Source organism: Pristiophorus japonicus, chromosome 4 (genome assembly GCF_044704955.1).
Source record: "Pristiophorus japonicus isolate sPriJap1 chromosome 4, sPriJap1.hap1, whole genome shotgun sequence".
Classification (NCBI taxonomy): domain Eukaryota; kingdom Metazoa; phylum Chordata; class Chondrichthyes; family Pristiophoridae; genus Pristiophorus; species Pristiophorus japonicus.
Window position 1 is genome coordinate 219,531,494 of NC_091980.1, and position 144,179 is coordinate 219,675,672.

Genomic DNA, 144,179 nt, shown 5'->3' on the forward strand with positions numbered 1-144,179 from the left:
ACTATATTATCTGAATACAGTTGAAATCCTGCATCGCACAACGTTTCATTACTCATTGTGGATAAACTGCAGCTCCGATCGCAATCGCATGACTTTTCTTTCCTTATTACATGTATAAAACTCTGGTCATCAATTAAAAGCTTTACATTGAATTCACATTTGCTGTTACATTGATTGAGAATGTGGAACTGTCCCTTTAAGTGTGGTGGGTTGCTGGCCTCCTTTAAGAGAGCCTTGCTATCTTTACCCCAACCATCTTCTTCGCTTTGTACCACATGTTGCTCCATCAGCGCTGCACCTCGTGGTTTGGGCGCCATCTTTCTTCCCTCCACGATGTCGAATGCTGTGATCCTCTGCTCCTCGGATTCTGCCATCGAAGCTGGGAAGTCGCCTTCGCATCTGATTTTCTTCCTCTGGACTCCTGCCACTGGAGCCTGGAAGGTGTGTTCGGATTGTCTCAGCTGGATCATCTCCACGCAGTCATGCTGAGCGGTCTGTGCCTCGGATGTTGTGCTGGTCTGCTCTCTGGTGCCGAATCCAACCTCAATTGGGGGCTTGTTTTGCCTCTGAGCGCGGGGGACGTCGATTGCTGGAGGGCTGAAATCTTTCCAGCTCCAATGGATCTTCTCCATCCACCTTCTTCCGGGTAGCGTTGGTTCATCACCTGAAACAATCCACACGGGTAACTTGTGCACCGCGCCATCATGGAATACCTTTACATCCGCACTACCAACAACTGAGATAAGTTCATTGGTGTAGGTGAGCAGTTTTGCCTGAACTGGGACCAACTTGGGTTGTTCAGCTTGATTGTCCCATAGTCTCTCAAAGGCTGCTTGATTCATTACTGACTGGCTCGCCCCCATGTCCACCTCCACGAAGACTGGAGCGCCATTTATCTTGACTTCCATTCTCAACGGGGAACATTCTGTGGTGCAGATAAACATTCCATACACCTCATCGTGGGGCTGAGCTGCCTCTCTGACCACTTCTTCATAATCCGCGCTGGATTATGCAGATTCTTCATCAACACAGTGAGTCCTATTTCTTTTAAACTTTTGCTGGATTCATTTAATGGTCGAGCCTTTCCACAAAGGAGTCCCAATCATCCCCATCAGCAAACTGCTGCAATGTACCAAAGTTAGCCATTTTTGTGTGAAAGTACGTAATCTCGTCGCCAATTGTTATGTCTTTGGATGCTTTGATAATGACTCCACGAGGCAAAGTATTGCACTTGAACTATAGTGACCTTAGTCCATTAATATAAATCCAGAGTGAGGATCACACATGGTGGCCTGCCTTTTATACTAGGCCTGGCACACCTGTACAGGTAGCCTGCAAGTCTCCCACTGCAGTGCCCTCTGGTGGCACACCTTAGTGACCATATAGCTGGTGTACAAGTTTCCCATAGTAGTGCCCTCTGGTGGCACATCATATTTAATAGTACAAGCAGTAAACATATCTGGATACATGACATGCGGCACCGTGTGATTTTGGCACGCACCTCAACAAAGCATTGCGAGACATCTTAGTAATAGGAATTGGCCACGAGGGCCTCCTTCACAAGCTACTATCTGCCGACACCACAGTCAACCTGCAGAAAGCCATCGGCATCAGTCAGGTATTCATGACCTCGACCTGCAGCACCAAGCAAATCATTCAGCCTGTGGACTCAAACCCGGCAAGTAATGTACACAGAATGGTGCCTTTCACAGGCAAGACTGTAGAACGTGGCTCTGCCCAGGGCAGAGAGCACAGACCTCAGGGTTCCAGAACTCAGAGTCCGCCGAGGGGTGCTAATCAAGTAGCACCATGCTGGCGTTGCGGAGAAAACCATAGGGCTCACCAGTGTCGGTTTGCGGAGTACGTATGAAAAGCCTGTAACACGAAGGGCCACCTCCAGCGCATGTCTAGCACAAGAGTCGGTAGATGACTTTGAATCCAGCGGGGAGTATGATGATTTGGCCAGAGAGACAGCTCATCCCCAAGAAGACGTGTATGGAGTGTATACCTGCACCACCGATTGTCCTCCAGTGAAGATGGAAGTCGAGATAAATGGCGTTCCAGTCTTCATGGAGGTGGACATGGGTGCGAGCCAGTCAGTGATGAGCCAGGTTGCCTTCGAGAGACTGTGGAACGAAAAACAACCCGAGCTGGTTCCAGTACAGGAAAAGTTGCACACCTACACCAAGCAGTTGATCCCAGTCCTTGGTAGTGCGGATGTAAGTGTAATCCATAATGGCGTGGTGCATAAGTTACCTCTGTGGATTGTTGCAGGTGATGGCCCAATGCTACTCGAAAGAAGGTGGATAGGGAAGATCCAGTGGAAATGGCAAGACCTCTTCACTCCAGCAATCGATGTTCCCTATGCTCAGAGGCAGAGCAAAACCTCACCTTCGCTTGGGCCAGGCACCAGAGAACAGACCAGCGCAGCACCTGAGGCACAGACCGCTCATCATGACTACCTGGCAATGATCCAACCGGAACGATCTAAAAATACCTTCCCGGCTCCAGTGGCAGGGCTCCTGGGGAGGAAGATCGAAATCACAGGTACCTTTCCAGTGTTTGTGGCAGAATCGCGGGAGAGAAGGATCAAGGCAGTCGACCTCAAGGACAGAGGCAAGATGGCGTTCCTGCTGCAGCGAGGGGCAGTGTGGCTGAAAAGAAAGATGGCCATGGCAACATCACAAGGTGCAACGCTGAGGGACCAACACGTGGTGTCTAACAAAGGACCTGATTGGGGTAAAGCCAGCAGGGTTCTCTTAAAGGAGACCTGCAACCAACTGAACCTGAAGAGACATTGTATGCATGGCAATCAATGTAACGAACCGATGAAGATTGTGAACAGAATGTTGTTGCGAGATGTCAGCACTGTAAAGAACAGAATGTTGTTGTGAGATGTCGGTACCAGTCCTAATATAAAGAACAGAATGTTGTTGCGAGATGTCGGGAACAGAGTGTCCCCTACAGCAACAAGTGAGTGAATTCGGGAGGGTAAAGGCGCGGAGCCTGATATCCTGCCCCAGGTCTATCCCACGCTGCAGGCACCCGATGGCACCATTCGTCACGGACCTGGAAATGAAATCAGTGCCAATAAGCGCAGTCGGCCGCCGTTGCCCACCACCCGGGTGGAGACGGTGCAGCCCCCAGACCCAGTCACTACCTCGGCCATGTCTGGGAGCGAAAGGTCAGAACCAACGAGTTCCTCAAATGGGACCTAGAACAGCCAGGTTCCCAACACCATTAGAGAGCAGGCAGAAGACTCTGCAGCCCTCAAAGGAGGACAGGGAGGCCACACATATCTGTGGCTCTGCCCACCACTAGGCAACAGCAAAGGCCCTGCGTTCTGGCTCGGTGACCGAACCAAGCCCACCCCGCTAGCAGGGGGCGCAGCGCCGCCATCAGATTACTAGGACCCCGTCCGGTTGCTCTGGAACTAGCGTCCTCGCATACCTGTACTGCTACCTCAGTACTGACCATGACTAAACCATGAATGCAATCTATCCAATCCTGGGTAGTTACGGAACCTAGGTGCCACAATACAAACTGAAAAAAAAAATGTTTTCTTCCTTTCTTTGCACTTGCACTGTGTCTGATCCTGTATGTTAATTTAACGGGCCAGCTGCATGATCTCGCTGTGAGGGAGGGGGGAAATGGATGTATGTAGCCATGGACACACACATGGATTACACCCAGAACCCATTGGAAGTTCCACCGCATCATCGAACCATCCAATCTGATAACCACTACCCAACGTTGTGGCAAAAGGAATTGGGCGTTAACAGGGAGAGAGCCAAGACAAAGAACAGCCAAGGTGCAAGGGCTATTGGCACTTAAGTCTGGGGAGAGCTAAGCCAGAGCACATAGTGCAAAGGTAATTGGCACAAAGGACTTGAGGGAGAGTGATGTTGTATATGCTGATTATGGATGTACTTTATGTGTAGTCACTGTGAGATTGTATAAGATGGAGACTTGTTTTAGCTGATGTACTATCAAGGTTCACATCGTGTACATACATGCAGGCACCACTATAGGGTGCAATTGGTGGAGACCGGGGATTTTCTGCCCTGGTGGCAGGGCCCTGTATAAAAGGCTGCACACCATGCTTGCAGAGCATTCTGGAGTTTGGAATAAAGAACCAAGGTCACTACAGTTCAAGTACAACACATTGCCTTGTGGAGTCATTCATAAGTACACTATAGACATAACAGTCCCTATGCCAATTTGCGTGTGGCTCAGGTAACAATCTGGAGATTATTACTGTTATATATGAATAAAGAGTCTGACTGGATACTGTGAGCTCAAAGTAAAGTGTGACCTTAGTCTTTTATTGCAGGTCTCCAGAGTGCCTCTCCAGCCTGTGAGGCCTTCTTAAGTACCTATGCTCCCAAGGGATTGTGGGATCCCCTGCGACTCCCTTTGGTGGCTGTACAAGGTATATACAAGTACACATACATAACAACACTCCTCCTCCGCCCCCCCCCCCCCCCCCCCACAAAGTCAACTATTTACAATGTGAGTCGATCTGGGGCCTTTCTTTCCCTGGTTGATCGTTTTGGTGTAAATGCTGGTTTTGGTGAATCATTTGTTGGGCCCTCGCTGGGCTGCCTGGTGTGGTGAGTCCTGCTGGGCTGCTGTGGATGATGGGTTCTGCTTCGTGGCCAAGCGCAATGTCGGTTGCCACTGGTGTGTATGTTGGGGGGTTAAAGAAGGTAGAGTCGAAAGTGGGTTGCTCAGGATAGTCCGTGAATCTGAGTTTGATTTGGTCCAAGTGTTTCCAGTAAATGAGTTCATTTGAAAGTTTGACCCGAAACACCCTGCTCCCCTCTTTGGCCACAATAGTGCCGGGAAGCCACTTGGGACCTTGTCCATAATTCAATACAAATACGGGATCATTGATTTCAATTTCGCGTGACACATTTGCGCTATCATGATATGTACTTTGTTTAAGCCGCCTGCTTTCTACCTGTTAATGTAGATCAAGGTGAACTGACGAGAGCTTTGTCTTAAGTGTCCTTTTCATGAGCAGTTCAGCAAGTGGAATCCCAGTGAGCGAGTGGGGTCTCATGCAGTAGCTAAGCAGAACTCGGGATAGGCCAGTCTGCAGTGAGCCTTCAGTTACCCTCTTCAAGCCCAGCTTGATAGTTTGCACTGCTCTCTCTGCCTGATCATTGGATGCTGGCTTGAACGGGACAGATGTAACATGTTTGATCCCGTTACGGGTCATGAACTCTTTGAACTTGGCACTGGTAAAACATGGCCCGTTGTCGCTCACAAGGACATCAGGTAGTCCATGGGTGGCAAACATGGACCGCAGGCTTTCAGTGGTGGCAGCGGACGTGCTTGCCGACATTATCTCACAGTCAATCCATTTGGAGTACGCATCTACAACCACAAGGAACATTTTACCCAAAAACAGGTCTGCATAGTCGACATGGACCCTGGACCATGGTTTGGAGGGCCAAGACCATAAACTTAGTGGTGTCTCCCTGGGTGTATTGCTTAACTGCGAGCAAGTGTTACATCTGTGCACGCAGAACTCTAAGTCCGCATCGATACCGGGCCACCACACGTGGGATCTGGCTATCGCTTTCATCATTACAATGCCTGGGTGGGTACTGTGGAGGTCACTGATGAAAGTGTCTCTGCCCTTCTTGGGGACCACTACCTGATCGCCCCACAGAAGGCAGTCTGCCTGTATAGACATTTCATCTTTGCGCCGCTGGTACAGCTTTACCTCTTCCTACATTTCCACTGGGACACTGGACCAGCTCTTATGAAGCACACAATTTTTTACCAGGAATAATATGGGGTCCTGGCTCGCCCAGGTTCTAATCTGTCGGGCTGTGACGGGTGATTGCTCACTCTCGAATGCTTCCACAACCATGACTAAATCTGCGGGCTGCGCCATTTCCATCCCCGTGGTGGGCAATGGCAGCCTACTGAGAGCATCGGCACAGTTTTCTGTGCCTGGCCTGTGACGGATGGCGTAGTTGTATGCGGACAACGTGAGCGCCCATCTCTGGATGCGGGCTAATGCATTCGTATTTATCCCCTTACTCGAGGAAAACAGGGATATTAGTGGCTTATGATCCGTTTCCAATTCAAATTTTAGCCCAAACTAGTATTGATGCATTTTCTTTACCCCATAGACACACGGTAACGCTTCTTTTTCAATCATGCTGTAGGCTCCCTCAGCTTTAGGCTAACTTCTGGATGCATAAGCAACCGGTTGCAATTTCCCAGATTCATTAGCTTGTTGCAATACACACCCGACACCGTATGACGACACATCACATGCTAGTACCAAACGCTTACATGGATCATACAACACAACCAATTTGTTTGAGCATAACAATTTTCTAGCTTTTACAAAGGCATTTTCTTGGCTTTTGCCCCATACCCATTCGTCTCCTTTACGCAGTGAGGCATGCAGTGGTTCTAACAGTGTGCTGAGACCTGGTAAGAAGTTACCAAAGTAGTTCAGGAATCCTAGAAACAACCGCAGTTCCGTCACGTTCTGTGGCCTCGGTACATTCTCAATTGCCTCCGTCTTCGAATCGGTGGACCTGATGCTGTCCGCCGCGATTCTTCTCCCCAGGAACTCCACTTCAGGTGCCAGAAAGATGCACTTCGAGCATTTCAACCTGAGCCCCGGGCGGTTGAGTTGACTGAGAACCTCCTCCAGGTTCTGCAGATGCTCGACTATGTCCCAACCTATCATCATCATAGGCAGTCCCTCGGGATTAAGGAAGACTTGCTTCCACTCCCAAAGTGAGTTCTTTGATGGCTGAACAGTCCGATATGAGAGCCACAGACCCTGTTACAGATGGGACATACATTCCTCGGGGGAGGGGGTCAGTAGGGCTGGTTTGCCGCGCGCTCCTTCCGCTGCCTGAGCTTGGCCTCTTCATGCTCTTTGCGTTGAGACTCGAAGAGCTCAACGCCCTCCTGGATGGACTTTCTCCACCTCGGGCGGTCAGCGGCCAGGGTCTCCCAGGTGTCAGTGGTGACGTTGCACTTTACCAGGGAGGCTTTGAGGGTGTCCTTATAACGTTTCCGCTGTCCTCCTTTGGTTCGTTTACCATGAAGGAGCTCTGCATAAAGCATTTGCTTAGGGAGTCTCGTATCTGGCATGTGTACTATGTGGTCTGCCCAGCGAAGCTGATCGAGTGTAGTCAGTGCTTCAATATTGGGGATGTTAGCCTGATCGAGGACACTGATGCTGGTCGCCTGACCTCCCAGGGGATTTGCAGGATCTTGCGGAGACATCGTTGGTGATATATCTCCACCGACTTGAGGTGCCTTCTATACATCGTACATGTCTCAGATCTTATACAGGAGGGCGGGTATTACTACAGCCCTGTCGACCATGAGTTTGGTGGTAGATTTGAGGGCCTGTTCTTCAAACACTCTTTTCCTCAGATGACCGAAGGCTGCGCTGGCGCACTGGAGGCGGTGCTGAATCTCCGCATCAATGTCTGCCTTTGTTGATAAGAGGCTCCCGAGATATGGGAAATGGTCCACGTTGGCCAAGGCTGCGCCGTGGATCTTGATGACTGGAGGGCAGTGCTGTGCGGCGGTGATAGTCTGGTGGCGGACCTGTGTCTTACGGATGTTAAGCGTAAGACCCATGCTTTCATATGCCTCAGTGAATACATTGACTATAGCCTGGAGTTCATCCTCTGAATGTGCACAGACGCAGGCGTCGTCTGCATACTGCAGCTCAGCAACAAAGGTTGGGGTGATCTTGGACCTGGCCTGGAGGCGGCGTAGGTTAAACAGCTCTCCACTGGTTCTATGGTTTAGTTCCACTCCAGCTGGGAGCTTGTTGATTGTGAGGTGGAGCATGATGGCGAGGAAGATTGAGAAGAGGGTTGAAGCGATAACACGGCCCTGTTTGACCCCGGTCCGACGTGGTTTGGGTCTGTAATGGATCCATTGGTAAGGATCACGGCCTGCATGTCATCGTGAAGCAGACAAAGGATGTTGACAAACTTTTGGGGGCATCCGAAACGGAGGAGGATGCTCCATAGACCCTCATGGTTGACAGTGTCAAAGGCCTTTGTAAGATCGCAAAAGGCCATGTATAAGAGCTGGCAGTGCTCCCTACATTTTTCCTGCAACTGGCGCACTGCAAAGATCATGTCTGTTGTGCCCTGTAGGGGACGAAATCCGCATTGTGATTCTGGGAGGAGCTCCTCGGCCACAGGGAGAAGACGATTGAGGAGAACTCGAGCGACAACTTTCCCAGTGGCTGAAAGCAAGGAGATTCCCCTGTAGTTGCCACAGTCGGACTTGTCCCCCTTTTTAAAAATGGTCACAATCACTGCATCTCTGAGGTCTCCTGGTATGCTCTCCTCCCTTCAGATGAGAGAGATGAGGTCATGTATCTGCGCCAACAGCACCTCTCCGCCATATTTTAGCGCCTCAGCAGGGATTCCATCCGCACCTGTTGCCTTTTTATTCTTAAGCTGTTTTATGGCTTTGCCTACCTCGTGCAATGTTGGAGTTTCACTGAGTCGGTGGCGGGTCGCATGCTGCATGATGGAATCGAAAACACTCAAGTCAAAGGCAGAGTCTCGATTGAGGAGATCTTTGAAGTGCTCCTTCCATTGGAAGGACCTGTAACCAAGATGTCGTCCTGGAAGACCACCGTGTGCGGGCCCGACTTCATTAAGCTTTCCATGTTTCTCTGGAATATTGCCACGGCTGATCGACTTCCAAACGGGCATCTGTTATAAATGAAGAGACCTTTGTGTGTGTTGATGCAGGTGAGGCCCTTCGATGATTCCTCCAGCTCCTGCGTCATGTAGGCTGAGATCAAGTCCAGCTTCATGAACATCTTTCCTCCCGCCTGTGTAGCAAAAAGGTCAGCCTTTGGTGCTGGGTATTGATCCTGAAGGGAGAAACGATTGATAGTTACTTTGTAATCACCACAGATTCTGATGTGCCATCTCCCTTGAGGACTGGAACAATCGGACTGGCCCACCCGTCTAATTTGATCGGCGAAATGATGCCCTCTCGTTGCAGCTGGTCCAGCTCGATCTCTACCCTTTCTCTCATCATGTACGGTACTGTTCTCATCTTGTGATGGATGGGTCGCACCCCCGGAATTGGTCAATCTGCACATTTGTTCCTTGGAACTTCCTGATGCCTGGTTCGAACAGCGAAGAGAGCTTGTTTAAGACCTGGGCACACAAAGTGTCGTCAGCGGACGAGAGCGCTCCGACATTGTCCCAGTTCCAGCGTATCTTTCCCAGCAGGCTCCTGTCGAGCAGCGTGGGACCATCGCTTGGTACCACCCAGAGTGATATCTTGTGCACTGCTCCATCATAGGAGACCTTTACAGTAGCACTGCCGATTACGGGAATCAGTTCCTTTGTGTAAGTTCTCAGTTTCGTGTGAATGGGAGTCAAGACTGGCCTTGAGGTCTTGCTGCACCACAATTTTTTGAAAGTCTATTTGCTCATAATGGACTGGCTCATGCCCTTGTCCAGCTCCAGTGACACCAGGAGTCCATTTACTTCAACCTTCAGCATTATCGGGGGACACTTTGTGGCAAATGTGTGCACCCCATATACCTCTGCCTCCTCTGTCTGAGGCTCTCATTCATTGTGATCCGCCGTGGATCTGTCCTTCTCTGCAACATGGTGGTTTGCAGGATTAACAGGGTTTGCAGCTCGCCTGCACATACGTTGGAGGTGTCCCATTGTTACACAGCTTTTGCAAATGTACCCTTTGAAGCGGCATGAATGGAAACGATGATCACCCCCGCAGCGCCAACAAGATGTTAATGGCCTTGCATTCATCACCTTTGATGGTGGTACTCTGAGACACCTGCGGACATGCAACTGCAGGCATGTGGGGCCTGCCCTGTACGTTGCGATTCGAAAACAACATCACTTTGTTCACAGTACTTGTAACAGCACTCGTGTGCTGAGAGATTTGCTGAGTATTGTCACTGGTGGCAATGAACGCCTGGGCTATCGCTATGGCCTTACTCAAGGTTGGGGTCTCTACAGTCAAAAGTTTGTGAAGTATCACTTCATTGCCCATGCCAAGTACGAAAAAGTCTCTGAGCATGTGCTCCAAATGTCCTTCAAATTCGCAATGTCCTGCAAGACGTCTTAGCTTGGCGACATAACTTGCCACTTCCTAGTCTTCAGACCTTTTGTAGGTGTAGAACTGGTACCTCGCCATCAGAACGCTTTCCTTCAGGTTCAGATGCTCCCGGATCAGTGTGCACAAATCATCGTACGATTTCTCTGTGGGTTTCGCTGGAGCAAGCAGATTTTTCATGAGGCCATACGTTGGTGCCCCGCAGATGGTGAGGAGAATTGCCCTTCATTGGACAGTGTTCACGTTTCCTTCCAGCTCGTTGGCCACGAAGTATTGTTCGAGTTGCTCCACGAAGGTTTCCCAATCATCTCCCTCTGAAAATTTCTCCAGGATGTCCACTGTTCACTGCATCGTTGGGTTTGTCATTTGTATCTCGTCGCCAGTTGTTGTATATGAATAAAGAGTCTGACTGGATACTGTGAGCTCAAAGTAAAGTGTGACCGTAATCTTTTATTGCAGGTCTCCAGAGTACCTCCCCAGCCTGTGAGGCCTCCTTAAGTACCTGTGCTCCCAAGGGATTGTGAGATCCCTTGGGATTCCAGGGGATGAGCCCTCTGGTGGCTGTACAGAGTATATGCAAGTTCACATACATAACAATTACCTTTGAGTTCTGCTTTTTCATTTGGATCCTAGCTCCTCACAATCCCTCAGCAGAACCTCATTCCTAGTTCTACCTATGTCATTTGTTCTTACGTGGACCATGACTCCTGCTTCTATCTCTTGTGTTCTTATGTTTAGTAGACATGGCTTCAGCTCCTAATCACAAGTGTAGTATATTGTATAAAAGAGAGCAAAAATTTAGGCTGAAATATTGTGCATTTTTAAAATCCTCCGTTCAGAGCACTCTATAATCACTAATTTCAGTCCTTTCAGTCATCTCAATCTTTTTACGGTTAAAATTAGTGTCAACTTAATAATGCAATCATTTGATCTTCCTATTCAGAGTGCCTGCAATTCTGCAGACCTATCCAGTGGAATTATTTATCAGAAAATCTCTACACTCTCCAACAGTTCATAACAGTTTCTGTAAACAGCATTTATTTTTCAACACAAAGGACATACAGATGAATATGGCATGGCCTGTAATATCTAAACATTGGCAGCAGGACATTAAGGGGCTTGTATTACTGAAGCTAAGAGGGACAGAAAATCTGTGACAGTAGTAATTCTGTCACGGTAAAAATTACTTTCATTGAATTTCTGTAGATGGATACAAATTCCACAGCAATAACACTGACGTACAAATTATATAGAGTGAAACCATAAATTGAAAAGGATATACCTTATGCTAAAATATCATAATCCTTTAAAAATAAATAACAAGTTAGACAGTGGGTTGGCACCGAACATACACATATATATATATATATATATATATATGTATGATTTATTGAGGGTAATTGCTGTTTGATGTCAGTAATCTGAGACCCTTACTGACATCAATACTGTGGGTAAAATACAATACAGGAACCAGGACAAATGTTCCTGGAAAATATAGAAGTCATTGTCCTTCTATATAAACTTTCTAATAATATAAGCCTATTACAACAGTTTACTAAGGTTGCTTACTGCTTTGGGACCAATTGGCCTCATTTATGTATCAAGTTTTGAGTCAAATATCTTTGATGGATTTTTGAAAGCATTTCTTTCTCCAGTTTCCCCTCATTCCTCCTTCCCCTTACTATTTCTGAAAACAATAATTCCTTGTGCAAAAACAGCCTTCCAAGTGACCACATGGGAGTCTGGACAGTGAGAGACAACAGGCAATTCAATTAGGGGGCCACTCTGGTCCGCCCTGACTGTCCTCATAAGTTCACTTCTACCAGGGGTTGCTGGATAGCAGTCAGTAGCAGGAACCTTGGCTGATTTTTCTTCTCTTAAGCTCATAGGTGCTGAGGCCAACTCACCTCAAATGTCACCCTAGCTGAGTAGCTATATCACGACCAACTTTGGATCAAACATGGATTATTTCTGTTCTTTATGGCTCAGTGTCACCCCAGATGGTGTATTTATAATCTGAATTATTATTGAGGCTGGAAGTTTTGTTGTTCAGCTCATTTGCAACAAATTCTTCTATAATAAGGAATGAGATAGGTCAAGTGGAGCAAATTTCAGTGCGATGAGAACGGATCTGGCCTGGGCAGGCAAAACTGTAGTGGAGCAATGCGTTACCTTTAAAGAGGAAATAGTTTGGGTACAAAGGGGAGAGGAATAAACTAGGAAACTACAGGCCAGTCAGTCTAACATTGATGGTGTGGAAGTTATTGAAATCCATTATCAGGGACAAAATTTAACTTACATTTGGAAAGGAATGGGTTAATCAAGGAGAGCCAGCATGGATTTGTTCAGGGTAAATCGTGTCTGACTAATTCTTTGATGAGGTCACAGAGAAGGTTGATGCAGTAGATGTTGTACATATCGACTTTTGGAAGGCATTCAACAAAGTGCCACACAGGAGACTTATTAAGCCTGTGGAATTAAGGATAAAGTAGTGGTATAGTTACAAAATTGTCTCAGTGACAGGAAACAAAATGTCCTGGAAGTTGGATATTTTTCAGACTGGGAGGTAATTTGCAGTTGTGTTCCCCAAGGGTCAGTTTTGGGTCCATTACTCTTTGCAGCTTTTATGAATGACCTAGACTCAGGTGTAGGGAGAAGCATTATAAAGTTTGCAGATGATATGAAACTTGGTAAAGTAGTAGATCAGGATGAGGATATTTATAGGATTCAGGATGACATAGAGAGGATGGTGAAATGGGCAAAAGTATGGCAGATAAAGTTCAATGTGGAGAACTGGGAAGTGATACACTTTTGGAGGATTAATATGGAAAGACAGTATACTATAAATGATTTTGAAAAGTGTAGAATGAGCAGAGACCTTGGTATCCATATAGACAAATCCTTGAAGGTGGTTACTTGGGTTTATAAATAGAGGAATAGAGTATAGAATATCGATTATGTCTCTGGTTTGGCCTCAGTTGGAGTATAGTGGACAATTCTGGGAACCACACCAGGAAAGATGTAAAGGCATTGAAAAAGGTACAGTGGAGGTTTAGCAGGATGTGACCAGGGATGAGGGACTTCAGTTATGAGAAGTTAGAAAAGTTAGGACTGTTCTCCTTGGAGCCGAGTAGGTTAAGGGATGACCTCACCGTGCCTGTAGGTTATGACCTTTTCGCTGATGAGAGGTTTTGAAAGAGTAAATAGAGAAAAAATATTCCCTCTGATGAGTGGGTCAATAACTAGAGGTCATAGATTCAAAATCATTGCCAATGACCTAGAGGGAGGATGAGGAGAAATGTTTTCAGAGTTGTCGGAATCTGGAACATTCTACCTGAAAAAGTGGTGGAAGCCGATTCCATAAATAATTTAAAAGGGAGTTGGATAGGTACTTGAGGATGAGGAATTTATAGGGTTACAGACAAAAAGCGGGGGTGTGGGGTCTAAGCACGACTGCTCTTTCAAAGCTCTGATGAAAGGTCCTCGACCTGAAACAGTAACTCTGTTTCTCTCTCCACAGATGCTGCTTGACCTGCTGAGTATTTCCAGCATTTTTGGTTTTTATTTCAGATCTCCAGCATCTGCAGTATTTTGCTTTTGCTCTTTCAAAGAGCCAGCACAGGCGCAAAGGGCCGAATGGCCTCCTCCTGTGCTGTATGTATCTATGATTCTAGTTTGGATTAAAATAATTAGTGTTTAGTACGTGTTCAGTATCCAGGGGTATACTTGTGCCCACTGTGCAATGGTATGAGTTGGAGTGCTGTAAAAACCCATTTCTCTGCAGACGGCAGAAACTTCTGGTAAAAGTGTCAATGGGAGCAACCCAGGAGAAGGTGACGTCACGGCACATCACGTGAACGGCGGACAGAATTTTGTAAACAGGCTGGCGGACCCTACAGGCGCGGTGAGCGCGGGGGTGGAGCGGATCATCGCAGCCAAACAAGCGTGTCACTGCAGCTTTTTCTTAACAAAGAACGAGCAGTGTCGACGATAGTATTATAAAATACTCATATGATGTAAAGCTGTGATGCTTCCCTGCACGGTTGCTTGGGTGTTGCTGTGAGCCGGTGGGTATCCCACCCCTGCAGTGGGGTGAGGTGAACGGTGCCCGCGCGGTTTCCGGCGGAAGGTCCGGCCCTGAGCCAGGACTGGAGGAGCAATGAAACAGCGGTAGCGCCGAGTGGGTGAGCGAGTGGCGGAGGCACCGCGGCTTAGACTGCTGATCCGGGGGAGGGAGACAGGTAGAGAGGGACAAAACTCAGCGAGGATTTAAAGCCAGCCGAGAGACCGAGCGGAGCGGCGCGATGGCTCTGTGCGGGACGGCGGCGGCAGTGGCGGCGGCTTTGCCGTGCGAAGTCATTGTGCACATCTTCTCCTTCCTGTCCCCCTGGGACCGGCTGCGGGCCTCGTCCGTCTGCTGCAAGTGGCGCGACTGCCTCTTCTACCCGTCCCTCTGGCCCGAGCTGCGCCTCCGCCTGCGCGGCTCGGCCGCCGAGCGCTGCCGCCTCGACTTCCTCATGAAGAAGTGCGGCTCCTTCGTGCGGGAGCTGCGGGTGGAGTTCGAGAGCGGCGGCTCGGAGAGCGCGGCGGGGCTCGGCGGCGGCGGCGGCGGCGGCGTGGACACGCTCAAGACCTACATGGACGAGGTGGTGTGCGTGCTGAGGAGCGTGAGGAGCAACCGCAACCTGCAGAAGCTGAGCGTGTTCGGGGACATCTACCTGCAGGAGCAGGACGGCAAGCAGGCGCACGAGTAGGTGTCGCGGCCAGAAATACACAACAGCGGGGGGTGGCTGGGTGAGGGGGCCGGGGCCACAGCGCCGGTGGGGGCGGGAGGGACAAAGAGCAGCGCAGGGCCGGGCCGCGCTCAACCTCCCCCAGGGAGGTGGCACGGATTGGGGGGGGAAATTAAGCCCAAAGTTTGGTGGTGTGGGAGGTTATTCAGAGGCGATGCCATTTTATGACCTACGCAGTGAAATTTAATGGATCCTCCGCTTTCTACCGTCGTCCTTTCAGTTACATAATTTCTAGTTAATAGTTTGGTGTGAAGTGGCGCCGCAGACCCGGTCTGCTGGGATAACGGTTACGAGATCATTTCACATTTTAGCTTTTAAACAGGAAAAAAAATCAGACCAGTGATGTGAGTGCTGCAGGTAGTGGAATAATTTAACCCGTTTGCGAATCACACACTCGTCCCCCCGTTTAGTTTTGCTACTTTATCTGTCCCCCCTCCTAACCTGATTCTTGTTGAGTTTCACGGACACCGTGTGTCTCACCACAAGAATCTCGAGGAGGAGCAATTTGACCCAAAGCCGCTTTGTTGTCCAGCACGAGCCTGATTTCACTTGGTGCCCTTGCCTGAACACTTTTCAGTGGGGCTTGCTGTGCAGTTTAAAAATTGTTTTTTTATTTTAAATCGGCAAAGGAAAGAGCTGCGATCTCATGTAACCAGAGCTATGTCTTGTTCATTAACCCATTACATTGTAGGGACGGGCACATGACCGATAGCTGATCAAGAATTCATAAACCAGCAGTGCCGGAGAGTCACTGCGGCTCAGCAGAATCTCACCCCCACCTCTATCCGATGCATTAGCTGGGATTGGTGACAGGAAATAGTTCCCAGTATTAGTTGGAATGAATTCATGATCCCAGCTCTGTTTTCATGAGGGTTATTTACAAATACAATTTTGTATACAAATAGCTACAATATTTGTGGTGTAAATCAACTATTTAGACTTGTATATAGGGGGTATGATTAAGAAGTTTGCAGATACTAAATTTGGCAGTGTGATTGATGAAGAAAGCAGCTGTAGACTACAGGAAGATATCAATGAACTGGTCAGGTGGGAAGAACAGTGGCAAATGGAATTCAATATGGAGAAGTGTGAGGTAATGCATTTGGGAAGGTTCTAAAAAGGCAAAGGAATACATGTTAAATGGTAGGACACTGAGAAGGGGAGCAAAGAGACCTTGGAATGCATGTCTGCAGATCCCTGAAGGTAGCAGGCCAGGTAGATAAGGTGGTTAAGAAGGCATATGGAATACTTGCCTTTACTAGCTGAGGCATAGAATATAAGAGCAGGGAAGTTATGCTTGAACTGTATAAAACACTAGTTAGGCCACAGCTAGAGTACTGTGTGCAGTTCTGGTGCTCACATTACAGGAAGGATGTGATTGTGCTAGAGAGGGTACAGAGGAGATTAACATGTTAATTAACATGAGAGAGGGTACAGAGGAGATTAACATGTTGCCTGGACTGGAGAAATTTAGCTATGAAGAAAGATTGGATAGATTGGGTTTGTTTGGAACAGAGGAGGCTGAGGGGACTTCAGAGGGTACTTGGATGTGCATGAAGTGCTGTAACCTGTAGGGCTATGGGCCAACAGCTGGAAAGTGGGATTAGGCTGGATAGCTCTTTGTTGGTTGGTGCAGAACCGATGGACCGAAATGGCCTCCTTCCGTGCTGTAAATTTCTATGCAAACTCCTTGTACCCAGGGCCTTTTAGGCCAGTTGTAGCACTGCTCCCACCATTCTAACTAAGATTACCTAACTCAGCACAGATTTTTAATGCATTTTTCATTTATTAAAAACAAACTCTTCACTCTTTGGGAATTTGGGACTTTACGAGTGTGGTTATTGCTAGTTGTCGGCCAACTATTGGGCTAGTTTGCTTGAGCCTCTGTGAATTGAGCCAAAATGTGTGGTCACCCAAACAGCAAACTGCACAAGTGCCCTCTCAATCTGAGGAGGATGCCACTAATAAAGCATTTTTGCAGATAGTACATTTTTAAACTGAAAGATGCACAGCATAAAACAAAGCCAGTGTCTCATTCTCAATGATGCAGTTAGTGCCTTGCAGTGCCCATCGGTTAGGGAAGGCCTCAAGTGTGCCAGTTGACTCAGTGAGATCCCTCTCCAGAGCCACCCGTGTGCACAAGCCTGTAGAAGAGAAGCAGGCAATCAGAGCGATTGTCCCTGTGGATCCCACACATCTGAGACTTGTGATGGCCGTTTTGGTCAGGCCCAGGAGCAGACCCATCCAACATACCAAGTGGCTGAAGATCAGGATCATGGGGGGGGGGGTGAAACTTAACCAGAAATTGAGGAACAGCCCCATTAAATAATCTTGTGTGGATGGTGCAGAAAGAACACCAATATTTTTGCTTTCTGTAGATTGTGGCAATGAAATGTGCAAGCTTGAATCTTGGGAATACTGGAAAATGGCTCAGTTGAAGCTAGGATTTAAATTGGTACTGGTAGTTCTGTTTGTAACTGCTGGGTTGTCCAACTTTCAAAATACATTAAAAGCCAGTTTATGTATACTGTATGAGACTCTAGTTAGAACTGTTTTATTGCCCCTGGAATTTTATTAATTGTGCTGTGTAATTGACCTTTCACTTTTCTTCAGGAATAACTTGGCTACCATTTTGAAAATGATTGGAAATTAAGTATTTTAAACAGTGGGGCTATTGAAGCTTAAATGTTGTTCTCGTCAGTGAGTCATCCCAATTTCCTGTTTTTTGGTTAAATGGAAAGGTGCTTTTACAGCATTGTTTGTATGGCGAGTCACATTACTTCTGTACATGTGCTATATTTCTGGCACTCTGCAGTAGTATAGAGGGAGACAAGTAGATTGATTGTGATATCACATCTATCCCAGATAGACATCTGCTAGGAATTTATTGAATTCAAAATTTTAAAACTTTTACTTTTGTAACCCACTTATTACTGCCTTGAGTTCTGAGGTCTTTGTACTTATAGGATCAAATCTCTATTTCCCTATTAACTGTATTCATATGTCTAGCCAAACTGTAAACATAAAAGAACATTGTTAGGGAGAGTTTATGGTTTGTATTGAACAATCCTTGTGAAAAATGTCAAAGCATTAACCATAATATTTTAATGAAGTAATATAGCAATCAATATTGGCTACATTGGATCATGCAAGAGTGGAACCATTTAGGGGAATCTCATTTGTATTTGATTCAGAAATCTAAAATAGGAATGTTGGTTATTTTATTTGCTTACCATTAAATTGTTTTCATGGATTTTTGGTAGAAAACTACTGGATTAGATTAGAAAATTTTAATCTGCAGTTAATGGCAAGAAAACTTCTAATGGCTTTCTTGGATAACTTTTTTGTATTTTTGCCCTTTCTTTCCTTTTGTCTTTCTCGTTTTAATGTTTATATTGTTTTTCTCATTTTATTAATGTTTATATTGCTTTTCTCTCTTCCAATTTCATTTTCTTTTTTCTTTTATTTCTATTTCTTTAGATCGATACTTAAAACAAAAAGTCTGAGCAGATTATTTCCCCCCCCCAGTCTGCATCCCTTGGTTCTTCAGTATGCTAAGGAATATTTTCTGCTGATCCAGACCTTTTGTATAAAAAAAAATTGTTTCATACCAGTGGAATTTTTGTCCCTTTTTATTAAAGGTAAGGTTTGCTAGGATGCGATATACTATAGGGCTTGTAATACAGAAACAAATTGTATTACTCATATTTAAAAAAAAAAAAAATGGTTACTCACTACATGAACGAGAGTGGGTTTTTGAGAATTTGTTTCCTGGCATCTTTTAAAGTGGTTGTCAAGCAGCAAAATACCCCCTGAAAATCAAATACCCAAGTGTAAAATAATTTCCCCTCTGAAAATAGGACCAGAAGAATTGATGTATATGGTTGGGAAGAATTACCAATAAAATTGTTTGCAAATCAAAATGACAGGACTCTAGGCTTGCTCACTGACTATGCATTACCACTTTCACAAGCGTGGAAGAGCCACAACTGGAAGTTATAAGTTACAGACCTCCTCCCCTCATAAGCGCAAGGGGATAGGATTTGGAGTTATGGGGAAAAATATGTAAAATCGCTAGGTAGTTTGTTGATGCAGGTCATGGACAGGTTGAAGAGCAGATCTTTGTGTTCTAAAAGTTGTATTTGTGTGTATGCTTGTTGCTGCAGTTGGGTTGGGGGTGTGTGGCATGAACTTAATTGCTCGTTCATGTGTTAACAGCTTTACTGCAGTGAGTGGTCATGCTGGAGGCAATATGAATGATGACTGCACAGTACTACAGAGCAGTTAACCCATTGTGGTGGTTATAATTTTGTGTAGAATTGACATCTAACATAAGGGAAACCTGTCTTGGTAGGTGGCCTGATCGTGCAACCTGTTGGCTTACCAAGTGGTATGACAGAAATTTGCACCATCAGTTCTTTTTGTGTTGAGTTCCTGATTTTGCTAGGGCTGTTGGGGCTCAGGCACTTCTCCTCCAGGAGGTTGGAAAACTATTAGAAGCATCATTTTGGGCTGGTATCGCCACCATGTAACTGCAGATGTGTTTATGCTTAAAATCACAAGATAATGTGGGTGGATCTGAAGAGGGAGGTGGATCATTTAAAAATTAATTAGTACATCTTTCCAAGCTTCACCCCTATATATGATGTAAGTATATACATATATTGTGTATTTTTGAAAAGTAATAACTGCCTTTAATGAGTTAAATGATGCAGTTTGTAAAAATAACACAACTGTCATTTTCATCAGAAGTATTGATAAGTATAATTCTGCAAATTAAACAATTGGTTTGTTTTATGATTCATCACAGCTGAGAAAATTGTCAAACACCAGGAAACAGTGTCTTAGTAAATGAAGTGCTAAATTTAAATAAAATCCTGCAGTGCAATGCAAGAATCACTTGGTTCATGAATGTTTTGAATAAACGCTGTGTATGGGAGACAACTTAGCTTAAATTAGCATACTTTGGCACCATCTTGTGCAAGTGAATTTTGCAGTGATGGGGAGGAAATTTCGATGTAACTGACGTGTATCTTCGCTTTGCAGATATTTTGTTTTTATGATTGGTTTGAAACTGCACTGTAAGTGTACAGCACCTACACTTGTATTGTACCGAGTCTTAATTGGTGTCCTTTTAACTAACTGAAGTTTCCCAAAACGGCAGATTTCCCCAGAGTTAGTTATCATGGAATGTACAGGGAATAGAGATTGAGAAAACACAAAATACAGATCACATCTCCACAGGGGACATTGATGTGAACAGTAAAGCAAGTACCTGGATTTGAAATGCTTTCATAGCAGTAACCTAATGGAACATGTTTTTTTTAGGAAATCAATAAGAGCATGGTTTAAGGATTTATAATTAATTGAGTTGCAGATAAAATGGAAGCTAGTAATTTAAACTGCATTACCATGTGTGACACAAGGAAAAGTTCAAAGCCCAGAAGCCAATGGCTAAAAGCCAAGAAATAATGTAACCAATGAGGTTTATCTTGGGGGGGAAAAAAATGCATTTTAATAACTGAAACTGGATAGTTGTTTCTGAGGATGAGTAAAATCTCAAATCTAAAGTAAAATGGATTTGGCTGTAAATGTTGAGGTGGTGAACGAAGGGTTAAGCAAGAGTGCAGATCCCAATTGACCTGCAGCACTAATTCGCTGCGCTCGATGGGCCGAATGTCTCAAAACATGAATGGAAGAAAAAGCCAATGTGCATTCTGTCCCAAGCAGCCTCTTTGGGGAGAGTTGCTGGAGGATTTTCAGGGCTTTGGACTTGCAAATCTAATGAATTGCTATTATACTTAGAAATGTAGCAAATGTAATGCTTTTTTTAATTACAGAATCCAACAATTGATTGAAGAGGTATTGGGAAATTCCAAACATCTGAAATGGCTCTCCCTTGGGTTTATGCTGGAGGTAGTAACTCCCACAACACTGGCAGCCTTGCCTCAGTCCAGTGCCAACTGCATTGAACACCTGAGTCTCCTGGATACCCATTTTATTAATAAATCCCCAGTTATTGAGGCAGTTGAGCTGGAGCGCTTTCTAAACCTGCGATCACTTGCATTGGATTTCTGCGATTTTACTGCTGAAGTAACACGAGTACTTGCCAACAGCAACCATGTGCCTTTGCATAGGTTGTCTCTTGTAATACATCATCTCTCGATGTCCAACATACACGTTTTAGATAACATGCCACAAGATGCAGATTGGAAGGTGCTTACCAGTCACTGTGCAAATCTTCATGTTTACATCATGGCTTTTAATGTCAGGAATGACATTTTGCTAAGAATTCTGAAGCCAAGCATACCTTTAGAGAGAATTCACTTTGACAGCTCAACTAATGGTGTTTCAGGTGCCGTGGTAGATCTCATATCCAGGCAGTATGACAAATCCCTTACCCACTTCCTCCTAATAAAGGATGTCGAGCAAGGCATCAATGGTTTTCCAGATCTCAGTGACAACAGAAATGAAGACCCCTTGGTGCTTTTGGCATGGAAGTGTACAAAGCTTTCTCACCTCTCAATCCATGGTAAGCAATGCATGAATATTTGTGGTTATTCATTTGTATTAATATTGTAAATTGAGTGTATTTGCTTTTGATTAGGTGTGTATATCTGACATTGATGAACATAATTTTGTACATTGAGGCTTGGGTAATGGAATGCAATATGAAATTCCATTATTGAAAAGCAATAAACGGTGTAATGAATGGGTTGGGGAGTGAATTTTAAGTGCTGTGCTAAGTTAGATTTTTGTGTGATGGCAAGAGAAATTGTCATATTTGCTGCAGCACTGGACACGTGACATTGTGGTCAAGGTGAGGAAATGTATTTTATGGAAAATTAACACTTTTTGAAGCCAGTTTCCCTATTGCAAACACTCAGATCTGTTGTGTTTTGATAGGGTTATGCTTCCATTGCACTTTCTCAAACTCTGATCTTTGAAGATTCTGCCCAAGTGTGACATTTTTCACCCCTTTATTGTTGCAATTGTCATAGTGCTGAATTACGGATGGTTTTGTGATGTAACCGTGTGGCCACAAGTGTTTGAATTAATACTAGTCAAACTCTTTTCGGTTGGGTAGCACATTGACTGCATTGTACTGGGACATGATGGAAGCTTTTTTGGAGGCTTCTTGCACCAGTATATTTGTAAAGTAAATTGGTTTCAAAAACATGGAGACTTTATTAATGCAAATATCTTCAGCCTGAACATAAGGTTGCAGGTCTTTTTGTTTTAATGGGTGGGGGTGCAAATTAGCATCGTAGCTGGATTTCTCTTTGGAATTTAGTAAATACCAGTGAGGCTTTTTATAAATGTTGTTGATCTTGAATTCACTAACCTTTTGTGTTTTCAATTTCCAATTTAGGGTATGCTGTTTGGGCCCATAATCTCATTGCTATAGCTCGGCTTCGTGGACCTGAGCTGCAAGTTCTGGAAGTCACTGAGGAAAGCATTAATTTTGATGAAGATGCAATGGCTGACCTGGATGGAGATCCTGTGCATAATCTCATTGAAGAAGTATCCTTGGGTTTAGGAAAGCGGTGGCATCCGGTAATGAAAAATGAAACCCTTTATGTTTTCAGTGAGACCACTCGTTATTTTTACAAGGAGATGCAGCTCTTCAGTGAAGGCATTTAGCATTTCAGAACTCGCCTGTGTATTAGAGGACCCTGCATTTTTCAGTAATAAGTTAACATTTACATGTGCTGTTAATTAGTATTAGTTATATATAAATATATACATGTGTGTATCCTGCTTAATCTGTAAATGTAGTTGGTATTGGTTAAAAGTAGATGTGGCAAGAGTCACTGGATTTTCTCTGTCAGCGCCTGTGTCAACTGCCAAAGAAACAGAATGAAGAAGTGCCCACATGCTGGCAGGGGCAGGCCAATGGCTGGTCAGCCAGAACCTACGAGTTTAAAAGGTCGAATTTTCGACCTGCGGTACACAGCTGTGCTGTGGCTCAGTCAACAACTTTACAGCTCTTAAACGAACGTGCACCTGGTTCACTGTGAATAGTGAATACAAAAAAATCAGTTCTAACAAAGCTATGAGCTGCTGCTATGATTTTGAGAACATTCCACTAGGATAACTTTTAAAATCTTGTTAAAGCAAGAGGCTTTAAAAGCCGCAATGTTCAGGGCAACCGCGGGTACAGTCGTGGTCTCTGTGAGACTAGCACCTGACCCCAGTTTTAAGTGGTACGAATGTTGTGCATTTAATGTAAAAGACAGCCAGTATTACTCAGTGTGGCCATCATGCTGCCCAGCAGTGCTGTGACCTGGCTGCTTTGTATAAGCTTGTAAAACAAATTTACTGTATGCAACATATGTCAAGATTCTATTTATGAAGAAAGTGTGAGTGCTGATTGTTTCAAATGGTTTTACCATCTTGTGTCAAAGATGATGCGATTTGACAGTTGTGCATTATGTTGCGTGTCTCCAGTGATTAATGCACTTACCATGCGGATTTTATATGTACATCTGTAGAGTGGATCCACTGGTGCAATGTGTGAAAATGCCAGATGTGGTGAGATTTTATCATTGAATGAGATCATATGAAATACTGACAGAAAATGTGAGGGAAAGTAGTTGAATGTTAAATTAATGTTTAAAGTTTGTGTTGACTGCTGATTGTTTTAATCTATCAATAAAGCATTCAAATGTCTTATTTACGTAATGTTTAGTGCTAATGTTTTGGACATTTACAATGAAGTTTTAAGCTATATTGTGTACACTTTGCAAAAAAATTGCATGTACTTACAGTAAAATACATTGGTTCAAAAGTCTAAACTAGTCTTTTACATACTTATGAATACTGTATTAGTATTTGTAGTAAAGTCTAGTTAAACTATATTTGATTTCTGTTCCTTATACTGTACCATGGTTCTTGACATTGGCTATTTGTTTAACGTGCTTCCTGAACTGCTTGCGTTTCAAATGTGAAATCACAATGATCCTAATCTGAGGTTCATTAGCATAACAATCGCACAACACATTCCAACAACACATTCCAATACAGCATCTGACGTAGACTACTTTATTCTAACTGCTAACCTGGTGGTGGAAAATATTTAAATCATAGGATTGAGTACCAGGATTTACCTTTGTTCAAAAGGCTTGCCATAGTTTTAAATTTGTACTATTTTTTTTTTCCATTAGATAGTGAACCTTTTAGATAGTAGGATGTTCTGGCTGTAGGCAAAAAAAATCCAGATAGAATTGGCAGCCATTGAGGTTGGAAATTATATGGATGCAAAATGTCACTTTTAGCTCTGCATGGTGGGGAAAGAGGTAGAAATTGAAACAGAATTGAGGATTGATAATGGAGGGGGGAGGGGTTGCTAGTTCACTTGGTACAAGCATGGCAGATCCCTTGAACACTGCAGCAGAGATGTTGGGGCCTATAGCCTTTGCTGTATCCAGTGCATGCAGCTGCTTAATGTCACATTGATTGAATGGCATTAGCTGGACACTGGTACAAACAGTTGAGTCTTGTGTTGTGCAGTTGTGCTGGGCCATGGTTTAAGATTGGGATGTTCATGGAGCCTCTTCCTGATGGTCACCTTTTTATTCGCCATTTGCAAATTGTGGTTGGGTGACAGAACTTTGAGCTGATCTGATTTATTTGATTTAGGGATTGTTTAGCTCTTGTCTAACCTTGCTTCAGGTGCTCCATTCTAAGATGTGCCAGCTACAGTTTAATGATGCTGGAGGAGATATTCTGCGCCAACAGATAGTGGATGAGAATACTTCTGATGGCTCGCAGAAGTCCAGTTTTTGGCTGCTATTGCTTAGTGATTTTATTACTGAAATTCATTCACCTATTGTGCTCATAGCCCAGAAATTACCAGTTTTAATTTCAATTTGCCATTCTGGGTTTTATACACATGATCTTTTGAGTCGCCAGGCCAGTACACCACTGTTTCCTACAAAGTAACCATTAGACCAAAATCAAGCATCTAATTAAATCATTGGCATATTTTCACATTTATATCCTTGCTCTCTCATTTTAGAGTCTTCCTTTTATATACCTGCTTCTTTCTGAGCTGATGCCTATATATTGCTATCCTCTGTATTTGTTTTTTCCTGAAATGGAAATAACACACCATTTTAGGTTTTCTCAGTGGCTTTTGTCATACCTGGGTGGGCAAGTATACATCATACTAGCTTCTATTTGTAAGAGATCATTGTGACATCATAAAGCAGCTCCAGATTTTTGCTGTGGACAAACATTCATATAAATTCCTTTTTTTCAAGTTTACAATCCTATTCCAATAGTTGCAAATACATCATGCCTGGTGAAGGAATATTCTCTAACACTCCTGGCCAGCAGAGTTGGCTTTATGTACTTCAAACTGTAGTTACTGATAAATTAATATCAACTTGACTTTTTTAATGTATTTAATATGCCAAACCATTACAAGCAGATAAGGTGATTCACAGAACTGGTCATCAAAGTTGTAAAAACCCATAACTGATTGCTGTACATAGGAATGAAGATAATGTATGAAAAGAATTACACATCTAGAGTTCATGTTTAAATCAAAACACTTGTTTTATTTTCAGTATTTTACAATAAACATTTTTACATTCTAAATGTTCTTCAAACATTCCTTTTTATATTAAGACTATAAATCTGCATTTACATCAGTGGAACCAAGCACTGCACCACTTCTGACATGCATATAAATGGCATTTCTTCATAGTTACAAAGAACTCTAGTAATTCAAATACTGTTCTGCTTTTTAAAAAAAAGTCATTAAGCATTTGCAAATTCTGTACATAGTGTACTGGATAAAAACAATGCTCTTAATTTAAAATAGTGCATAGCAAAACCCTGCTGTACAATGGCAAGCTATTCCTCACAGTATTGCACAGTAAATGCTTACTAAATTCCATGTAAGACTCCTGAGGTGTACACTTCTAATCAAACAGCACATTATCAGAAAACTATGTGCCTTTATTCCAAACTAAAAAGTTATCACTAAAATACTGCTTAACCAATTATTTATAGAAAATATTAAAAATTCTGCATTACATTCGAACTTGCACTTCATCCTAATGCACTTTTTGACTGAACACACGGCCATAGATTTTTTTTTTCCATCACCCATTCATTTTTCTTGCGAAGGTGGTGGGTGTTCTGTTTCAGGAAACTTGGGTGGAGGAAGTCGAGAAGGGAGAAGGCCACTTGCAATGTCTGAAAGCGGTCTATGTGGAAGAAACATAGGCCGAGATGGTGGGAAATTACTTGGATAGACTCCTGGTTGTACTGGATCTCTCACTAAAATAAAGTACAGAACAAGTTATTTTCTTTGAATTACAGGTATTATTTTTTGACCATACAACTGGCAGCAGCATTTGTATGGGTATTTGCTTTTAAAAACTATTGTACAAGTGAAAGTTGATCTTGGGTAATACCTAATTTCTATTTGCTATAAGTTTCGATGGACTCAATATCTATCTCGTTGCTTCTGAGCAGCAACCCTAACTGCCTCCTCCTATTCTTTCTCCAATTTTTCCACCCAGCGCGCCTGCTGGGGACTAATCTTGACCCTGTGGATCAGTTATCTCCGCCTCTCTTGACAGCAACCTGAATGAAGGGTATTGACACCACCTCCCCTCCACCACTTGCCCTGCCCAGATCATCATAGTGGTAGTGTTGCTCTTATCACTCCTCTGCCACTTCTCCTTTGAACATCTCACCAAGATTGAGACTATCTGATCAGCTGTCTCTTGCCATTTCCCCCCTTCTCCTAGCCCAAACTTCCTCCAAGGTTTCTCCCTGCCCTAGCACTGAACTCACATCTTTCTCCAGTTTCTCTCCAAGCTTATCTTGTCCATGAAACCCACTTCCTGCTCCCTTGACCCTATTCCCACTAAACTGCTGCCTACCCAACTTCCTGTTCTGGCTCCCATGCTAACCAATACTGTCATCCCGTTCATCAAATCTGCCATCATCACCCCTCCTTTTTAAAAAAAAAAACAACCCATGACTTCAGTCCTTGCAAAACTACTGCCCCATCTTCAACCTCCGTTTCCTCTAGAGTCCTTGAACATCCGTGCCATCTTTCCTGGAACTCCATGTTTGAATCCCTTCCTTTAGGTTTCTGCCCCTGCCACAATACCGAAACAGCACTTATCAGTCACACATGACAATCCTATGTGACTGCGTTCCTCGTCCATTGACCTGTCTGCAGCTGTTGACCACACCATCCTTTCCACCGTCGTCGAACTGAGTGGCACTGCACTCGCAGCATTTCATTCTTATCTAATTGTAGCCAGAGGATCACCTGCAATGACTACTCTTCCCGCTCCTGCATCGTTACATCTGGGTGTTTCCCAAGGGTTTATCCTTGACCCCCCTCCTATTTCTCATCTACATGCTGCCCCTTGGCGACATCATCCGAAAACACAGCGTCAATTTCCCTATGTATGGCGATGACACCCACTATCTCGACCCCTCCACTGTCTTTAAATTGTCAGATTCCTTGTGCGACATATAATAATGGATGAACAGAAATTTCCTCCAACTAAATATTGGGAAGACCAAAACCATTGTCTTTGGTCTCCGCCACAAACTCCACCCACCTACCCACCGATTCCATCTCTCTCCTTGGCAATTATCTGAAGCGGAAGCAGACTGTTCACAATTTTGGTGTCCTATTTTACACAAGAATTAGGAACAGGAGTAGGCCATCTAGCCCCTCGAGCCTGCTCTGCCATTCAATAAGATCATGGCTGATCTGGCTGTGGACTCAGCTCCACTTGCCCGCCGGCTGCCCGTAACCCTTAATTCCCTTATTGGTTAAAAATCTATCAATCTGTGACTTGAATACATTCAATGAGCTAGCCTCAACTGCTTCCTTGGGCAGAGAATTGACCTCGCAATGAACTTCCAACACATATCTGCGCCATCAGTGAGACCGCCTATTTCCACCTCGAACATTGCCCGACGCTGTCCCTGCCTCAGCTCATCTAGTACTGAAACCCTCATCCAAGCCTTTGTTACCTCAAGACTACTATTCCAACGCATTCCTGGCCGGCCTCCTGCGTTCTACCCTCTGTAAACTTGAGATCATCCAAAACTCTGCTGCCCACGTCCTAACTCACACCAAGTCCTATTCACCCATCACCCGTGCTCGCTGACCTACATTGGCTCCCAATTAAGCAATGCATCGATTTTAAAATTCCCAACCGTATTTTCAAATCCCTCCATAGCCTTGCCCCTCCCTATCTCTAATCTCCTCTAGCCCCACAACCCTCCGAAATATCTGTACTCCACTAATTCTAGCCTCTTGAGCATCCCTGATTTTAATCGCTCCACCATTGGTGGCCGTGCCTTTAGCTACCAAGGCCCTAAGCTCTGGAATTCCCTCCCTAAAACTCTCCACCTCTCTACCTCTTTCCTCCTTCAAGACGTTCCTTAAAACCTAGCTCTAGACCAAGCTCTGCTCTAATATCTCCTTGTGGCTCAGTGTCAAATTTTGTTACGTAACGCTTCTGTAAATAGCCTTGGGATGTTTTATTATGTTAAAGGCGCTATATAAATACAAGTAGTTTTGTTTGATGTGCTCTTTCCAGGGATATCATTTTCTTGGATTAAAAAAGGCTCTTTGGTTCTCCAATCTCATTAGAAATCACAGTCATTTAATTCAACTGGCATACACATTCAATGTACCGATGAAAGCAATACTGAAAGTACATTCCACCATGTTTTCCATATTCTCCGTTCCTACAATATTATTCACATCATATCTACCGATTCCATTAGATGTCCCACATTTATGATCAACATCAGATGATATAACATCTGAAAGTGGAAGAATTTGATCCACGAACATCAGTAACAGCATGTTTTTGATGGAAAGAATTAATTAAAACATAATAGGTGCTTCTTGATCCCAATAATAGAAATACTGCAGATATTGAAACAATGTTCACAGCCCTCAATCCATATGTAGATACTTCTGAAGGACTATTGCTTCACCTGATTACCATTCACCAACCTTTTACTAGAGTGTTGAGTCACTATTCACTCTCAAAATCTTTCATGATTTTGAAATTGCTATTAACAACTTACACTTATATAGCACCTTTAACATAGGGAAATGTCCCAAGGTGCTTCACAGAAATGCAATAAGACAACATTTTACACTGAGCCAAAGGAGGAGTTATGGACAGGTGACTAGAATCTTGGTTAAATATGCAAATTTTAAGGGAGGGTCCTAAAAGAGAGGTGGAGAAGTTCAGGGAGCTTAAGGCCTAGACAGCTGAAGGCACGACCGCCAATGGTGGGAGAAGGGAGTGGGGGATGTGCAAGAGTCCTGAGTTGGAGAAACACAGAGTTCTTGGAGGGTTGAAGGAGGTTACAGTGATAGGGAGGGGTTAAGGCCAAGAGGGTTTTGAATACAAGGGTGAGAATTTTAAAATGGAGGTGTTGGTGGATCGGGAGCCAGTGTAGGTCAACGAGCACAGGGTTGTTGGGTGAACAGGACTTGGGCAGGTTAGTGACAAAAGTGCAATTTTTGAGCATTTCCTCAAAACACTAAGTTCTTAGTGCTGGTATCTTGCTAGCAAATCTTTGCTGAACCCTTTCCAGGGCTCTAATATATTTCTTATAATGGGGTGTCCAAAACTGAATTTAATATTCCATTCTGTGGTCTACAATGTTTTGTATTCATTCAGCATAATTTCCTTGTTTTTATATTGATGTAAAATCTAAATAAAAACTATTGTAATAAATTGTGAAATGCACACTGAGCAATTCAGTTACAGTATAGGCACATTCCCACCAATGTCCTGTTAAAGTAAGCCCCCAGTAATTTGTCTTCATTTGCAGTTTCCAGGTGGAACGATGATAAGCAAGTCACAAATGGCAACATTCTAGCATGACCCTCCCTGCTTGGACTGAATAAAATGCTTTTCCTCAAAAGTATGCATTATTTTAGTTGTTGCTAGCTTCACACACTCTTCGGTAGCTTTGCTGTCTTAAAACACCCATCATACTTGTGTATTTTAGAAGTTCACTTTTTTCCGTGGGAAATATGTGAATATCTGCATTTGGATTTAGATTCTGTTATAGTGGTTAATGTGCATTGGGAGGAGTGAAAGTGGAAGTGATCGAGTTGATGCAGAGGTTTAGACAGTGGCCTTATTGGTACCTGGGTTTACCTCCAGCCCAGAAGAATAGGATGAAAGTCTCCATTGTTGGTTATACAAGTCCTACATGAGATTAATTTGACACATTCAGTCTAGTTGTTGATGGGCATAGGCTCACAACATAAAATTGCCTCTAATTTGGCAATCTCACTTAGAGAGATCAAAGGAATGTGGAAATTTAGGATGAAGTTAAGATACATTATTGTGGCAGAGAAGGAGCTAATTCCAACTGTGCTATACCTGACCTGTAAGTGCTCAATGTTGACACTGCCCAAAATGGAAAGTGTTTCACCCCTAGCGTTTATATTGGGTTGAATCAGACCTAGTGATTAATTTCAAGTTTTCCCCTTTCCAAAGCAAAACCTCCCTATTCCCATGCTAAATCCATGAATTAATTAGATCTGCTCTCTGGGTTCCTTAAGAATATGTTCTGGAAAAAAATGAACACAAAAAAGGCATTAAAAGACACTGTTCCGAACAATAATAAACATTTTCAGCACAGGATGGATGCCATCCATATACATCAAGACAAAAAAAATACTTGTTCAAAAATCCATAACATTTTGAGGAAGAACTGCTTGGATTTTGGAAAGATGTAGGATATTAAACCACTGGGAGATGGGCCCAATGCGGTACAAGGCAAGAAAGAAGAGTCAAACTATTATATGCCACAACAGATAACACCCAACTAGATTTTTTGGGCAAAGCTGATTTCAGCATCAAAAGCTTTAGACCAGAATTGTCTATAGTGATGTGCCTAAAGATGAACACATTAATAGTCCAGATTAACAAGCAAGGATGAATTCTCTATTATATGACAGTCCAGATCGGGTCCTGATGTCAGAATTATTAATCGACACTCAGCCAGGATAGATAAAGTGAATTCAATTATGATTCTTACACAACAAATTTAACCTGATCACATCTTAAACAGGGTCCCATGGTTTTAGTTCTAGTAAATGGGATTACAATATAAGCTTTCAACAACTTGTGCCTTTCATGAAAAAGTAAGCTTCTGTACACAATTCTCAATTTTTGCTGGATTGCCTTCAGCCTGTCCCCAGAATCCTTGCAGACTCTCCAATCCACAGCCAGATCTTATTGCCAGCTTTAAGCAGGCACTCCTCCAATAGGGCGTCCAATGAGTGGATTTAGAGGAAGTTAAGGTGGAATACCAGGACCATGCATGCGCTTCTAATTTAAGTGTGAACACTGGGCTTGTGCATACTACAGGCGCAGACCCAATTATGCATTGTAGAAAAGGCCGAATAAATCCTGGGGCAGCGCAATGGGGGTGATCTCCACCTCATTTTTCTCTTCTTGAGGCTGGTGAACACAGATTTCCCTAGGTGCAGGGCAGATAAAATATTATCCTCATATCCCTTGGATATAATGGTGTGTGGGCTACCAATCAAATCTCACCTTCAGAGGATGGTTGCTTCCATTTGAAGAATTAACACGATTGTGTGACAAGATTTCATCTGCTTTTCTACATGATTTTTCATAGTCTGAACCTAATGCATATAAACAATTTCACTGTATACTGCCACAATACATAAATAGGTTGTATACTTACTTCCAATGGGAGGGTGAGGTGGTAAACCAAAAGCTCTTAGAGGGAAACGTTCTGGAGGACCATAGATTCCACCAAGTGGATGAAGTGGAAATCCCCTCTGCAGAAAATGACCTCTTGGATTAACAGGTAAAGAGGGTATTTGCTTAGGAAAGACAGGTGCAAAACCAGGTCTAATTCCAAATTCAGCTTCAGCAGCAAAGGATTGGTTAGATATATTTAATGTGTCCTGTAAGAAATATCACGCATTATTTAATCTCCAATAATAAATCTCACACTTAAAAAAGAAAACTAGATGAGCAGTGTAATCAAGTAAAAACACAAAGCTTTCCAATAATTATAAAGCTCATTGGAACTAGTGATTTTGTAAGTTGAATAGATGGTTTGAGCACTAATGTTTTTTAAAGGTAAGAAGCAATGTGGACATAAGAGTGTAAACACTAGAAGAGCATTAATAACGATGGAAGTATACTTACATGGTCTTGGGTCTGACTCTCTGGAGCAGAATTTGAAATTTGCATGCTATTTTCCATTGTTTGGCGTCCATCTATACAAATCAAAGTTGTAATGAGTCAATATAAATTATACTTTTGTCATTTGTCAAAGATAAGTTATATGGGGCTGGAAATTCATCAGCCTCCCGCCTTGTTTTTCGGCGGTATTTCGTCGTTTTGGGCGGAAAACAGTACGGCGGCAAATTCATTGAAGTCTTCTGCCGGCGGTTTTGAAATACTGCTGAGGAGCTTCCGCCCGAGTTTGGTCACAGCGGTGACCCGTAGATGGGAATTTTTAAAAAAATGCTGAGGAAAAACCTGTTGGAGCAACCCTTGGAATGGCGGTAGGTATGAAACCCTGCAAAAAGTTTCTATTTTTAAATTCTTTTGTGGGTCTTGTGAATGTTTTGCGACTTTCTATTTTTTGTTTCTTGGAAAAATATTTTGTGTGTTTTTCCCCCTCCCTTGGCCCAACTTGCAGCGGTAATCGGTTTCTTCCGCGAATCCTCGTGCAACGCCGATTTTTCCCACCGGGCGGATTTCCCCCCATTTGTTCATGAATTTTCCGCCTCGGAATCATAGCGTTTTTTTTGGCAGCAAACTGGTGCTAGTGGTTTTTGATGAATTTCCAGCCCACGATATCTCCATTAATTTTCTATTCTTAATTCTGTCTTATATTTTCCTTTAGTAATGTATGCAATTGTAAACATAAGAAATAGGAACAGGAGTAGGCCATACGGCCCCTCGAGCCTGCTCCGTCATTCAATAAGATCATGGCTGATCTGATCATGGACTCAGCTCCACTTCCCCACCCGCTCCCCATAACCCCTTATCCCCTTATCGTTTAAGAAACTGTCTATTTTTGTTTTAAATTTATTCAATGTCCCAGCTTCCACAGCTCTCTGAGGCAGCAAATTCCACAGATTTACAACCCTTTGAGAAAAGAAATCCCTCCTCATCTCTGTTTTAAATGGGCAGCCCCTTATTCCAAGATTATGCCCTCTAGTTCTAGTCTCTCCCCAGTGGAAACATCCTCTCTGCATCCACCTTGTCAAGCCCCCCTGATAATCTTATACTTTTCGGATAAGATCACCTCTCATACTTCTGAATTCCAATGAATAGAGGCCCAACCTACTCAACCTTTCCTCATAATTCAATCCCCTCATCCCCGGAATCAACCTAGTGAACCTTCTCTGAACTGCCTCCAAAGCAAGTATATCCTTTCGTAAATATGGAAAGCAAAACTGCATGCAGTATTCCAAGTATGGCCTCACCAATACCTTGTATAGCTGTAGCAAGACTTCCCTGCTTTTATACTCCATCCCCTTTGCAATAAAGGCCAAGATACCATTGGCCTTCCTGATCATTTGCTGTACCTGCATACTATCCTTTTGTGTTTCATGCACAAGTACCCCCAGGTCCCGCTGTACTGCGGCACTTTGCAATCTTTCTCCATTTAAATAATAACTTGCTCTTTGATTTTTTCTGCCAAAGTGCATGACCTCACACTTTCCAACATTATACTCCATCTGCCAAATTTTTGCCCACTCATTTAGCCTGTCTATGTCCTTTTGCAGATTTTTTTGTGTCCTCCTCACACAAATACCACTTAATAGAAAGATACACATATATGGAGAGTTAGAAAGTACATTTAGTACTCTAGAATACTCAATGTAGCTGTACCATAATTTATAAACAACAACCATCTCTGCTAAAACAAGGTGAGGAAAGACTGAAGCAATGAGGCCAAGTTACAGCATGTGATTTATTGAAAGAAATTAACCTTTTATTTAACTTTAAGAAACGGATAGCACCTATTAAGGAGTGAACCAACTATATTTGCCAAAAAAGTTTTGGAAACAATCTTAAAAAGCAGCCTACAAATGCAATGTGTTTATTCTCTTCCCACAACAGAAAAAGTATACATGAAAAATTGAATTAAGAAATTGAACTCGTGAACAAATCCTAAAATCAGATAAAAGTATCTTGCATGATAAAAATGTAACTAGTTTGTTTTGAACAGCTACAACCTGCTTTTTTATAAAAGTTAAATGTTACATTTTCTTTCATTGATGTTTAGACTTTGTATTTTTCAGTCTATTTGTTCCAGTACTTTTGCTTTCATTAGAAAATCAAAAGTTACCAGTGGTTTTTAAGTTAAATTGCACCAGTAATTTTGTGGGTGACTTTTTGTCCACTATGAACCATCACCAATGATACATTCATTAAAGTAATCGTTTAGGTCTACTTGAATTTTTAATTTTAAAATTGCTTTAGTGGCTTTTATGGATTGAGATTAGTCAAAATCTATAAACTGCCAATCATAATTATAATTTATTTCTACAAACTTCACAAGTATATCAGCAACTTGCTTCATTTCTCCACTTTCATTTTTGTTATACTAAAATGATGGCTGCAGCATTACACTGTACCTGTTCTAGCTAAAAAATAAGTGTGTGGTCCAGATAATCTTCCTGAAGATGGATGGTAATCTCTGTCTGATGCCTGATGATAGGGAGTAATAGGGTTTCCTATTGTACATTTAGAACACACCAACAGCATTGTGAAATTGCATGCAGTAATACAAAGCATATACTGATTTCCTCCAAAATCTTATCCTTTAAATACTTTTAGAGAATTAAGATTTATTAAGCTACGTCATCAAGTAATCCCAGTCTTCTAACTTAAATTTCCCCACACTATTGTCTTTTGTAGTAATCCTTATTGTACCTGGTGATGCCCCCAACAGCTTCCGTTCCCTTTCCCACACAGGGGACAGCGAACCACTATCAGACTGCGGACCTTGGTGGTCAGACATTCGGTCAGAGGCTGAATCTGCATTTTCATTAGGGGCGTGGTCTGGATGGACTGATGGACCTTTTGCTATAGACAAAATTACACACAAAAATGAATTATAATATATTTTGGGTATTGTGGCCAATAATTCTTAACAAATAATCACTGTACATACCACAGAATTACATTTTGTGGAATTGTTCACAACCTAGAGCAATTTCTTTACAACTTTTCTTGCTCATGAGAGTATTTTTACATTGACATTACTGTTCAGAAAGTTAATAAAAACAAATCACAACCTGACTTCTTAGTGCTCTGTAATTTTAATCTATACTATTACGATAGATACGTTACTTTTAAAGTCTGGTCTTCCAGGAAACAAAGGTGAAAACCTTAAGGGTCCATTTAGTAATGAAGGCGACAGAAAACCCATAGGTTCAGAGCCAGGTCGACCAACTGGAGAAGGACCATATGGAGAACTTCTTCCTGCAATATGATACACAAATCACAAAACAGCTCTAATTTATGTACATGAAATCAAAAAGTTTATTTTTTTTAAATTAAAGCCTGCACAAATCAATAACTAATAGGCTAATTTTCACCAAACTAAAGTCCCAATAATACACATCTAAAGGAAATTTATATATAAATTGCGTCGCTCAAAAGGTTTAACCTAAACTATGTGATTAGATGCATGTGAATTTTATTGTGATACAAGATGTCCTGAAAACACTGAAAAAGATTGCAGTACCTCTGTATGGTGGGACAAATGTTGAAGGACTTAGTAATGCTGGCCTTCCAGCTATATCATTTATAAGTGGATCCTTCAATGCAATATCCATTTTGAATTCCGCTTCGGTTATCCTGTAAAATTAATACATATTTTCACACCTAAAACTAGCACAGGAATTGGTTTCTATCTTATTGGAAAGTCGATGCTTGTCTATTTACAGTCAGTTGTCAGAAATTTACTGTAACTGTCAGGAGGATTGTGGGAATAAATGCAGACCCCAATGAAAGATGGGCAGAAACACAGGCTGCCATCGTGAAGAAGGGATTTAAATTCTTCAGTAATTATAGGGAAATGTTTTTAACTGTACCGTCAAGTAATCCTAAACATTACATCTGTCGACTTACTAGACATCCCTTGTTTTATAGTTTCGAATTGTTGGATAGATGCAATCTGTAAATAGGTGGGGTTTTTTTTAAATAGAACTTCCTCTCTGGAAGAATATGCAAAAAGGATTTACAAAGATGATACTAGAACTGAGGTTAGAATGATCAGGAAAGATTGAATAGTCTGGGGCTCTTTTCTCTAGAAAAGAGAAACCTGAGTGGTGACCTGAATAGAGGTCATTAAAATTATGAAAGGTTTTGATAGGGTAGATGTAGGGAAGATGTCTCCACTTGTGGAGAGTTAGGGTTAAATATAAGCTAGTAACTAATAAATCCAGTAAATCCCATAGGAAATTCAGAAGAAACATCTTTACCCAGAGAGCAGTTAGAGTACCACATGGAGTCGTTGAGACGAATAGCATAAATGTATTTAAAGGGAAGCTAGATGAGGGAGAAAGAAATAGAAGGAATAGATATGCTGATGGGTGAGAAGAAATAAAGTGGAAGGAGGCTTGTGTGTAGCTTAAACATCGGCATAGACCAGTTGGGGTGTATGGCCTGTTTCTGTGTTGTAAATTCTATATACTGCTCACAAACTATTTTCTTTACTGGAGTGGAATTTCATGTCCTGTGTCAGGGAGTATTGCACCCAATGTTTGCTCCGAAGTGTCTGCTGTGGCAACCTGGGAGCAAACATTTTGTACAGAACAGGTTTTTCGCAACATTTTATTTAAGGGCTTTCTCAAGTGGATAGTTAACAATAAGAAGTACAATACAACCAGAAGCAATCAGTGTTCCCTTTCGTTTATTTTATGCCATGTGGTCTCTTTAACTGGCTGCATGGCCCACTCAAAATTCAGCCAAAGAACTTACTCCTAGTATATCTGGGAATGTCAAAGCACTCATAGCTCTTTTTGAAATTGGGACCTTCAAAAAAAGTTAGACAAACATTGTTTACTATACACAACTGGAATAAGGAGCTCACTTTGGATCATAGTGAAATACTTGGGAACAGATAGAAACTTACTTTTGCCGAAGGTGAATGTTCTCTCTTTTAATATTGCCAAGTTCTCGATCAGCTTCACGAGCCGACAGCTACAAATAAAAATATATTTTTTTAAAACTTGCAAATATGGACTGTAAATATTAGCCTCTGAGGATTACGGTAGCAATTCTGTATCAAAATAAATGAATCCATGGCCTGATTCCGCTTTATACTATTTCTCATTAAATATGTAAAATTATTGTGGGAAATTTATGTGAATACTTTTCAGTGCTCAACAGGCAGTTGAATATTTTAATACGAGTAAATTGCTCGAATGATCAATTGATGAATTTAAGCTTTTTAAAAAATATATACACAAGCTGGTGGCAGAGCAGAAGACTTCAGAGCCACCTACTAGACAGAGCTAGCAACTATATTGTGACAGTTGAGATAGCAAAATTGTGGGAAATATTGACAGTTATTTACAATAGTTATGTTGGCAGAAAAGTGGGAGTAAAAAACATGACAGTAGGAGAGCAAAAGAAAGAACTTGTATTTATATATGTGTCTTTCATAACCTCAGGACGTCCCAAAGCGCTTCACAACTGATTAAGTACTTTTTAAGCGTAGTCATTGTTACAATGTTGGAAGTAAAGTTTGTGGACAGAAAGTGCATGCCATCACAGTGCAATTGAACCCTGTATAGGATAAACTGATACATCTGAAATTCTAAACAAATGCTACTGCATTTACATTTGAAACTCACCCAATTATCATGTGCTTTTTTCTCATGCGATACAATCTGTAAATGTAAATATAAGAGAAAATTACTGAATTTAAGTCTGTGTAAACAAAACATTAAGCCCAATTTTCAAATAATCCAGTATCTAATAGTGTAATTGTGTCCATTGACAATATTATTAGATCTTGTTCCCCAATCTTCAATTTAACAATCAATGTGTTGAATATTATTTTTGCTTATTTTCAATATGGCAAAACAATGTGTATGTACAAAACTTGCATTTATATAGCATCTTAAATGTAGAAAAATGTCCCACGGCATTTCACGAAGCATAATCAGACCAAACTCAATACCGAGCCAAGGAATGAAATATTAGGAAGGGGTGGGTTTTAATGGAGGTTAGGTGAAAAGACAAAGAGATTTAGGGAGGAAATTCTCGAGCATAGGGCCTAGACAGCTGAAGGCATGGCCACCAATGGGGGAGTGGGTGAAGGGAGTAAGGGATGCACGGGAGGCCAGAGTTGGAGGAACACAGAATTCTTGGAAGGCTGTAGTGCTGGAGAAAGTTAGAGAGATAGGAAGGTGCGAGGCCACAAAGGGATTTAAACACAAGGATGAAAATTTTGACATTGGGGACCAGAAGCCAATGTAAGTCAGTGAGCACAGGGGTGACGGGTGAGTAAGACTTGGTGTGGGATAGGATGCAGGCAGCAGAGTTTTTGGATGAGCTGACGTTTATGGAGAATGGAGGATGAACTGGAATAGTTGAGTCTGGAGATAACCAAGGAGTGGTTGGGGGTTTTAGCAGTAGACGATCTTAGTGATGGTATATAGGTAGTACCAGGAAGATAAAAAGCAGAAAACCAGATTATTGAATCTGATAAGAATTGAGCAAACAAGAATTATTTTCTTTTACGTACTTGATTTTTATACGACTGTATAGTTTTAACTAATTCTTCTTCAAGATCTTTAGCACGTTGCCTGCAAACAAAGCAAAACAGTAATGGTATTTGAATTCAAAATTTATGATATATTACTTAAGAAACTGAAAACTACAGTTACCTATAGAGACCGAGCTCTTCAGTCGCTTGATTAATCTTTTCATCAACTTCAGAAAGCTTCTCTTCCTTCTGCAGACGCTGATGCTCTTCCAGAGTTAGATTTCTATGGACAATGCAACCACATACATAGAAATTATTCACAGACTTACAACTTTTGTTCTCAGACTAACTGGATATAAAGTCCTTAACAAGGCCTCACAAGGTGATGGGTTAGTGCTATCAGTAGGTGTGTTAATATCTTGTAACCAGTTGATTCAGGAATTTTCAACAGAGATTTTCAGCAGTTTCTGAGGGGGGGTAGGGTGGAAGGATTATGTTCAGTATAAGGAAATAGTCCCTCCTTAACATCAACTCTAACTAGACAACACCAGGGATAATAAGTGGCTGATCAATAACAAACTTTTCATATTAAATCTGGCTTCCTAAATCATAACAATAAGCTAGAAATCATTTATCACAATTGGACATTTGTGCTTTTTTGAATACAAAATTCAAATATATATGGTTGAAGAATAACTCAGATCATTCCCATCTCTCGGGTTTGCCACTTGCCTCCCTTGAGAACATTTTGGCCAATATGCTTGCAAGGGCAATGCAATTTTTCCTCATATTTTTCCCTCTCTCATCAGGAAAGCCACTAGCCTTCACCTTGTTCCTCCTCCAGTAGAGAGGCTGAGTTCTGGACTAAGTGTAAGCATCAAATTCAGCACTATTACTAAAAACAGACCCTAAAAATTGTTCTGAGACTAACTGATTCCCAATTATAATTGTACTTCCTACAAGATTCTGTTCCATCCAAATGCTACCTCAACCCAAGCTTCGTACCTTTGAAGCTCCATTTCTTTCTCGTGGTACAATTCTGTCATGATCTTTAACTTCTGCTGAATGGTCTTGTATTCAGTCTCAAATTGAGTCATCTCATAATGTACTGAAGTTTGTTCTAATTGAAGTTTTTCAATTCGCTCTGCCAAATGGAAAAAAAAGTTAATGAATACATTGCAAGTTGTATTTTATTTTAGAGCCTTCATAATACAAGATGGGCATGAAATATAATTTTTAGCACAGTTGTGAATATTATATAAATATCGTGGAGTAAATCAAGGCATCAACACAAAGACACATGGTGTAAAATAACACACAATGCGCCAGTGTAAGTATATTGGGCTCAAGTTTCCACCAACCCTTAGAATTGCGCACCTCCGTGAGGTCCGTCGACATTTTAGAACAGAAACACGCCTATTATTTACCTTCGTATTTCCACGCAGCCCGATCGATCCAGGCCCTTGGCGCAGCGCAGCAGAACGCATGGGGGGCGGAGCCAGGTCCCAGCGCTAGAGTGTGCGCGCATGTGCAGTAGCTCCTCGCCCCCAGATTGTGTGCGCGCGCTGCAGGCTGTGTGGGAGGGGCCCGAAGCACGCCGCCCCTAGCCCTGGCCAAATGGGCTCCCCCAATGCCGCATTCATGTGAGCAGGCCCCCAATGGCCCTAGCAGCATTGTGTGGGCACACACTTTGATTTAAAGTATCTTGAATATTTTATGACAAGATTGGGATCTTTACAGCATAACTTGCCGAAGGCATTATTGTCAACCAGCAAGTCAAAGGAAGGAAATGCTCGGCAACAGGGTTAATGTGCGTGTGGGGCACATGAAGCATTCAGAGGGCAGGGATGGCTTCATGCAGCATGTGAAAGCGAAGGAACAGGCCAAGAGGGGGCGAGGCAGATAGGGACCTGGCTCGAGCTGATTTACCAAGCTGGCTGAAGCCAGAAAAGCAAACTTTGAACGAACCAAGGCAAACAACCAACAGCTGCTGGCACCAATCCAATATCGGTTCGTGGTGTTATATTGTTGACCAAATCGAATACATTTCGTACGTGTGTGTGTCTCTATCTCAAGAAATCACCTCTCCCCCCGCCGCCTCTCTTCCACCCCCATCACCACCTTCCCCCTCTCCGACCTCCCCACCCCTCACTGTCAGAAGCACAGAGAGACACTGACAGAAACAGAGAGAGAGACACTGACAAACACAGAGACTGACAGAAACAGAGAGAGAGAGACATGGACAGAAACACAGAGAGAGGCTGACAGAAACACCTTCCCGTCACATAAAGGTAGGACTTCTATTTTCTATTTGTTATTGATTGGTTGCTTATTACTTTGGTCTTGGTGCTTTAGGTGCAGGGTTCCTTCTATTTTTTATTTGTTAATTAATTGCTTATTACTTTTTGTGCTTTGTTTAGTGCTTTGTAAGTCTTGGTGCTTTCCTTGTATTTTTTATTTGTTACTGAATGCTTATTTTTGTGCTTTGTTTAGTGCTTGGTGCTTTAAATGTATTGCTTTGTTTAGTGCTTAGTGCTTTAAATGTACTTATGCTTCTTTAATGTTGTTGCAAAGGTGTTTAGTGCTTTGGAAAATCCTCTAACTTCCCTTCCCCCCCCCCATCTCTGGCTACCTGCGCCTGATTTCTAAAGTGTCCGCAAGGTTTTTCTAAGCGTACAAAAGTGGACACATACGCTGGCCTAAGTTAGTTTGGAGTAAATATTGGCTGTCTAAACTTGCTTAAATGGACAAACCAGGCGTAAGTGGCTGGTAACGCCCCCTTTTGAAAAAAAAACATAACTAAAAAGAAACTGAACTAACTCACTGAAACTGGAGCAAACTAAATGTGGAGAATTGCGATTTTTAAGATACTCCAAAAAAAACTAGTTGCTCCAAAAAAATAGGAGCAACTCCTGTCAAAACTTGGGCCCATTGAAACCAGAAATTTGTATTAAGGAGACTGTCTCAGAAGGAGTGACAGGAAGGGGCCAGTATATCAATGCTGCATGATATTCAAATGAGACTGGCTGTTCACATACAATAAATGGGGCAACAAGTACAAAATAAATAAATGCTTACTTTAGCAGAAGAACCAGAGAACCATAGAACTTTACAGCACTGAAGGAGGCTATTCACTGGCTCTTTGCTAGAACAATTCAAAAATAATCCCACTATCCTACTTTCTCTCCATGCTTCAAATATTTAACCACTTCCTGGGCCTCATGCTGGTAAATCTTCACTATACACTTTCTCTTGCTTTAATGTTCCTCCTATAATAAGGCACCCCAAACTGCACACAATGGTCTTACTGCAGTGTATCTGTTGTCTTGTGAAAATGTATCATTACTTCTTTGCTCCTGTACATCTATGCCTCCATTTCTAAAACTCAGAATGCTCTTGGCCTTCATAGCTACTTGCACTCACTTTCAAAGCATTATGTATTTTACCCCTAAATATCTCTGTTCATCACACATTTCAGTGTCTTTCCACTCCCATTCCATGTTTTTCCTCCCAAAGTGCACTAACTCACACTTCTCTAAAGTAAATCGCATCTACCACCTGTCAATGGCATCCTGAAGTCTTTTATAGTATGTGAACCCTGTAGGTTTGTGCTGTCAAATTTGTATAAAGAGCTGAAATGACTATTTCAAACCTTTCTCTAATCTGAGCAACACCCATTAACCTTAACCCTTCGGCCAAACAACTTTCTATCCATATTGTTACTCTCATACATTGTTGAATGCCTTCCAAAAATTCCTATACACTACATTTATTGCAGTCCCTTTATCTACCCAATCAATTGATTCTTCAAAGAAGTACTTAAAATTTGTCAAACATGACTTGCTTTAAGAAAACCAGAAAATTCTGGGGAAATAAATCAACAGATCTGTGGAATGGTCCTTTCTCCATAGTTGCTACCCAAGTGTTTTCTAGCATTTTCTGTTTTTATTTCAGATTTCCAGCATCCGCACTACTTTGCTTTAAAAAAAAACAAATCCATGCTGCTTGCCTCGAGTATCCCAAGCATTTCTAAATGTTCACTAATTTGATTTGAATTATGGATTCTAAAAGTTTGTTGGCCACTGACTGATTTTAGATTAGCTGCTCTATAGTTACCTGGTTTAGCCTTCTCTCCTTGTTACATTAGCTACTCTCCAGCCTTGGATGCCTCCATCAGGGCCCAGTAACTTATCCTTGTTGAGTTTTGCAATTTTTTTCAGAACTAATTCCTTTTCTACAATTGTCCAACATCTCACTCTTACATCTGCATTTCTGGTCAGGCTATCGAGGTAGGTTTATTCATCAGTCAATGGGATCTGATGTGGGGAATAATTGAATTTCAGTACTATATATGAGATACCAAAAAGAGAGAAAAGATAAACCTGGAACATTACTGAAAAGTAAACCTTGGCAGTAGAGGATAAACACAAACTGGTGGAAGGGAAGTAAAAAATAGCTTCAGAAAATTCTTCATACAAGGAGAAATGGACTGTCGATTAGAGAGTGAAGACGAAAGCAAAGCAGTTTAAGAGAGTTAGATTTTCTGGTCCAGGGACTGTTGTTGAGATGGATGAGCTAATGACCTTTCTCATCCACTGATCTTCCTGATCATTTACAACTAGGAAGATCACAGTGACAGCACTGAATGGCACTACATGGCTAGGAAAGATAATTAAACAGAAAGATCAGTTAGTTGTACATCCTAAATCAAGAGAATCCACATACGGAACCACTGAGGAGAGCAAAAATGAATGCACTAAATTTAGGAATTGTGATTATGTACTAATGCAACAGTTCCAAGAAGATGCCTCGCTTCTTTACAATAACTGATTCATGGCATAGCAATATGCTCCACTGAATACAGGAATGCTGCAACTTCTTTGCAATTACCTATCAGCTCTTGCTTTGCTTTGATTTCATCGGACAACTTGCTGTGAATCTGATTTCTTTCTTCTTCTACTGACTTCAAGCCAGCATTTAACTAATAAAAAAAAGATTTTAAAGAATTTAAAAACGAGATTCAAAAACATCACATCAGCTTTTTGTATTACAATGGATTTTTAAAAGGATTTTTAAGAGAAGTTACTAATTTCATGTTAATAGATATTATTACTCATTAAAATGGAGAGAATTATCATTCTCATAGGCACAATGGGCTGAATAGTTTCCTTTTGTGCTGTATCTTTCTAGGAATTAAACTGCCACCACTTGGTAGTGCGGCAATGCATGTAATGCCATCATAAAATAGAACATAAGTTGGAAACAGGAGTAAGCCATTCAGCCCCTCATGTATTGATCATGGCTGATCTGTATCCCAACTCCATTTACACACCTTGGTTCCATATCCTATAATACCCTTACCAACAAAAATCTTATCAATCTCAGTTTTGACATTTTAAATTGATCTAGCCTCAACAACTTTTTTGAGGGGTTGGGTGGGGATAGGGAGAGGTCCAGATTTCCATTACCTTTTGTGTGAAGATGTGCTTCCAGATATCACCCCTGAATGGCCTAGCTCGCTTAATCATCTTTCCTAGCCATGTGGTGTTCTGCACCACTCTTCCAGCCCACCCCCACCCAACACCAGAGGAAATAGTTTCTATCTACCCTATCAAATCCTTTAATCATCTTAAACACCGCAATTAGATCATCCCTTAATCTTCTACACTCAAGGGAATACAAGCCTAGTCTATGCAACCTGTTATTAAATGGAATAGTTTCAGAACAGATCTGGCAGCTCAAATGAAGTGCTGTGGACCATCAGCAGCAGCAGAATCGTATTCCACCACAATATGTAACCTCATGGCCCAGTATTTCCCTCACTCTACCATTACCATCAAGCCAGGTGGCCAACCCTGGTTCAAATGAGGAGTATAGAAGAGTATGCCAGAGCAGCACCAGGTGTACCAGAAACTGAGGTGCAAATCTGGTGATGCTACAACATCAGACTACATGCATGCTAAACAGCAGAAGGAGATGTTATAGACAGAGCTATGCTATCCCACAACCAACAGATCAGATCAAAGCTCTGCAGCCCTACCACATCCAGCTGTGAATGGTGGTGGACAATTAAGCAACTAACGGGAGGAGGAGGCTCGATAAACAACATCATCATAGAAACATAGAAAATAGGTGCAGGAGTAGGCCATTCGGCCCTTCGAGCCTGCATCACCATTCAATAAGATCATGGCTGATCATTCACCTCAGTACCCCTTTCCTGCTTTCTCTCCATACCCTTGATTCCTTTAGCCGTAAGGACCATATCTTAACTCCCTCTTGAATATATCTAACGAACTGGCCTCAACAACTTTCTGTTGGAGAGAATTCCACACGTTAACAACTCTGAGTGAAGAAGTTTCTCCTCAGCTCGGTTCTAAATGGCTTAACCCTCGTCCTTATACTGTGACCCCTGGTTCTGGACTTCCCCAACATCGGGAACATTCTTCCTGCATCTAACCTGTCCAGTCCCGTCAGAATTTTATATGTTTCTATGAGATCCCCGCTCATTCTTCAAAACTCCAGTGAATACAGGCCCAGTCGATCCAGTCTCTCCTCATATGTAGGCAGTGGAGTCATGTATGTGAGTGCAAAAGACAAGGCTGAAGCATTTGCAAAGATCTTGAATCAGAAATGCTGAATGGATAATTCATCTCAACCTCCTACTGAGGTCCCCACCATCACAGAGGCCAGTCTTCAGCCAATTCGATTCACTCCATGTGATATCAAGAAATGGCTGAGAACACTGGACACAGCAAAGGCTATGGGCCCCAATAACATCGCAGTTGCAGTGCTGAAGACTTGTTCTCCAGAACTAGCCGTCCCTCTAGCCAAGCTGTTCCAGTACAGCTACAACACTGGCGCATACCCGACAACAGAGAATTGCCCAGGTAAGTCCTGTCCAGAAAAAGCAGGACAAATCTAATCCAGCCAATTACCGCCCTATCAGCCTACTCTCAAACATCAGCAAAGTGATGTAAGGTGTCGTCAACAGTACTATCAAGTCGCACTTACTAATAACTGTTCACCAATGCTCAATTTGGGTTCCACCAGGACCACTCGGTTCCATACCTCATTTCAACCTTGGTCCAAACATGGACAAAGGAGCTAAATTCCAGAGGTGAGGCCCTTGACATCATAGAATCATAGAAATTTACAGCATGGACGGAGGCTATTTCGGCCCATCGTGTCCGCGCCGGCCAACAAGAGCTATCCAGCCTAATCCCACTTTCCAGCTCTTGGTCCGTAGCCCTGTAGGTTACGGCACTTCAAGTGCACGTCCAGGTACTTTTTAAACGTGGTGAGGGTTTCTGCCTCAACCACCTTTTCAGGCAGTGAGTTCCAGACCTCCACCACCCTCTGGATGAAAAAAAATCCCCTCAAATCTTCTACCAATTACTTTAAATCTATGCCCTCTGGTTGTTGACCCCTCTGCTAAAGGAAATAGATAGATCCCATTAACTCTATCTAAGCCCCTCATAATTTTATACACCTCAATAAGGTCTCCCTTCAGCCTCCTCTGTTCCAAAGAAATCAAACACAGCCTAACCAATCTTTCCCCATAGTTAATATTCTCCAGTCCAGGCAACATCCTCGTAAATCTCTTCTATACCTTCTTTAGTGCAATCACATCTTTCCTGTAATGTCACCAGAACTGCACACAGTACTCTAGCTGTGGCATAATTAGTATTTTATACAGTTTATACAACCTACCTGCTCTTCTAACATATGCATCAGCTAATAAAGGCAAGTATTCCGTATGCCTTCTTAACCACCCTATCTACCTGGCCTACTGCAGGACATTCTGAAATGGGAGGGAGAACAGCCAGTTGTCGTGGTGCACATTGGTACCAACGACATAGGTAAAAAAAGGGATGAGGTCCTACGAAACGAATTTAAGGAGCTAGGAGCTAAATTAAAAAGTAGGACCTCAAAAGTAGTAATCTCGGGATTGCTACCAGTGCCACGTGATAGTCAGAGTAGGAATCGCAGGATAGCGCAGATGAATACGTGGCTTGAGCAGTGGTGCAGCAGGGAGGGATTCAAATTCCTGGGGCATTGGGACCGGTTCTGGGGGAGGTGGGACCAGTACAAACCGGACGGTCTGCACCTGGGCAGGACTGGAACCAATGTCCTAGGGGGAGTGTTTGCTAGTGCTGTTGGGGAGGATTTAAACTAATATGGCAGGGGGATGGGAACCAATGCAGGGAGACAGAGGGAAACAAAAAGGAGACAAAAGCAAAAGACAGAAAGGAGATGAGGAAAAGTGGAGGGCAGAGAAACCCAAGGCAAAGAACAAAAAGGGCCACTGTACAGCAAAATTCTAAAAGGACAAAGGGTGTTAATAAAACAAGCCTGAAGGCTTTGTGTCTTAATGCAAGGAGTATCCGCAATAAGGTGGATGAATTAATTGTGCAAATAGATGTTAACAAATATGATGTGATTGGGATTACGGAGACGTGGCTCCAGGATGATCAGGGCTGGGAACTCAACATTCAGGGGTATTCAACATTCAGGAAGGATAGAATAAAAGGAAAAGGAGGTGGGGTAGCATTGCTGGTTAAAGAGGAGATTAATGCAATAGTTAGGAAAGACATTAGCTTGGATGATGTGGAATCTATATGGGTAGAGCTGCAGAACACCAAAGGGCAAAAAACGTTAGTAGGAGTTGTGTACAGACCTCCAAACAGTAATAGGGATGTTGGGGAGGGCATCAAACAGGAAATTAGGGGTGCATGCAATAAAGGTGTAGCAGTTATAATGGGTGACTTTAATATGCACATAGATTGGGCTAGCCAAACTGGAAGCAATACGGTGGAGGAGGATTTCCTGGAGTGCATAAGGGATGGTTTTCTAGACCAATATGTTGAGGAACCAACTAGGGGGGAGGCCATCTTAGACTGGGTGTTGTGTAATGAGAGAGGATTAATTAGCAATCTCATTGTGCGAGGCCCCTTGGGGAAGAGTGACCATAATATGGTGGAATTCTGCATTAGGATGGAGAATGAAACAGTAATTTCAGAGACCATGGTCCAGAACTTAAAGAAGGGTAACTTTGAAGGTATGAGGCGTGAATTGGCTAGGATAGATTGGCGAATGATACTTAGGGGGTTGACTGTGGATGGGCAATGGCAGACATTTAGAGACCGCATGGATGAAGTACAACAATTGTACATTCCTGTCTGGCGTAAAAATAAAAAGGGGAAGGTGGCTCAACCGTGGCTATCTAGGGAAATCAGGGATAGTATTAAAGCCAAGGAAGTGGCATACAAATTGGCCAGAAATAGCAGCGAACCTGGGGACTGGGAGAAATTTAGAACTCAGCAGAGGAGGACAAAGGGTTTGATTAGGACAGGGAAAATGGAGTACGAGAAGAAGCTTGCAGGGAACATTAAGGCGGATTGCAAAAGTTTCTATAGGTATGTAAAGAGAAAAAGGTTGGTGAAGACAAACGTAGGTCCCCTGCAGTCAGAATCAGGGGAAGTCATAACGGGGAACAAAGAAATGGCGGACCAATTGAACAAGTACTTTGGTTCGGTATTCACTAAGGAGGATACAAACAACCTTCCGGATATAAAAGGGGTCAGAGGGTCTAGTAAGGAAGAGGAACTGAGGGAAATCTTTATTAGTCGGGAAATTGTGTTGGGGAAATTGATGGGATTGAAGGCCGATAAATCCCCAGGGCCTGATGGACTGCATCCCAGAGTACTTAAGGAGGTGGCCTTGGAAATAGCGGATGCATTGACAGTCATTTTCCAACATTCCATTGACTCTGGATCAGTTCCTATGGAGTGGAGGGTAGCCAATGTAACCCCACTTTTTAAAAAAGGAGGGAGAGAGAAAACAGGGAATTATAGACCGGTCTGCCTGACCTCAGTAGTGGGTAAAATGATGGAATCAATTATTAAGGATGTCATAGCAGTGCATCTGGAAAATGGTGACATGATAGGTCCAAGTCAGCATGGATTTGTGAAAGGGAAATCATGCTTGACAAATCTTCTGGAATTTTTTGAGGATGTTTCCAGTAAAGTGGACAAAGGAGAACCAGTTGATGTGGTATATTTGGACTTTCAGAAGGCTTTCGACAAGGTCCCACACAAGAGATTAATGTGCAAAGTTAAAGCACATGGGATTGGGGGTAGTGTGCTGACGTGGATTGAGAACTGGTTGTCAGACAGGAAGCAAAGAGTAGGAGTAAACGGGTACTTTTCAGAATGGCAGGCAGTGACTAGTGGAGTGCCGCAAGGTTCTGTGCTGGGGCCCCAGCTGTTTACATTGTACATTAATGATTTAGACGAGGGGATTAAATGCAGTATCTCCAAATTTGCGGATGATACTAAGTTGGGTGGCAGTGTGAGCTGCGAGGAGGATGCTATTAGGCTGCAGAGTGACTTGGATAGGTTAGGTGAGTGGGCAAATGCATGGCAGATGAAGTATAATGTGGATAAATGTGAGGTTATCCACTTTGGTGGTAAAAACAGAGAGACAGACTATTATCTGAATGGTGACAGATTAGGAAAAGGGAAGGTGCAACGAGACCTGGGTGTCATGGTACATCAGTCATTGAAGGTTGGCATGCAGGTACAGCAGGCGGTTAAGAAAGCAAATGGCATGTTGGCCTTCATAGCGAGGGGATTTGAATACAGGGGCAGGGAGGTGTTGCTACAGTTGTACAGGGCCTTGGTGAGGCCACACCTGGAGTATTGTGTACAGTTTTGGTCTCCTAACTTGAGGAAGGACATTCTTGCTATTGAGGGAGTGCAGCGAAGGTTCACCAGACTGATTCCCGGGATGGCGGGACTGACCTATCAAGAAAGATTGGATCAACTGGGCTTGTATTCACTGGAGTTCAGAAGAATGAGAGGGGACCTCATAGAAACGTTTAAAATTCTGACGGGTTTAGACAGGTTAGATGCAGAAAGAATGTTCCCAATGTTGGGGAAGTCCAGAACCAGGGGTCACAGTCTGAGGATAAGGGGTAAGCCATTTAGGACCGAGATGAGGAGAAACTTCTTCACCCAGAGAGTGGTGAACCTGTGGAATTCTCTACCACAGAAAGTAGTTGAGGCCAATTCACTAAATATATTCAAAAGGGAGTTAGATGAAGTCCTTACTACTCGGGGGATCAAGGGTTATGGCGAGAAAGCAGGAAGGGGGTACTGAAGTTTCATGTTCAGCCATGAACTCATTGAATGGCGGTGCAGGCTAGAAGGGCTGAATGGCCTGCTCCTGCACCTATTTTCTATGTTTCTATGTTTCTACCTTCAGGGATCTATGGACCTGCACTCCAAGGTCACTTTGTTCCTCTACACTTCTCAATGTCCTACCATTTAATGTGTATTCCCTTGCCTTGTTAGCCCTCCCCGAATGCATTACCTCACACATCTCCAGATTGAATTACATTTGCCACTGTTCTGCCCACCTGACCAGTTAATTGATATCTTCCTGCAGTCTACAGCTTTCTTCTTCATTATCAACCACACAGCCGATTTTAGTATCGTCTGCAAACTTCTTAATCATACTCCTACATTCAAGTTTAAATCATTGACATATACCACATAAAGCAAGGGACCTAGTACTGAGCCCTGCAGAACCCCATTGGAAACAGTCTTCCAGTCACAAAAACACCCATCAACCATTACTTTTGGCTTCCTGTTTTGCCCTGGATCCCATGGGCTTTTACTTTCGTGACCAGTCTGCCATGTGGGACCTTATCAAAAACCTTGATAAATCCATATACACTACATCAAATGCATTACCCTCATCGACCCTCCATGATACCTGCTCAAAAAATTCAATCAAGTTAGTCAGCTGTGACCTTCCCTTAACAAATCCATGCTGATTAAACCGTGTCTTTCTAAATGAAGATTTATCCTATCCCTCAGAATTTGTTCCAATAATTTTCCCACCACCGAGGTTAGGCTGACTGGCCTGTAATTACTCAGTCTATCCCTTTCTACCTTTTTAAACAAAGGTACCACATTAGCAGTCCTCCAGTACCACACCTGTAGGCTGAGAGGATTGGAAAATGGTCAGAGGCACTGCTATTTCCTCTTTTGCTTCTCTTAACAGCCTGGGATACATTTCATCCAGGCCTGGGGATTTATCCACTTTCAAAGCTGCTAAACCCCTTAATACTTCCTCTCTCACTATGTTTATTTCATCTAAAATTTCACAATCCTCCTCCCTGATTGCAATGTCTGCATCGCCCTTCTCTTTTGTGAAAACAGACGCAAAGTATTCATTATGAACCATTACCACGTCTTCCGCCTCCACACACAGATTACCTTTATGGTCTCTAATAGGTCTTAATCTTTCTTTAGTTATTCTCTTGCTCTTAAAGTAATTATAAACATCTATGGGTTTTCCTTGTCAAAATTTTTTCTCTCTTTGCTTTCCTAATTTCGTTTTTAATTTCATCCTTGCACTTTCTATACGCCTCTAGAGTTTCCGCAGTATTTGGCCCTTGGTATCTGTCATAAGCCCTTTTTTTCTTTATCCTACCCTGTATGTTCCTTGACATCCAGGCGGCTCTAGATTTGTTAGTTCCACCTTTTTTTTTAAGGGAACATACTTGCTCTGAACCCTTCGGATCTCCTGGATCAACTGGGCTTGTATTCACTGGAGTTCAGAAGAATGAGAGGGGACCTCATAGAAACGTTTAGAATTCTGACGGGTTTAGACAGGTTGGATGCAGGAAGAATGTTCCCAATGTTGGGGAAGTCCAGAACCAGGGGTCACAGTCTAAGGATAAGGGGTAAGCCATTTAGGACCGAGATGAGGAGAAACTTCTTCACCCAGAGAGTGGTGAACCTGTGGAATTCTCTATCACAGAAAGTAGTTGAGGCCAATTCACTAAATATATTCAAAAGGGAGTTAGATGAAGTCCTTACTACTAGGGGGATCAAGGGGTATGGCGAGAAAGCAGGAAGGGGGTACTGAATTTGCATGTTCAGCCATTAACTCATTGAATGGCGGTGCAGGCTAGAAGGGCCGAATGGCCTACTCCTGCACCTATTTTCTATGTTTCTATGTTTCCTCCTTGAATGCCTCCCGCTGCTCTGACATTGAATTACCTTCAAGTATCTGTTTCCAGTCCACTACGGCTAAATCACCTCTCAGCTTATCAAAATTGGCTTTTTCTTAATTGAGAACTTTTATTCCTGGTCTATCTTTGTCCTTTTCCATAACTACCCTAAATCTAACTGAATTATGATCACTAGCACCAAAATGCTCTCCCACTGATACCCCTTCCACCTGCCCAGCTTCATTCCCTAAAACTATTGCCTGAACCGCCCCCTCCCTTGTTGGACTTGTTACATACTGGCTAAAAAAGTTCTCCTAAATGCATTTTAGGAATTCCACAACCTCTATACCTTTCACACTAATTTTATCCCAGTTAATATTAAGGTAGTTGAAATCCACTACTATTACTGCCCTATAGTTTTAGCACCTCAGAAATTTGCCTGCATATTTGCTCTTCTATCTCCCTCTGACTGTTTGGGGGTCTATAGTACACTCCCAGCAGTGTGATTGCCCCTTTTTTGTTCTTCAATTCCACCCATATGGCCTCATTTGATGATCCTTCCACATATCATCCCTCCTCACAGCTGTAATTGTTTCTTTAATCAATATTGCGACACCCCTCTTTTTTTTTTAACCCCCTAGGAATGTTGAGCTGCCAAACTTGCCCTTCTTTCAGCCATGTCTCAGTAATAGCTGTAATATCAAACTCCCAAGTGTCTATCTGTGCTCTCAGCTTATCTGCCTTATTGCCTATACTCCTTGTATTGACGTATATACCATTTAGCACTGCCAAACTTCCTTGTTGTCTATTCTCTAGCCCTTGTTTCCTGTCTTCCAAATTCACTTTCTACTTTTTTGCTTTCTAATTCCAGCTTTGTTTCTCTCCCTACTTAGTCTCAGGTTCCCAGCCCTCTGCCAAGCTAGTTTAAACCTTCCCCAACAGCACTAACAAGGCAGCATTTGACTGAGTGTAGCTCCAAAGAGCCCGAGTATAATTGTAATCAATGGGGATTAGGGGAAAGCTCTCCACTGGCTGGAGTCATACATAGTACAACGGAAGATGGTTATGGTTGTTGGAGGCCAATCATCTCAGCCCCAAAATATTACTGCAAAAGTTCCTCAGGGCAGTGTCCTAGGCCTAACCATCTTCAGCTGCTTCATCAATGAGATTTCCTCTACCGTTATGGGAGAAGTTGGAATTTTCGCTGATGACAGCACAGTGTTCAATGCCATTCGCAACTCCTCAGATAATGAAGCAGTTCACAACGGCACGCAGCAAGACCTGGACAATATCCAGGCTTAGGTTGATAAGTGGCAAGTAACATTTGAACCACACAAGTGCAAGACAATGACCATCTCCAACAAGAGAGAGGCTAACCACCTCCCCATGACATTCAATGGCATTACCATCATCAAATCCTCCACCATCAACATCCAGGGGGGGTCACCATTCACCAGAAACTTAACTGTACCAGCCACATAAATACTGTGGCTACAAGAGCAAATCAGTGGCTGGGTATTTTGCAGCAAGTGTTTCACCTCCTGGCTCCCCAACGCCTTTCCAACATCTACAAGGCACAAGTCAGGAATGTGATGGAATACTCTCCACTTGCCTGGATGAGTACAGCTACAACAATATTCAAGAAGCTCGAAACCATCCAGGACAAAGCAGTCTACTTGATTGACACCCCACCCAACACCGTAAACATTTATTCACTCCACCACCGGCGCAACGTGGCTGCAGTGTGTACTATCTATAAGATGTCCTGCAGCAACTCGACAAGGCTTCTTCGATAGCACTTCCCAAACTCGCAACCTCTACCACCTAGAAGGGCAACAGGCGCGTGGGAATACCATCACCTCCAAGTCACACACCATCCTGACCTGGAATTATATTGCCATTTGTTCATAGTCACTGGGTCAAAATCCTGCCTACCTAACAGCACTATGCTTCACCACATGGACTGCAGCGGTTCAAGAAAGCAGCTCACCACCAATGTTCCCTCTATTTTTTTTTTTGCGCGCAGTTCCTTTAACTGGCTGCACGACCCATTCAAATTTTCGTGCATGCGCGCTTTCTTTCATGTAAAAGCCGGTGAGCGGCCTGCGCGGGAACTCCAGACCCCTGTGTGGCCGCACAGCTTAGCCAGAACATTGCTCACCACCATCTTCTCAAGAGCAATTAGGGATGGGCAATAAATGCTATTTTTGCCAGCAATGGCCACATCCCGTGAATGTATAAATAAAAAGCAAAACAAAAAAAAACCTTTATCTCCGGTATCATTTTGGTGAATCTGTTCTGCACCCACTCCAAGGCCAATATATTCTTTGAGGTGTGGTGCCCAGAACTGAACACTGTACTCCAGATGCAGTCAAACCAGAGTTTTATACAACTGTAGCATAACCGCAGTACCCTTGAGATAAAGGCCAACATTCCATTAGCCGTTTCAATTTTTTTAATACTTTTCCACTAACTTTTAGTGATCTCTGTAAATGCCCCCTAAATCTCTCTGTCCCTCCACAGTTCCTAGCTTCTGATCATTTAGAAAAGATTTTGATCTGTCTTTCTTAGGTCCAAAATACATGACCTCACATTGAACTCCATCTGTCAGTTTTGCTCCTTTGGCTCGGCTTTCCTTTTTTGTTTGATTGTCTCTCTGAAGCACCTGGGGCATTCTTCTATGTTAAAAGTGCTTGATAAATAAAATGGGAAGAAAGAATCAGCCCTGCCATGCTGGGGATTATTTTTTATTTTGTTGCTAAAAAAAAAAATGGACGCAGCAGTGCGGCAGCACCCCAGCGTATTTGTATAAGCTGCAGTATACTGAAGAACCAGCAACGTAGTTGGCACCACCTGTTATTCAGTTTTCCCCTTGCATCACCTTCTCTCCAGCCGAGTGAACAACAAGGCATTAGAATAAGCTTGTATTTTGCCAATCATAACAGGCTTGTCACGTACGGCAATGCAAGTACCATTAAGTGGAGCTTCAAAAGGATAGAATTCTGCCCAGAAAACTCCGAAAGCAGGTAATATAACATTGAGATTATACTAGTAAACTGTGCCATGTAACTTACCTTAGCAACATAAATCAATTTTTCAATTTTTTGCTTCTGCCGTTCTTCTGACATTTCTGATATATGTATAAAAAAAATACTTTTTAGACAAAGAGGCAGGCTTCCTAAGACTCTGAAACTTAGGATACATAATAAGAGACATGAAGTTCAACACTGTTGTCACAATACAAGAACACACATACAAAGCATATGTGTGACAAATTATTAACAGCTACTTCACCAGAATTACTTTTTCCATGTCCTTCTAATGAGAACTCAGACAGTGTTCAAATAATACAAAAGGTGTGACCTCACCCTACAGAAATAATCTATATAGGAACCTACGCAGGAAGGAATTTGATAGCTTCAGGAAGTTATTCGAGGCATCACTGGTATTAAAATAAACTTATTAATTGATGCTGTAAGCCAATAATGCTGCCAGGAGAAATAAAACTATTGTACAAGTATTAATTCATGCTTTGAGACAGGGCTACCTTCAGTATATCTGGATGGGCTAGGGTTTAGTACTGGAGGGTCTTCTGAACAGACAAAACAATATTACAGATATCATTCATAACCCAAGAACAGCCAGCCTTTAACAATTTAAAGAAATTCTCTAGAATAAAAGCATATTATGTACTGCGACCATAAGAAGGTATATCAGCTTGGTAGCAACTCTGTGCAATCCTGCTGGTGCTCCATCATTTTGTAGCTGCAGAACTCACTGCAGAATTTCTCCGCTTCCCTTTTTTTTCACCTTCAGGTTTTCTCCATTATAACTGTATTGGATTGAATACCTAGTTATCTAAATCTCACATTAATTTTCTAATCCCCATTAATTTATGTCCCGTTGATTTCCATACATTTACACTTTGCACCTCTCCACACCTTGAAGACTTAATCTGCTCAATTAACCAATCCTAATGATCTTGGCTCTTTAACCAGCAGAAGTTCGGAAAGGAGACTCTCAGTCTCTGATGGGTTGCTCAACTTCTGTTTTAAATGTGCCAGTATTTATAAATTGTATCTCCTAGTACGGTACACACAACCTCAGCATTATATTTTCCTGTTTAAAATTACAACTATATGTCTAGTAGTTTGTTTAATGTGCTAATGAGTCAAAAACACACTGTTGATTGCTACACCAACTAGGTACTGCATCTGTCAACAAGTACTGGGTTCACCAGCACTTTTAACATACTGGAAAATGCAATGCTGTAATCTGAAATTGGAAACGTTCAGTTTGATAGAACTTTTAATACTTGGGGCTAGTATTTGCAAACAATCCGCCAGCGCCCGATTGCCACCTAAAAGACCGTCAAGATTCCCATCGCCGGGGAAAAATTGCCCCCCAAAAGAAAAAAATCCACCCAGCGAAAAAAATGGGCGATAATGAATAAATTTATTAAAATTTACACTGAGGCTGCGGGTTGGGCCTGGGAGGAGAAAAAACACAAAAAATATTTTTTCAAAAAACATAAAATAAAAAAAATATCATAAAAGCATTCTCGGGACCCTTTTCACTTAAATTACTGCAAGAGAATTTAAAAATAATTAGTAAAAAACCAATTACTTACCTTTTTCTTGCAAGGCTACTCACCTACTGCCCAGCTCCACTGATTCTCAAGGGCGTTTAAAAAAAAATACTTACCTACGGGTCACCGCTGAGCCAAAAATCGCGCCAAGGCGATCTGTGGACGGTGTACGGCGGCGGTCCGCTCCCCAGCAGTACTTCGAAACCGCCGGCGGAACTCAGCTGAGGAATTTCTCGGCGACCCGGTTCTTGCCCAAGATGGCTAATATCGCCGAGAAGCAGGGCGGTGAAACAGTGCAAATTCTAACCCTTGGGCTTTATTCACATATTAGAAGATACAATTATGTAAACACGGGCACTTTAAAACAAAAGAACACTAGTTTAGCTACCTGACAGTTGCCAGCTAGCTGTCTCACCTGGCTAGGTGAAAAGTTCAGGTAGTTAGGTAGTAAATATAACTTGAAACAGCTTAGCAGTGCATGGCAAATCAGCTGTTTTGAATATTTAATATGTAAACTTTTCTAAACAAAAAGCACACTTTTGCGTAATACATTTTAAAACATACTTATATTGAGATGTCCTTCATTCCTGGACAGACTTGTCACAGAATCTACATTATTGTATTGACCTTGAATTCTAGAGGCTATACCTCAGAGTCAAAAGGTTGAAGATGATAATCTAGTCTGACAGTATTCAAGGAATCTTTTATTCTCAGCAATGCCATCCTTTCATGACATGTTAAACTGAGGTTCTATCTGCATTTTGGTGGATCAAGTGGACATTAAAGAGTAGGAAGTTCTGTGGCCAACACTCCTACAACCAATACCATCAAAATGTCCATGTAATACAATATGTTATTGGATGTAGTCTGTAAACCTGATTCTGGCTGATCCAAAAGCAATTATGATTACTCACAGCCCATTTACTTGCTGTGGTGCAACAATCTGGCTCTCTGCTCAAAGGTTGGATATTCGTGCCATAAATTATTTACATACTGCCTCTGCCCAGACTTATGCTGAATAAGACGGAGCTAATCAGATGAGGTCTGATTGAAGAGGAAGACTTAGCTAATCAGATAAGGTCTGATTGAAGAGGTAAAGGCTGGATTTTCGAGGGGTTTGCGACCGGGTTTTCGCCGCGTTTTGACCCTCCGCGGTGAAAACCCGGTCGAGATCCTCGGTTCCTTGTTTGCGGCGGCGATAGGACATACCGCCGGGGAGGGCTGCGTTGGACGTATAACGATTGTGTTACCGTCCGAGTTTCGGCAGTTTCCCGACCCGTACGCCGCGCCCAGAACAAGTGGAGCCCTGCCAGCAGTGGTAAGTTAGAAAACCTGCAAAAAAAAGTTAAAGTTTTATTTTTTAATTTTTTTGTAGCGATTAGTTAGTTAAGGGTCTTGATAATGTTTTTGGAATGTTTTTTTGAATTTTTTTCCCCCTCCCAAGGCTTCTCTCGCAGCGCAAATGACCCCGCACTAAAGTTGGCAAAACTCGCGTTTTGCACCGCGAATAATCGTGGAACGTCTCCCTTTGCAACACGCCCCTGGCGCAGACCCCAAAGGCTGAAAGTTCGGCCTAAAATCGATAGCGCAGCGAAAACGGTAATTTTCATGTATCGCTTCCGTTTTCACCCCAAAACCCGAAAATCCAGCCCAATGTTCAGAAACAAAATAAATATATTTGTTTTAATATTAAGTCACCGATTCACTACCTGACTGCCCCCCATTTTCAGTTTTAATATCCATTTTGTCCCAGGTATTACCTTCTGCAGGATTATCCTCTTCAGCTGGATTCCACAATTTCATCTTTAAAAGGCAATCCGTCAGAGACTGGAAGTAAAGAAATTTAAAACTGAATATCTCTGAGTATTGATACACGTGCACTATTACTTTATTTCATAGGTACACAGTCTTACCTTCATCTCATTTACTTTACTTGCAAGAACTTTCCGCATATCCTTCTGAGATTTCGCACCTAATTTAATATGCTCAGTAAGCTCATTGTATCGTTCACCCCACACTTCCGATTCCTGCCACAGCTACGGAACAGTAAGGTCAAAATTAGGAGGAAGGATTGTAAAAGCATTATAGCCTTTTTATAAAACAGTATCATTCTTAGACACTCTTCCACATATTATCAGTACATTCAAAACATTTTATCTCGTGAAGAAATGTCCATGTAGTTATGAAATACAACACACGATTAGATTACCAGCTTGGTCCACCAGTCCAGAACTTCTCACACAACAAACTCTTTGAGGTCAGCTGAGGAAGCATGAAGCACTATGCGTAAAAAATATGATAGTGACTCATCTTGCAGGATAGATGGAGTCTCGGGTGGCAAAATGGGACTAAGAAGAAAAAAATATACAGCAGCATACTGTTGTTAAAGAAAGCTGAAAATAAAATTTAGTGATTTTGGTCATTCAAAGAAAGTATGCAGTGGACTGGTAGGCCACGGGTTACAACCATAATTGTACAAATTGAATTCCCAATCTTAGTCATGACATTTAGAGGAATTGTAGATTGGAAGCTAGGCACTATCCCATAGAGAGAGGGAGAAAAAAATCAGTAGTGAAGTCACCCTCAACATCTCCTAGCCACTAGGTACTGCACAATGTAGACAGCAGTCTGGGGAAAGGTTGGATTGGCTGCCATTTTGCATGGATTGTAGTTTATGGTACAAGATGGCCTAGAAAAAGACTGAAAATAAAAGACAATAAACGGAAAAAAAATAATATGAACACAAAGATTTTGATCAAGTTAAAATGAACTATATTTTAATTATACTTAATCTCATCTCCGGTGCCATTACATTATCACTTGCCAGAGCTCATTGCCACTCTGCATACTTACAATATCAGCAGGCATCTTTCAGAAAACAAAGATCAAATTGTCAATAGATTTTATACTGTGTAGGAGTTGATATAAAAGGTTTGGTGAGAAATATTTCAGTCACACCTGTTCTTTGCTTTGTTTTAGATGATAATTCTCCTCTTTTGCAGCTTGGAAGGATTTCTGATGTCTTGCATCATTAATCTGAATTCCTTTTAATTCATTTTTAGCCTTAAAATACAAACAAACATTGAGTTTTTTTGTCACACTGTAAACAAAACGGCAGTGTGTTTAATCACAAGTTGCACCCGTTACCTCCTCTATTTGGACTTTGAGATTCTGTGCTTCATCTTCCAGCGCACTTAAATTTGCTTGAATTTCTGTAATCTGCAAGGAGTAAAACTGCAATTAAACCTGCAATGACCTATATCTTTATTTTTCTTTACATATTTGACAACTTTTTGTACAGCTGTAAGCTAAACATAAAGGGGCAAAGTGTGTTAAAAAGACAAGCCTGAAGGCTCTGTGCCTTAATGCGAGGAGTATTCAGAATAAGGTGGACGAATTAACTGCGCAGATAGCAGTTAATGGATGTAAAATAATTGGCATCACGGAGACATGGCTCCAGGGTGACCAAGGCTGGGAACTCAACATCCAGGGGTATTCAACATTTAGGAAGGATAGGCAGAGAGGAAAAGGAAGCGGGGTGGCGTTACTGGTTAAATAGGAAATTAATGCAATAGTAAGGAAGGACATTGGTTTGGATGATGTGGAATCGGTAGGGTGGAGCTACGGAATACCAAAGGGCAGAAAACACTGGTGGGAGTTGTGTACAGACCACCAAACAGTAGTAGTGAGGTTGGGGACAGCATCAAACAAGAAATAAGGGATGTGTACAATAAAGGTACAGCAGTTATCATGGGCGACTTTAATTTACATATAGATTGGGCTAACCAAACTGGTAGCAATGCAGTGGAGGAGGATTTCCTGGAGTGTATTAGGGATGGTTTTCCTGACCAATATGCCGAGGAACCAACTAAAGAGCTGACCATCCTAGACTGGGTGATGTGTAATGAGAAGGGACTAATTAGCAATCTTGTTGTCCGGGGCCCCTTGTGGAAGAGTGACCATAATATGGTAGAATTCTTTATTAAGATGGAAAGTGACACAGTTAATTTAGAAACTAGGGTCCTGAACTTAAGGAAAGCTAACTTCGACGGCATGAGGCGTGAATTGGCTAGACTAGACTGGCAAATGATACTTAAAGGGTTGACGGTGGATAGGCAATGGCAAACATTTATAGATCACATGGATGAACTTCAACAATTGTACATCCCTGTCTGGAGTAAAAATAAAACAGGGAAAGTGGCTCAACTGTGGCTAACAAGGGAAATTAAGGATAGTGTTAGATCCAAGGAAGAGGCATATAAATTGGCCAAAAAAAGCAGCAAACCTGAGGACTGGGAGAAATTTAGAATTCAGCAGAGGAGGACAAAGGATTTGATTAGGATGGGGCAAATAGAGTACGAGAGGAAGCTTGCCGGGAACATAAAAACTGACCTCAAAAGCTTCTATAGATATATGAAGAGAAAATGATTAGTGAAGACAAACATAGGTCCCTTGCAGTTGGACTCAGGTGAATTTATAATGGGGAACAAAGAAATGGCAGACCAATTGAACAAATACTTTGGTTCTGTCTTCACGAAGGAAGACATAAATAACCTTCCGGATGTACTAGGGGACTGAGGGTCTAGAGAGAAGGAGGAACTGAAGGATATCCTTATTAGGCGGGAAATTGTGTTGGGGAAATTGATGGGATTGAAGGTCAATAAAATCCCGGGGCCTGATTATCTGCATCCCAGAGAACTTAAAGAAGTGGCCCTAGAAATAGTGGATGCATTGGTGATCATTTTCCAACAGTCTATCAACTCGGGAGTTCCTATGGACTGGAGGGTAGCTAATGTAACACCACTTTTTAAAAAAGGAGGGAGAGAGAAAACGGGTAATTATAGACCAGTTAGCCTGACATCGGTAGTGGGGAAAATGTTGGAATCAATTACTAAGGATGAAATAGCAGCGCATTTGGAAAGCAGTGACAGGATCGGTCCAAGTCAGCATGGATTTATGAAGGGGAAATCATCTGGAATTTTTTGAGAGTGTAACTAGTAGAGTGGACAAGGGAGAACCAGTGGATGTGGTGTATTTGGACTTTCAAAAGGCCTTTGACAAGGTCCCACATAAGAGATTGGTGTGCAAAATCAAAGCACATTGTATTGGGGGTAATGTACTGGCGTGGATAAAGAATTGGTTGGCAGACAGGAAGCAGAGTCGGGATAAACGGGTCCTTTTCGGAGTGGGAGGCAGTGAATGGTGGAGTGCCGCAGGGCTCAGTGCTGGGACCCCAGCACTTTACAATATACATTAATGATTTGGATGAAGGAATTGAATGTAATATCTCCAAGTTTGCAGATGACACTAAACTGGGTGGCGGTGTGAGCTGTGAGGAGGATGCTAAGAGGCTGCAGGGTGATTTGGACAGGTTAGGTGAGTGGGCAAATGCATGGCAGATGCAGTATAATGTGGATAAATGTGAGGTTATCCACTTTGGAGGCAATAACACGAAGGCAGAATATTATCTGAATGGCGTCAGATTAGGAAAAGGGGAGGTGACAATCAGTCATTGAAAGTTGACATGCAGGTACAGCAGGCGGTGAAAAAGGTAAATGGCATGTTGGCCTTCATAGCTAGGGGATTTGAGTATAGGAGCAGGGAGGTCTTACTGCAATTGTACAGGGCCTTCCTCACCTGGAATATTGTGTTCAGTTTTGGTCTCCTAATCTGAGGAAGGACGTTCTTGCTATTGAGGGAGTTCAGCGAAGGTTCACCAGACTGATTCCAGGGATGGCTAGACTGACGTATGAGGAGAGACTGGATCAACTGGGCCTTTATACACTGGAGTTTAGAAGGATGAGAAGGGATCTCATAGAAACGTATAAGATTCTGACGGGACGGGACAGGTTAGATGCGGGAAGAATGTTCCCGATGTTGGGGAAGTCCAGAACCAGGGGACATGGTCTTAGGATAAGGGGTAGGCCACTTAGGACTGAGATGAGGAGAATCTTCTTCACTCAGAGAGTTGTTAACCTGTGGAATTCCCTGCCACAGAGAGTTGTTGATGCCAGTTCATTGATATATTCAAGAGGGAGTTGGATATGGCCCTTATGGCTATGGGGATCAAGGGGTGTGGAGAGAAAGTAGGAAAGGGGTACTGAGGTGAATGATCAGCCATGATCTTATTGAATGGTGGTGCAGGCTCGAAGGGCCGAATGGCCTACTCCTGCACCTATTTTCTATGTTTCTATAATTAATAGTAGATTAAAACAAAAGTTGAATTGTGCAGTTATTACATACCAGATTAGAGTGTTGTGATCTTGTTTGTTTTTCTCCCTCTAAATCCTGTGTGAACTGATCAATGGCTTGTCGAAGAGTGCCATTTGACTTATCTAACTTGGCATATGTGTCCTAAAAAAAAGTTGTATATTATGAAACTGGTCTTAAACACCACCTCACCTGTACAGAATAGCCCATCAAAATAACACACTTAAAACCTTATTAGACCGCTTTATGTCACCATCTGAAAACAAGAATAAAGGCTTTTTATTTGGAACTAGAAATATAAAAAGATCCTAGTCAGATTAATCCCCTTAGTGCAGCAATCAGATTTCGATCTTCCTTCTTCCTTAACAAAAATAGCCAGCATATAAAGCTGGGCCTCTTCTATCTATACAAGCAGTAGGAAAATCATTCAAAACCTCTATATTAAAAATCTACAAAACATGATGTTTGTGTTCCTAATCTAATATTTTATATCACAAACTGATCACAGACTATTCACTTTGCATCTTTGTCTTTGATTATTGATGGTATGTGCTGAAATATATGATTCTAAGGGAAGGAAATCAGTTGATAATAACTGGTTAAGTAATGAAATGAAAAATACAAAGGAAAACCTCAATTTAAAAAAAACTAAGAGGGTGTGAAAATGCTAAATATGCAAAATAATTTAGTAGGTGTACTCCAAATTATGAAGACTATTCAGAATTTTTGGTTTCGAATATCATGGTGGCTGGCAGGTCGCAAACTGTCCTGTGTAAATCCTTCAATGATGCTGAAGGAAGATGGCAACTGTATCACTGATGAGTTAACTCTGACTTTGGTGACAGTTTGCTGGAAGGCATTAAGTGGAAGGTTGCATATGAGACAACGTATCATGTTTCATGTTTCAGTGCCTCCATGCCTGGGTTAGAGGGGCTAGCCTTGGATTAACTGGTTACCGTTTGATGGTTAATTACATGTAAATCTTTCTCCTTTTCTAATGGTCACTCATTTATTGTGTAAACCTTTCATACTTCTTATACCTTACATTCACACTAAGTTCCATTTGTATATTTACTTTAGTTTATCCATATTCTTTAAATTCTATCAATTGTCCTTTAACTGGTCAACTGGCCTAAATCTGTAGTATCAGCAAATCTATATTTGCATTCAGTCTGATTTGAACATGTCAATTTTCTTCTTCTTCATAAGTTAAGTCTTTTTTAATTATTAAATAAAGAAAGTAGATAATGACCAATCATATTTCCCAAACCCTATTTTGCCAAAAAAAATGTGCCCGGCACATTGCAGCAAAAACATATTGCAACAAAAAACAATCTCCAGGATTCAGTTCGCAATGATACTTTCTGTCCAGCCTAGACAAAGGAAAGAATTCAACAACCATGTTGCTTTAAATGTTGCAAATTCTCAGATGAGTGAATTATCATATAGTCCTAAATGTCAGGATGATTGCCTGCACAAATCTGCAATCCATTTACGGAACACCAATGCAGATGTCACCAATGCAATGCCTGGGCTTCCACAAACTCCAGATGTGCTTTAAAAGGAGCTTGAGCCCTGCTCCCAACCAGTTTGTATTTTTACTCCACCTCTACTTTCTCCCTCACACAACCGTCCCCTCTGCTTCTACATCTGCTCCCTCCCTTACAGGCCCACCCAGAGTACTCTTGCCAGACTCCTCTTGTCCTATTCCAGACACTCTAACACCCTAGGTCACAGGCAACAGTCAGCTTTAAAAAAACGTAAGTGTGGTGTAGCCCTGCCAGATACACAATCCCACTTCTTCGAAGCTGCAAGAGATCTGCTAGTTTTATAAATATATTAATCCTCCCATCATTGTTCCTGTAAAATGTAAACAGAAAGGAACGCAGAACCGATCCCTACAGAACTCCACTTGTCAGCAATTTTTTGGGTCACAGTACGAAACACTATTTCAAATCATCATCCCTCATCTTCACTTCTGGCAATCTTAACCAAATATTTTTCCCAAAACTCTATTTCATAGTATTCTTACCTGAAGATGCAAAGTCCTTGTTTCTGTCGATTCTTTTAAATCAGCAACATTCTTTACAGAAGTTTCAAATTCTTTGTACTAAAAATATGAGGACAAGTGTGCTAAATTATGGGTAAATAGATAGACCTTAATTTATTTTTATATCTATGGAAACATTCTGAGACAGCTCAAATCATTGCTGACTACTAAATTATGATAAACTAATTGAGTTAAAAATCCCATAGCGCTCCAATTATATGCAGCATTAAAAGGAAATGTTTAAACTGACTGGTAATACTATTTCTAAATATTATCTTTACAATAACAATCCTTATATCTGTTTTCATCCATATTGTGACCGTAGCCTATGTTATCAGAGTTGATCCAACTATGCTATAAGTACTGGAGGTACAATCATTAAAGCGCTATTAGACTTTCCATAAGGAAGCGTGTGTATAGATCACAACAAATATTATTAGATAAACTATAATAAGACAATTCATCTCTCACAAAAACTTACTAATTAGGCTTGTACTCAGCCTTTCTGGTTAGAAGATATTTCCACTGTTGCAGAGCAGCACAACAGCTCAGGGTGTAGAGTCACATGGATACTTGAAATGCCAACATAATAGGATAACAGATGGGACTTTGGTCTACAATGTTGCGCAACTGTCACTGAAAATACCTAACACAGCATCATCGCCTACAATCATAACAGGTATTGCACAGAATTCAATGACTCACCTAGCGATTTTAACATGTGCCTAACAGCACTCCCATGGCATTGCTCAATGCTTTTATAATTATGCTTCAAAATTAAACTTTTTAAAAAAAATGAAAAACAAATTAGGATGAGGAAAAATTATCTTGTCTCTCTCTGTCTGCCTTATGAGCAGTATAACTGACTCCTTTGCTTAATTAACACCTTGTGAGCTTCCAGATTTCTGATTCTGTACCAAACTGTTCATTATCTATACTGCTTGTTTCTGCAAATAACTATTTGTGAATAAAGCCGTTTAATCACCTAGCTACAAAAAGTGTCTGGTGTGGCTGACATTATTTATCTTCTGAAATGGCGTGAGACTAAACGAAATCCTGCGGAGTAGAAAATTTAAGGAAGAAGTGTTTCGCTCGTGATGTGTTATTTCCCGTATACCAAACATCCAAGGTTAAGCTTCAGATCATAGGGGTTCAATGGGCTTCCCTATGGAAGGTGCTTTTTGCACTGAGAACAAGTGTTGCGAGCAAGCCAAATCAAAAAATTGCTGCTTGCATTAAGATAATTTCTGATGGTACACTGTATTATGCAATAATAACAATTCAGCATGTGGTAACAAATAACAGGAAAAATGAAACAGCAGAAATTGCTGCACATACCTTTTGTGTGTAATCACTAAGTGTTTCAAGAACTTTGCACTTCTCCACAAGCAGTTGAGAAACTGTTTCTGCAAGTTGTTTCTCTCTTCCTAAGAAAATAACAATTCAAAATATAGAATCCTGGTTGACTTATCATATTGCAGTGCAAATTACCTGCCTAAGAATGTTACACATACCTGTACAAAAGTTAAGTGACTTACCCAAGTATCTTCTGCTTTTGATCTAAAAAGGAAGCAAACAGTAGCAGTTAATGTGTAGTTCAATGTAAGCATTAAATGAATGCCGTACTCTTTTATTCTAATGCATCAAAGACCGTCTTTTTGATGCATTGATTTTGTATTTAAGTCTCCCGCTATTGTGAAATAAGTAACTGCAACAAACAAACACACTTACTGCTTGGCAGGTCCTGTGCATAAACAGCAATGTGGTGACAATCCCCACCAGAGCTGGAATCAGGAACAACTCAGTGTAAGCACTGCGCAGGTTCAAAGTAGCTCCCGGATCTTCAGACAACATATCCATCACCTTCTGGAAGAACTGAGAAAAAAAATAATGGTATCACTCACAGTGGGGACAAGATTACATGCAGTAACAGCAGTAGTAATACTCAGAATGTGGGTAATATTACCAACAATAACAGTAGTTGTAATAGTCAAACCAAGGGTAATGTAAACAAAAGTAATAGCAGCGATGGGACCCAGAGTACAGGCAACATTACCAACAGTTACAACTGAGTAATATCTAAAGCGGGGCAATACTTCAAACATTGATAGAGGAGGAATATTACCAACAATACATGCACTTTGGCAGAAAAAAATCAAAGAGCAAGTTATTATTTAAATGGAGAAGGATTGCAAAGTGCCACAGTACAGCGGGACCTGGGGGTACTTGTGCATGAAACACAAAAGGATAGTATGCAGGTACAGCAAGTGACCAGGAAGGCAAATGGCATCTTATCTTTTATTGCAAAGGGGATGGAGTATAGAAACATAGAAAATAGGTGCAGGAGTAGGCCATTCGGCCCTTCGAGCCTGCACCGCCATTCACTAAGATCATGGCTGATCATTCCCTCAGTACCCCCTTCCTGCTTTCTCTCCATAACCCTTGATCCCCTTAGCCGTAAGGGCCATATCTAACTTATTCTTGAATATATCCAATGAACTGGCATCAACAACTCTCTGCGGCAGGGAATGCCACAGGTTAACAACTCTCTGAGTGAACAAGTTTCTCCTCATCTCAGTCCTAAATGGCCTACCCCTTATCCTAAGACTATGTCCCATGGTTCTGGACTTCCCCAACATCGGGAACATTCTTCCCGCATCTAACCTGTCCCATCCCGTCAGAATCTTATATGTTTCTATGAGATCCCCTCTCATCCTTCTAAACTCCAGTGAATAATGGCCCAGTTGATCCAGTCTCTCCTCATATGATAGTCCAGCCATCCCTGGAATCAGTCTGGTGAACCTTTGCTGCACTCCCTCAATAGCAAGAACGTCTTTCCTCAGATTAGGAGACCAAAACTGAACACAATATTCCAGGTGAGGCCTCACTAAGGCCCTGTACAACTGCAATAAGACCTCCCTGCTCCTATACTCAAATCCCCTAGCTATGAAGGCCAACATACCATTTGCCTGCTGTACCTGCATGCCAACTTTCAATGACTGATGAACCATGACACCCAAGTCTCGTTGCACCTCCCCTTTTCCTAATCTGCCGCCATCCAGATAATATTCTGCCTTCGTGTTTTTGCCCCCAAAATGGATAACCTCACATTTATCCACATTATACTGCATCTGCCATGCATCTGACCACTCACCTAAGCTATCCAAGTCACCCTGCAGACTCTTAGCGTTCTCCTCACAGCTCACACCGCCACCCAGTTTAGTGTCATCTGCAAACTTGGAGATATTACACTCAATTCCTTCATCTAAATCGCTAATGTATATTGTAAAGAGCTGGGGTCCCAGCACTGAGCCCTGCGGCACTCCACTAGTCACTGCCTGCCATTCTGAAAAGGATCAGTTTATCCCGACTCTCTGCTTCCTGCCTGCCAACCAGTTCTCTATTCACTTCAGTATATTACCCCCAATACCATGCGCTTTGATTTTGCACACCAATCTCTTGTGCGGGACCTTGTAAAAGCAGGAAAGTCTTACTACATAAGGTATTGGTGAGGTCACACCTGGAATACTGTGTGCAGTTTTGATTTCCATATTTACGAAAGGATATACTTGCTTTGGAGGCAGTTCAGAGAAGGTTCACTAGGTTGATTCTGGGGATGAGGGGGTTGACTTATGAGGAAAGGTTGAGTAGGTTGGGCCTCTACTCATTGGAATTCAGAAGAATGAGAGGTGATCTTATTGAAACGCATAAGATTATGACGGGGCTTGATAAGGTGGATGCAGAGAGGATGTTTCCACTGATGGGGGATGACTAGAACTAGAGGGCATGATTTTAGAATAAGGGGCCGCCCATTTAAAACAGAGATGAGGAGAAATTTCTTCTCTCAGAGGGTTGTAAATCCGTGGAATTCACTGCCTCAGTGAGCTGTGGAAGCTGGGACATTGAATAAATTTAAGAAATAGAGTTTCTTAAATGATAAAGGGACAAGGGGTTATGGGGAGTGGGCGGGGAAGTGGAGCCGAGTCCATGATCTTATTGAATGGCGGAGCAGGCTCGAGGGGCTGTATGGCCTACTCCTGCTCCTATTTCTTATGTTCTTATTACCAGTGGGTATCCCCAGGAGCAGTAATAATATGAACAGCACTAGTGGAGGTGATGGTAACAACAATACCAATGAGGTTAATGTAATCAAAGGTACCAGTGGAGGAGATATTACCAGCAGGGTTAATAATGCCAACAGTACTAGAGGGCTTGATATTACCAAAAAAACTTGGGGGTGCGGTAATATTACCAAAGATTAAAGGTAATTACTCAGACTGGCAAAAGGAGGGAAGTGGTGTTCCACAGTGTTTGGTGCTGGGACCACTATTATTCATAAATGATTTGGACTTGGGAAGTACAATTTCAAAATTTACGGACAATACCAAATTGGGGAATGTGGGTAATACAGAGGACTGCGACAAAATACAGGAAGACATTGGCCCTGAACATGCGGTCGGCTGCATAGCTAAGGAGTACGCCACCAACAACCGAATGAGATCCGCACTTACCTCGTGCGATCCCTCCTTCGAAGAGTTGCTTTATAATGGTGCGGAGTTGTGCGCAGTGTGGTGGCCCATGGATCCCGGGGCGCACCGCTATACGTGTGCGAACCTGGTATCACGCGGGGCGGTACTCCTTTCACTTCCTGACTCTTAGCCAATCGGAAAACAGAGGAGATTGTTGATCTGAGGTGGTGGTGTGAGAAAGAGGGGCTCTTTTTCATGGGACACTAGAACCAGTTCTGGGACAGGAAGGAGCTATACCGATGGGATGGGTTCCACCTGAACCGGGATGGGACCTGTGTCCTCGCGGAAAGGGTAAATAGGGAGGTGGCAAAGGCTTTCAATTAGCAAGATGGGGGAGGGATCTACAAGAAACGTAACCACCCTAAATATAAACAGAACAGGAAAATAGAACATAAGAAAGAATAAAGTAAGGGAGAACATTGATGGCAAGGGAATAAATAGAGTTACAGAACAGACATCTATAACATGGTCAAACAGAAAGTGAGAGGAAATCCTTTAAAAAATATGAGTTAAACTGTCTGTACAGCAATGCACACAGTGTCCGTAATAAACAGGGTAGCTGGAGGCAATCATGCGTTGAGGAACTAGACATAGTAGGGATTACGGAGAGATGCTACAGGACTGGGAATTAAATATTGCAGGGTATAACATATTTAGAAAAGATAGAGAGGGGAAAAAGGGGAGGTGGAGTAGCTGTATTTATTAGGGATAATATAATGGCAGTAGAAAAAAATAAATTATTTTATAGGCACATCAATAAAAAAGGAAGGTTGGGGTGGGAATAGGGCCATTAAGAAATAGATGGAATAATATCATAGGTAATAATAGAGAGATAGCAGAAATATTAAATAATTATTTTGCTTCAGTATTTACCAGGGAGATAGAACAGGTGAACATGACATTGGATGATGAGATTAGTAATGAGGTAAGTACATTTAAAATAAAAAGAGGGGATATATTAAATAAACTAATCAAACTCAAAGAGGATAAAACCTTTGGTCCAGATGGATTGCATCCACGCATTTTAAAAGAACCTAGGGAAGGGTTTAATTAAGAGGGGGAAAATAGAGTACGAAAGGAAGCTTGCAGGGAACATAAAAACTGACTGCAAAAGCTTCTATAAATATGTGAAGAGAAAAAAATTAGTTAAGACAAGCGTAGGTCCCTTGCTGTCGGATTCAGGTGAATTTATAATGGGGAACAAAGAAATGGCAGACCAATTGAACAAATACTTTGGTTCTGTCTTCACGAAGGAAGACACAAATAACCTTCCGAATGTACTAGGGGACAGTAGGTCTAGTGAGAAGGAGGGACTGAAGGATATCCTTATCAGGCGGGAAATTGTGTTCGGGAAATTGATGGGATTGAAGGCCCAGGGCCTGATAGTCTGCATCCCAGAGTACTTAAGGAAGTGGCCCTAGAAATAGTGGATGCATTGGTGAAAATTTTCCAACAGTCTATTTACTCTGGATCAGTCCCTATGGACTGGAGGGTAGCTAATGTAACACCACTTTTTAAAAAAGGAGGGAGAGAGAAAACGGGTAATTATAGACCGGTTAGCCTGACATCAGTAGTGGGGAAAATGTTGGAATCAATTATTAAAGATGAAATAGCAGCGCATTTGGAAAGCAGTGACAGGATCGGTCCAAGTCAGCATGGATTTATGAAAGGGAAATCATGCTTGATGAATCTTCTGGAATTTTTTGAGGATGTAACTAGCAGAGTGGACAAGGGAGAACCAGTGGATATGGTGTATTTGGACTTTCAAAAGGCTTTTGACAAGGTCCTGCACAAGAGATTGGTGTTCAAAATCAAAGTGCATGGTATTGGGGGTAATGTACTGAAGTGGATAGAGAACTGGTTGGCAGACAGGAAGCAGAGAGTCGGGATAAACGGGTCCGTTTCAGAATGGCAGGCAGTGACTAGTGGAGTGCCGCAGGACTCAGTGCTGGGACCTCAGCTCTTTACAATATACATTAATGATTTGGATGAAGGAATTGAGTGTAATATCTCCAAGTTTGCAGATGACACTAAACTAGGTGGCGGTGTGAGCTGTGAGGGGTATGGTGTATGTAGCACACAAATCACTGACTCCACACGGTCTGGTGTAAGTCTAACTGCTGTGACCTTCGTCCTTTATTGTTCAGCTCCAGCGTGCCTCCCAGGTGTGGTGGTCAACCTTATATAAACCTTGTTACAGGTACTACCAGGGTTTCCCACCGCAGCGGCCTCTGTGGTGTGGCATAGTACTTACATTACATTTAAGGTACTGGGACGATACACACATCATTACATAACATCACCTTCCCCCACCCACCTGGACGCAGGACAACGATACACATATCATTACATAACATCACACTTGTCCAACGGAAGGCAGGTGGGCATAGACAGTGCGTTAGTATGATACATATTATCTGGTACATTAACTGGTTATTGACTGGTAGCGGAACCTTGATTTCCTTGTTAGCCGTTATCATTAATTGTACTTCATCCATTATTTTACACAAATACAGTGGCCATTCAGCATAAAAAAAGTAATTCTTATTATAAATTCACTATCTCACATTAACATAGCTCATTTTAGACTCGCTCTGCCAAACAGAAGTCCTTTGTGGGGACCACCTCTTTGTAAGTCCCTTTTAAGACTCCCGGGTGCATTTCCTTTTTAAGGCACCATCTTTGATGGAGGAGGATTCCACGAGGCTTCTCCTTGGGCGCCGCCATCTTTGATGCTCTGCTGCTCCAACACGATGCCGCTGCCATTTTCTTCTCCGCCGCTCCGGATGCCCTCCGCCGTCGCAGCCTCCGCTCCCTTCCGCTGCCACCTGACTTGCCGCCTCTCCTGTGGCCGCACTTGCCGCGTCCCCCGCGGCCTCCGTTGCCCCCGACCTCCAGCTGCTGCCGCCGCCTGCTGCTAACAGCTCCTCGGCGGGGCTCTTCCGAACCGCCGGCCACTCCCCCCCCACTAGGCCCCTCTGTGCAGAGCTGCTTGCCTGTGGGGGCTGAGGCTGCAGGGTCTCTGTGTGAGATCCGGGCCTGGGACTTGCCTGTGGTGGCTGAGGCTGCAGGATCTCTGTGTGAGGTCCAGGCCTGGGACTTGCCTGTGGGGGTTAAGGTGCAGGGTCTCTGTGTGAGGTCCGGGCCTGGGGCTTGCCTGTGGGGGGATTGAGGCTGCAGCTCCAGCTCGGTCAGCGCTGCTCTCTGGGGACCCGGGGCACGGCAGCACCCCGGGGAGCAGCAGCCTGTGGAGTGATGAAGTCTTCCCAGCTCCCACGGACCGTCCCCATCCACCTCCGGCCGAGGAGTGTCGACCCATCGCCTGCAACGACCCACCGAGGTAAAGCGTGCGTCTCGTCCCCTTGGGATACCTGCACCATCGCTCTGCCAAGAACAGATATCAGTTCCCTGGTGTAGGTATGCAGCTTCGCCGTGACCGGGACTAGCTTGGGTCGTGCAGCTGGGTTTATCCACAGTTTATCAAAAGTTCTCCGACTCATCAACGACGGACCCGAGCCCGTGTCCACTTCCATACTTACTGGGACTCCGTTGATTTTTACTTCACTTATCACTGGGGGCGAATCGTCGGTGCACGTATACAGTCCCAACACCTCATCTTCTTCTACCTGCTCCCCGCTGAACAGTGGATCATCCCCCCCATCTCCTCAGCCACACGGTGAGTCCGATTTCTTTCACACATACGCTGAAGGTGGCCTTTAACGTGGCAGGTATTGCACGTGTACTCCGCAAACCTGCAGCGGTGAGCTCCATGGCTTCCTCCACAGCGCCAGCATGGTGCTGCTTGATTGGCCCCCCTCAGCGGACTCTGAGCTCCAGGATCCCGAGGTCCATGCTCTCTGCCCCGGGCAGAGCCACGTTCTGCAGTTTTGTCCGTGGTGGGCGCTTTCCTGTGGACAGTGCCTGCCGGGTTCGAGACTGTGTGGATTATTTGCTTGGTGCTGCAAGTCGAGGTCATATATGCTCGGCTGATGGTGATGGCCTTTGTCAGAGTGACTGTGGGTTCCGTGGCCAGCAGCTTGTGAAGGAGGCCCTCGTGGCCAATCCCCAAGACGAAAACGTCCCGCAAAGCCTCGTCAAGGTGTGCGCCAAAATCACACAGCGCCGCGAGTCTCCTGAGGTCCGCAGCATATTTGGTGACATCCTGGTCCTCGGGTCTGCAGTGATAATAGAATTTGTATCTGGCCGTGAGGATGCTCTCCTTCGGTTTCAACTGGTCACGAATAAGTTCAGTCAGCTCCTCGTATGACTTGTCCCTGGCGCTCCCAGGTGCCAGCAAATCCCTGACGAGACAGTATTTAAGGTACTGGGACGATACACACATCATTACATAACAAGGGGGACGCTAAGAGGCTGCAGGGTGACTTGGACAGGTTAGATGAGTGGGCAAATGCATGGCAGATGCAGTATAATGTGGATAAATGTGAGGTTATCCATTTTGGGGGCAAAAACACGAAAGCAGAATATTATCTGGATGGCGGCAGATTAGGAAAAAGGGAGGTGCAACGAGACCTGGGTGTCATGGTTCATCAGTCACTGAAAGTGGGCATGCAGGTACAGCAGGCGGTGAAGAAGGCAAATGGTATGTTGGCCTTCATAGCTAGGGGATTTGAGTATAGGAGCAGGGAGGTCTTACTGCAGTTGTACAGGGCCTTAGTGAGGCCTCACCTGGAATATTGTGTTCAGTTTTGGTCTCCTAATCTGAGGAAAGACGTTCTTGCTATTGAGGGAGTGCAGCAAAGGTTCACCAGACTGATTCCAGGGATGGCTGGACTGTCATATGAGGAGAGACTGGATCAACTGGGCCATTATTCACTGGAGTTTAGAAGGATGAGAGGGGATCTCATAGAAACATATAAGATTCTGACGGGACTGGACAGGTTAGATGTGGGAAGAATGTTCCCGGTGTTGGGGAAGTCCAGAACCATGGGACATAGTCTTAGGATAAGGGGTAGGCCATTTAGGACTGAGATGAGGAGAAACTTCTTCACTCAGAGTTGTTAAACGATGGAATTTCCTGCCGCAGAGAGTTGTTGATGCCAGTTCATTGGATATATTCAAGAGGGAGTTCAAGGGGATCAAGGGGTTTGGAGAGAAAGCAGGAAAGGGGTACTGAGGGAATGATCAGCCTTGATCTTATTGAATGGCGGTGCAGGCTTGAAGGGCCGAATGGCCTACTCCTGCACCTATTTTCTATGTTTCTATAGCAGAGGCTTTACTACACATTAGTGCCAGAGGACTGGCAGATAAATAATGTAATACCTATATTTAAGAAGGAGGATAGAACATGTCCAGGGAATTATAGACCAGTCAGCTTAACATTGGTGGTAGCAAAAATAATGGGTCTCTATTAAAGGAGAAAATAGAACATCTAGAAACCAAAAATATAATGAAAAGTCAACATGGATTTCAAAAGGGAAGCCTTGCTTGACCAACCTCATTGAATTTTTTGAAGAGGTAACAGAGAGAGTAGACAATGGTAATACAGTAGATGTAATTTATCTAGATTTTCAAACGGCCTTCAATAAGGTACCCTATAATAGACTGAAGAACAAGGTCAGAGAATGAAGAGTCAGGGGACAAGCAGAAGAATGGATTGCTAGCTGGCTTCAAGACAGAAAGCAAAGAGTAGGGGTAAATATAGCTATTCAGAGTGGCAGAAGGTGGATAGTAATGTTCCACAAGGATCAGTGCTGGGACCAGTGTTGTTCACAATTTATATTCACGATTTAGACCTTGGAATTAAAAACACAATTTCTAAATTTGCAGATGACATAAAATGGGGGAGCGATAGTCAATACTGAGGAGGACAATACTGAGGAGGACTGCAACAAATTGCAGGAGGACATTAATAAACTTGCAGAATGGGCATATAATTGGTAGATGAAGTTCAACACAGATAAATGTGAGGTATCACAATTTGGTAGGAAGAATAGGGAGGCTACTTATTACTTGGAGGGTGCGAGTCTGGGTGTGGTAGAGGAACAAAGTGATCATGGAGTGCAAATACACAAATCACTAAAAGTTGTGACACAGGTTAACAAGGTCATAAAAAAACCAAACCAAGCACTAGGCTTTATTTCTACAGGTATAGAATTGAAAAGTAGGAAAGTTATGCTAAACCTGTATCGAACCTTGGTGAGACCACACTTTGAGTACTGCGTACAGTTCTGGTCACCATATTATAAAAAGGATATACAGGCACTGGAGAGGGTGCGGAGAAGATTTACAAGGATGATACCAGAAATGCGAGGGTATACATCTCAGGAAGGGATGAACAGGCTAGGTCTCTTTTCTCTTGAAAAAAGGCTGAGGGGTGACTTAATAGAGGTCTTTAAAATTATGAAAGGTTTTGATAGAGTGGATACAGAGAGGGGTGGCGCAGGGATCAGTGCTGGGACCCTAACTATTTACAATCTATATTAACGACTTAGAAGAAGAGACTGAGTGTAACATAGCCAAGTTTGCTGACGATGCAAAGATGGGAGGAGAAGTAATGTGTGAGGACACAAAAAACATGCAAAAGGACATAGACAGGCTAAGTGAGTGGGAAAAAATTTGGCAGATGGAGTGTAATGTTGGAAAGTGTGAGGTTATGCACTTTGGCAGAAAAAAAATCAAGAGCAAGTTATTATTTAAATGGAGAAAGATTGCAAAGTGCTGCTGTACAGCGGGACCTGGGGGTACTTGTGCATGAAACACAAAAGGATAGTATGCAGGTACAACAAGTGATCAGGAAAGCCAATGGAATCTTGGTCTTTATTGCAAAGGGGATGGAGTATAAAGGCAGGATAGTCTTACTACAGTTATACAGGGTATTGGTGAGACCACACCTGGAATACTGCGTGCAGTTTTGGTTTCCATATTTACGAAAGGATATTCTTGCTTTGGAGGCAGTTCAGAGAAGGTTCACTAGGTTGATTCCGGAGATGAGGGGGGTTGACTAATGAGGAAAGATTGAATAGGTTGGGCCTCTACTCATTGGAATTCAGAAGAATGAGAGGTGATCTTATCAAAACGTGTAAGATTATGAGGGGGCTTGACAAAGTAGATGCAGAGAGGATGTTTCCACTGATAGGGGAGACTAGAACTAGAGGGCATGATCTTAGAATAAGGGGCCGCCCATTTAAAACTGAGATGAGGTGGAATTTCTTCTCCAGGAGGGTTGTAAATCTGTGGAATTCGCTGCCTCAGAGGGCTGTGGAGCTGGGTCATTGAATAAATTTAAGACAGAAATAGACAAGTTTCTTAACCGATAAGGGAATAAGGGGTTATGGGGAGCGGGTGGGGAAGTGGACCGGAGTCCATGATCGGATCAGCCATGATCGCATTAAATGGCGGAGCAGGCTCAAGGGGCCGTATGGCCTACTCCTTATCCTATTTCTTACGTCCTTATGAAAGTTTCCACTTGTGGGACAGGGCATAATTAAAGGCCATCAATATAAGATAGTCACTAAGAAATCAAATAAGGAATTCAGAAGAAACTTCGTTACCCAAAGAGTGGCGAGAATATGGAACTCACTTCCACAGGGAGTGGTTGAAGCGAATAGAATAGATGCATTTAAGGGGAGGCTAGACAAGCATATGAGGGAGAAGGGAATAGAGGGCTAGACTTTCCACGAGGTGGCTAAAGCCCCAAAAAATGGGCCTTATTCCAGCGATTTGTGATGTATCGCCCATGCTGATCGCCGGCATAAGGCCCATTTTGTTTTTGCAATATTTCACTCGGCCTTACCCCAGCGATGTCAAATGGGCGATCTGATTTCTCAGTGATCTCACAAAAAAAGAGGAAGTGAAACGGAAATCCAAACAAAAAGCTTCCCTTGCAACGATATTGTGCGCAAGTGTGGGAAGTTTTTTATTTGGATCGATTTTTTTTGCCGCGTTTGGAGAGTTCATGGGTCATCGCACATGCTCAGAAGGAAAGGGAGGGTCAGTGAGTGCGGGAGAGAGAGAGGAGAGAGGAGATCGTCGGCAGATTATCAGTTATCATTACAGACGTTTCAGCAATGGCCATGTCCATTCAAAATCAAAATGAAAGCGAAATTGAAAGAAGGGCCAAAGCCTTCAGTGAAGAGGCTAACAAGGCACTTGTCCATGTTGTATCGCCAAGGTGGGAGGACTTGACATGGGGTGGCCTTGGGAAACCTCCACCCCGTGCTTACAGACGGATCTGGCAGGAGATTGCCGATGTGGTCACGTCAGCATCCCATGAGGTGCGGACGTCTGACCAGTGCCGCAAGAGGTGGAACAGCCTCCTGGCAGCTGCCAGAGTAAGTTTGATTCTACTATGTTTTTAAAACATAGATAAAACTCATGTTTATAAATTATGTATTATTTACTTGATGTTTATTAATTGCAAACAAATTCCTCAATTTTAATTATTTATAATGTGAAGTTTAAAAACTACATTAAACGAAAAAAAAATTACATTACCAATCACATTTATTCACCCTAATACTAAGTTGCATGTTATAGTATTAAAAATTATTCATATGCAGCCACCATAGTAAGTTGCATTATAATATTTAAAAGATATTTAAAAGTCATATTTAAAATCATACGTACATACGTATTGTATACTTAGAATAATATTAAAAATTATTCATATGCAATACGAGGTTATGTAATAATGGAACATTTAAATCAGTCTCAATGTTTATTGTCAGGAAAGGTAGCTTATGCCATGCAATGTTAAATTATCATTTACAAAAAAAGATAAGTTTAAACCGCGCGGAGCAAAGGAGGACGGGTGGCGGCCCCCGTGGCAGCACACACTCTCAATCCATACGAGGAGCTTGCGGTGGCCTTGGTGGGTCCTGAAAGCCATGCAGTCACAACCTGTGGCATGGCCGAGCCCACCCTTGAGCCTGGTGAGTAATGCGGAATGTGCAAAGTATCAAACATTACTAATAACATACGCGAAATATCGTAGTTATGCATTTGTTATGCAATTATAATTCATTAGTTCAGATGTAGCCTGATCTATGAGTGAGGCTATGTTAACACTGATGAACTCCTGTGCATTTGTGGTTTTGCAAAGTATTGCAATGTTTTGCATTATATTGAAATTATTGATATTGAAATATTGAAATATATTGATATGTATTGTTATGAGTTGTTTAGAAATTTCATTCATCTTTCTAAGGTGAAGTGTCTGTTGAGCACTGCTCAGTGCCACTCACAGATCCCTCTTCTAACAGCTCACAGGAGGGTGAGACGGCGGAGAACGAGCAGGAGGAGGATGATGATTTTTTTTTGGGGGGTGGGAGGGGAACAACCTGCGGCCATGGAAGAAGCACTGGGACCAAGCGGTGTACAGGTGACGACGCCAAGGCACGTCATATTGCAAACGCTGACCCCAAGGAGGTCTGGTCAGCGTGGCGCGCAATCGCCTACCATGGAGGGCCAGACAGAGAGCTTGATTTCCCTGTGCAGGGAGACGGTCGCGATTGGTCGTGACCTTATCCAGGGATTCGCGGGATTCTCTGCGAACTGGAGCCAGTTCTCTGCGAACTGGAGCCAGTCTCCAGCATCCTGGAGCGAGTTCTGCACGAACTTCTCGAACTGGTCTTCTGAGCAGTCACAGACTGCAAGGGAGACCTTGGAGGCTATTCGGCAGCAGACAGCCGCATCCAATGCCCTACGGCATGCGTTGCTGGCTGAACACGGCGCTGCACCCCAAGGTGTCGTGTTTGCTCGCAGCGAGACCCCGAGCACGCAAGCGAGTACGGAGGGCACAATTCCTCATGACTTGGAAGTGGAGCCTCAGGCTTCCGCTTCCGCTCCGTCATCTCCACTACGGCAGGAAGTCTTGCCGTCCCACTCTGCACAATGTGCTGGTGTCGGTCTGCGTAGATCAAAACGGGCAGGTGGGGTGTGAACACGGGGTGGGACTGGACGTGGAGGGAAATGTGGCCACAGGTAGGGAGGGTGGCATTTTTTCACAGTTTGTTCACTTGTTCAATTGTTCTTGTTCCTGTTTTGTTAGTTGTTATTGGTTAATTGTTAATTGTTAAGATTTTGTATTTGAGGGAAGGGTGGGTTGGTTCGGGATAGTTTTTCAATTTCTATTTGCGTTTTTGTTAATAAAAAAAATGTCTTTAATTCAATAAATTGTGTGTGTCTTCTCTCTTAGTTATCAACTATACAGATGTTATTCCATATCTGAGCATTCTATTAATATACGAGTACTTTAGTAACACCTTCTAATAAATATTATATAAAACCTATTCACTAAAAATCTATATAAAACCTATTCACTAAAAGCAACGTAATAATACCTATATGAAAAATTACAGCTCTCATCCTCATTAAATTCTATTATATAAAACCTAATTATATAAAGCCAAACGTAATGATAACTATATGTTAACTATGTTATCTCTCAGCAAATTATACTATATAAAACCTATTTAATAAAAATAACGTAATACCTATTTATATTCCTTGTCTCAATATTCTGAGTACAACTAGCTCTCTAATTAAATCACAACTAATCCTCTACCCTTCCATTGAAGTCAAAATGGCGTCCGTAGTGCCCATTTTCCTTCTCTTAGGTCTAGAAAAGCAACTATTTCTCAGCACTGTTTTGGGCCTTACATCGGCCCAGCGAAGTGCATGCTAAGTGCTGAAACTTGGGATGGGCCTTGTGTGGGCTATAATTTCGGCGATCTTCTCGGCGATCAAAGTGGAAACTTAGGCACCTGTTTTTCGGGCGATATTTTGCTCAAAATTGGCGAGAGAGGTCCGTTTTGGGCCATATATAGACCATAACTGGACGATGTGAAGTGGAAAATCTAGCCTCTGGGGTTATGCTGATAGATTTAGATGAAGAAAGACGGGAGGAGGCTCGAATGGAGCATAAACGCCAGCAGGGACTGGTTGGGCCAAATGGCCTGTTTCTGTACTGTATATTCTATGATCTGCCCACAACTAGTTTGGCAGCCAGAAATGCTTTTTTTAAAAAAAAATTACGATCTTTGCAATAATATTTAAAACACAAACCAAGATTATAATACATAAACCTATAATTACAGTCTTATAGTTGTATCGAATTTGTTTCTCCTCTCTTAGACTAACTAACTGTTGATTAATTTAAATAATCAAAAATCGAGGTTAAATGTCTCTTAACATGAGGAAATCATGAAAATGAATTAAATCCTATCTAAATAGAAGTTGTCAAATTATTAAACTGAAAATACAAAAGCCTTTTGGGCAGCAAAGACATTGACACAAAACGGCCTTGTTTTGAAACTCGAACAAATTTAAGTTTCTTTCAAAGTTTGTATCCACTCAGACACGAACCAGTGCCTCACTGTAGCATAAATTAATACCATTTTCTCATTTCCCATTCCCCTTACACTGTAAAACAGGCTCCTGTGGCTGTTTGCACCAGATGTAAACATTTTCAGGGTAATTAATGCACCATAGGTTAGCAATCAGCACGACTTTGTGCCAGCACCTGGATTTGAATGGGTAGGTGAAACGAGCAGCGAAGTCGATGCACAGTCGGAACTTGACAGATAGCAAGCTCGGGATTTAGCGCAAAATCCCGAACTTGCGGTTAATTTCAAAGACGTATTGCGGCGTACTCAGAGAACTCAATCATACCTACCGCGAATTCAGGGTAATTAATAAACTTGCAGAATGGGCGCATAATGAGGAAATGATCTTCAATATAGATAATTGTGAGTTGGTACATTTTGGTAGGAAGAATAAGGAGGCCACATACTTTATTGGAAGATAAGTGTCTAAATGCGATAGAGGAACAGAAGGATCTGGGGGTACAGATACACAAATCATTAAGAGACACAATAAGGCCATAAAAAAGAAAACAAAGCTCCAGTGTTCATTTCTAGAGGGACAGAATTGAAAATCAGAAAAATTAAGTGGAAGTTATATAGAACCTTTGTTAGACTACACTTGGAGTACTGCAACATCAGTATTTGGGGCGGTGGGCGACATCAGTAAGGTTGGGGGGGGGGGGGATGACATCAGTACGCGGGGGGGAGTGACAACAGTAGGGGGGGAGGGGTGACATCAGTACGGGGGAGGGGGACATCAGTACGTTGGGGGGGGGTGTGACATCGTACGGGGGGGGTGACATTAGTACGGGAGGGGGGTGACGTAAGTACGGGGGGGTGACGTAAGTACGCGGGGGGGGGGGAGAGAAGGGTGACATCAGTACGGGGGGGGGTGATATCAGTACGCAGGGGGGGGTGGAGAAGGGTGACACCAATACGGGGGGGGTTGACATCAGTACGGGGGGTGGGGTGACATCAGTACGGGGGGGGTGACATCAGTACGGGGGGGGTGACATCAGTACGGGGGGGGTGACATCAGTACGGGGGGGGGGGGGAGAGACATCAGTACGGTGGGGAGACATCAGTACGGGGGGGGGGGGGAGAAATCAGTACGGGGGGGTGACATCAGTACGGGGGGGGGAGACATCAGTACGGGGGGGGGAGACATCAGTACGGGGGGGGGGAGATATCAGTACGGGGGGGGGGGAGACATCAGTACGGGGGGGAGACATCAGTACGGGGGGGAGACATCAGTACGGGAGGGGGTGACATTAGTACGGGGGTGGTGACATCAGTACTGGAGGGGGTGACATCAGTAAGGGAGGGGGTGACATCAGTACGGGGGGGTAACATCAGTACGGGGGGGGGGGGTGACATCAGTACGGGGGTGGTGACATCAGTACGGGGGTGGTGACATCAGTACGGGAGACACCAGTACGGGAGGGAGGGGGAGACATCAGTACGGGGGGGGGGGGGGGGGGTGACATCAGTACGGGGGGGGGTGACATCAGTACGGGGGGGGTGACATCAGGACGGGGGGGGTGACATCAGGACGGGGGGGGGGGGTGACATCAGTACGGGGGTGGTGACATCAGTACGGGGGTGGTGACATCAGTACGGGAGACACCAGTACGGGAGGGAGGGGGAGACATCAGTACGGGGGGGGGGTGACATCAGTACGGGGGGGGTGACATCAGTACGGGGGGGGTGACATCTGTATGGGAGCGGGTGACATCAGTATGGGAGCGGGTGACATCAGTACGGGGGGGGGGGTGACATCAGTACGGGGGGGGGGGTGACATCAGTACGGGGGGGGGGGGTGACATCAGTACGGGGGGGGGAGAGACATCAGTACAGGGGGGGTGACATCAGTACGGGGGGGGAGACATCAGTACGGGAGGGGGTGACATTAGTACGGGGGTGGTGACATCAGTACTGGAGGGGGTGACATCAGTAAGGGAGGGGGTGACATCAGTACGGGGGGGGGGGGGAGACATCAGTACGGGGGGGGGGGGAAGACATCAGTACGGGGGGGAGACATCAGTACGGGGGGGGGGAGACATCAGTACGGGGGGGGAGACATCAGTACGGGGGGGGAGACATCAGTACGGGGGGGGGGGGGAGACATCAGTATGGGGGGGGTGACATCAGTACGGGGGGGGGGGGTGACATCAGTACGGGGGGGGGGGTAACATCAGTACGGCTGGGGGGGGTAACATCAGTACGGGGGGGGGGTAACATCAGTACGGCTGGGGGTGGTGACATCAGTACGGGGGGGGGTAACATCAGTACGGGGGGGGTAACATCAGTACGGCTGGGGGGGGGTTGACATCAGTACGGGGGGGGGGGTGGTGACATCAGTACGGGGGGGGTAACATCAGTACGGCTGGGGGGGGTTGACATCAGTACGGGGGGGGAGGTGACATCAGTACGGGGGGGGGGGTAACATCAGTACGGCTGGGGGGGGGGGGTAACATCAGTACGGCTGGGGGGGGGTAACATCAGTACGGGGGGGTGGTGGTGACATCAGTACGGGGGGGGGGGTGACATTAGTACGCGAGGGGGGGGGGGGAGGGGGATGAGATCAGTACGGGGAGGGGGAACATCAGTACGGGAGGGGGTGACATCAGTACGCGGGGGGGGGAGGGGATAACATCAGTACGGGGGGGACCTACCTGTCGCGGCGGGGTCAGTGGTATGACGATAAATGCCGGGCGAGCACCAACCGGACCGGGTTTAGTTTGTTCAGAGCAGCTCACGGTTCCTCCGCAATTCGCAGCGTATCGCGGTCGGGGGCCGGAACCTGTCCCTCTATCTGTCAGCTCAATCGGGACTCGGAGCCACCGAGCACACAGATCCACCCGCCATCTTTAAATCACAGGCTTTGCTTTTAATATTTCCGAGTCAAAGGGCAGCAGCCCCAGTCGTTCCTGGAGGGAGGAGGGGGCTGTGACACTGGAGGAGATGTGTGGGGGGGTAGGGGGCTGTGACACATGGGATGGGGGGCTGGGACACTGGGGGAGATGTGTGGGGGGGTAGGGGGCTGTGACACATGGGATGGGGGGCTGGGACACTGGGGGAGATGTGTGTGGGGGGGTAGGGGGCTGTGACACATGGGATGGGGGGCTGGGACACTGGGGGAGATGTGTGGGGGGGTAGGGGGCTGTGACACATGGGATGGGGGGCTGGGACACTGGGGGAGATGTGTGTGGGGGGGTAGGGGGCTGTGACACAGGGGATGGGGGGCTGGGACACTGGGGGAGATGTGTGGTGGAGGGGGCTGTGACACTGGGTGAGATGTGTGGGGGAGGGGGCTGTGACACTGGGGAGATGTGGGGGGAGGGAGCTGTGACATTTGGGGAGATGGGGGGAGGGGGTTGTGACACTGGGGGAGATGTCAGGGCTGGGGGGCTGTGACAGTGGGCTGTGACACTGGTGGAGGTCGCTGTGACACTGGGGGAGATGTGGGGGCAGGGGGCTGTGACAGTGGGGTAATGTCGGCTGGTTGGCTGTGACAGTGGGGGAAGGGGGCTGTGACGATGAGGGAGATGTGGGGAGGTGACGCTGTGACACTGGGGGATATGTCAAGGGGGGCTGTGACGCTGTTGGAGATGTCAGTGGCAGCAGGATTAAGGATTGTCAAGTCTCCAAAGTGCCACAGAATTATGATTTTAAACAAAACATGAAGTACATTTTTTCCATAAAAGCTGGTGTTTTTTGTGCACAGGAAGTTGTCAACCAGCAATGATGACCAGATAATCTTGCACCACCCTAGGTTATGTGCTTAAGTCTCTAGAATGGGGTTTGAACCAATTATCTTCTGACTAAGAACATACATAAGAAATAGGAGCAGGAGTAGGCCATTTGGTCCCTCGAGTCTGCCCCGTAATTCAATAAGATCATGGCTGATCTGATTTTGGCCTCAGCTCCACTTCCCTGCTCACTCACCATAACCGTTGACTCCCTTAGCTTTCAAAAATCTGTCTATCCCCACCATAACTATATTCAAGGACCCAGCCTCTGTAAGTCGACAAAGTCAACTCTGGACTATTGTGTTTATATCCCTGTTGGCTGGACACCCTGAGAAAGACTTTTGAAATATTGTGACACAAAGTGACTGGTCTGGATTAGGAAGAAACCTGTTGCTGGGAGAAACACGTGGGGGCAGATCTCTCCCACAGAAACTGGTGAGAGTCGGAGGAGCGGGCAGTTTAAAGAGAGCGGGGGCCGGAGAGTCGGAGGAGCAGTTTAAAAAGAGCGGGAGCTGGAGAGTCGGAGGAGCAGTTTAAAAAGAGCGGGAGCCGGAGAGTCGGAGGAGCAGTTTAAAAACAGCGGGAGAGTCGGAGGAGCGGAGGAGGTCGGAGCAAAGCAGGTCTGGAGCAGCGAGACCCATAAAAGGGGGCCCAGCAGTCGGAGAAGGCCAACTGGTGCAGGGGCAGAAGGTAAACAAAGAAGTAAAAAGAAATCGAAGTGTGACGTCACAGCCAAGAGGGTAAGTGATTGGCTGGTGGATTGGTGAGCATTTAATCTTTTTCTTTTTCTTTTCTGATCAGCAAGAAACCTTTGGCATTGTTATCAATTAGCTTAATTTAAGGGTTAAGACATGGCAGGAGGGCCCAGACCCATGTCATGCTCCTTTTGTGCTATGTGGGAAGTCAGGGACGCTTCCAGTGTCCCTGACAACTACATGTGCAGGAAATGTATCCAGCTGCAGCTCCTGACAGACCGCATTGCGGCACTGAAGCTGCGCATGGATTCACTCTGGAGCATCGCGATGCTGAGGATGTCGTGACTAGCACGTTTAGTGAGTTGGTCACACCGCAGGTAAAGCTTACACAGCCAGATAGGGAATGGGTGACCATTAGGCAGAGCAGTGGAAGGAAGGTAGTGCAGGGGTCCCCTGCGGCCATCTCCCTCCAAAACAGATACACTACCTTGGGTACTGTTGGGGGAGATGGCTCATTAGGGGAAGGCAGCAGCAGCCAAATCCATGGAACCAGGGGTGGCTCTGCTGCACAGGAGGGCAGGAAAAAGAGTGGGAGAGCTACAGTGATAGGGGATTCTATTGTAAGGGGAATAGATAGGTGTTTCTACGGCTGCAAACGAGACTCCAGGATGGTATTTTGCCTTTCTGGTGCAAGGGTCAAGGATGTCTTGGAGCGGCTGCAGCGCATTCTGGAGGGGGAGGGTGAACAGCCAGTTGTGGTGCATATAGGTTCCAACAATATAAGTAAAAAAACCTGATGAGGTCTTACAAGCTGAATTTATGGAGCTAGGAGTTAAATTAAAAAGTAGGACCTCAAAGGTAGTAATCTCAGGATTGCTACCAGTGCCACATGCTGGTCAGAGTAGGAATTGCAGGATAGCTCAGATGAATACGTGGCTTGAGGAATGGTGCAAGGGGGAGGGGAATTCCTGGGACATTGGAACTGGTTCTGGGGGGGGGGGGGGGGGTGGGACCAATACAAACCGGACGGTCTGCACCTTGGCAGGATCGAGACCGATGTCCTAGGGAGAGTGTTTACTAGTGCTGTTGGGGAGGGTTGAAACCTAAAAGGCAGGGTGATGGGAATCTATGCAGGGAGGCAGAGGGAAGTAAAAAGGGGGCAGAAGCAAAAGGTAGGAAGGAGAAAAGCAAGAGTGGAGGGCAGAGAAATCAAGGGCAAAAATCAAAAAGGGCCACATTACAACATAATTCGAAAAGGACAAAGAGTGTTACAAAAACAAGCCTGAAGGCTCTGAATCTCAATGCGAGGAGCATTCGTAAAAAGGTGGATGAATTGACTGCGCAGATAGCTGTTAACGGATATGATGTAATTGGGAATACCGAGACATGGCTCCAGGGTAACCAAGGCTGGGAACTCAACATCCAGGGGTATTCAATATTCAGGAAGGACAGACAGGAAGGAAAAGGAGGTGGAGGTAGCGTTACTTGTTAAAGAGATTAACGCAATCGTAAGGAAGGACATTAGTGTGGATGATGTGGAATCTATATGGATAGAGCTGCGAAACACCAAAGGGCAGAAAACATTAGTGGAAGTTGTGTACAGACCACTAGACAGTAGTAGGGAGGTTAGGGTTGGCATCAAACAGGAAATTAGGGACGCGTGCAATAAGGGTCCAGCAGTTATCATGGGTGACTTTAATCTGCATATTGAGTGGGCTAACCAAACTGGTAGGAATACTGTGGAGGATGATTTCCTGGAGTGTATAAGGGATAGTTTTCTAGACCAATATGTCGAGGAACCAACTAGAGAGCAGGCCATCCTAGAGTGGGTCTTGTGTAACGAGAGAGGATTAATTAGCAATCTGGTCGTGCGGGGAAGAGTGATCATAATATGGTAGAATTCTTCATTAAGATGGAGAGTGACACGGTTAATTCAGAGATTAGGGTCCTGAACTTAAAGAAAGGAAACTTCGACAGTATGAGACTAGGATAGACTGGCGAATGATACTTAAAGGGTTGACGGTGGATAGGCAATGGCAGACATTTAAATATCACATGGGTAAACTACAACAATTGTACATCCCTGTGTGGCGTAAGAATAAAAAAGGGAAGGTGGCTCAACCGTGGCTAACAAGGGAAATTAGTGTTAAATCCAAGGAAGAGGTATATAAATTGGCCAGAAAAAGCAGCAAACCTGAGGACTGGGAGAAATTTAGAATTCAGCAGAGGAGGACTAAGGGTTAAATTAGGAGGGGGAAAATAGAGTATGAGAGTAAGCTTGTAGGAAACATAAAAACTGACTGCAAAAGCTTCTATAGATATGTGAAGAGAAAAAGATTAGTGAAGACTAATGTAGGTCAGAATTCATAATGGGGAACAAGGAAATGGCAGACCGATTGAACAAATACTTTGGTTCTGTCTTCACTAAGGAAGACATGAATAACCTCCCGAAAATACTAGGGGACCGTGGGTCTAGCGAGAAGGGGGAACTGAGGGAAATCCTTATTAGTCAGGAAATGGTGTTAGGGAAATTGAAGGGACTGAAGGCCGATAAATCCCCAGGGCCTGATAGTCTGCATCCCAGAGTACTTAAGGAAGTGGCCCCAGGAATAGTAGATGCATTTCCAACATTCCATGGACTCTGGTTCACTGTAACCCCACTTTTTAAAAAAGGGAGAGAGAAAACAGGGAATTATAGACCAGTTAACCTGACATCGGTGGTGAGGAAAAATGCTGGAATCAATTATTAAAGATGTAATAGCATCGCATTTGGAAAGCAGTGATAGGATCGGTCCAAGTCATGGATTTATGAAAGGGAAATCATGCTTGACAAATCTTCTAGAGTTTTTTGAGAATGTAACGAGTAGAGTGGATAAGGGAGAACCAGTGGATGTGGTGTATTTGGACTTTCAAAAGGCTTTTGACAAGGTCCCACACAAGAGATTAGTGTGCAAAATTAAGGCACATGATATTGGGGGTAATGTATTGACATGGAAGGTTGAATTGGTTGGCAGGTAGGAAGCAAAGAGTGGGAATAAACGGGTCCTTTTCAGAATGGCAGGCAGTGACTAGTGGGGTGCCACAGGGTTCAGTGCTGGGACCCCAGCTATTTACAATATACATTAATGATTTAGACGAAGGAATTTAATGTAATATCTCCAAATTTGCAGATGATACTAAGCTGGGTGGCAGTGCGAGCTGCGAGGAGGTGCTAGGAGGCTGCAGGGGGACTTGGACAAGTTAGCTGAATGGGCAAATGCATGGCAGATGCAGTATAATGTGGATAAGTGTGAGGTTATCCACTTTGGTGGCAAAAACAGGTAGGCAGATTATTATCTGAATGGTGACAGATTAGGAAAAGGGGAGGTGCAACGAGACCTGGGTGTAATGGTACATCAGTCATTGAAGGTAGGCATACAGGTACAGCAGGCAGTAAAGAAAGCAAATGGCATGCTGGCCTTCATAGCGAGGGGATTTGAGTATAGGAGCAGGGAGGACTTACTGCAGTGGTACATGGCCTTGGTGAAACCACACTTTGAGTATTGAATGCAGTTTTGGTCTCCTAATCTGAGGAAGGACATTCTTGCTATTGAAGGAGTGCAGCGAAGGTTCATCAGACTGATTCCTGAGATGGCAGGACTGACATATGAAGAAAGACTGGATCGACTAGGCTTATATTCACTGGAATTTAGAAGAATGAGAGGGGATCTCATAGAAACATGAAATTCTGACGGGATTGGACAGGTTAGATGCAGGAAGAATGTTCCCGATGTTGGGGAAGTCCAGAACTAGGGGTCATATTCTGAGGATAAGGGGTAAGCCGTTTAGGACCAAGATGAGGAGAACCTGTGGAATTCTCTACCACAGAAAGTTGTTGAGGCCAGGTCGTTAGATATATTCAAAAGGGAGTTAGATGTGGTCCTTATGGCTAAAGAGATCAAGATGAAGGGTATGGAGAGAAAGCAGGAAAGGGGTACTGAAGTTGCATGATCAGCCATGATCATGTTGAAGGGTGGTGCAGGCTCGAAGGGCTGAATGGCCTACTCCCACCTACTTTCTATGTTTGTATGAGAGTAGCTGGGTCTGCACTGGCCTGTCAGCGGTCAGTGACGTCAGAGCTGGGTGCTCTTAGGAAGGCCAAAGGACTCTTTTGTGTGTGGAGCCAGGCTATCTAGGGAAGAGAACAAGATGCTAGGGCAAGACCGACACCTGCATTGTCTCCACAACGGTCCAGCAGTCAGGATTGATGGGCCATTTAACACTCACTTGGAAAGCCTTCGGACATCGATCAGCTGGTTTTGTTCAAACCCCAGCACATCTCAGACAGCGCAAAATAAGACCTGAAGAAGCCAAAAAGGTTCCCCAGAGGCAACAGAACCATCCAAACCCGGCCAGAATTGTGGATTACAGGAGTATAACTGTCGAGCGTTTTGGAAGCTCGATCTTCGTTCTATCGCATCGTACGTGAAGGCTCATTTGCCTACCCCCTGAGGATAAGGACCGAGAGCGAAGCCTCGTTTCTCCAACCCGACGGACTTCAACTTCAACCTGGATCTCGCATGCTTCAGCCAAGCACGGTGACGTGGAGTCGAACCGCTGAGGAAGGACCAGCGTGCAAGGAAGGGCGGATTGGGTGAGAACTCAAAAGTTGCATGCTTACCAACCATTCCACGAAAGTGTGTGAGGGGGTGTCAGTGTGCCCTAACCAAACCAGAGGGGGGTTTAGAGTTAGGTGGATCCCAGGAAGGTTTAGCCCATAGGAAGGGTTGGTCTGTTGTAAGGCTAATAAGGGAAGTGCACTGTTTTACTGGGTATTACTGCACTGTGTTCTACTTCACAAGCATCTGGCGAGTGGAGTGGAGGTGTTGATCTGTTGTAATAAACCTTGTGTGATTTTGAACTTGAAACGTTGGTCCTTGTCTCACTATAAGACAATCCGTTGTAACTCTTTTCACCCGAACACAAGGACAGGGTTACTGTGCTTGCTATAAGTGGGTGTTAAATCATAAACAGCAGATTGGATAACTGTGAGAGACCTATTGGCACCGGTCACTGCCAAGTAAAAACCCTTATGTATTTGGACCCTACGGCGAGGCCTCGAAAACCTCGGGAAATAACCGTAGACTGACCACTTACACTTCCACAGCTCTCTGGGGTAGAGAATTCCAAAGATTCGCAACCTTCAGAGAAGAATTTCCTCCTCATTTCCGTTTTAAATGGGCGACTCTTATTCTGAAACTATGCCCCCAGTTCTAGATTCCCCCACGAGGGGAAACATACTCTCTGTATCTACCCTATCAAGCCCCCTCAGAATCTTATATGTTTCAATAAGATCTCTCATTCTTCTAAACTCCAATGAGTATTAGCCCAACCTGCTAAACCTTTTGTCAAAAGACAACCCTTTCATCTCAAGAATCCACCTAGTGAGCATTCTTTGAAGTGCCTCCAATGCAAGTATATCCCTCCTTAAATAAGGAGACCAAAACTGTATGCAGTACTCCAGGTGTGGTCTCACCAAAGCCCTGTACAGTTGGTGCAGGACTTCCCTACTTTTATACTCCATCTCCCTTGCAATAAAGACCAACATTCCATTTGTCTTCCTAATTACTTGCTGTACCTGCATGCTAATTTTTGTGCTTCATGTACAAGGGCCCCCAGATTCCTCGGTACTGCAGCATTTTGTAATCTCTCCCCATTTAAATAATAATTTGCTTTTTTATTTTTCCTACCAAAGTGGATAACCTCACATTTTCCCACGTTATACTCCATCTGCCAAAACTTTGCCCACTCATTTAGCCTATCTATGGGCCCAAGTTTCGGGTGGAGTTGCTGCTATTTTTTTGGAGCAACTAGTTTAGTTTGGAGTATCTTGAAAATCGCAATTCTTGGCATTTAGTTTGCTCCAGTTCTAGTGAGTTAGTTTAGTGTCATTTTAGTACAGTTTCTTTTTTCAAAAGGGGGCGTTACCAGCTACTTACGTCTGTTTTGCAAGTTTAGGCACCGAAAAGTTACTCCAAACTAAGTTAGAAAGGAGTAAGTGTCGACTTTTGTACGCTCAGAAAACCTTGCCTACACTTTAGAATTAGGCGCAGGTAAGCCAGAGATAGTGGGGGGGGGGGGGGGGGGGGGAGAAGGGAAATTAAAGAGAAGTTAGGGGATTTTCCAAAGCATTAAACATTTCACTTTTAAAAATAAAGAACCATCATCAATAAGAAATGATAAATAAATCAATAAATAAAAAATCATTCAATAAATCAATAAATAAAAAGTTCCTACCTCACCTACCCGTCCGGGAGCACCGGTAGCCCGGCCAGGGCTAGGGGCTGGTGCTGCAGGCTGGAAATTGACAATCTGCAGGAGCATATTCGGCCAAGGCTGGGGATTGCGTGCTTCGGGCCCCTCCCACACAACCAGCAGCACACGCACACAGAATCTGGGGGCCAGGAGCTACTGCGCACGCGTGCAGCTACCAGCACTCCTTTTGGCCCAGGGCTGTAGCTCCGCCGCTCCTGCTGTTGTGCTGCGTCGCACTGACTGCTGAACAGGCTTGCTGCACTTGGAGAATCGCAAGGTAAGTTTTTGGCGCGCTTTTCATTCCACAAAATAGGCGGACCTCTCGGAGGTGCGCCGTTCTAGCGGATATTGGAAACTTGGGCCCTATATCCCTTTGCAGATTCTTTGCGTCCTCCTCACAACTTGCTTTCTCACTTATCTTTGTATCATCAGCAAATTTGGTTTCATTACACTCAGTCCCTTCATCCAAATCATTAATATAGATTGTCAATAGTTGAGGGCCCAGCACTGATCCCTGTGGTACCCCACTTGTTACAGTTTACCAACCTGAAAATTACCCATGTATCCCAACTCTCTGTTTTCGGTTAGTTAGCCAATCCTCTAACCACACTAATATATTACCCCCAACCCCGTGAGTTCTTGTGCAGTAACCTATTATGTGGCACCATATCAAATACCTTCTGGAAATCCAAATACACGACATCTACTGGTTCTCCCTTATCCATCCTGCTCGTTACATCCTCAAAGAACTCCAGCAAATTTGTCAAACATGATTTCCCTTTCACAAATCCATGCTGACTCTGCTTGACTGCATTATGATTTTCTAAATGTCCTGCTACTACTTCCTTAATAATGGACTCCAGCATTTTCTCAATGACAGATGTTAGGCTAACTGGTCTATAGTTCCTGCTTTTTGTCTCCCTCCTTTCTTAAATAGGGGCATTATATTTGCGGTTTTCCAATCTGCTGGGACCTCTCCAGAATCCACGGAATTTTGGTAGATTACAATCAATGCATCCACTATCTCTGCAGCCACTTTTAAGACCCGAGGATGCAGGCCATCAGATCCAGGGGACTTGTCCACCTTTAGTCCCCTTAGTTTGCCTAGTACTTTTTCTCTAGCGATAGTGATGTTTTAAGCTCCCCCCTCCCAATAGTCCCTTGATTATCAATGATTGGGATGCTTTTAGTCTCTTCTACCATGAAGACCGCTCCAAAATATTTGTTCAAACGCTCTGTCATTTCTCTGTTTCCCATTATTAATTCCCCAGTCTCATCCTCTAAAGGACCAATGTTTACTTTAGCTACTCTCTTCCTTTTTATATACATGTCGAAGCTCTTACTGTCTGTTTTGTTATTTCTTGCTAGGTTACTCTCAAAAATTATCTTCTCTCTATCATTTTTTTAGTCGTCCTTTGCTTGTTTCTAAAAATTTCCCAATTCTCTGACCTTCCACTATTCTTCGCAACATTGTATGCTTTTGTTTTCAATTTGATACCATCCTTTACATTCTTAGTTAGCCACGGATGGTTCATCCTTCTCTTAGAGCCTTTCTTTCTCACTGAAATATATCTTTGCTGAGAGTTATGAAATATCCCCTTAAATGTTTGCCACTGCTTATCAACCATCTTACTCGTTAATGTCTTTTCCCAGTCCATTTTACATAAGAACATAAAGAAATAGGAGCAGGAGTAGGCCAGTTGGCCCCTTGAGCCTGCTCCGCCATTCAATAAGATCATGGCTGATCTGATCCTAGCCTCAACTCCACTTCTCCGCCCGCTCCCCATAACTCTCGAGTCCCTTATCTCCACCTTAAATATATTCAAAGACCCAACCTCCACAACTCTCTCGGGTAGAGAATTCCAAAGATTCACGACGCTCTGAGAGAAGAAATTCCTCCTCATTTTTGTTTTAAATGGGGAACCCCTTATTCTGAAACTATGCTCCCTAGTTCTAGATTCTCCCATGAGGGGAAACATCCTCTCTGCATCTACCCTGTCAAGCCCCCTCAGAATCTTATTTTTCAATAAGATCACCTCTCATTCTTCTAAACTCCAAGGAGTATAGGCCCAACCTTTCTTCATACGACAACCACTTCATTTCAGGAATCAACCTCATGAACCTTCTCTAAACTGCCTCCAATGCAAGTATATCCTTCCTTAAATAAGGAGACCAAAACTGTACGCAGTACTCCAGGTGTGGTCTTACCAATGCCCTGTACAGTTGGTGCAGGACTTCCCTACTTTTATACTCCACCCCCCTTGCAATAAAGGCCAGCATTCCATTTGCCTTCTTGATTACTTGCTGTACGTGCATGCTAAGTTTTGCATTTCATGCACAAGAACCCCCAGATCCCTCTGTACTGCAGCATTTTGCAATCTCTTCCCTTTCAAATAATAATTTGCTTTTTTATTTTTCCTATCAAAGTGGATAACCTCACATTTTCCCACATTATAGTACATCTGCCAAATTTTTTCCCACTCACTGAGCCTATCTATATCCCTTTGTAGATTCTTTGCATCCTCCTCACAACTTGCTTTTCCACCTATCTTTGTGTCATCAGCAAATTTGGCTACGTTACACTCAGTCCCTTCATCCAAGTCATTAATATAAATTGTAAATAGTTGAGGCCCCAGCATTGATCCCTGTGGCACTCCACAAGTTACAGTTTGCCAGCTTGAAAATGACCCATTTATCCCTACTCTCTGTTTTCAGTTAGTTAGCCAATCATCTATCCACGCTAATATATTACCCCAACCCCGTGAGCTCTTATCTTGTGCAGTAACGTTTTGTGTGGCCCCTTATTTTAGCCAACTCTGCTTACATTTTTGTAATTGCCTTTATTTAAGTTCAGGACACGAGTTTGAGACCTAGCTTTCTCATTCTCAAACTGAATTTAAAATTCTATCATGCTGTGATCACTCTTCCTAAGAGGATCCTTTACTATAATATCATTAATTAATTCAGACTCATTACACATTACCAGATCTAAAATGGTCTGCTCCCCTGGTTGGTTCTACAACGTATTGTTCTAAGAAACCATCTTGAATAAACTCTATGAACTCTTCCTCAAGGCTACCTTTGCCAATTTGAATAATCCAATCAATATGAAGATTAAAATCGCCCATGATTATTGCTGTACCTTTCTTACAAGCCTCCATTATTTCTTGATTTATACTCTGTCCTATATTGTGGCTATTGTTCGGGGGCCTATACACAACTCCCACCAGTGACTTCTTTCCCTTATTATTTCTTATCTCCACTCAAACTGATTCTGAGCCAATATCATTTCTCACCACTGCACTGATCTCATCCTTTATTAACAGAGCTACCCCACCTCCTTTTTCTTTCTGCCTATCCTTCTGAAATGGCAAATACCCCTTAATATTCAGTTCCCAGCCTTGGTCACCTTGCAACCACGTCTCAGTAATGGCTATCAGATCATACTCATTTATTTCTATTTGTGCTGTCAGCTCATCTATCTTATTACGAATGCTGCATGCATTCAGATAAAGAGCTTTTAATTTTGTCTTTTTACCATTTTTCCCTACTGTGACCCCACTTTCTGATGCACTCTTATGTCTATATGCTTTATCCCTTCCTGTCACACTCTGGTTATCATTACCCCTATCGCTACCCTGCACTATTGCCTTCTCCTTTCTCTTTGACTTTTTAAATTGCCGCTCACCGGATCCCGCCCCTATTATTTAGTTTAAAGCCCTACCTACAGCCCTGGTTATTCGATTCGCCAGGACACTGGTCCCAGCATGGTTCAAGTGAAGTCCGTCCCAAAGGAACAGCTCCTTCTTATCCCTGTACTGGTGCCACTGCCCCATGAATCAAAAACCATTTCTCCAACACATAGAAACATAGAAAATAGGTGCAGGAGTAGGCCATTTGGCCCTTCGAGCCTGCACCGCCATTCAATAAGATCATGGCTGATCATTCCTTCAGTACCCCTTTCCTGCTTTCTCTCCATACCCTTTGATCCCCTTAACCGTAAGGGCCATATCTAACTCCCTCTTGAATATATCCAATGAACTGGCATCAACAACTCTCTGCGGCAGGAAATTCCACAGGTTAACAACTCTCTGAGTGAACAAGTTTCTCCTCATCTCAGTCCTAAATGGCCTACCCCTTATCCTAAGACTATGTCCCCTGGTTCTGGACTTCCCCAACATCGGGAACATTCTTCCTGCACCTAACCTGTCCAGTCCCGTCAGAAGCTTATATGTTTCTATGAGATCCCCTCTCATCCTTCTAAACTCCAGTGAATAAAGGCCCAATTGATCCAGTCTCTCCTTATAAGACAGCCCAACCATCCCTGGAATCAGTCTGGTGAACCTTCGCTGCACTCCCTCAATAGCAAGAACGTCCTTCCTCAGATTAGGAGACCAAAACTGAACACAATATTCCAGGTGAGGCCTCACTAAGGCCCTGTACAACTGCATTAAGACCTCCCTGCTCCTATATTCAAATCCCCTAGCTATGATGGCCAACATACCATTTGCCTTCTTTACTGCCTGCTGTACCTGCGTGCCCACTTTCAGTGACTGATGAACCATGACACCCAGGTCTCGTTGCACCTCCCCTTTTCCTAATCTGCTGCCATTCAGATAATATTCTGCCTTCGTATTTTTGCCCCCAAAATGGATAACCTCACATTTATCCACATTATACTGCATCTGCCATGCATTTGCCCACTCACCTAACCTGTCCAAGTCACCCTGCAGCCTCTTAGCGTCCTCCTCACAGCTGACACCGCCACCCAGTTTAGTGTCATCTGCAAACTTGGAGATATTACACTTTATTCCTTCATCCGATCCTGTCACTGCTTTCCAAATGCGCAGCTATTTCATTCTTAATGATTGATTCCAACATTTTCCCCACTACTGATGTCAGGCTAATCGGTCTATAATTACCCGTTTTCTCTCTCCCTCCTTTTTTAAAAAGTGGTGTCACGTTAGCTACCCTCCAGTCCATAGGAACTGATCCAGAGTCGATAGACCGTTGGAAAATGATTACCAATGCATTCACTATTTCTAGGGCCACTTCCTTAAGTACTCTGGGATGCAGACTATCAGGCCCCGGGGATTTATCGGCCTTTAATTCCATCAATTTCCCTAACACAATTTCCTGCCTAATAAGGATATCTTTCAGTTCCTCCTTCTCACTAGACCCACTGTCCCCTAGTACATTCGGAAGGTTATTTGTATCTTCCTTTGTGAAGACAGAACCGAAGTATTGGTTCAATTGGTTTGCCATTTCTTTGTTCCCCATTATAAATTCACCTGAATCCATCTGCAAGGGACCCAAGTTTGTCTTCATTAATCTTTTTCTCTTCATAGAAGCTTTTGCAGTCAGATTTTATGTTCCCTGCAAGCTACCTCTTGTACTCTATTTTCCCCCTCTTAATTAAACCCTTAGTCCTCCTCTGTTGAATTCTAAATTTCTCCCAGTCCTCAGGTTTGTTGCTTTTTCTAGCCAATTTTTATGCCTCTTCCTTGGCTTTAACACTATCCTTAATTTTCCTTGTTATCCACGGTTGAGCCACCTTCCCAGTTTTATTTTTTACTCCAGACAGGGATGTACAATTGCTGAAGTTCATCCATGTGATCTTTAAATGTTTGCCATTGCTTATCCACCGTCAACCTTTTAAGTATCCTCTGCCAGTCTATTCTAGCCAATTCATGCCTCATACCGTCGAAGTTATCTTTCCTTAAGTTCAGGACCCGAGTTTCCGAATTAACTTTGTCACTCTCCATCTTAATAAGGAATAACATCAGTCTTTGAACCATGCGTTCATCTCTCTAATCCTATTTACCCTATGCAAATTTGCTCGTGGCCCAAGTAGTAATCCAAAGATTATTACCTTTGTGGTTCTGCTTTTTAATTTAGTCCCTAGCTGCTCATACTCCCTCAGCAGAGCCTTTTTTTTTGTCTTACCGATCTCGTTGGACGTTTTGGTCCAGGGCGGCTACATCTGCGGTAAGTGTCTGCGGCTCGACGAACTCTGCTCCAAGTTGAGGAGCTGGAGTCCAAGCTGCAGACATTGCAAGACATCAGGGAGGAAGAAAGTTACCTGGACCTTTTGCTCCAGGAGGCAGCCATACCCATTCGATTAAATACTTTAGAATTGACACGTGGTCAGGGACAGGAAGGTGTGACTGCGAATGAGGCAGGATCCAGGAGGTAGCATTGCAGGAGCCTCAGTCCCTGCACTTGTCCAATAGATTTGACGTTCTTGCAACACTTGTGCACAAGTGTGCAGACTGTGGGGTGGACGAGCAGACTGACCAAGGCATCATAGGCAGGCCCTCGGAATCGAGGAAGACTTGCTTCCAGTCCCAAAGTGGGTTCTTTGATGGCTGAACAGTCCGATATGAGAGCCACAGATCCTGTTACAGGTGGGACAGACAGATATCAATGTCCAAACTTCTGAGTTCCTGGGCAACTATCGCGGTGCGGCGTTCCGGTCTGTTGCTGTTGGGATTGTCCATGAGGGTCCTGACGTTCCAGGTTCTGAACTTCATACTGACGAAGTGGAAGATGCCTGTGCGTGAGTTCTTTTAACGTGGGGTGGCTGCTGCACACCGGCGACCACACGGGCTTAGCTGAACAAGGTCTTGGTCCAGTGGCAAGGGGGTCCAAGACAACTGGAGACCAGGCACAGCTCTATAAGCCTAATTGCCTACGGCGAAGTGTTGGCCGCAAACTCGGCGCCGAGTAGCGCCATTGATGGTAGATGGCCCGAGGCTTGGTTGGGGAGCAGGCTTTGGAAAAGTGACTTCCAAAGTTATTTTTAAAGTTAAAAATTGATTAAAATTCCCAATTTTTAAAAAAGTTTCGAAGAATTGTTAAAAAGTCTAAGATGCAAATCAATAATAGATTATAAAAGTTTCCCCAATTTAAAAAGTTTCTAAAAGTTGTTAAAAAGTCAAAGATGTAGATTAATAATTGATATTTAAAAGTATTTCGATTAAGAGTCTAAAATGTAAGTTTTAAAAGTTCTCCCAAATTGTTTAATAAGTTTAAAAGTTGATTAAAAGTTTAAAAATTAATTAAAAGTTGGTTGGGCGTATATAAGACGTTGGGCTGAACACCGCCTTCGGGACTCACGCTCTCAGCTGCAGAGAACAGTATATATCCCCCTATCTATACTGTCCCCTACCACTACCACATTTCTTTTTACTCCCCCAACTGGAATAGGTCCCTGTACCACGGTGCTGTGCTCAGTTTGCTCATCCTCCCTGCAGTCCCTGCTCTCGACCACACAGAGAGTAAGACACCTGTTAGACAATTGCAAGGGGTGCCTCCAGCACTGCATCCTGGGTCCCCATTCTCGCCTCACTCAGTCATACCCTCCTGAACCTGACCACGGACCAAATTTGAATTATTTAACCTAAGGGGTGCGACTGGCTCCTGGAACACAGCGTCTAGGTAACTCTCCCCCTCCCTGATATGTCGCAGTGTTTGAAGCTCGAACTCCAGCTCATCAACTTGGAGCGGAAGTTCCTCGAGCAGCAAACACTTACTGCAGATGTGGTCGCTGTGGATCACACAGGGGTGCACCAGCTCCCACCTGCTGTAACACATCGCCTGCCCTGCCATTGCTAATGTTTTTTATTTAATTAAATTTTCAAGTTTTCAATGTTTAGTTTTTAATCCCGGCTCTTAATTTAAACCAATGCCCCCAAAAAAGAAATACTGACCAACCATTCACTTCCCTGCTTTCCTGTGACGTCACACTTTGATTTCTCTTTACTTCTCTCCCCTCACAGGTCTGTTGGTGTTGCTCCGGTTCCTGCTCTGGTCTGCTCTCGTACTGTTTTTGGGTGTTCTTTTGTACTTCTCGCGAACAAATGTTTCTAACAGTATTCAACAAGAGCCTATGTTTATATAGAAACACACCCCAAAGTTCTTCACATCACTTTTTAAATGGATGGTGAGCCAAAGTAGGATATATTAAGAAGGGGGACTAAAAGCTTGATCATAGAGGTGGGTTTTAAGGAGGAAGAGAGAGAATTCGGGAGGGAATTCCAGAGTATGAGGTTCAAGTGGCTGAAGGCACAGTTCATTAGTGGGGCTAAGGTATGAGGCCAGAGTCAGAGTTCAGGGAGGGTTTTAGGATCGGAGAAAGTTACAGAGATAGGGAAGGGTGAGGCCATGAAGGAGTTTGAACATGTTGTTTTCGTGCTTGATGTGGTCCAGCCAGATCAGGCGATGGATGGCAAAACCAGTTGTGTGCTCAATACTCTCAGATGTGTGCCTCTTGGGCATGAGGAAGCACACGTAAGCCAGAACGGGCGAGGGCTGGGGGCAGAAAATCGACTAGAATCGCAGACAGTGACAGTTTTGATGGGGATAAGGATGTCGAAGATGAAGGTGATGGAGTGGGTGAGAAAAATGGTGGCTGCAGAGCTAAAGTGGCAAATGGAAGGCCAAAGACTAGTTTATTGGAAGTTTGAAAGTGTAGTTGTAAGCAACTAGGGTGAGAGATTTTTTTCCAGAGCGGGTGCAGAAGGAAGTGGGGTTGGAAGTGGGTGTGAGTGATACAAGGAAGTGGTTGGAGATGGTCGTGTCAGATAGAGACCACGGAGTAGAGAGGCCGCGGGAGATGGTAAGGTCGAGGGCAAGGACGTGACTATGGGTAGGAGAGTTTATATGGAGGGAGAGCGGAGAATTCAGAGGAGAGGCAAGGGGAGCCAAGATGGAACTTATAATCATCCTACTTGAGGAGTCACTTGGTGGAGAGGTTGAGGGAGGAAAGAGGGAGGATATCTTAGGGAGAAACTTTGGGGTGGGGACTGTGGGATGGTAGACAATGAGGATTTAAAAAGATAGGTGGAAGAATGGCATAGACTGGGGTACTTGTAGGGTGATAAGATGTCAGAAAGGTAGGAGAAGAGACCAAGATGTGAGTTGGTCATAAGGGCCACACCATCATGTGAAAGGGTAGGTGGTGGAAAGTGTAGCCAGACAGTGAATATTTGGTAAGGGGCAACGTGGCACGACCAGTGAGCCAAATTTCAAAGCCAGTATGTCACTACAATCATCCACAATAAAACAGCGATGTCAATAACATCCTGGCTTTGAAATTTGGCTATTCTGGAGGAAATGCAGAGAGGAGACTCTCCTGGCAGAATCCAAGTAGACAGTAGTGGGTGGAGTGAGCAGGTCAGGAAAGAGGTTGGCAAGGTTAGCACCCAGTGGGCACACTGAACAACGAGGTTAGCATGAAGGAGCATGGACAGTTGGGGTTGCCCGCATAAAGTTGCAGCAACAGGTGCCAAAATGGGATCTTTGCAGAATGTCAAGAGAGCCACAGATTAGTGAGCATGTGCTTACTCAGGGGGAAATCAAACCAGAGACGGTGGCAGGACAGTAGGAAGGCAGAGGAATAGGGGTGGTTGGTGCAGGGATTGGGAGGATAAAGTACCTGAGAGGGGATAAATGAGAGGTGGCATGGCTGGATGAGGAGAGGGGCCAAAAGAAAAAAAAAGGGAGATGGTGGGCTTGAGTCCGGAGTGGCAGCCACAATACGCATGCGAAGGGACACAGAGGGCATTCAGTTTACATAGGCATGGAATAGATTGAGAGAGACTTGTCCTGGCTGTAAACAGAATGGGTGAAACAGTCCAAAGCTAAAGTCTGAGGCCCTGTGAGGGGATGAAGTCAACTTGGATGGAGTCAGCTAGGAAACTGCACAAATAAGTCTAGGTTCAGAGTCAGTAGCTCTGTAATACCTAGCACAAAGGAAGATGGCTGTGGTGGTTGGAGGTCAATCATCCCAGCCCTAGGACATCACTGCAGAAGTTCCTCAGGGCAGTGTCCTAGGCCCAACCATCTTCAGTTGCTTCATCAATGACCTTCCCTCCATCATAAGGTCAGAAGTGGGGATGTTCGCTGATGTGTTCAGTTTCATTCGTAACTCCTCAGAAAATGAAGCAGTCCATACCCGCATGCAGCTAAATCTGGATGACATTCAGGCTTGGGCTGCTAAGTGGCAAGTAACATTTGCGCCACACAACTGCCAGGCAATGACCATTTCCAGCAAGAGAGCGTCTAACCACCGCCCCATGACATTCAATAGCATTACCATTGCCGAATCCCCTAACATCAACATGCTGGGGGTCACCATTGACCAGAAAGTTAATTGGGCCAGCCACATAAATACTGTGGTTATAAGAGCAGGTCAGAGGCTGGGTATTCTGCAGCGAGTGTCTCACCTCCTGATTCCCCAAAGCCATTCCACCATCTACAAGGCTCGTCAGAAATGTGATGGAATACTCTCCACTTGCCTGGATGAGTGCAGCTCCAACGACACTCAAGAAGCTCGACACCATCCAGGACAAAGCAAACCGCTTGATTGGCACCCCATCCATCACCTTAAACATTCATTTCCTCTACCACCGGTGCACCGTGGCTGCAGTGTGTACCATCTACAAGATGCACTGCAACAACTCGCAAAGGCTTCTTCAGAGCTCTTCCTAAACATAAGAATTAGGAACAGGAGTAGGCCATCTAGCCCCTCGAGCCTGCTCTGCCATTCAACAAGATCATGGCTGATCTGGCCGTGGACTCAGCTCCACTTACACGCTTGCTCCCCATAACCCTTAATTCCCTTATTGGTTAAAAATCTATCGATCTGTGATTTGAATACATTCAATGAGCTAGCCTCAACTGCTTCCTTGGGCAGAGAATTCCACAGATTCACAACCCTCTGGGAGAAGAAATTCCTTCTCATCTCGGTTTTAAATTGACTCCCACGTATTTTGAGGCTGTGCCCCCGAGTTCTAGTCTCCCCGATCAGTGGAAACAACCTCTCTGCCTCTATCCTGTCTATCCCTTTCATTATTTTAAATGTTTCTATAAGATCACCCCTCATCCTTCTGAACTCCAACGAATAAAGACCCAGTCTACTCAATCTATCATCATAAGGTACCCCTCTCATCTCCGGAATCAGCCTAGTGAATCGTCTCTGTACCCCCTCCAAAGCTAGTATATCCTTCCTTAAGTAAGGTGACCAAAACTGCATGCAGTACTCCAGGTGCGGCCTCACCAATACCCTATACAGTTGCAGCAGGACCTCCCTGCTTTTGTACTCCATGCCTCTCGCAATGAAGGCCAACATTCCATTCGCCTTCCTGATTACCTCCTGCACCTGCAAACTAACTTTTGGGGATTCATGCACAAGGACCCCCAGGTCCCTCTGCACCACAGCATGTTGTAATTTCTCCCCATTCAAATAATATTCCCTTTTACTGTTTTTTTTTCCAAGTGGATGACCTCACATTTTCCGACATTGTATTCCATCTGCCAAACCTTAGCCCATTCGCTTAACCTATCTAAATCTCTTTGCAGCCTCTCTGTGTCCTCTACACAACCCGCTTTCCCACTAATCTTTGTGTCATCTACAAATTTTGTTACACTACACTCTGTCCCCTCTTCCAGGTCATCTATGTATATTGTAAACAGTTGTGGTCCCTGCACCGATCCCTGTGGCACACCACTAACCACCGATTTCTAACCCGAAAAGGACCCACTTATCCCGACTCTCTGCTTTCTGTTAGCCAACCAATTCTCTATCCATGCTAATACATTTCCTCTGACTCCGCGTAACTTTATCTTCTGCAGTAACCTTATGTGTGGCACCTTATCGAATGCCTTTTGGAAATCTAAATACACCACATCCATTGGTACACCTCTATCCACCATGCTTGTTATATCCTCAAAGAATTCCAGTAAATTAGTTAAACATGATTTCCTCTTCATGAATCCATGTTGCGTCTGCTTGATTGCACTATTCCTATCTAGATGTCCCGCTATTTCTTCCTTAATGATAGCTTCAAGCATTTTCCCCACTACAGATGTTAAACTAACCGGCCTATAGTTTCCTACCTTTTGTCTGCCCCCTTTTTTAAATAAACAGAGGCGTTACATTAGCTGCTTTCCAGTCCGCTGGTACCTCCCCAGAGTCCAGATAATTTTGGTAGATTATGACGAATGCATCTGCTATAACATCCGCCATCTCTATTAATACCCTGGGATGCATTTCATCAGGACCAGGGGACTTGTCTACCTTGAATCCCATTAGCCTGTCCAGCACTACCCCCCTAATGATAGTGATTATCTCAAGGTCCTCCCTTCCCACATTCCCGTGACCAGCAATTTTTGGCATGGTTTTTGTGTCTTCCACTGTGAAGACCGAAGCAAAATAATTGTTTAAGGTCTCAGCCATTTCCTCATTTCCCAATATTAAATCGCCCTTCTCATCTTCTAAGGTACCAACATTTACTTTAGTCACTCTTTTCCGCGGCCTCTACCACCTAGAAGGACAAGGGCAGCAGGCGCATGGGAACATCATCACCTGCAAGTTCCCCTCCAAGTTACGCACCTCCCGACTTGGAAATATATCACCATTCCTTCATCGTCGCTGGGTCAAAATCCTGGAACTCTCTCCACAACAGCACTGTGGGAGTACCTTCACCACAAAGACTGCAGCGGTTCAAGAAGGTGGCTCACCACCACTATCTCAAGGGCAATTAGGGATGGGCAATAAATGTTGGTTTTGCCAGTGATACCCACATCCCGGAACAAAAAAAAAACCTTTGAGATCTCTGCACTCCTCCAATTCTGGCCTATCGCCCATCTCCAATTTTAATCACTTTGCTATTGGCAGCCATGCCTTCAGTTGCCTACCTCTCTTTCAACCATAGCAAAACATCCCAGGGTGCTTCACAGGAGCATTATCAAATAAAATTTGACACCGAATCACATAAGGAGATATTAGCACAGGCTTGGTCATGGAGTTAGGTTTTAAGGAACGTATTAAAGGAGGTGTGAGAGGTAGAATGGCGGAATAGTTTAGGGAGGGAATTCCAGAGTTTGTGGCGTAGGCAGTTGAATGGAGCGATTAAAATAGGACCAAAATTGGATGAGTGTAGAGATCTCGGGAAGGTTGTAGGGCCGGAGGAGGTTAAAATCAATGCGTTGTTGGACTGGGAGCCACTGTAGGTCAATATAGGTGATGGATGAATGGGACTTGGTTCAAGTTAGGATATGAGCAACAGAGTTTTAGATGAGCTCAGGCTTATGGAGGGTGGAAGATGCGAGGCTGGTCAGGAGAGCATTGTGAAATAGTCAAGTCTAGAGGTAACAAAGGAATGGATGAGTGTTTCAGCAGCAGATAAGCTGATGCACAGGCAGAGACAGGCAATGCTTTTCTTCTTCTACTGAGGTGGAAGCGATCTTGGTGATGGGGCAGATATGGGGTCGTAAGCTCATCAGTGGGTCACGTAGAGCAATGTTCAATCACAAGGAACATGAAATGAGTGCATGTTTGGATGTCATGAGGACAGATTAGACTCGAATGAAGGTCTGAGGAGTCTGTTGACAGTGTCAAGACTCAGATGTGATAAATACCACCTGAATGAGTTGTTGAGTCAATGGCACCCATTGAACTATACTTGGGAATAACTCACAATAGACAGGGAAGGAGATGCATGGAGAGAATATCAGAAGGAAAGCAGGAGAAGAAACATTTATAAATGTTATTAGATAACATTCAAGAAATTTAAATATGTTCATGTGACAAATGATGTGCAATAGAGGAATTGAAAGAGTTGCTGTAACTTTTTCTACTTTACAATATAAAGTGTTACTTACATTTTTGATGAAATGACCAACTAGTATCCTGATAGTTTGTAAATCAAGGTCAAAGCTATTGCCTAGTTTGTGGACAGCTGTTTTCGTAATACTTGTCTCATATTCTGTTAAGAACAAAATTTTAAAATTAAAGCAAAAAACTCAAACTGTCTTTAGACTTTACTTAAATCCATGCACATCAACAAATTTCATCCTTTATACTTACCATTATTATTTTCAGTTCCAACTCCGACTCTTGAATTTACAGTTACTGATGATTTGCTAACCTCATCAAAATCTTTATTTAATGCTGAAAAGGATACCGCTTTCTCTTCTGTCTTGTGATAATTAGTTTTCTCGCTCTTTATATCTTGTGGATCCTTCCGTAATTGACTTCCGAATTTACTTTCCATCACAGCTTTAACAGTTGCTTTGTCTGAACCAGGTATTTTATCTGACTGGTTTAAGATAAACATTTCCAGCATTTGTCTCTCTGTTACTTCTGAAATAATGTCTTTAGTCCCCTTCTGCTCCTGCACATCTTTGATTATTTGACCATTCTTATCAAGAATTTCTGAACTTTGCTCATTATTTGTAAGGCCAGCCTCTAAAGCGTCTCCTGAACTGAAAACATCTGCAAAATAAAGAATTAAAATGTTTGTTGTCTCCAATTATCTGCAGTGATTTTGAGGACCTGAAAATTGATGGCAAAAATTCAGCGGAGAAAGTATTAACACAGTCAGTCCTGTAGTGCATAACACATTCTGATATTGATGAGATGAATTAGAGATAAACATTGTCTTTGGATAGAAATTTTTGAAGTGAACAGCAAAGAAAATTACATAATTCTAACAGATTCATTGTAACATCAATACCAAGATTTGTAGGGTATCCATGAATCAAAATATCCAGTGCTTTTTATGCCTTGAGTTTAAAATCAGCCAGCTTGTCAACCTGAAACATTTAACCTGACTTTTCTCTTGAGATGCTGAAATACTTGTTTCCTTCATTTTATGTTTTTATTTTAATTTTCTTTTGTGCAGTTTCATTTGTTGCCACAGGCTTTATAGAAAGTTCAGATATACAGAATATATGTAACCATATAGGTACATAGAAACAGGAGTAGGCCATTCAGTCTGTTCCGTTATTCAATTAGATCATGGCTGACATTAAGTGTAGATTTTACAAATTTGTGCTCTTGGCATGGAGCTTTGTGCAGCAGGACTGCATATTGGGAATTAGGACACGAAAGTCAGCGGACCCTACAGGATTTTCCATTAAACGTATAATGGATGGAAAAACCAGTAGGGCATGCTGCCCTCATGCCTGAATTTCCAGTAAGTGATGCTGGTGAATAAAGTTTGGTGCCACTTGGAGCATGAATACATAAAACTTATCTTTTATATTCTGTATAGTCTAAGCTTGCTGTAAAGCTGGCAGTAACTAATTAAAATTCTGCTTGGTCCATCGACCACTGCAGCTGAACTCCTGATATGCATTCTGTGCACAGAGCTCAGCATGGTGCATGAAACCATAAAATATACCCTTAAAAATCTACTGCTACGTTGATTCACAAAGACTTAAAGTTTATGCCAGTAGAACACTTCTATTTTCTTCCAAAGACTACATACCCTCTACTTTCTCTGAATTTTCTCCCCTATGGTCTCTAAGCCACCTCTTGGTTGAGAGAACCAGAGCAATCTACTCCTAGATTTCCACCAATGTCACACCAAACTGGCATCAGAATGGCCGCGGCAATGCCGTTTCTGATTTTCCCTCCATCCAATGGGGAAGCATTTGTCCTCCATTTGACCTCTGCAGAATCATGAGCGACACTGGATACTCATCCAACTTTGGAATCAGACCTTTGTCTCACCACTGCATTTCACTGCTCCAGTGCACTATACCACCATGCCAGACCAGCACCTTCTATTGTATTTAGTGTTATTTAAATTTGAATTTCCTGAATAATTTAAATACCAAATATTTTCAGATTAGCTTGGATCACGTTAAGTCATTAGCTTCCCCGACAGCTAAGCAGAGAAGTGCATGGTCTGGTTGTGTTACTGAGCCAAACAGATGGAAGTCCCAGATCCAATTGCTAATCTGTGCTGAGTTAGCAGATCTTTGCTGAGCTGGTGGTGAAGGCACTTTCTTCAAGTCTCTGCAGTTGGGCGGGGAAAAGTTATCCAGGTTTTCTATTCTTGATCACTGCTTATGCTGGAAACAGCACATATGTGGTTGATGTGTGAGAACAGGATTAGACTTAGCTGTGATCACCTCCCTGATCAACTAGCCTGCCTTCACTCATAGTTTGGGCTCACACATGAAGAATGGTTAGTACCTGTGGAACCATAAGGGAAGAGGATTAAAGTGAAAAGAAATCACATTAAATCCAAAGCCACTACCTTTGATAGGTATGGTGCTTGAACTCGTGACACCAGTGTGCAACTCAGCTCATGATGGTTGTTGATCTACTGCAGTAAATTAGCAAATGAATTACTCAAGAGAAGATGCAAGAATGCTTGATTTGAAAAATTGAAAAAAAAATCACTGCTGTAGTAGGGGTGGACTTTTGATACTGGGATTAAGGCACATTGTTGGAGCACTGCAAGTGGCTGTGCCATACCTGACCTGGAATTGATGTGGACACTGTGCACAAAGGGTAAAGTGTTCCATTTCACAGTGCTAACATCACACAAGTGGGAGTCACTAAAATATAACTCAAAAAAATAGTGAGTTTTCTTGGTGTTCTTTAAAAAAACACACATGTATGTTGGAACATGTATTACTCCCATTAAGTCAATGCCCAATACCTTTGATAGTGCTTGAACTAGAGACATTTGAGGTGCATTTCATTTTGATGGCTGTTAGAATATCTTGTAGTTTTTGAAATATCTCTGTATCCTCACTATGTTTCCTTTCAATTATTCTATATTCAATGTTTGCATCATTCTCATCACATCTGAAGCCTTTGTTTTGCCAGAAACTCTCTTCAAACGTGGTTACTTTTTGGAGAATGTCATTAAAATCATTACTACTATTCGCATTCTCTAGATGTTCAAGAGTTTCTTCCAGCCACAAGAGCTTGGCTTTTTCAAAGCATCTTTCCAAATACTGCAGTTGGGCCATATTCATGTGCTTTCTCAAGAATTTAAGATTACTATAAAAGTTTGTACTGTCAAATGATGTATCTTTTATTCTGAACTTCTCAAACGTGTTTTTCACTTCATCGAAAAGGGACCCTATTTCCCAGAATGAGGAACTGCCAGTTTGGTGTTCACTGGATTCACTATCTCTTGATGTTGATGTTTCTTTATCAGCAGCATCTCCTGTTTCAGGGTTATTTTCTGTACTTGTAGAGGTAGCTATATCTATATTTTCAGTGGTAGCATCTGGACTAGCCTTAACTTCTGTACTTAACTTGCTTGTGTCTTTGCTTTTATGAGTGGAGGTGACTATCAGCTTTTCAGAATTACTCTGTGCTTCATCTTTCCATAAAGTTCCCGAAACAGGATCAATGGATGACTGTGTTGCTTTTTCACTTATTATGTTATTAGTCTCTCTATAATTGTCATTCATTTTATCTTTTGTTGTTTCTTCAACAATCTGCTGTGGTTTGATATTAGTATCAGTGTCTTCGTCTCCATCAAAATGAACTCCAGAAAGATTCATATTCTCAGATAGCAGTGAATTCACAAGTTCTACCAGAGATTCAGATTCCATAGAGCTATGTATCTTATTTATTTTTTCAGTATTTATGGTGGTGATACTGACTTTGGTTCCAATTGTTTCTTTCTGTGACAAATCGTCTGTGGCATCTAAAACAACAGATTGTTTTTCTGATTCTAAAGTTACCTCTTTATCTCCTTCTAAGCTTTTTTGTTGATAGAAAGAGTTTACTCGAGTCAAGGTTTTGCCATCATATGAAACAGTGAGCTCTTCAGATTGTAAACTTGATAAAGGATCTGGTAAAGTTTGTTCTTTGTCTTGCAGATTGTCCTGCAGTAAGGATTCAAAGTTATCTGTTATAGTAAACAGTTTTGATGTTAAATCTGACATTATACATTGTTTCTGTAAGACATGGTCCTTATCATTCAATTTTTCCTTTGACAGTAGTTTGTCTTTATCTGAACCAGTAAGTTGCTCAAACTGTAGAGATGTCAAAACATTTGCCTGCAGAATTTCTTCATCAACATGCAATTTTTCAGACAAAGCATGTTTACTATGATCTGCGATAGCAAGCCAGTTAGATTCTGAAGTAGAAGTAGCTTGTTGCAAGTCTTGTTCACCATGTTGTTTCAGTGAAAAAGATTTATCAGCATCTGGAGCAGCCTGATTAGATTCTGATTTTAAGGGCAGACATTCTTTGAAAACATGTTCTTCTCCATGCAAGCATTCCCAAAGCTGAGCTTCCCTATGATCTGAAGTAAGCTGCTTGGATTCAGAGTCTAATTGCAAGGTGTTTCTGTCACTGTATAGTTTTTCCTGTGACAGAGCCCTAGTATGATCTGAAGCAGGCTGAAAGGATTGTACTCTCTGGGTTTCATCATGCAGTGGTTTCTGTAATGAAGGATCTTTGGTATTTGTAACTTTGACCCGTTTATCGTCTAAACTTGCTAGATACATTTCCTCTAAAACTTGTTCTTTATCCTTCTCTGATAAAAGATTGTAATGATCTGAAATTTGATGATTTGCTGGTATTAAATGTTGTCCTCGTGTAGTGGCTTCTTTGTTCCACAATTCATTCTGTGAAGAAGGGATAACTTGTCCAGAGGTAGGAAGTTCATCAAACTCAGAATTGAAATTTTGCTGTTCATTATAAGTTTGTGTCTGGGATAAAAGCTTATCATTATCTGAAATGTCAAGCTGTTCAAATTCCATGGTTGATATAACATGTTGCTGTTGTGAGATTTGTTGCCCATGGTGTAATTTTTCCTCGGGTAGATGCTGATGATCTGTAATAGTAATTTGTTGTAAGTCTGATTTTATTACTAGTGGTTCTTGTGAAAACTTTTTTTTATTCTGTAATATATTCACTGGCATAGAATCAGTAGCATTTGAAATAAGCTGTTCAGATTCCAATCTGGATATTAAATGATGTTGTAAAGTTTCTTCTTCAACTTGTAATTTGTCCCATGCTGAAAGTTCTGCAGTATCTGCTACTGTAAGAAATGTAGTTTCTGAACTTGGATCTTTAGCATGTATCAATTCAGAATCCAATGTTAACTGTTGTTCTTCCTCATACAAACTTTCTTGTACTAAAGGTTTATCTTTACTCACACTACTAAATTGTTCCACGGATGAGATTAGATCCTGGTTGTGCAAAACTTCCTGTTCACCATGCAATTTTTCTTCAATATGTATATTTTCATGTGTCACAGATTTCATGTAATCTGAAATAGGTTGCTTAATTTCTGAAGTAAATTTTAAATGTTCTTGCAAATTTTGTTCTTCATGGAGATTTTCCTGAGTCAAAGGTTTATTATGACCTATGAATTTTGAACCTGGCATTAAATTTTGCCCTTGTAAATTTTGGACTTTTAATTCCTGAACACCTTGTAACTTTGATGTAATGCCTTCAAAACGGAAACTGTTTTTTAAACCATTTATAGAAAATACTGGCTGTGCATGTTCACTTTTCACTTCTCTATATTCCTTCTCAGACTGCTGCAAGCTTTCAGACTGGCACTTAACATCATTCTCTGTTGTACAGAGACTCAGTTCCGGTGACTGAATTGTGTCTTCATTTATAAATGGATCAACAATCAATGCATCTCCTTCACTTTTAACCTGATTCATTAAAAGTATGGGAGAACTATCTTCAGACTCGCTATTCATTGTGTTTTCTTTATTATCTTTAATGATGCTTTTCTTTGTTTCTTCGACTGGGTCAGAAGCCAGATGATCTTCACTGGTTTGACCAAACATTAATGAATCACTTAAACCAACGAGATACCATTGTGATTTTGACTCATCATTATCCAGTGTATTTTCTTTGTTATCTTCATCAATGTTTTCTTTAGTTTCTTTTGGCAAGGAAGAAGCTTGCTTTTCATTGGTTTGACCAAAGCCTAATGTCTCACTTAAACCAAAGTGATACCATTGTGATTTTGATCCATCCGTGTCTCTTGTATAATCTTTGTTATCTCCACCAATGTTTTGTGTTTCTTCTGATGACCTAGAAGTCTGATCTCCACTGTTTTCACCAAATCTGAAGGTATCACTTACTGTATTAAAGGAAAACCACCATGTTTTTGACTCATCATTATCCATTGTATTATCTTCCCCAATGTTTTGTGTTTCTTCTGAAATGCCTGAATTCTCAGCTTTATTGATTTGACCAAACCATAATTTGTCACTGAAATCAAACCATGACCGATCACTATCGATTAAATGTTGTTTATCTTTGTCAGTGTCTTTTGATGTTTTTTCTGATCTACTAGATTTTAGCTTTACTTCATCTGGAACTGAATGGGCAGACATTTTGTTTTCCAACTTAGTTACCATAGGTTTACTTGGGTCTGTTGAGTCATCAACAGAATATGACTTTACATTTTCATGCTTAACTTCATCATCGTTGGTGGATAAAACATCTTCTGGTGAATCACTTTTGAAGCTTAACAATTTTGACAAACCCCCAATCCAGCCTGACTTTTCAGAACCAATGTTTTCTTTGTCCTTATAACACAAATCATTATTTCTTTCTTCAATCACTTCAGATATTGCAGTGTCCTCACCATAGTCTAATGCAATTTTTCGACTTTTAAAGGAGTTTAGGTGTATAGACTGGTCAGTAGGTTCCACAACCTTTGTATCCTTAGAACTTTCCAAACCAAACCACCCGCTAATTCTAGATCCAATCCAACTAGATTCCTCTTGCACAAATTTAGATTCTTTATTACTTTCAGATGCAATAGCAGTATCTTCACTGATTCCCTGCCCTGCATGTTCATCTTTTGTACCAATATATTTACTATACACAGATTCAGGACCTGTGGCTAAGTTGTATTCATTGTTATCTGTATGCTTGGAGACACTTTCTTCACTTAATCGATTCAGATGATCAGCTGATGAACCAAATTCGTTTTTTTGCGCATTCTCATCAGTTGCTAGACTTTTTTGAAGTTGTTCTTTACCAGAATTCATCTCTAACTCAGCATCATCTGCAGCATGACGTGTTCTTTGAAACTGCTCTTTATAAAGATTAATTAAATTGTCCACAGGTTCATCTTGGGCAGAATTACCTTTGTAATCCTGGTTGTATTTGTTAGGCTTAGATTCATGTCCTACTGTGGCTTTTATTTCTTCTGGCTTTGAAAATGAATTTTCTCTATATTCATCACTAACTGAATTAGTTTCTTCACTTTCGATGTAATAAGCACTTCCATCAAGGCAAAGGAAATCATTTTCCTGAAAGAAATATTCACAGTCTTTAATTTACACTTCGGATTTAGGATCGATAGATAACTTTATGTTTATGTTATTCTGGGGATTGTTTTAATCTGGAGGTATAGAATGACAGTGGAATAACTACATCCAAGATAAATGTAAGGGATGGAAAGTATTTATTGAAATTAGAAGTTTAATTTGAGGAATTTATTTTGAGATGGGATATTCTGAATAAAACTATAAATATAGATTAGGTTAAATTAAATTAGATTTTAAAAAAGTAAAAATGAAAGTTGAAATAAAATAGGAAAGATAATAAAAATGTATTTATGTTTGTATTGTGGAGTTACTATTACAGTAAAAAAAAAGTAGTCCTGTTATGGAATAGATTTATTACTGTGTTTATAGTGTTTATTTCAGTGTCGACTGAAAAAAATGTAAATGAGTTTACCCAGGGAGCCTGCCCCTTCCCTGTCCTGTCATCAGTTTCAGGGTTAAATGCTCAGAATGAGCATATTCTTTTGGTTTTGCATTCCAAAGTAATGGACAATCAAGATTACTTCTCTGGGAGTAATAACTCGCAAATAGTTCTGCTCCACACTAAACCATATTTCATCACTATTAAGAGTTATTTGGATAGATCTAAAAATTATTTTTAAATCTTTGTAACAAATTATTGTGGTAGGAACATTGAATACATCAAATGTAAAGTTAGTTAAGAATATCAATTCACAGGTTACCTTTGTTGGCAGTTCTACTTCGTTTGATACAAAGATATCTTCAACTATAACTGCATCTTTTGGAAAATATCCAAATTGTTTTCCTATCTGAAATAGAATAAAGTCCTTACAAGTTAGCTTAGGAGCCTTTGAATGAGCGTCAAATGTCTGCATGTTGGAAAAGCAGCAACTTTATTAGTTACTAAAAAATACAGTAGAGATGGTCAGACATCTATTGTGAGATGTACTGTTGTTTAGGCTCATACTTACCAAACTCAGGATGGACTCAGTTAATGTTCAGCAACTCATTTCTAATTACTGAAAGCATAGCATGAATAAAGCAGTACAATGTCTATTAATAAAAAATCTGACTTACTTCATAATTAAAATTCAAAGAACTTGGGAAATATGTCAGTCCCAATATTCAAATTCAATATGCAAATATTGAAATGGTAAGCAATGGCAACAAGGAATTCTGTTAGGGTTCATGTTGTTTAATAAAAACAACTTTCATTTATATAGTGCCTTTACATAGAAACATAGAAAATAGGTGCAGGAGTAGGCCATTCGGCCCTTCTAGCCTGCACCGCCATTCAATGAGTTCAAGGCTGAATATGCAACTTCAGTACCCCATTCCTGCTTTCTCACCATACCCCTTGATCCCCCTAGTAGTAACTCCTTTTTGAATATATTTAGTGAATTGGCCTCAACAACTTTCTGTGGTAGAGAATTCCACAGGTTCACCACTCTCTGGGTGAAGAAATTCCTCCTCATCTCGGTCCTAAATGGCTTACCCCTTATCCTTAGACTGTGTCCCCTGGTTCTGGACTTCCCCAACATTGGGAACATTCTTCCTGCATCTAACCTGTCTAACCTCGTCAGAATTTTAAACGTTTCTATGAGGTCCCATCTCATTCTTCTGAACTCCAGTGAATACAAGCCCAGTTGATCCATTCTTTCTTGATAGGTCAGTCCCGCCATCCCAGGAATCAGCCTGGTGAACCTTCGCTGCACTCCCTCAATAGCAAGAATGTCCTTCCTCAGGTTAGGAGACCAAAACTGTACACAATATTCCAGGTGTGGCCTCACCAAGGCCCTGTACAACTGTAGCAACACCTCCCTGCCCCTGTACTCAAATCCCCTCGCTATGAAGGCCAACATGCCATTTGCTTTCTTAACCGCCTGCTGTACCTGCATGCCAACCTTCAATGACTGATGTACCATGACACCTAGGTCTCTTTGCACCTTCCCTTTTCCTAATCTGTCACCATTCAGATAATAGTCTGTCTCTCTGTTTTTACCACCAAAGTGGATAACCTCACATTTATCCACATTATACTTCATCTGCCATGCATTTGCCCACTCACCTAACCTATCCAAGTCGCTCTGCAGCCTCATAGCATCCTCCTCGCAGCTCACACTGCCACCTAACTTAGTGTCATCCGCAAATTTGGAGATACTACATTTAATCCCCTCGTCTAAATCATTAATGTACAGTGTAAACAGCTGGGGCCCCAGCACAGAACCTTGCGGTACCCCACTAGTCACTGCCTGCCATTCTGAAAAGTCCCCATTTACTCCTAATCTTTGCTTCCTGTCTGACAACCAGTTCTCAATCCATGTCAGCACATTACCCCCAATCCCATGTGCTTTAACTTTGCACATTAATCTCTTGTGTGGGACCTTGTCGAAAGCCTTCTGAAAGTCCAAATATACCACATCAACTGGTTCTCCCTTGTCCACTCTACTGGAAACATCCTCAAAAAATTCCAGAAGATTTGTCAAGCATGATTTCCCTTTCACAAATCCATGTTGACTTGGACCTATCATGTCACCTCTTTCCAAATGCACTGCTATGACATCCTTAATAATTGATTCCATCATTTTACCCACTACCGATGTCAGGCTGACCGGTCTATAATTCACTGTTATCTCTCTCACTCCTTTTTTAAAAAGTGGGGTTACATTGGCTACCCTCCACTCCATAGGAACTGATCCAGAGTCAATGGAATGTTGGAAAATGACTGTCAATGCATCCACTATTTCCAAGGCCACCTCCTTAAGTACTCTGGGATGCAGTCCATCAGGCCCTGGGGATTTATCGGCCTTCAATCCCATCAATTTCCCCAACACAATACCCGACTAATAAGGATTTCCCTCAGTTCCTCCTCCTTACTAGACCCTCCGAGCCCTTTTATATCCGGAAGGTTGTTTGTGTCCTCCTTAGTGAATACCGAACCAAAGTACTTGTTCAATTGGTCCGCCATTTCTTTGTTCCCCGTTATGACTTCCCCTGATTCTGACTGACTGATTCTGATTAATGTAGTAAAACATTCTAAAGCGCTTCAGAGGAGCGTGATCAAACAAAAATTGACACCGAGCTAAAGGAGATATTAGGACAGGTGACTAAAAACTTGGTCAAACAGGTAGGTATTAAGGAACATCTTAAAGGAGGACAGAGTAGTGGAGACAAGGTTTAGGGAGGAAATTTCAGAGCTCATGAACTAGCTGGCTGAAGGCACGCCGCCAACGGTGGATCCAAAGAAGTATATGATGTACAACAGGCCAAAGTTGGAGTATTGCAGAGTTCTTGGGGGGTTGGAAGAGGTGACAGAAATAGGGATGCCAGGGAGGTATTTTAACACAAGGTTAAGAAAAGGCGAGGGTTGAGGGAGCATGGGAGTAGGCTTTAAGGAAACAGTTAGTAGTGGAGACAAGATGCCAGGGGTTATCTTTGCATTCCAGAATGATCCTAGAGTAGTGAACAGTTTTGGCAGAGGAAAGCAGAGCCTGATAGTGCTTGATGCGGTCCAGTAAGATCTGGTGATAAAGGGCTCAACAGTTGTAGGCTATAAATGTTCAAATCTGCACCCTCTGGATTTAAGAAAGCGAAGAGGGGGGCTGTACCAAGGGGAACAACTGGGGTGGGAGAAAGTAAGAGTTTCACTGGGGACCAGGGCATCAAAGATGGTGATGAGGGTGTGAGTTAGAAAATGTCCCAGGGGATGTAGTCAAAAAAAAAGACGCTGAGCCAAAGAAGGAGCCATTAGGACAGGTGACCAAATGCTTTGCTAAAGAGGTGGGTTTTAAGGAGAGTCTTAAAAAAAGAGCTGCAGACGTAGAGGGCTTTTAGGGAGGGATTCCAGAGCGTGGGGATAGGTGTCTGAAGGAATGGCCGTCAAGAAAGGGAAGGGAATGCACAAGAGGCCAGAGTCAGAGGAACAGGGATTGTAGACCATCTACTTCTACCTACATAACATCACCCATTTCCACCCGTCTCAGCTGATCTGCTCCTGAAACCACATCCAAAGAATCATAGAATGGTTACAGCACACTAAGAGGCCATTCATCACGTTGAGCTCATGTCAGTTCTCTGGAAGAGCAATTCAGCTAGTCCCAATCCCTGCCCTTTCCCTGTAGCCCCCCATTTTTTTTCCCTTCAGACACTTATCCAATTCCCTTTTGAAAGCCATATTTGAATCTGCCTCCACCGCCCTTCAGGCAGTGCATTCCAGATCATAACCACTCGTGTAAAAAGGTTTTCCCTCATGTCACCTTTGGATCTTCTGTCAATCATCTTAAATCTGTGTACTCTGGTTCTTGACCCTCGCCAGTGGGAACAGTTTCGCTCTATCTACTCTGTCTAGACCCATCATGATTTTGAACACCCTCTAACAAATATCCTCTCAACTTTCACTGCTCCAAAGAGAACAACCCCAGCTTCATAGGTTTATATGTAACCTTCAGGGCTGCTGACCAAGGGCCTTATGGCTCTTTGTCAGCCGGCACGGACATGATGGGCCGAAATGGCCTCCTTCTGCGCTGTAGATTTCTATGTTTCTCCACTCTATCCACGCAACTGAAATCTCTCATCCCTGGAACAATTCTTGTAAATCTTTTCTGCACCTTCTCTATAGCCTTCACATCCTTTCTAAGGTACTGTGCCCAGAATTGGACACAATACTTCAGTTGTGGCCAAACCAATGTTTTATAAAGATTCATCATAACTTCCTTGCTTTTGTACTCTACGCCACTACTTATAAAGCCCAGAATCCCGTATGCTTTTTTAACCACTTTCTCAAGCTGCCCTGCCACCTTCAACGATTTGTGCACATACACCCCCAGGTCTCTCTGTTCGTGCACCCCCTTTAGAATTGTTACCTTTAATTTATATTGCTTCCCCTCATTGGGGTCAAGTTTCGGCCGCCCGCTAGAACGGCGCACATCGGAGAGGCCCGCCTAATTTATAGAACAAAAATTGCGCCGAATACTTACCTCGCGATTCTCAGATAGCTGTAGGCCCAATTCCACCTCGGCGCTCCCCTACACATCTCTCGTTCCCTATGCCTGATTTTCTAAGTGTAGGCAAGGTTTTTCTGAGCGTACAAAAATCTACACTTACTCCATTCTAAGTTAGTTTGGAGTAAGTTTTTGCTGCCTAAACTTGCAAAACAGCCGTAAGTGGCCGGACACGCCTCCTTTTGAAAAAAAAATCTGTTCTAAAATGAAACTGTTCTAACTCACTAGAACTGGAGCAAACTAAAAGCCGAGAATTGCAATTTCTAAGATACTCCATTCTAAACTAGTTGCTCCAAAAAAATAGGAGCAACTCAGGCTGAAACTTGACCACATTCATTCTACCAAAATGTATCACTTCGTACTTTTCTGCATTACATTTCATCTGCCACCTATCCACCCATTCCACTAGGCTGTCTACGTCCTCTTGAAGTCTATCACTATCATCTTCACTGTTCACTATACTTCCAACTTTTGTGTCATCTGCAAATTTTGAAATAGTGCCCTGTACACCCAAGTCCAAGTCATTAATATATATCAAGAAAAGCAGTGGTTCTAGTATCGACCCCTGGGGAACATCACTGTATACCTTTCTCCAGTCTGAAAAACAATTGTTCACCACTACTGTCTGTTTCCTGTCACTTAGCCAATTCTGGCTCCATGCTGCACTGTCCCTTTTATTCCACGGGCTTCAATTTTGTTGGCAAGCCTATTATGTGACACTTTATCAAATGCCTTTTGGAGGTCCATGTACACCACATTGCCCTCATCAACCCTCTCTTACCTCATCAAAAAATTCAACCAAGTTAGTTAAACACACTTTGCCTTTAACAAATCTGTACTGGCTTTCCTTAATTAATCTACACTTGTCCAAGCGACTCTTAATTTTGTCCCCGATCATCGTTTCTAAAAGCTTCCCCATCAGCAAGGTTAAGCTGACTGGCCTGTAATTGTTGAGTTTATCCTTACACTCTTTTTTTTGAATAAGGGTATAATATTTGCAATTCTCCAGTTCCAAGGAGGACTGAAAGATTATGGCCAGTACCTTTGCAATTTCCACCTTTACTTCCCTCAGCATCCTAGGATGCATCCCATCTGGTCCTGGTAACTTATAAGTACAGGCAGCTTTTCTAGTACCTCTTCTTTATCAATTTTTAGCCCACCCAGTATCTCAACTACCTCCTCTTTCACTATGACTTTGGCAGCATCTTCAAATGCAAAGTACTCACTTAGTACCTTTTTTAAAATATTAATTCCAGGATGCAGGTGTCACTGGTAAGGCCAACATTTATTACCCATCCCCAATTGCCTTTGAGAAGATGGTCTTGTGAAGGTGAGCTGCTGTCTTGAACTGCTGCAGTCCCTGTGGTGAAGGTACTTCCACAGTGCTGTTAGGGAGTTCCAGGATTTTGACCCAGTGATGATGAAGAAACGGCGATATATTTCCAAGTCAGGATGGTGTGTAACTTGGAGGGGAACTTGCAGGTGATATTGTTCCCATCTGCCTGCTGTCCTTGTCCTTCTAGGTGGTAGAGATCGCGGATTTGGAAGGTGCTGCTGAAGAAGCCTTGGTGTGTTGCAGCAGCCACAGTGTGTCAGTGATGGAGGGAGTGAATGTTTAAGGTTGTGGATGGGGTGCCAATCAAGCAGGCTGCTTTGTCCTGGATGATGTCGAGCTTCTTGAGTGTCGTTGGAGCTGCACTCATCCAGGCAAGTGGAGAGTATTCCATCACATTTCTGACTTGAGCCTTGTAGATAGTAGAAAGGCTTTGGGGAGCCAGGAGGTGAGACACTCGCCACAGAATACCCAGCCTCTGACCGGCTCTTGTAGCCACAGTATTTATGTGGCTGGTCCAATTAAGTTTCTGGTCCATGGTGACCCCTAAGTTGTTGATGGTGGAGGATTCAGCAATGGTAACATTGAATGTCAAGTTGACGTGGTTAGACTCTCGCTTGTTGGAGATAGTCATTGCCTGCCACTTGTGTGGCGCCAATGTTACTTGCCACTTATCAGCCCAAGCCTGAATGTAGTCCAAGTCTTGCTGCATGCGGTCATGGACTGCTTCATTTTTCTGAGGAGTTGTGATTGGAACTGAACGCTGTGCAATCATCAGCAAACATGCCCAGTTCTGACCTTATGATGGAGGGAAGGTCATTGATGAAGCAGCTGAAGATGGTTGGGAGAAGGACACTGCGCTTAGAAACTCCTGCAGCAGTGTCCTAGGGCTTAGATAATTTACCTCCAACAACCAAAACCATATTCCTTTGTGCTAGGTATGACTCCAGCCAGTGCAGAGTTTGCCCCTGATTCCCATTTGACTTCAATTTTACTAGGGCTCCTTGATGCCACACTCGTTGAAATGCTGCGTTGATGTCAAGGGCAGTCACTCTCACCTCACCTTTGGAATTTAGCTCTTTTTTCCATGTTTGAATCAAGGCTGTAATGAGGTCTGGAGCAGAGTGGTCCTGTCGGAGCTTAATCTGAGCATCAGTGAGCAGGTTATTGGTGAGTAAGTAATAGCACTGTCAATTACACCTTTCATCACTTTGTTGATGATTGAGAGTGGACTGAAGGGGCAGTAAGTACCAGATTGGATTTGTCCTGCTTTTTGTGGACAGGACATATCTGGGCAGTTTTCCACATTGTTGGGTAGATGCCAGTGTTGTAGCTGTACTGGAACAGCTTGGTTAGAGGCACGGCTAGTTCTGGAGCACAAGTCTTCAGCATGATAGCCGGGATGTTGTCAGGGCCCATATAGCCTTTGCTGTATCCAGTGCGCACAGCTGTTCCTTGTTATCATGTGAAGTGAATCGAATTGGCTGAAGACTGGCTTCTGTGATGGTGGGGTCCTCAAGAGGCTGCCGATATGGATCATCCGCTCAGCCATTCTGGCTGAAGATGGTTGCAAATGCTTCAGCCTTGTCTTTTGTACTTGCGTGCTGAGCTCCACCATCATTGAGGATGGGGATATTCATGGAGCCTCCTCCTCCCTTTAGTTGTTTAATGGTCCACCACCATTCACAACTGGATGTGACACAACTGCCGTGCTTTGATCTGATCTGTTGATTGTGGCATCGCTTAGCTCTGCTTCCGCTGTTTAGCATGTATTTAGTCCTGTGTTGCAGCTTCCCCAGGTTGGCACCTCATTTTTAGGTACACCTGGTGCTGCTCCTGGCATGCTCTTCTGCACTCTTCATTGAACCAGGGTTGGTCCCCTGGCTTGATGGTAATGGTAGAGTGAGGGATATGCCGGGCCATCAGGTTACAGATTGTGGTGAAATACAGTTTTGCTGCTGCTGATGGCCCACAGTGTCTCATGGATGTCCAGTTTTGAGCTGCTTGATCTGTTCCGAATCTATCCCTTTTAGCATGGTGGTAGTGCCACACAACATAATGGAGGGTATTCTCAGTGTGAAGATGAGACATCGTCTCCACAAGGACTGTGCGGTGGTCACTGCTACCAATGCTGTCATGGACAAATGCATCTGCGACAGGTAGATTGGTGAGGACCATGCTCCCATTTACTATTTATATGTCTATAGAAGACTTTTGGATTCCCTTTTATGTTAGCTGCCAGTCTATTTTCATGATCTCTTTGCCCCTCTTATTTCCTTTTTCACTTCTCCTCTGAACTTTCTATATTCAGTCTGGTTCTCATTTGTATTCTCATCTTGCCCCCTTTTTCTGCTTCATCCAACTCTCTATCTCTTTCATCATCCAGGGAGCCCTGGCTTTGGTTGCCCTTTCCCCGTCGTGGGAATATACCTTGATTGTACCCGAACCATATCCTCTTTAAAGGCAGCCCATTGTTCAATTTTAGTTTTGCCTGCCAATCTTTGATTTCAATATACCTGGGCCAGGTCCGTTCTCTGCCCACTGAAATTGGCCCTTCTCCAATTAAGTATTTTAACTCTAGAGTGCACCTTGCCCGTTTCCATAGCTAATCTAAATCTTATGATACTATGATCACTGTTTCCTAAATGTTCCCTTACTGACACTTGATGCAGCTGACCTACCTCATTCCCCAGAACCAGATCCAGCAATGCCACTTCCTTGTTGGGCCATTCTTTGGTTACCTCCAGAATTGACTATTTTAACACTCTCCTGGCCAGCCTCCCATCTTCCACCCTCCATAAACTTGAGCTCATCCAAAACTCTGTTGCAGCCCATATCCTTACCCGCACCAAGTCCTGTTCACCCATTACTCCTGTGCTCGCTAACCTACGTTGGCTCCCAGTCCACCAATGCCTCGATTTTTAAAATGATCATCCCTGTGTTCAAATCGCTACATTAACCTCCCCCCTCCCTATCCTTGTAACTTTCTCTAGCCCTACAAACTCTGCTTTGCTCTAACTCTGGCCTCTTGTGCATCCCCTAATCCTTTCGCCCCACCACTGGTGGCCATGCCTTCAGCAGTAGAATTCCCTCCCTAAACCTCTCTGCCTCTCCACCTCTCCCTCCTTTAAGCTGTTCCTTAAAACCTATCTCTTTGAGCAAATCTTTTAGTCACCCATCCTAATATTTTCTTCTTTGGTTCAGTGTCAGTTTTTGTCTGATTACACTCCCGTGAAGTGCCTTGGGAGGTTTGCCACATTAAATGCAAGATGTTCTTGTTGTAGGTCTGGAGGCGGTTACAGAGATAGAAAGGGGTGAGGCCATTCTATACACTGTATATATCTATCAATAGAACAATCGAGAAGGAAAATGACTTGAGGATATGGAAACATAATGAAACAAATGTACAAGGTTATTAACCTACAAAACTGAAACATGAGAATATACTTTGAAACAAAATAATGCATTACAGAATACTCTACTTACACTTCCAGCCCATAAATCATCTCTTTTTCCAGTCAACTTAAAATAAACAAATATGGAGTCTCCGGACTTGAAAGTAAGGAATCTACAGTCGCGACTGGTGTAATCCATTGTAGCTTTTACTCTACTCAGGTATCCTGTATAAACACCAAGCGCAGATTGGATCAAAACATTTTTTAAAAACTAGGTAAAACAGACAAAATAATTCCCCCCAATAGATCATAAAGTTTGTTCTTTTAGTATTATCTAAAGGTACACATTGTTTGAATTATTAATTTTGTACTATACAAATTGTTATTTAAGGAAATTTGTCCTGGTACATGCTCTATAATATCATCATTCACTAACGAGAATCTATCTTAACCCAAAGAATCCTTACAGTAAAATTAATGCACAAAATATCCAATATGTCTTGTTAATAAACCTGGCCATACCAAACTAGAAGGGATAGTTAAATCTGCAGAGGCAGCTTGTGAAATACAAAGTAATTTAGACAAAATATATAATTGGGTGAAGAATAGTCAATTAAATTGATTACAACAACTTGCATTTATATAGAACCTTCACAATAAAAAATGTCCCAAGGTGTTTCACAGAGGAATATGGATGTAAAGTACTGCACATAGAAAGAAAAAAAAATAGGTGACATAAATACTTCATAGTGTCACAACAGCCAAGGTTAAACTGAAAAAAAGCTTGGGGATTGGGTAAACACAAAGGGCTGAAGTTTCAGCTTGTTGCTGCCTCTGTTTTCGCCCCAGAGGGGCAGCAAGCTCTTCTGGGCAGGCAGCCAGTTTCCAGTGCCCCACCGGGGTTTATGGGGCCGGTTTTGGCAGGGCGCAGAGCATTACTGCCCGGAAGAGGTGAACCGGTGTGCAATGCCCCTGGTTGCTACACCGGTTCGCTTTTTGCCTCCCGCCTGACGCGTAGCACTGCGTAGAGCACCATGCTGGGACCACCTGAGAAAATGGGCGGTCCGACCTGTAGCGGCTGCAGAGAGGTCAGTAATGTTGACCTCAAGTAAATGTGAGGTTTTTTTTGCGATTTATGTAGTAGTGGCATGAGGTAGTTTTTTGGGAATGTTTTTGGTGGGGTTTTTTCAGTTTTTTTTCTCCCAGGCCTCTCTCAGAGTGCTCCAAGGCTCTTTAGCTCGGGATTTTCGCATGCCAAGCCAGCCTAGCGCCCTAAGAGAGTTGTGCAATTTGTGCGCCACTCCACACTCAGGGCCCAGTTGCCCAATTTTGCTGACTGAGGTGCAAACTTTTTCCAGCCAGTATCAAGACTGCCCCACCGCCATTAATGCCCCAAAATCTTAAAAGCCAAAAATCCAGCCCAAAGATTAACATGTTTAATCACTGCACAGCAGCAATCAACAATCCAAATAGGATGCCGAACTCTAAAGCCAAAATGGTAGAAGATAAGTCGGAGGAAGTCAAGCTCAAACTAGAGTACTCTAGTCAGATCACACACTGATAGTAAATTTCCTTGGAGGTTTTCTCACTCCACTGCCGTGATTTCAATGCAAACCCCATTTACACGTGCAAACAGGGTTGCAGCGGAGCAGCGAGTTAAGCTCCAAGGAAATTCATCCCTATTGAGTACTGTATTCAGTTTTGGTCATCCAGATACAAGGCAGACATTCAAGCACTGGGCATGATTCAGAAGATATACGAGGCTGGAGAATCCTAAACTTTTGAACCTTAAAAGGAGACACCAGAGGTAATCATATAGGAGCTATATGAACAGCAAGCAGTATAGAAAAGGTAGATCTACTTCAAATTAAACCATGAGGCTAGGACAAGAAGACACCGATTCAAATCAATAAAAGGCAAATTTAGGATTGATATCAAGGAGTTATTCTTCACATCATGAGCAATCAACACATTGAATGGAATTCCAGCTTGGGTACTGGAGGCAAAAGCCCTGGAATCATTAAAAAAAAAGTTTGATATGGAGGGGAACTTCCTTACTGGATGTGCTAAAATTAGTCAAGTGGCCTTCCGAATCTCTACCAATCTTGAAAACTACTTAAGCAGTGATTAACATCGACTGTGTAGAAAGTCACTTACTTTCACATTCAGGATCTCCACACCTTTTCAGGTCAGATATTTTTGAACTCGTGTGTCTTGGGATCAATTGCAGAAGGAGCAAAAGTAAAATGTTGAATTCTGCAGACGGCGCCATATTGGACTGCCTTTCCAATCGCCTTTCTAGAACTTGGGCCGTAGGAGGCCGAGATGGGCGCCACGACACTGGAAATAAGAAAAACCCTTCCTTCTACAGCCAGCCAGTTTCCCCAAAACAAATGCAATCACTCGTTGTCCTTCAAATAGCTGCAGTTTGTAATTGAAAAGAAAACTGCGACGTGTCCATGGACTGTGGGTCACAGTAAAGAGCTTAATGATTAACTCTGTAAAAAAGTGACTTGTCCAGGTAAATCATCAAACCTCGAACGTGTGGGGAGTATCTGTAATCAGAAACATAGCGTGTGATTTGTCCTGTTCAACCACGTCAAGATACTTAGGTCAAATACAACAATTATACAGCGCTTGAACATAAGTCAGAATGATCTTCATTTACCTCAATCACTTCATATGATTAAATTATTGGATTATTCCCCCAGAGGCCACAAAACGATAAATCTTGAGAATTATTACAGACTCGCAGCTTTATATGACTGGCTCTCTTCAGTTTTATAGCAATATTTGTAAATCTGACAAAAGCTCAGTGCAGATAGCTGAATATAAACAACTTTCATAGGAAAGTACAGGTGGGACGGCGAACTCGTCAGTCCATCAAAACAACACTAACTCGGTCACTGTGCTCTGCTGGACTGCTGCCGTGGTTTGTGTCAACCTCCCCGGAAAAAAGCTTTAAGACACAGACACAATGGGTCGAATGGCCTTCCGTGTCGTAAATTTCTATGATAAAAAACCTTGCTAAAAAGAACTGACGGCATCAAAAACTGACTTTGCAGGCGAACTTTTCTCACAATCATCGTCCATGGTCTTTCACTGAACTTCCATGTTGGATCTTCATATTATCTCACTGAAAACTGTCAAACGTAACCTCGGATTGTTAGTGTTCTCAGCAAATCCAACGTTGCTGCTATAACAGCGAATTATTCTACTTTCCAGAAACTCTCGTGTCCAGTCACAGGTTTTGGCCAGCCAGTTAATTGTTGGTTTTTCAAATAAGCAGAAATCTCTGCTTGAGCGGACTTCTGGTTAAATCGCTGTATGTGAACCACACGCACACACCTCAGTGTTTCCGGAAAGCGGCAACATTCAAGTACCACTGTGGGGTTAAGCCGCTTTAAGCCATTTACATTTTGTCTTGCTGCAACTGGGCTCTTTCACGAAAATGTTCATTCATAATAAAAATATCCAAACTAACATGGTCCAGGGGGAAAAAATATTCACAACAAGTATGTTTTAACATTGATGTGTTGAGACTCTCAAGACTGGGTTCCAGCCCTCACAGTTGAGAATGCTATTTTTCAACTGGACTTTTACCCTTGTGCGGATAGCCAATCACAGAAGAGCTGCGGTGGAACGTCTGTCCTTCACCGCTCGGTGTCAATCAGGCGGTGCCCGCGGACCGGGCGGTGCTCCAGTACCCCTGAGACCGGTGCAGATACACTGCTGGCACTGAGTGTAAGCGCCCTCAGATCCACAGCATCCTCGCTCGCAGCGTTCATTTAGAATCGTCCCCTTTTGCTGCAGAAGCAACTGCCATCTTAAAAAAATAAATCAAGATTCCACTCTTTATTTTTACTATTTCTGATTTAAATAAGAAGTGTGTGGATAATTGCCCTTAATTCTGCAATGTCCAATTGGATTACCAAAGGGGTGGGGGTCTGATAGTTATTCCCAGTTTTGAGACATTAACTGTATCGTTGATTTTAGGAAATATTAATTATATTGTGTGCGAGGTTTGTTATAAAACGCCACTGAGCCTATAATACATTATAACTATTATCGGCACCAGTTAAACGTTTAGACAGGCAAGGACGGGCGGCGGGGGTAAATTTTAATCCTGTCATATTTTTGATCATGATGCAGGAATATAAACGTTGTGTTTATTTACTGAGGATGTAGGTTCTCAAGTGCCAATATTGTGCCTGAAGTATCTTTTCAAAAAATCACGTATGTTTCAAAGCAAACCTAGCCGATGGAATACTTGGCCAGTCATGGTGCCAGATAATTAGAATGCTCTCAGTTATACTGTCAAATTTACGTGGATAGGCAGCAACTTCAGCTGTGTACGAATGTGACTCCGGAGTTAGGTCTCAAAATGATTTTAAAGCACATTAAAACCAAGTGGTTTAGGATTCCCTCCAGCAAGCTGTATTTGTTTTACAACGGGTGGAGTACACCTCCAGTCCAGTATGAAACCAGGTTTACAAAATGCTCATGAGGTTCAGTGGATGGTAGCGAGCCACTGGGCACTTTGTAAACAGAGTATTGAGTCTTTTTAAGGTTATGCATAAGTGGATGCTTAGCCCACAACTGTATGTATGTAAGCACATCTGTGAAGCTCTTTCTGGGTGAGTACAATGTGAATCACAGCCAGGTGTAGTGCACAGTATAGCTCAAGTCAACTGCACTTCACTCCCAACAGCTACCACCTCAGACTACAGTTTAAGAAACATGGTTAAATTCACGAACTGCTTGACATTCAGGTGCACCTATCTGCTAGAGAATGATCATCTTGGACAGGTTGCCTTGAAATAAGGAAGTTAACCTTTTGCAACCATTAAATACACCGCTTGCTGGTTGACAAGGAACATAATATTGTCAAGCTGTTTAAGCAAAGTGTGGTATAGCTGTAAGATAAAGGGATGTCAGTACCTCTCCTACCCATATTCAAAGCCACCTCTCGACCTTGCTCCGTAATATCACTCATCTCCAAGAGAACTCTAGGCTGACATCTCAGTGCAGTATTAAGCAAATGCTCCATTGTAGGAGATGTCATCTTTCAGATGAGACATTAAAAACCAAGTGCCTACTTACCTGTTCAGGTTGATGTAAAAGGCCATATGGCACTTTTTTGAAGAGATGCTACAAGGATCAGTGCTGGGGCCTCAGCTATTTACAATTTATATTAATGACTTAGATGAAGGGACTGAGTGCATTGTATCCAAATTTGCTGATGATACAAAGCTAGGTGGGAAAGTAGGTTGTGAGGATAACACAAAGAGCCTGCAAAGGGATATAGACAGGTTAAGTGAGTGGACAATAATTTTCTTTCCGTCCCTGGGATGTGGGAATCGCTTGCCCATCCCTAATTTCCCTTGAGAAGCTGGTGGTGAGCTGCCCACTTGAACTGCTGCTGTCAGTGTAGAGAAGGTACTCCCATAGTGCTGTGAGGGAGGGAGATCCAGGGTTTTGAACCAATGACAATGAAGGAATGGCGATATACTTCCAGAAAACACAGAAAGTTGGTTTATAACTGCAGCAAGCAATTATGGAGTATTGGCTGTTGTGGAGTATTAAAAGTATAACTCACACGAAAGGTCTTTTATAGAGAAAAGAGTTGTTTATTAAAACCTGATTAATCAAGGGAGATCCGGCCTCATCAGTACTGTTACTGAGTGCTCTCAAGGCCGATCTCATGGGGCACGCTACGCAGTTACATTCTTATACAGTTCAAATACAGTCAAAATGGTGGAACTACGAGGGGAAGTGTTCCATTGGTTATTTGCCACCAGTCCCCGCCCACCTGCTACTAATACATTGGTTAATACAGGTTACAGGCAATATCATTGGTTACAGTAATTTCCAATGATTCTATTGGTTAGTAATTTCTAATGATTCTATTGGTTACAGTGATTTCTAATTGGCACATCACTGTTGCTATGGGAAAAGCCCCCCTCCCCTATAGGTTATGTGTTACTTTTCTGTAAATGTGTTCCCATACTAGCTTTCAGGCTGTAACCTCAGCAGACCACCTGTCTGTTACCCATTTCAAAGAGGCCTTGTGTCTGTTATCTCGTGTGACTGGAACATTGCGGTCTTCTCTCATTATTACTGTCTACATACATCCTATGGATGTTCTTATCTCCGAAGAGAATTTCTCTGACCTTCTATGTTTTGCATAATTCAGTTATTCTACCATAAACGCATTTTAAACCTTATTCTCAGTCTTTTTTACTTTATATATTAATTATACCGAATTACTTTAACCCTGATTAAGGCTTTTCACTCTTACAATCCCCCATTTGATCAGGTGGTAACCCCCAAAACCCACCATAAACAACAATTTTTCCTTTCCCTGCCTTTTCCTGTCTTGATTCGTGTGTCTCCCGCCTCGGTTTCACTGATCGGGTGATAGGATTGGGACACTCACGACTCGTATCAGGTATTCATGCCGACTTTGTGTTTGATTACCCCTTTTTGGATCTAACAAAGGCTTTCTGCATTCTTGGTTATGGACCTTGACTAACGTCTTTGCTCTGCGTTTCTTGTACCTACCTGCATATTCTCCCCGGAGTATCAGCACCACTATCAGCTGCACTAGGACTAGCACATGAGATATAATTCCAATTCATATCTTGTAATTTTACTAGGGTATGCCTCTTTTGTCTTTGCACTTGTTACATAACATCACCAACCAACTCAAGGCTATTAGTATCTGTACTGCCACTAGCGTATGTGAAAGGATCCTTATCCACGGATGTATAATCTCAAGTATCAAGGCGGGTTTTTAAGGTTATCCTTTATTTCACTGTCCAGTTCTTTGCCTTTATCCTTTAGCTCATAATATCTTTTAATGTTATTTCTTAATAGTCCTTTGAGCTCAGTTAAATCTTCAAGTAACAGGGGAATTGGTGGTGCTTGCTCTTCCATGTAATCATCAATATCTTGCTTAATCTCATCACGTATATTTAATGTCATTGTCTTCCTGACGTGTATATACGTCATGCGTGCTCTTCCCACTGCCACCGACATTCTGAGAGTAAAGTAAAAGTTAGGCATTGTAATGTTGCAAGCCTCCATAATCATAAGTTCCCAGGCTAGTTACCACACAATATTCTCCTCGTCCTTGATAGGCGTAATGTGTGGGTTCAGTTCGGGCAGGGCTTATTCCAATGACACATCCTTCCGTAGTATTGTCAAACCCGCAGCTATCCTTGCTCCCGTCTCCCACTGGGTGGGGGCATATAGTTAGGCTTCCTTCTCTCCGGCACCCGGATAAAGATATTCCCCTTATATTTCCATTCTTTTTGATCTCATACTGGTCCATTGCGGATGTACTCTTCCCCTCGTATATCCCTATGTTTTCAACTTCATATTGAAGATACGGGTATAAGCCTTGGTTTATTACGGGGATCACTAGTATTATCCATACCATAGGAGTTTGTTTCCCCTTACATCCTCCTGTAACCGCAAACACCCTAGTCATTCCTTTCAGGGTGCAAGTGTCTAATGACCCAGTGTGCTGCGCCATTTTTTTCGACTGGGCGCTATTTATCCAATCTGGAACTCGCCGGTTTGTATCTGATCCATATTGTGTCTCACCTGACCGATCATCCATCTCCCATAGGCATGACATGTGTCTCTTTTCCTGTCCTCGGCATCGTCCTCTCAATCCTGCTTATTTAGCTCGTTAATTGTTCGTAGATGGCCTTCCAATATGCTCTAGCAGTATTTTGGATGTTTTAGATCCTAACTCTGAAGAGTCTATCCCTATCCTGGCCTGTTTCCTCATTAGTACCTCCATCGTTCCCATCAAGCTATATACTTCTGCCTGGATCACTTGTATATCTAGTGCATCTACTAGAGAGGTCCCTGTACTTACTCCAGTTAATACGCCATTCCCTATAGATCACCTCTGTCTTCCTCCTTTGTGTCTCAGCTGCTTGTGATACTCCCATGCTCCTTTTGTGTCACTAGCTTTTCTCAGGATTGTGTCTAGCAATTGTGTGTACAACGCTTTAGTCTTGGGGCTAAACTTTTCTGGCAGGTATTGGGCTGTTAAATTTAAGCTCACAGGTAACATTTCATGCTGCACATTGTCAAATAACAACATTACTTCTGTTCCAAGGTTAATTCCCCTGGTTTACAATATTCAGGTAACATTTTGTTACCCACTTATCTTGTGGCTTCAAGATAAATGCTCTTGACACTCGGATGCCGCCCCCTCGGAGCTGCTTTATGTAGTTGTTGTACCCTCCGGTGTGGGTATATGCTTCTAGGCCCCCTAGGGGCAGCCTTATAGCTTGTCCTTGTAAAATCGGAAGGGCAGTGGTGATCATGTTTATATATATTCTGTTGATAAAACACATCCTGGATATTCCAGGTTTTTAGTTAGAGTCTTACCATTTCTATTTCAACCGTATTGTTTGCACTGTTTCTCCGGGCATGTGCCCTTTTCCAGATCCATTTTATTATAGCCAGTACCCCTAATATTGCAAATATCCATTCTAATCCTCTAAAAAGTCCATCTGTCGTACCTTTATATTCTTTCAGCTGGGGCCAGTGCTTCCATCGATACCTACCTTTCATATTCATGCAAGCGCACGTATCTCTACTAATTAATACCTCATATGGTCCGCTCCACCTAGGTGCGAACCCTGGTTTCTTTGTCACCTCCTTAACCATTACTTTCGCCCCCACCTTGGGGATTATAGCCGAGGCAGTTATCTCACCGCCTTCATCCTCCTCCTTCTGCCTTTCTCGGACCACCTGTCGCATACCTTTCAACTGCTCTCTCAATTCACTCACATACTTTCTGATTCTGTCTTGTAGGGGACCTAAGTCAGCTCCTCCTGTCACTATTCCTTCTGTTAACCTCATTGTCTTGCTCAAGGAGGTTTTAAGGGTCCGATTCATTCTCTCTACCATCCCTGAACTCTAAGGGTGATATAGGATGTGAAACTTCTGCTTAGTACCGAATATTCTACAATATTCTTGACCCGTGAAATGAGTCCCTTGATCCAAGTCAATCATGTGGTAATAGGACTGCCTCCCATTTAGCATTTCCACCAGTGTGTGTTTTGTGTGCAGTATTATTTCTCCTGTCATTATGACAGGCTCGCTAATTTTGACTGCCCAAGTGGCACAATCCAGTGCGGTCACGCATCTGGACAGACCGATAGCCACTGGTGATTGCTGTGTCGAGTAGTAAGCTACGGGTCTCATCCTATCCCCATGCATTTATGTCACCACGGCTCCATAGAAGCCTCCCTGGTTCTCACAATATATATGGAACGGGAGATCCATGTTGAGAGTCCCAGCCCTAGAACTGACATTAGGGCTTCCTTCAGATTACTGTATGCTGCTTCTTGTTCGGGGCCCCACTCTATAGTTTCTAAGGATGGTTTTCCCCCTTTCACTAGCCGCTGTACAAAATTCCTGCAATAGTTAAAAAGCCCCAGTACCTTACGCACCCCTCGGACTGTTTTTGGTCGGGGCATAATCGTAATGGCCTCCTTCCGGTCATTGGACATGGTCCTAGTTCCTTGGGATATTTCGTGTCCCAGGTACTGTACCACAACTTGTCCGATTTGTGCCTTTTTGGAATTTACTTTGAATCCTGCATCCTGTAGGACTTCCAGGATCTCTATAAGTGCTTCTGTATGCCCACTATTATCCTCGGATGATATTAGTAGATCATCTACATATTGTAGTATTGTACTCCTATACGGGGTTAAATCCATCTTTTCTATGGCTCAACTCATAGTCCGGTGGAATATAGCCAGGCTATTGTGGAACCTTTGTGGGACCTGTGTCCAGGAGTACTGATGGTCGCCGACTGTGAAGGCGAATTTATCTTGGGACTCTGTTGCCAGGGGTATAGACCAGAATCCATTGACTATGTCTAATACAGTGAAGACCTTTTACTCTGGTTTTAATCTGTCTCACAGCCTGTGCAGCTTCTGGTTTTATCGGGTAGTTGGGCACTTCCCACATTAGCATGTCTGTCAAAATTACTCTGTTCCCCGAAGGTATTTCTAGATTGTTTCCAAACCTTTTTAGTTTTATTTCTTTTTTTTAAAAAAGAGATCAGATTTAACATTTTATTTTGAATGTATCTCAGTATTTTGTTGTGCCTTTTCTTAATCAGTAGTACTTGAAACCTTCACAACAAAATTAACTCTTCGCTGTTCCCATCCTAATCTCTGCTCCCCTTTTGCGTTATTTGTATTTATTGTTGGATTACAAAATGTCAAATATGGTAATACTGTTTTTTTTTTAATTGGACCTCTCACTTATGCTTAGTGATTCACAGATCACAGAATGCAAAGTACTTGTTTTATAATTGTGTGGCCAACTTTTGTTTTAGAAGCTGAACATCAAAAACTCTAATCATTTGCTCTGTAACTTCAATTTTGTGATACAGTAACTCATAAATTACATATTTTTAAGCTTCAGCTTCTGATGCAATAGTTGTGTAATTTTATTAAAAAGGCTTCCAAACCCAAGATTTTCCAATACAACCAAATGTTTACCAAGGAGAATCACCTGAAATATCTCAAAATCCCAATTCAAATATTATACTGCCAATCTTTTATGTAAAACTCTTTTTACTGAGCTAGAAGCTTTCACGTCAAGGTTTTACACAAAGGAAAATGGGGCATACTTCCCCAGCCCGCAGCCTCGAGAGACCCACGCAGTCTTTTTTTTTTAAAAGGCATTATAATTTCCCATCTCCATTCTTTATCTCATTCCTAGAATAAGTTCATTGTCTTTCAACCCAATGTAATCAATGGTTACGTGTTTTCTTTTGAAAAGTGAGTGTGTTGAAATTTTTTTTAAAACCAACGGGACCACGCATTTTTTATCTTTTGCTCAACAAACCTATCCTTTGTGCATTTCCTAGCTCCGTAACTTATCATCCGAATAAATCCGCACCTGTGTTTCTTACTTAAAATGTAATTCAATTCTAGGTTCACACTTTCTTAAAATTTCCCACATACAGGACAACACTACAAAGGGTTAAAAAAACTTTCACTCTGTCTGAAAAAGTGGGTGGAGCTAAAACAAACAGACAGCTCCACTATTTTTTCAAACAGGCTTTCAGACACATGTAAAATTCATTAATTCCCACCTCAAATATTCCGCAGTCAAAAATCACACAAGCACTTTCATTCAAAGACAGATATTCACAAAAGTCTCTTTTCATTCAATAAAGTTTTTTTTAACCCTTTGTAGTGTTGTCCTGTATGTGGGAAGTTTTAAGAAAGTGTGAACCTCGAATTGAATTATATTTTAAGTTAGAAACACAGGTGCGGATTTATTCGGATGATAAGTTACGGAGCTAGGAAATGCACAAAGGATAGGTTTGTTGAGCAAAAGATAAAAAATGCGTGGTCCCGTTGGTTTAAATTTTTTTTTCGACACGCTCACTTGTAATTGTTTGGCCGGCTCTATTTTTGGATCCATACGTCACTTAAGATAGTCACTATCAGGTTTTTATGGTCATCCGAAAAATATCCCAGTCCCCCATAAGGGAGCAGTGTCCAGCATATCTTTACATGCCATACTCAGTTTTTGGTATGTCTACCCTTATATCGGTTTCACTGTATTCTCAGATGCTGACCGTCTCCCTACTTGTATCACCTTACCCCGGAGTCTACAGTCCCACCGACTTTATATCGATTAAACTGTATTCTAGCTATTGACTGTCTCTCTAATCAGTTTCCCCGACCCCTAGAGCCTGCAACCCCATCGACACCCTTATCGATTTATATGTATTCTAGGTACTGATGGTTCCTCTACCCAGTTCCCCTTAACTCAGAGGCCACATCCACATTGATGCCTTCTGATAGTGTCTATCGTGACTTCCCAATTCCCCCAAGTCTTTTACACCATAACAGACCTTTCACAGATTCATGTACTCTGGTCAACAAACACGTCTCGTAACGGCTCACATCAGATTATGAGTGGTAGTTGAAGATACTCACTCATGATGGATTTGTATACGTTCGTCTGTAGGCTGCCCGTTGCACTCTGCTCACAGTGCCATAATGTTGTGGAGTATTAAAAATATAACACTCACACGAAAGGTCTTTTATAGAGAAGAGTTGTTTATTAAAACCTGATTAATCAAGGGAGATCCGGCCTCATCAGTACCGTTACTGAGTGCTCTCAACGCCGATCTAATGGGGCAAGCTACGCAGTTACATTCTTACACAGTTCAAATACAGTCAAAATGGTGGAACTATGCGGGGAAGTGTTCCATTGGTTATTTGCCACCAGTCCCCGCCCACCTGCTACTAATACATTGGTTAAAAAAGGTTACAGGCAATATCATTGGTTACAGTAATTTCTAATGATTCTATTGGTTACAGTGATTTCTAATTGGTACATCACTGTTGCTACGGGAAAAGCCCCCTCCCCTATGGGTTATGTGTTACTTTTCTGTAAACGTTTTCCCATACTAGCTTTCAGGCTGTAACCTCAGCAGAACACCTGTCTGTTACCCATTTCAAAGAGGCCCTGTGTCTGTTATCTCATGTGACTGGAACAGTGCGGTCTTCTCTCATTATTACTGTGAGCTGTCTACATACATCCTGTGGGTGTTCTTATCTCCTAAGAGAATTTCTCTGACCTTCTATGTTTTGCCTAATTCAGTTATTCTACCATGAACGCATTTTAAACCTTACTCTCAGTCTTTCTAACTTTATATATTAATTACACCGAATTACTTTACCCCTGATTAAGGTTTTTCACTCTTACAAAGGCAAATAGTATGTTTGTCTTTATTGCAAGGGGGTTAGAGTACAAGAGTTCAGAAGGCTTACTACAATTGTACTGGGCTTTGGTGAGACCACACCTGGAGTGCTTTGCACAGTTTTGGTTTCCTTATCTGATCAAGGACATACTTGCCTTAGAGGCGGTGCAATGAAGGTACACTAGATTGATCCCTCGGATGAGAGGGTTGTCCTATGAGGAGAGATTGAGTAGATTAGGCCTATACTGTTTGGGGTTTAGAAGAATGAGAGGTAATCTCATTGAAACATATAAGATTCTGTGGGAGATTAACAGGGTAGATACTGAGAGGATGTTTCCCCTGGCTGGAGTCTAGAACTGCGGGACATAGTCTCAGGATAACGGATCGACAATTTAAGACTGAATTAAGGAGGAATTTCTTTACTCAGAGAGTTGTGAATCTTTGGAATTCTCTACCACAAAAGGTTGTGGATGCTGAATTGTTGAATATATTTAAGGCTGAGATAGATAAGATTTTTGGACTTCAGGGGAATCAAGGGATATGGGGATTAAGCGGGAAAGTGTTGAGGTCAAAGATCAACCTGAGCTTATTGAATGGCGGAGCAAGCTCGAGGGGCCATATAGCCTACTCCAGCTCCTAATTCTTATGCTCTTATATTCTTAGCTTTCCTGGTGACTGGGTCAGCATTCATGCCTCAACAAACATTACCAAACAGATTAACTGGTCATTCATCTCATTACTGGTTATGACCTTGATGTGTTCAATTTGATTGCCACATTTGCCTACATAACAGTGACTGTAATTCAAAAATAATCCATTGTCAGTGAAGTGGTTTGGGGCATCATGAGGATGTAATTTTATTTAGCGTTTGCAGATGAGGATGTGATAAGACTATATAAATGCAATTTTTTTTCTAAAAAATGTTTTGGAAACATTATTCTATCTAAACTGAGAAAATCTGATAAATCTGATATTTGGGTAGTTTAATTAGTTTTATTCCTATGTTTACAAAGTAACATTTATTAAAAACCCTCAGGAAATTATCAATTGCTAATTGGTCCACGAGATATGAAATAAACAAAAAGCTTGTGAAGTGACACAAGAGGTACTGAGTCGAGTTTATTAAAAAAATATAGATTACCTAATTAGTTTTTATTGCAGTTTTACAGAAAAGCTAAATGGATTTTTCCATACTTATTGCTGTTTCTCAATTTTCTGTTTTGATTAACCTATTGGCATGCTTGCACATGATATGCAACTTTATATACAAGTTTGAATGTGTTCCTAAAAATTGGAAAGTGATTTTTTAAAATAATTTTTATCAGTATCATTAAGATATTTAATCAAATTACTGTTTACAAAAATGTTGTGTGTGTTACAGCATGACATTTTTTTGTAAACTTGTTTTATCATTGCCCTCTAGTGGCATCTTACTGCATTGTAGTTTCTTTTTAAAACAAACAGCTTGTCCAGAATTTTGGCATATAACACACGAAAAGCACAATGCTGTATTAAAATGTTCAATTATTAAAATTATATAAAAATGAATCTACTTTTACTTGTGATATAAAATATGGTGCTAACATCCTCACTTATTTAAAAATATTTGGGATTTACATGATTTAAGCCATTTGACATTTTAAGTTCAGTGAGATTCCTCTTAATATTCTATTCCCTAGGTTGTAGTATTTGAGCTCTTTAACCTTTCCTCAATGGTCATTATCCTTACATGTTGACTTATTCTTTGGTGTCCATCTCTGGTGCTACCACATCCCTTTTGTAGTGTAATGTTGCCCATCTCAGCCCCTGCCTCAGCTCATCAGCTGCTGAAAGCCTCATCCATGCCTTTGTTATCTCATGACTTTACTACTCCAAAGGACTTCTGGCTGGCCTCCCACATTCTACCCTACGTAAACTTGTCATCCAAAACTTGGCAGCCCGTGTTCTAACTCGCACCAAGTCCCGCTCACCTATTACCCCTGTGCTCGCTGACCTACATTGGCTCCCGGTTAAGCAACGCCTTGATTTCAAAATCTTTATCCTTGTTTGCCAATCCCTCCATGGCCTCGCCCCTCCCTATTTCTGTAATCTCATTCAGCCTCACTACCCCCGCGAGATATCTGCACTCCTCAAATTCTGCCCTCTTGAACATCCCTGATTATAACTGCTCAACCATTGGTGGCCATGCCTTCAGCTGCCTGGGCCCTAAGCTCTGGAACTCCCTCCTTAAGCCTCTCCGCCTCCTTTAAGAGGTTCCTTAAAGCCTACCTCTTTCACCAAGCTTTTGGTCATCTGCCGTAATTTCTTCTTATATAGCTCAGTGTCAAATTTATTTGTTTTGTCTTGTAACACTCCTATGAAGTGCCTTGGGACATTTTACCAGGTTAAAGGCGCTACATAAATATAAGTTGTTGTTGTGGCAATCAGAATGGAACACTGTAGTTCAAATGTGGATTGTACAGCCTCAGTAGTTTCATATTCCACTGTTGGGGCTACAGATTCCAGCATTTTCTCAGCTTTTTTCAAGGGCAAGTTCATTATTACTCCCAGGCTTCTTCCTGAATCTTCCTATGCTAATTCTACTCCATTCATTTTGTACTCATTTAGTCCACTTTGCATGTGTTAGTATTAAATTTAATCTGCTATCTGTCCGCTCATCTAAATTATCCAAATTCTTAGCTGCATCCTCTGCATGGATTGAGGATTGGTTAACCGTCAGAAAACAGAGAGTAGGAATATATGGGTCATTTTCAGGTTGGCAGGCTGTAACTAGTGGGGTACCGCAAGGATCAGTGCTTGGACCTTAGCTATTCACAATCTATATCAATGATTTGGATGAGGGGACCAAATGTAATATATTCAAGTTTGCTAATGATACAAAGCTAGGTGGGAATGTAAGTTGTGAGGAGGATGCAAAGAGGCTTCAATGGGAAATAGACAGGCTAAGGAAATGGGCAAGAACATGGCAAATGGAATATAATGTGGAGAAATGTGAAGCTATCCACTTTGGTAGGAAAAGTAGAAAAGCAGAGTATTTTTTAAATGGTGTGAGATTGGGAATTATTGGTGTTCAGAGGGACCTGGGTGTCCTTGTACATGAATCACTGAAAGATAACATGCAGGTACAGCAGGCAATTAAGAAAGCAAATGGTATACTGGTCTTTATTACAAGAGGATTTAAGTATAAGAGTAAAGACGTTTTACTGCAATTATATAGGGCCCTGGTGAGACCGCACCTGGAGTACTGTATACAGTTTTGGTCTTCTTACCTAAGGAAGGATATACTTGCCATAGAGGGAGTGCAACAAAGGTTCACCAGGCTGATTCCTGGGATGGGGGATTGAGTAGATTAGACCTATATTCTCTAGAATTTAGAAGAATGAGAGCTGATCTCATTGAAACATACTACATTCTTACAGAGCTTGACAGGGTAGATGCAGGGAAGATGTTTCCTTTGGCTGGGGAGTTTAGAACCAGGGATCACAGTCTCAGAATGAGGGGTCGGCCATTTAGGACTGAGAGGAGGAGAAATTTCTTCACTCAGAGGGTGGTGAATCTTTGGAATTCTCTATCCCGGAGGCCTGTGGAGGTTCAGTCTTTGAGTATATTCAAGACAGAGATCGATAGATGTTTGGATATTAAGGGAATCAAGGGATGTGGGGATAGTGCAGGAAAGTGGAGTTGAGGTAGAAGATTAGTCATGATCTTACTGAATGGCAGAGCAGGCACGAGGGGCCGAATGGCCTACTCCAGCTCCTATTTCTTATGTTCTTATATGACAGGTTGGTTTCAAATCACTAGACAATGCATTTTAATATTTCTTTACAGGATTTTGTAGCTGGGCAAGCAATGTAATGACACAGAAATTTGAAGACTGCTCTGCCTGAGCACAGGCTGAGCAGATCAGCAGGACTCTGAACATCCCAGACTTACAACTCTATTTCATGTACTATAGTACCAAGGTTTTGAAGGGCTACCAACTGTGAGGCTCTCTCCAGAGGGAGCCCTTGTTATCAGATGCACAGGTCTGCTTGGCTCTGGAAATGAATGAAAGACTGGAAACAGATTCCAAGGACACCACTTAACTCTGATATACAGCTCTGGAACTGGAAGCTGCCTGATTAGCATATAAATGTGGCACGCTTTTCCCAGATTACTAATTCCCTTTTTCACTGTACCGTGCTTGGGTGGAGGCAAATGAAGGGGCTGCCTCTCTTGTGTGTATGTGTTCATCAGGGGCACAAGTTGTCAAAAGCGCTGCATGCAGCTGCTAAAGTGTTCCTAAATTTTATTGGTTTGAAAGACATTTCTTATTGGGTTGAAAGAGATTCTGTATGCTATTGTAGTTGAATGAAATTTGGCATGTGTTCTTGCTTGTTTAATTTTATTTCTTAAGGAATCTGACTAACAGTTGATAGTCCAAGTTATACAACTTATTTGTCCATCAGCCAGAGAGATCAGGAGCAGCTTGCTCTATGTTCACTGAGTTTATCAGTAGCATAATGGGTCTATTGTTCATGTGGGCAATGCTGCTCTCAGATTACTTACTTCATGGCTAATCGTCAGTTCACAGGAAATGTGGGCTTGCCTGTGGGTGTAAGTCTTTTCATTGGGCAAGAGAAAATGTACATGGAACGTGCTCAAATCATACCAGTTATGTCTTTGGTTTCTACTGTTCTCCCTATTTGGAATTCTTGCAATTGTTTTCAGAATCCTGGTCATTTATGTAAAAAAATCCAAGCACTGACCTTGTGGAACACCCCTATCCCCAGTCCAACAAAACACCTCTTACTTTCTCTGTTTTGTTACCTTTTGTCATATATGTACACTCTGTGTATATACTATGCTGGTAACACTAGAGGGTGCAACTGTGGGAAGCCCAGGCAGGAGCTGTATAAAAGGCTGGTCACCACGCGGTGAAGGCATTCTGCAGTTACAATAAAGAGACTGTAACTGAAGAGCACTTCAAGCACAGCACTAGGCCTCATGGAGTTATTCTACGGATAAATAGAGACATATTAACTGGCAACGAGTACAGATCATGGACTTACATGCAGAGATGGCTGCTGTTGGTAGTTTAGAAAAGTTCATGGGTGAAGCCTTTACTCGGGTTTCGCTGGCCAGGTATCACTTCTCCACACACTGTCGCACCGAGGGCCAGGATTTAGTGAAATGCGGAACCATGCGAATTTGGCAAACTCCTCAACAATGTGTTGCGGGACGTTTTTGCGATGGGACGGGATGTGAAGTGGACCATCAACTTAAGCCAGGTGTTCACGAACTCAACGTTGAGATTCTCTCAGAATCAAAACTCACTGGCAAGTACTGTGCAGAAAATAACTTGATCAAAGAATTAGTCCGACTCAGAGTCCGCCAAGGGGTGTAAATGTGAATCGTTTAACATGCTGGCGTTGCGGGGATAACCATCAGGCCCATCTGTGTTGAATCAGACACTATGTGTGCAAAGGCTGCGGCTAAAAGGGCCACCCACAGCGAATGTGCAAAAGAAGTGCAACTCAAAAGTCGGCAGGTTTCCGATCCAGCAAGAATCATAAAGTACAAGCTAGAGAGGAGACTCAGCTCGAGGAAGCAGTGCACAGGGTGCACACCTTCACTACCAAAAGTCTCCCCATGATGGTGAAAGTCAAGATAAATGGCATTCCTGTTTCCATGAAGTTGGACACGGAGGCGAGTCAGTCACTTATGAGCCAGAAGTCATTTGAGAGGCTGTGGGGCAACAAAGAACAAAGACCCAAGCTGACCCCGATTCAGACAAAGTTGCGCACTTACACCAAGAAACTGATCCCTGTTATCGGCATTGCGAATGTAAAAGTATCCTATGATGGAGAGATGCACGAATTGCCACTGTGGGTTGTACCAGGTGACGGGCCAATGCTGCTTGGCAGAAGCTGGATGGGGAAGATTCGGTGGAACTGGGAAGACGTCAAAGCACTATCTTCAGTGGACGATGCTTCCTGTGCTCAAGTGCTGAGCAAGTTCCCATCCTTATTTGAACCAGGCATCGGCAACTTCACAGGCGCCAAAGTGCAGATTCACTTGGTCCCCAAGGCACGGCCTGTTCATCACAAGGTTCGAGCGGTCCCTTACATGATGAGGGAGAAAGTGGAGATTGAATTGGACAGACTTCAACACGAGGTAATCATATCACCAGTCGAATTCAATGAGTGGGCCAGCCTGATTGTTCCGGTACTAAAGAGCGATGTCACGGTCAGAATCTGCGGCGACTACAAGGTAACGATCAACCGAGTTTCATTACAGGACCAGTACCCGCTACCCAAAGCCGATGATCTCTTTGCGACATTAGCAGAGGGAAAGGCATTCACCAAGCTGGATCTAACCTCCGCTTACATGACCCAGGAGCTGGCTGAGTAGTCGAAAAAAATTAACGTGCATTAACACACACAAGGGACTGTTTTTGTACCACAGCTGCCCATTCGGGATCCGCTCGGCTGCAGCCATCTTCCAAAGGAACATGGAAAGTTTGTTGAAATCGGTTCCACGCACCGTTGTATTTCAGGTTGACATCCTAATCACCAGTCGCGACCACCGAACATCTGCACAACCTGCAAGGGGTTTTAAGTCGACTAAACAGAGTCAGACTCCGGCTGAAACGATCCAAGTGTGTCTTCCTGGCACCAGAGGTAGACTTCCTGGGGAGGAAGATTGCGGCAGACGGCATCAGGCCCACGGACTTGAAGACAGAGGCCATCAAGAGTGCACCCAGACCTGAAATGTAACGGAGCTGCTCTCGTTCCTGGGACTCCTCAACTATTTCGGTAACTTTCTTCCAGGGTTAAGCACCTTACTCGAACCGTTGCACAAGTTGCTACGCAAGGGAAACGACTGGGTTTGGGGTCAAAATCAAGAAGCTGCCTTCAAAAAGGCCAGAAAGTTGCTGTGTTCGAACAAGTTGCTTGTATTGTATGACCCAGGTAAACATCTAGTTTTAGCATGTGACGCATCACCGTACGGTATCGGGTGTGTTTTACAGCAAGCAAATGTAGCGGGCAAACTCTAACCGGTTGCATATGCGTCTAGAAGTCTATCCAAGGCTGAAACAGCCCACAGTATGGTCGAGAAGGAGACATTGGCCTGTGTCTATGGAGTAAAAAAAATGCACCAGCATTTGTTCGGACTCAGGTTAGAAACCGACCACAAGCCCCTAATCTCACTGTTTTCGGAAAGCAAAGGCATAAACACCAATTCTGCATCGTGAATCCAAAGAGGGGCACTAACACTGTCGGCCTATGATTAAACGATCCGCCACAGGCCAGGCACTGAGAACTGCGCCATGCCCTCAGCCAGCTATCGTTGCCCACCACCGGGGTGGAAATGGCACAGCCCGCAGACCTGTGCCTGGTCATGGACGTCTTCGAAAGCGAAGGGTCACCCGTAACGGCTCGCCAGATCAAGACCTGGACCAACCAGGATCTTGTGTTACCTCTTGTAAAGAGTTGCGTCCTCAATGGGGACTGGTCAGTGGTCACAAGAGAAACGCAAGACGAGATAAAGCCGTTTCACCGTCATAAAGACAAAATGTCCATCCAATCGGATTGCCTCTTATGGGGCAACCGCGCCGTCCTGCCAAAAAAAGGCCGGGCAATCTTCATATGCAACTTACACAGTGCCCACCCAGGCATAGTCATGGTGAAGGCTAGCGTCAGGTCCCACATCTGGTGGCATTGACTCGGACTTGGAGTCGTGCGTGCGCCAGTGTAACACTTGCTCACAATTGAGCAATGCCCCCAGGGAGACTCCACTTAGTCTGTGATCCTGGCCCTCAAAACCATGGTAGATTATGCGGGCCCCTTTCTAGGAAATATGTTCTTCGTTGTAGTGGACACCTACTCTAAGTGGATCGAATGTGTAATAATGGCATCCAGCACGTCCAACGCCACCACTGAAAGCCTCAGGGCCATGTTCGCCACCCATGGCTTGCCCATCATTATGGTCAGCGACAATGGTCTGTGTTTCACCAGCTCGGAATTCAATGAATTCATGACCCGCAATGGCATCAAGCATGTCAGGTCTGCCCTGTTCAAGCCCGCATCCAACGGCCAAGTAGAGCGGGCAGTCCAAACCATAAAGTAGAGCTTGAAGCGTGTCACGGAAGGCTCCTTATAAACCTGCCTATCCCAGGTGCTGATCAATTACAGGACACGACCCCACTCGCTTACCAGGGTCCCCCCTGCAGAGTTACTAATGAAACGTGCACTCAAAACCAGGCTCTCCTTAGTTCACCCCGACCTCAACGATCAGGTGGAAACCAGGCGTTGTCGGCAAAACATGTACCATGATCGTGCGGCTGTATCACGCAACATCACGGTAAACGACCTAGTGTTTGTGCTGAATCATGGTCATGGCCCCAAATGAGTCGCTGGCACTGTTTTAGCCAAGGAGGGGAATAGAGTGTTTGTTGTCAAACTGCTTAACTGACAAACGTACAGAATGCATTTGGACCAGACCAAATTGCGATTTACAGGTATCCAGGAATTACCGGGAGAGGACCTTACCTTCAGCGATCCACCGACACACACCCAATCAGCAACAGACCGAGCTGCCAACCATGAGGATGATCCCACCATCTCCAACAGTCCAGTCAGCCCAAAAGCGCTGCAAGACAGCAGTGGCCCGACCAACTCACCCATGCTAGAAGTGACACTCAGACGATCAACCAGGGAGCGCAGAGTTCCGGATCGTCTCAATCTGTAACTTACTCGCATCAAAGACTTTGGGGAGGAATGTTGTCATATATGTATACTCTGTGTTTATACTATGCTGGTACCACTAGAGGGTGCAACTGTGGGAGGCCCAGGCAGGAGCTGTATAAAAGACTGGTCACCACGCAGTGAAGGCACTCTGCAGTTACAATAAAGAGACTTAAGGTCACAGCAGTTCAAGCACAGCACTAGGCCTCGTGGAGTTATTCTACAGATAAGTAGAGACATATTACCTTTCAACCAATTTTACATCCAGTTCCACACTCCACCATAGGGGCCAGGGCATTGAGCTACAGTGACCAGGAGTGTATGAGCAGCTCGCTCTTTGTTCAGTGAGCTTATTAAAAGCCCGTTGAAAGTCCAAATGAATTGTATCAAAAGGTTTATCTGCTATTTTATCTGTAGTATTCTTAAAGAAGTCAAGGTTTGTCAGACACTGGGCCATAATATGCTGTAGCAGGGCAACATGGTAGCCGCTAGTAACACTTGCCCTTACCTGTTTAATCACAATACTTTTCACTGCAAATTACTGAAAGTGCGAGCGAGGGAAACAGGGCATCTGGGACTTGAGTGAACAGTGCAGACAACACTGCCTTCTTAAACCACAGTCCGTGTGGTGAAGGTACTTCCACAGTGCTGTTAGGGAGGGAGTTCCAGGATTTGACCCAGCACCGGTGAAGGAATGGCGATATATTTCCAAGTCAGGATGGTGTGTGACTTGGAGGGGAACTTGGAGGTGGTGGTGTTCC

General features: G+C 43.1%; 2 protein-coding genes across 3 annotated transcripts; one reads left to right on the forward strand and one right to left on the reverse strand.

Moving 5' to 3' along the window:
- Window positions 1-14,176: 14,176 nt before the first annotated feature.
- On the forward strand, window positions 14,177-23,592 carry LOC139263284 (F-box only protein 33). The gene is made up of 3 exons (XM_070879125.1): window positions 14,177-14,869; window positions 20,753-21,444; window positions 22,285-23,592. Exons 1-3 carry the CDS (start codon window positions 14,424-14,426, stop codon window positions 22,554-22,556), a joined length of 1,410 nt encoding a protein of 469 aa, XP_070735226.1. The 5' UTR covers window positions 14,177-14,423; the 3' UTR covers window positions 22,557-23,592.
- A 1,858-nt stretch (window positions 23,593-25,450) lies between these two features.
- mia2 (MIA SH3 domain ER export factor 2) lies at window positions 25,451-83,269 on the reverse strand. 2 transcript variants are annotated; one of them, XM_070879123.1, is made up of 24 exons: window positions 83,070-83,269; window positions 66,273-66,416; window positions 66,080-66,101; window positions 65,880-65,968; window positions 64,524-64,601; window positions 62,525-62,635; window positions 59,429-59,500; window positions 59,240-59,344; window positions 58,195-58,317; window positions 58,042-58,108; window positions 54,768-54,823; window positions 43,560-43,650; window positions 39,675-39,813; window positions 38,851-38,952; window positions 38,709-38,769; window positions 37,813-37,848; window positions 37,089-37,156; window positions 35,697-35,809; window positions 35,300-35,431; window positions 34,880-35,032; window positions 34,582-34,680; window positions 32,132-32,202; window positions 31,659-31,884; window positions 25,451-26,204 (listed from the first exon to the last, which is right to left on the reverse strand). In XM_070879123.1, the coding sequence occupies exons 2-24, from the start codon at window positions 66,399-66,401 to the stop codon at window positions 26,035-26,037; spliced, it is 2,313 nt and encodes a 770-aa protein (XP_070735224.1). In that variant the 5' UTR covers window positions 66,402-66,416; window positions 83,070-83,269; the 3' UTR covers window positions 25,451-26,034. The 2 variants fall into 2 exon arrangements, with proteins under 2 accessions (XP_070735224.1, XP_070735225.1); XM_070879124.1 differs by lacking the exon at window positions 34,582-34,680.
- Window positions 83,270-144,179: the final 60,910 nt, after the last annotated feature.

Coding starts and splice junctions, on each gene's coding strand:
- LOC139263284 (XM_070879125.1), top strand. CDS start 14,424: ATGGCTCTGTGCGGGACGGCGGCGGCAGTGGCGGCGGCTTTGCCGTGC. Junction 14,870..20,752: donor GACGGCAAGCAGGCGCACGA/GTAGGTGTCGCG, acceptor TTTTAATTACAG/AATCCAACAATTGATTGAAG. Junction 21,445..22,284: donor TTCTCACCTCTCAATCCATG/GTAAGCAATGCA, acceptor TTTCCAATTTAG/GGTATGCTGTTTGGGCCCAT.
- mia2 (XM_070879123.1), bottom strand. CDS start 66,401: ATGGATATGTTGTCTGAAGATCCGGGAGCTACTTTGAACCTGCGCAGT. Junction 65,969..66,079: donor CAAAAGCAGAAGATACTTGG/GTAAGTCACTTA, acceptor TTATTTTCTTAG/GAAGAGAGAAACAACTTGCA. Junction 26,205..31,658: donor ACCTCACCCTCCCATTGGAA/GTAAGTATACAA, acceptor ACTTTATTTTAG/TGAGAGATCCAGTACAACCA.